The sequence below is a fragment of the Leopardus geoffroyi genome, chromosome D2 (genome assembly GCF_018350155.1).
Source record: "Leopardus geoffroyi isolate Oge1 chromosome D2, O.geoffroyi_Oge1_pat1.0, whole genome shotgun sequence".
Lineage (NCBI taxonomy): Eukaryota > Metazoa > Chordata > Mammalia > Carnivora > Felidae > Leopardus > Leopardus geoffroyi.
Genome location: NC_059334.1, coordinates 60123756 through 60263673, shown reverse-complemented (window position 1 = coordinate 60263673; position 139918 = coordinate 60123756). Strand labels below are relative to the sequence as shown.

Below are 139918 nucleotides of genomic sequence, written 5' to 3'. Positions count from 1 at the left end.
TTCGATCCTTCTCTGGGAGCCGCCAAACTCGTTTACCTAAAAACAAAAATTTCAAAACTTTCCCAGCACGAAAAAAAAAAAGGGAACACTTGGAGATTCAGCCCAACCCCTCCACGCTTAGGTAGCAGCCAGCCCTGTGGGGTCTCAATTCACCCGTCCAAGGCTAGACTGTGTGGCTTAAACTCAAGAGTGCCTCCCAGCTTGATATGGGTGTGAATCCTACCTGTGGCACTGACCAGCGGGAGGTGATCTTAACCTCAGTTTCCTCTTGGGTAAAACCGGGACCCGGCCAGGATTGGAGAGAAGGTTTCTAACACCTGGCACCCTATCAGCCGTAAAAGAGAAAAATAAAAGCAGCTACCAGCTGTTCCTGGAAATATTCGTTAAAATAAATAGCCATTCTAGACCTCGAATTCTCCCGAGCCTCACTTCCTCCTTGGGCCCCAAAGCAGGCAACCCCTTTTCCCAAACGAATGAAAAGTCTTAGTCTCCCATCTCTCTCCCTAAGTCTCCTGACTTTGCCCCCATCAAAACTCAGAGAGGTTAACAGACTTACCCAAGATCACACAGCTGGCCTGGAGTGGAGTTGTCTGAGGTCACGGTGCCATCAGCCCTCTCACCTGCCTCTGCAAAGACACTCAGGTGGCCCTGCTGCAGAAGGTGTTCGAAATTTGGTGGTTAACCCAGCGTTTCAGCTGAGGACTCAGAGCAGCCGAGTAAGCCCAAGCCTCCCCAGGAGCCAGAGGCCGGGGCTGAGCACCCCACTGAAGAAAAAAAGGAATGAGAAAGAAATGCCTGGAGGCTGAGGAAAGAGGAAGAGGAAGAGGAGTAAGCCTGGGCAGAAGAAGAAGATTGCTGGGGGTGCCAAGTGGGGCAGGGGGGACACGAGCTGCCCTCCGCAGGGCTAACGTCTGGCTTCCGGTCAGGAACACCCTGAAGACTAGGTGTGGGGGCCTTGCCGGCGCCGCCCCGGGCCCCAGGCGAGCCAGCGGGGCCGGCACGAGGGTCTGGGCCCGAAGTTCAGCACGCATGAGCGGGGTCGCTACTGCAGACAGGATAGGGTGGACCTAATGGAAGGGGAGGGGCGTGGGAAAGAGCTGGAGCAATTAAGCGTCGGTGGATGTTTGATGGGATATGATCCCTCAAGATCAGGAACATAGGGACACGTGGGAAGTGGAATAGCCAAGGGGAGCTGGTTCCGCCCAAACGAAATAAGGCTGCAGGCGCTCGCACTGACCCTCTCGCTCAGGCCCAGCAGCCTGGGGCTCCCTTCCCTCCCCCTCCGCCTCTCCCCACCGCCTCCCGTCTCCCACCTTCCTCAAGAGCACTCGGCCTTGGGGCCCACGCCCGAGGCTGGCGTGGCAGGAACCGGCTCCGCGGGTCCGAAAGGCGGGAACAGAGACCGGGTAACCTGGGATCCACAGAAAATGAAGGGCCCTGTGGCTTGCCTGGAGCTTCACTCGGCTCGCTAGGAAAATCCTGGCCCGAGGAACAGCCTCAGGGCGTCCGGGCTCTGAGAGCGGGACTGAGCCGGCCTTCTTCGCTTTGCTGGGAGCCAAGCCGCCCGCATTCTGCGGTGCGGTTGGGCACTGCAGCAGCTTGGTCCTCCGCAGTCGGACCCCGCGTCCCCTATTCTGGCCTTGCTTCTGCCGCCTGAGTGGTCTCGCCCAGGGTCTTGAGAGCAGCTGAGCTGGAACAGCACTGCCTGGCAGGCAGCCCTCTGACCTTAGGGTCGGAGGAGATCGGGGACCAGGGAGTCTTCTGGGACGTGGTCCCGGCAGAATCCAGGATGCCAGCGGCAGGTGGGTCTTCTACCTGGCTCCCCTCTTCGAGCGTGTGAGTGACCCCCTCCCCTCAGCGGGAAGGCGAGGGGCTGAGCTCACTAATGCAATGAGCCCCCGCAAGGCTGCTGAATTATTCACGTGCAGTTTATTGGGAGAAGCCTGACTCAGGCCTTTCCCGAGCCACCTAGCCCTGCTGGCCCGCCCTTAGGTCTCCTTGCCATTCCGGGCCAACCGGCCCGTTCCTCCCTCCCTGGCCTAGCCCAGGCCCCGCTGCTGCCCGTCTAGCCGGGTGCCCCACAGGCTGTGAGACACTTCTGTGGAATGGGAGGCACTGACCAGCATCAGCAGCTTTGCTCAAACCCAAGAGTTCCTGGGCCATCTAGGTTAGTAAGAGAGGATCAACTGTTGGAGTTTCTGTGGGTAGCAAGGAAAATGGAACCCCCACCCTAGGTCCGGGAGCAGCAGGCTGGGGGTGTGGCCTTTTTCCAACTGCCCCCCTCCCTGTGGCCCTAAGTAGCCATCCTGGGAGCCCACTAGGCCCTGCCCCAGGCTGCAGACCTAATGGGGGTGCACAAGGGACCAAGGAGTTCACCCCCTTCCCCAGAGCAGGTTGCTGCCCAGGCCACAGAGGGAGGAAATATGGGGGTGGGGTGGCATTCTGGCTCCCCCTCTGGGCTGACACTGCTGGCCTCCTGCTTGGCTGTTTCTCTTGCCTGGAAAGTGGTCCCCGCCCCTGCACCTACCCAAACGCTCTTGGTTTTTTTAAGGCTCAATGCAAATGTCACTTGCACTGGGACAGAACCAGACTCCTCCCACTTATCCTCTTCACAGTCCCCTGGGCTACTGGGATGAAAATGTCCGTCTCCTGCCACTCCTGCCTGCCCATCACCCTCCTTCTGCTGTCTGTCTTCCTCTCTGTTTCTGGGCCCAAAACATGATGGGGGCTCAATCCTGTAGAAAGAAAGACAGGGAAGAGAGAGAACAGAAACTCTATTCCTGAATCAGGCCACACCACAGCTGGGTCCAGAACCCAGGACCTCCCACCTCCCTCCACAGCCAAAAGGCATTAAAGAATGGGGTCTCTGTGCTCCTGTGTGAGTGTTGGAGGTATCAGCAGCAGGGGCGCCTCACACATCTGCACACAGCTGGCAAAACAATGCACCTACCATTCACTCATACCCTTGGTCCCCTCTCTCGGGGGCCCAGGCTGAATGAAGTCCCTGCCTGGCTCTCTCTCTTGTCTCTTATTATTCATTTAGTTTACTCATTCAAAAATGCATGAAGAGGGGCGCCTGAGTGGCTCCGTCGGTTGAGCGTCCGACTTCGGCTCAGGTCACGGTCTCGTGGTTCGTGAGTTTGAGCCCCGCGTCAGGCTCTGTGCTAACAAACAGCTCAGAGCCTGGATCCTGCTTCAGATTCTGTGTCTCCCTCTCTCTCTCTCTCTCTCTCTCTCTCTCTCTCTCTCTCTCCCCCTCTCCCTCTCCTCTGCTCATGCTCTGTCTGTCTCTGTCTCTCAAAAATAAATAAATGTTAAAAAAAATGTTTAAAAATGGATGAAGAGCCCTTGCTGTATGCCAGGCTGGCATAGGGCATAGAGAAGAGATCCAGGCACCTTTCTTCCCAAAGCCAGGTGGAAAGAGAGGCAGAAGGGCAGACAGACAAACCAGCACGTTCCTGACAATCTGACAATGACTCTGAGGGACGTTCGCTAAGGAGCATAGAGGAACTGAACAGGGCAGGGAAGATTCTGCAAGACAGCTGAGCACTAAAACCAGAGCAAAAGGTACAAGGAAGGGAAGTGACGGAGACCCTTCTGACCCCCGGTTGAGGGGAGCAAAGGACCATAAAAAATGAGCGATGTTCTGGAGGCTCCAGAGTATGGTCACATGGGTCTTGAGCACCTCCTGGGAAGTCTCTTCCCATCTCTACCTGTCTCCATCACTCAGTAGTCTGTTTATGCACCCCCCCATTTCCAAATGGCATCCCCCCCCCCCATGCAGGGCTGAAGTGCCTGAAAGAGGTTGGCCTATGTGGTGAGGCCACCCTGTCAGTAGGCTCTGGGGTTCAGTTCACAGAAGAAGTGAATGGGGGAGAAGCAGGAAGGGGTGTTCTCCAAAGCAGTGGCCTCGCCATAGCGCCTTCCCCGACCTGGACAGGAAGAGGTCTGAGAGTCAGTGGCCACAGATAGCAGGGCAGGTCCAGAAGTAGGCTTGGAGCCTGGCCTGGACTTTGGAGCAGCTGGCTCCCTGCTCCCCAGACCTGCCAGGGGGGCAGCTTCCCTCCCTCTGGTCGGCCTGCTTCTGGTCTTAACCTTTTCTGGACCTCCAACCCCTTTTGAGAATCCAATGGGTTATGTAATATTGCCCCTGGAAAAATGTGCCCACTTGGGCTCACATCCATAATTTTACACACAATTTCTGGGATCTGCAAAGCCCCCCGAAGCCCATTCAAAGAGCCCCCTCCCCACCCCAGGGCGGGGGCTGGTTAAAACTCCATGGTTCCGGGATTAGAATTAGAGTTTGAAAAACCAATCTTCAAATCCTAATTACTCTAGAACAAGCTGTGTGACTTTGGATGGGTTACTTAACTTCTCTGGGACTCATTTTCCTTATATTTAAAATTGGCGTGACAGCGGTAGCTACTACCTCATAGGGTTGTGAGTAATAAATGAATGAATAAAACTCTTAGCCTGAAGCCAGGTACGCGGTAAGGGCTTCTGGTGTTTATTGTCATGGTTATTGTTGTTGTTGTTACTGCTGACGGTGGCCCAGGGCGGAATATAAAAACCGAGGGGGCAGTCCTGGTTCAGCCAGGGAGGCAGGAGGCCATCTATCGGAGTCTACTTCAATAGCAGAAGAAACACTCTCTGAATTCCACAAAGACTGTCAGAGTAGCAGGTCCCTGGGGGACAAAAATGATCCCAATTGGTGGTCAAGTTAACTCATTTCAAGCAGTGTCAGAACCTTTTTTTCTAAGGGGAGCTCTGGCCTAAGGGCCATTGCTGGTGCTTACACAAATAATCTGGAAACAAATGGGACTACCAAAACAATCTGGATTAAAGCCGATGGAATGTTTGGGGGTTTACTTGAATTATTCTCTCGTGCTAAGGAATAACTCATTTTGTTTGGGTCTACAGGGTCCCCTTATCCTGGCAATTCATGCAATGCTCTTTCCCTCGTCTTTGTCTGAAATATTCGCTAAACTAGGGGGAAAGCAGATTTTTGCTAGACTAACCCCTTCCCCTTCCCCTGAAGATAGAATAAGGCTGGACCCTGGCAGTATAGGCAGCAAGCAGGAATTTGGCAGTCAGGATACAGTATAGACCAGGCTGCCTCTGGGCAGCAGACTCCAGGGACCGATTGCTTCCAGCTTCGTGGGAAATGACACTGGCTCAGCTACCTGGGGGCAGGGGACCTTAGAGTGTCTTCCCAACCCAGCTTTGGGTCCCAGGAAAGGGGGTGGGCAGGATAGCTCCTCAGGAGCAATGGCAGAGTTCCTATCTCCCCTCTCCCCTCCCCTGACCCTGAATTACTCCCCTAATTTTCACCATCTCCAGAACCCCTCTGAGGGGGAAAGTCAAGGCCCAAGCCTTCCCCCTCCACAACACATAATCGTTTGTACTCCATTCGCTCCAAACAAAAACCAAAAAACAACTCATTGAACCAGTAAGCGGAGGGCACCAGGTGCGCACCTGCCTGGGCAGGTCTGGTGTGGATGGCATCCCCAGATCAAGGTCCCTGCCCTCAAGGGTCTCCTCATCTAGTGGGAGAGGGAGTGAGTCTGACTGCAAGCCCAAGATACAGCTCTCTGATCTGCCAGAGGGGTACGGAGGCCAGTAGTTTTGGGTTTCCAGGAGTTCAGAAGATCCTAGCAGCCCACACACTGGGGTCTGGAGTGGGGGGAAACGGTGGGGTCGCCAAAAGGTCGGTGGGACAGTTGGCCTGGTTTTCGAACATAGCCTGGGTGAGGCAATAGAAGTAGGGGCCCTAAACAACAAAATGAGTGGGTAGCACCACGTGCCCCCTGAACCCCCAGCTGTGCCTGCTGGGGCTGTTTTGTTGGGTGTTCAACCAATGAGGCTGAAAACAAAGCCTCCGGATTGGGCCGCAGGAAAAAGAGGTCTGGCTACAGTGAGTATAAGAGGTAATATAGCAGGTGATTGTGGAATGTCCTGTCCACTTGGACATGATGTGGCCGAAGACGAAAGATCCCCGGAAACAGGACCCCATTGAAGGAATTCTATGCTCCTGCCCTCTGCTCCCCAATTCACATTCCTCACCTTTCTGGCAGCTTTGTCGTAACACTGAGGTCCACTGTTCCTGGGGGACTGGAAAAGGGACAACAGCAAGGTTGCTCTTAAGATCCTGTCCTGCAGACAATATCAGGTGCAGACAGGAAGAATGGCAGGGGGTATGGGATGAAGCCCCTTCCAAGATAGCGACTCAAGAGTCCCTGTTCCTTGATCTGGAGGGGCCTCCTCTCTAGCATGGGGGATATGGTTTGCCTGAGGCTCTGGGTCAGGGCTTTTGGGGTTATGTTGGGAAAGGGCTGGGGACCAGAGGCTGAGGCAGGAAGTGAGAGGAGAGCGCAGACCCCTCTCAGTCCCTAAGCTTCCAAGCCTGCAGAGTCCATCAGACTCTGGGGCACCTTCTCGCTCAGGTGGCTCTCCACCTCTCTCAACTCTGACTCCACTGTTGGTAGGCCCAGCATCACCTCACGGTTTCAGAACAGTGTTGATGCACTAGAGACGGGCCTGCCTTGAGAACAATTCTGCAGCTCTGGAGGAACTGAGAAAGAATCCCATTCTCACCATTCCTGCCTCTGAGCACCTGTCCTCCCCACAAATGCAGGAAAAAGATGGGGAAAAGGCTAAATAACTCTTCCCAATACTCCCAAGCAGGGCCAGGGCAGGCACTGGGGTCCCAAACAGGAATCTTTCCTCCCTACACTCTCTCTTTTACTCTGGGGAGCTGCAAGCCGTGTTCTAAACAAATAACTAAATGGGCGATAAACCAATCTCTGATGTGCAGAGACCCCCATGCTGGAGGCATCCAGGGAGAGAACCTGCCCCCTGCCCCACAGCCCAGCTTGGCTCACTTCCTCTCTGGGGCAGTATGGAAGGAGGTCCAAGAAGTCTAGAAGGTCCTATTCTTCCCATCCTAACCTCTAGGCTGGGCCACAGTCCTCTGCACTGGCCTCTCTGGGCCCTTCTCTTGACTAAGCAGGGCTGCCTGACCACACCGTCTGCCCAGGAGTTTACAAACAAAGCCAGGAAAAGGGTTGAGGCTGTATGTGGGGAGAGAAACAGCTCCCTTGGCTCTAACCCCCTCCTTGCTCCCCTCCTTTCTTCAGGGGCAGACATGGAAAATTTAGGTGGCGGGGCCAACGGCCCCATACAAACCAGAGGAGAGAAGCCAGAGCAAAAAGAGCCCGGGGGGTACAGCCCCTTTGGGTGCCTTCGGGGAATGAAAGACATAGGGTTCCAACGCGCCTAAGTACCCACAGGTTTACACAAATACACCACATTTCTAACCCCACGCAAACGTACATATTCAAACGTAAACACATTCAAATGCCGCTGTGCACAAATGCTCGCCTGATACACAAGAGTCCGGCCGGCCGTAGGGTTCCCAGCCCCCAGTCTGACTCGAACCCGGCTTCCCTGCGGGTTCCTGGGAGCGCAGTCCCAGCCGTGGCCCGGCCCCCTCCGGGCCCCCGCCCCGCATCCGGAACAGCTGGAGTCGGGTGGTGTACTCCAGCCCGGCACTGGGCTGGGCGGGGCCGGCAGCGGGGCCCCGGCCGGGGCCTGGGCAGAGCGCAGCGGGGAGGCCCCGAGCCGGCCCCGTTAGCCCAGGCAACCCGCCCGGCTGCCCGGTCGGGCGCCGGTCACCGGGCGGGCCGTGGCCCCAGTCGACCGGAAGAGCCACAGCCCGAGGAAAGAGTGTGCAAGATTGCAAGAAGAGGTAAGGCTGTTGCTACTGCCTCGGGCCGGGGAAGAGGTGCCTGGAGCCACCAACAACTCACCCGTCAGCTCTCGGCTGGTGAAGACTGAGTCCTCTGACTGGCCCCCTCCCCCAACCCCTGGGGTCCTCCAGCCCTGTCCCGTGTCGTCTCATCCAGGGCTGCAGTACCCTCACGAACCTCCCGCGGGCCATCCTCGGAAGCTGCAGATTCCCTCTCCCCAGGCGCATGGCCCGAGGCCGGGGGTGACAGACAAGAGGGTCGAGGGGTAGGGACGCTGGGTCCTTGATATCAGCTCGGCAAAGTCCTCGCTGGGCGGTGGCGGGGCCCATCCCGGCTCCTGGTCTTACCTGGCCCGCGTAGCGGCCACGTCCCTCTCCGGTTGGGCTCACGCCGCCCTTCTCGGGCGCCAAATCCCGGGTCGGAGAGCCCGAGACCTCCGGGCCAGCGCTGCCATCGCAGCCAGACCGGCGGGAGGCGGGTGCGCCGGGAGCGAGGCTCGCAGTTTGGGGTGGGGGCGGCGGCTTTTGAGTCGCCCGAGGTTCGGGTGCAATAAAGGCGCGGCTAATGTAATTTACAAACAGCTCGGGCCGAGCGCGGCGCGGCGCCCGGACTGACAGGCGCATTAGGCAGGCTAATTCCAGCCGGCTCCTCCTACCCCCGGCCCGCTAATTAATGAGCTTCCCAACTTAGAGCCGCCTGCATTGGACAGACAGAGAGTGAAAGAGAGGGCGAGGGAGAGGGAGAGAAGAAGAGAGACGGGGGGGAGCAGAGAAAAGAGAAGAGAGAGAGAGAGGGAGGGAGAGAGAGAGAACAGGAGGAGAGAGAACAGAGAGAAAGAAGAGAAAGGAGAAAGGGAGAAAGGAAAGAGAAATAGAGAAGTGCCGCTGCAGATAATTGATTACTCCTCGATCAAGGCTAACTTGTTAGCAATAGTCAATTGCCCCATCTCTCCGCCTCCCCTCGCAGTACGGGATCGGCGCCCTCGCCTCGGCTTTTCCAACTGCCGCCGCCAGGACCCGGGGCCAGGAGCCGCCGCGGAGCCACCTGACACCTTTAAATAGCACCGGGGCTGGCGAAACTGGAGCCCCGCGCGGCGCGCCCCGGCTCGGGCCGCGGATTGCTGGAAGCCCCGGCGGCGGCGGCGGCGCCCGCGTCAGCGCCCTCCTCCCGGGGCCCCGTGCGGCTCTGCTCGCCTCTGCCGCTGCGCTAATCGGCCCCGCGCCTGGCCCCGCGCCTGGTCCCGCGCCTGGCCCGGCGCGGCCTCCTTCCCGCCCGCCGCTGCCGCCCACCCGCGCCGCCCGGCGCCCGAGCTGCCCGCGGGCTGGGTCCCCGCGGCCCGAGCCGCCCCGGCCGGGCCCCCAAACGAGGCCGAGATGACTTCCAAGGAGGACGGCAAGGCGGCGCCGGGGGAAGAGCGGCGGCGCAGCCCGCTGGATCACCTGCCGCCGCCCGCCAACTCCAACAAGCCGCTGACTCCGTTCAGCATCGAGGACATCCTCAACAAGCCGTCTGTGCGGAGAAGTTACTCGCTGTGCGGGGCGGCGCACCTGCTGGCGGCGGCGGACAAGCACGCGCCGGGCGGCTTGCCCCTGGCGGGCCGCGCGCTGCTCTCGCAGACCTCGCCGCTGTGCGCGCTGGAGGAGCTCGCCAGCAAGACCTTTAAGGGGCTGGAGGTCAGCGTCCTGCAGGCAGCTGAAGGTAGGCGCCGCCGCTGGGTTCCCTTGCGCCCACTGCCCCACGATCGGCTCCCTGTGCCCCACTCTTTGTGCCCTGTGCCTCTGCCCACCTCCTCCTGCGCCTGCCGTCAGGGCCCTCCAGCCCAAGCCGCTGCCGCTGGGAGTTGAAAGGAGTGGGACAGGACCCAAACCCAATTTCCTAGGGGCCTCTGGATAGGCCAGAGTCGAGTGACCCAGGAGGGGTGGCGGGAACCCAAGATCTCTCCGCAGTTTGCCTGCTCTGCTTGGCTCCCTCCAGTTCCCGGTGGCCTGGGTGCTCCTTGCCCTGTTCCTGGGTTGGGGAATGGAGAACCTCTCAGCTAGGACCTTTCGGGTAGGGATAGAGTCATAGAGTCCGGCTGTTGGGAAGAGGTGTACACCAACATTCACAGGGCAGTCAGGGCGACCCTGACTGGCTCGGTTGTGCTCTAGCGACCTCGGATCTTTCAAATCAACTCTTAGGTGGGGAGCAGGGACTGAAACAATTTTTTCCTAGAGACTTCCGGTAGACAAGAGTCCGGGGAAGGAGGTTTGCCAGAGAGGAGGCTTGCCCTAGTCCAGGAGGCCGAATCAAATCCGAGAAGGGAAGTGCAGCAGACTTCAGGCCGATAAGGCCTGGGTGGGGTGAGCGAGAGCCGGGGTGTGGTCTCCTCTCTCCTGGTGCAAGCCTATATTATGGTTTCCTCGCAGGCCGCGACGGGATGACCATCTTTGGGCAGCGACAGACCCCTAAGAAGCGGCGAAAGTCTCGAACAGCCTTCACCAACCACCAGATCTACGAGTTGGAGAAGCGTTTCCTCTACCAGAAGTACCTGTCCCCCGCCGATCGCGACCAAATCGCGCAGCAGCTGGGCCTCACCAACGCTCAGGTCATCACCTGGTTCCAGAATCGGCGCGCCAAGCTCAAGCGGGACCTGGAGGAGATGAAGGCCGACGTGGAGTCCGCCAAGAAACTGGGCCCCAGCGGGCAGATGGACATCGTGGCGCTGGCCGAACTCGAGCAGAACTCGGAGGCCGCGGGCGGCGGTGGCGGCGGCTGCGGCAGGGCCAAGTCTAGGCCTGGCTCTCCGGCGCTCCCTCCAGGCGCCCCGCAGGCCCCGGGCGCCGGGCCCCTGCAGCTCTCGCCCGCCTCCCCGCTCACGGACCAGCCGGCCAGCAGCCAGGACTGCTCAGAGGACGAGGAAGACGAAGAGATCGACGTGGACGATTGAGCGGCGCCCGGGATCTTCCACCGCGCCGGGCCCCTAGCGCCCGTCTGCCCGCCGCCTCCCGGACCGCCGAGGGGAGCTGGGACCTCCTCTGCAACTCCCGCCTTCTTCCCTGTCTCCGGCCCGGACTCAGCTCCCGGCAGCCGCCTCCTCCCTCTCGAAGCAATAAACCCGGGCTGGCCGGCCGGGCCGGCCGCCGCGCGCGGCCTCCGCCGCCCCGGGAGCCCTTGCCGTGCAATTCTGTATGGCTCCTGTATAAATATTTAAACCTATATAGCGGGTTCTTCCCACCTCAGCCTGACTTTTTTTCTTTCTTTCTTTCTTTTATTTTTTAAAATCTCGGAGATTTCCATGTTTTCAAAGCTCTCAGGCTGCCGGGTTTGCTGAGGGCGAGGCAGTATCGAGGGTAACGAACACTGAAGCCCGCGGTCCGGAGGAGGGGGCGCGCCCCGACTGTTTTGATTTTTCTCTGCATGTGGCGAATGCACTGGCCCTCTTCCTCCTCGCCTCCCTAGGCCTATTGCAGTTGACTTCTTTTATTTCCATCTGCCCCTTTTCCCCGCGTGGGAAGGGGCTGAGGGGGACAGCCGGGTCCTGACTTGCAAGTTTCAAATCGATCTCTTCTCTCCCCCCACCCCCGTCCCCAGAAGTCTGTTTTCGATGCCGGTTTCTGCCTCCCAATGTCCACTAACGCTATTTTTAAGATTCCTCCTTACCCTCTCTCGGTTTCCTTGGATTGACTGCTGGGGTCCGGGTCTTAGGGACAAAGCAGGGGGAAATCCAACCGATCAACCAACTAAAACAGAACCCAAAGCCCTAGAATTATTTTTTACTCTTTCTAGAATTTTTTTGCATGTGACAGAGACTAAGAGGAGGCCAACCTAAGCCCTCACCCCACCTCCTCCGCAGCTCTGGGTCTGTCTTGCAGGTCTCCAACGCCCGGTTCCTAGCTCGACTTGGCCAGACAAGGGTGACTCGATGAGGGTGGGTCCTGCGTGCCCCTTCCCTGCTCCTGCCCTCTCCTCTCCGGACTGTACCCAAGGCCTCTTTCTCCGATAAATAAAGTCTTTGCCATTTTACTAGAACCGGCGGTGACCGTGTCTGAATGAGTGGGCCCTATTCAGGGAAGCCGCGGCAGGCTCCGTGTCTCGCCGCTGCTCGTTGCCGGCTGCCCAGGCCTTGGAGCTTTGGAGGAGTTTCAGGGCAGGCGCGAGAATAAGGGGCCAGGGGAAAGCAGGAGACGAAGGCGCCTCTTGCCCGCAAACACGCGGCAACTACCAAATTGGGGGTGGGGGCGAGGGAAGCGGGCTTCGTCAGGTCCGGGTAAAAAGTGAGGCATGCGTTGCTGGGGTAAAGTGCGTACACTGGGGGCGCCACGGATGGAAAATTAATTTCCGGGGGGTAAAGGGTGGGTGGGTGGGGGGACTTGCCCTGCGGTTCGTGCATCCCACCCCCACCCCAGGGCGTTCTTCCCGCGCTCTGCGGGACGCGGGCTAAGCGTCCGGTGTACTGCAGGTAGAGCTCAGTCGGCAGCAGGGTGCAGCCCGAGGGCTCCAAGTTTGGGTTCCGCCGCCGGAAGGCCTTACCCTTGCGGGAGGGAGGAAAATGAGGCCGAAGGCACCAAGGGCAAGCTGAATTGCGCACACGGGCACAGGGAGATGTGAGCCCGACGCGTCTGAGAGTTGGGGTGAATTTCTGGTAACATTCACAGATTCTGGGCCCCCCAACTTGGCTGGGGGCAGAGACATCAATCTCCCCAGGACTCTCTGGGGTCCCCGCGCCCCGAGGGCGGCTGGGGCAGGGACGCAGGCGGCTTTCACTTTTCCGGACAGAGCGGGTTTCTCTCTGGGCTTTTGTTGTCGCTGGGCTGGCGAGTGGCCGCTGTCACCAAAGGAGGGTCCCGCCTCCGGGCCGCGCGGCTCTCTTTCTCCGCAAAATTGATGTGAGAAATGCGCATCTGGTCTCGGGCAGGCGATGGGGCCCCGGGGCCTGAGTCGGGAACGTGCGTGTCCAGGAGGAAACTAAGACAGGGAGACACAGAAAAAGGAGCACAGAAAGCCACTCCAAAAGCAGAGATAGAAAGTGGAGAGCCACAGAGAAGGCGGGTGGGGGGGGGGAGGAGGAAGAGAAAGAGGAAAAGCTTCCCACAGAGACAGAGACGGAGAGACGGAGACGGAGAAAAGGGAATGGGAAGGGAACATGGAAGGGAGAGAAGAGAGCGGAGAGAACGAAAGAAGGAAAGAGGCGGCGGGGCAGCCAGGCGGGCGTGCGGCCGGTTCCTCCCGGGCGACATAAATCGCCCTCTCTCAGGATGGATGGGTCTGTAATTCGGAGCGCGGACCATGAAGGCCGGGACGAATGGACCCGGGCGGCCGCTGACAGGCGACAATAGCCGGGCCCAGCCCCCCGCGGCTCCGGGTGCGGGCGCGGCCGCGGCCCTCCGCAGCCCAGAGCGCGCCGGCGCTGGCGACCATATGGTTTTTGAATTTTCTTCACAATTTGTAGACAATTTGATGGATTAGGTCCCCGCGCGCGCCTCCCCGGCACAAAGGCGGCGCGGGGACCGCGGCGCGGCGGTCACCCGGGCATCTGCGCCCGCCGCGCGCACCCCCGCCCCCGCCCGGCCCCCGCCCCGCGCCCGGAGCCCGGGGCCGCCCGCCCAACACGCCCATGAATCCCAATGAAGCGGCCCTGGCACCTCAGGCCGCTCGCTGCTTCGCGGCCCCGGGCCCGGCCCCGCTGGGTCCCTCCGGGCTGGGGGCGGCGGCCCCGGGGCTGAGCCCACCCGAGCTGCGGCGCCCGCGGGGCGCGCAGCTAAGCAGGCGCATCGGGGCTGAGGAGAAACGGGGCCATTTATCCGCCCGTCTAGTTAAAGCGGGTTATTTGTTTGCTTCTCCGGCCTCCCCTCCCCTCCCCTCCCCCTTCCCTCCTCCCCCCTCCTTCCCCTTCTGCCTTTTATTCTTTTGTCTCTAAATGGATTTAATGAGCCTGAAAAACATGACAATTGAATATAACCAAGAAATAAAAAATAACGAGGGAGGAAGGAAGGAGGAAAAGAAAGAGGGAAAGAAGGAAGGGGAAGGATTAATAAAATAAAGGGGAAAATCCTTTCCATTCAGCAAATGCTTATTGTGCGTCTTTTCTGCGCCAGGCCGCGCTGGGGGCTGGGGAAATGGAAACGAATCGGATCCGGTCCCTGCCCTCAAGGAGCTCCCAGTCTAGCGGACGGGACCCGTCGCACCCCCCTGGCGCCATCAGGAGGGCTGGGCCGAGGGGCAGGGAAGTGCCATTTGTAGAACTCCGGCTCCGGGGGCTCGGGGTGGTGGGGGCTTCTCGGAGGAGATGGCACTGGACCCAGGCCTTGAAAGAAGAGAAGGAATTCGTTGTTTCTATAGGTCAGAAAGAAGGGCGGGCGAAGTAAGGGCCGGACGGTCGTCGGTGGGAAGCGGAGAGAGACACTGGAGCCCTGGGCTGAGCCTTGCCGAGGAGGCCTGGGGAGAGAGCGCGCCGCGCGTTGGGTCCCGCACAATTTGGGGAGTGAATTCAAGCCCCCCATCAGACTCCTCGGCTCTGCTGGATGCGAAGCCTCCGCGGGGCTGCCAGGGGGCTTCCGGGGCCGTTTTTGGCCAGACTCCGGACGCCGGGGCACCGCGGCGTGCGGTGGTTTCCCGGCCCCCTCGCGCAGGGAGGCGGAGGCCGTGGGCAGGGGCTGAGGGGTCGACCGTAGGCGGGAGCGAAGGGCTGGGAGTCAGGGAGGCCTAGGCTCCGACCCACTGTCTCCTCAGCTCTCCTGGCTCTGACGGGAGCGCTCGGGTCGCCCTGGCCGCGCTTTGGGAGCTCCCGCGGGGACCTGCGATGTGAGAGGGCCTCGAATCCCAGCGCGACCCTGGGCCTTTTAGCGGCCGCCGGCCGGGCCTGCCTCGGGGGCGGCCGCTGTGCTGTGTGCACCGGCTGCGTGCGCTCCGAGGGCGCGGGCCGCGCGCGTTCCGTGGCATTCCCCGCGTGTGAGTGTACGTGCGAGTGTGGCGCAATGGCCTGAGGGGCTCGGGGCCCTGCGCCCATTCTCGGGGCGAGACTCGTTAAGGCTCGGGACTCTCTGTGCCGCCCGCCTGTAGCCAGAGGTCCTTGACCGCCTGGGGCCGTGACAAGCAGGTTCCCCGAGGACCCTGGCCTCTCTGCAGACCCACTTTCGGTTCCCGGCCGCGCAGGGGAAGCGGCCTGGCTCTGCCTCTTCCTTCCCTATTCGGTCCGGGGCCCGGGCTCGGCTTGCCGAGTTCCAGGATGCGGGCGGTCTCTGCTCTCCGGCCCGGGCCCCACCGCGCGGGCCGGCTGCCTCGGCTTTCCCCGCTCCGCCTTCCCGGGCCTTGCCCGGCGGCCGGCGCCGGGTGAGGCCGGGAGGCGCAGTTCCTTATTTTACGAGGTGTCGGGCCGGTGTCAGACGCAGCTCCGATAAGTAATACTCCAGTCTGAGGGACCAGAACGTGGTAATTAATCCCAAAGACTTAAGTGTATTTTAGTTCAGGAGAAAAAAAATCACTAATTCAATCGTCCGGAAAATTGAAGTTTGATGCATGAGTCCCCCCTGAAAGGGACGGGCTGGGGCCGCGCGCCTCCCCTCCGCCCCTGCCGGTCGCTCCGGGGGACCCCCCTCCTCCCCATTCTTCTGAGGCTCCATGTCCAGGGAAGTCCACTCACCCTGTCCTGCGTGTTTTGGGCCACCCAAACCCAGGGGCACTGTGGCTTTGCTCCCTAGCCTCAACAACCAGCCCCTCTTTCTTGGAGCCCAGAAAGTGGTTTGTGCGGAGACTACAGAGGTTCCCCCAAACACGTACACCAGGGAAGGGGCATAAGAGAGCCTGGGAGGTGAGGGTGTGACTAGATAAAGGGCCCAGAGCAGATGCGGTCAGGCGCAGCAGGGCACCTGGAACCTGAGAAGAGTGCGGTCCTGGGGGCCAGCAGGTAGGAGGCTGCTGTTGGAAGGCAAGGCAGAGAAGCACATTTGGCTGGCTGCCAGGTGATGTGAGTGGGAACTAGAAGTGCTAGGTGCAGGGTGCTGGTGGTTGGAATGTAGAACTGTGTGTGGTTGAGTCGTGTGGGAAATGGGTGCATCCCTAAACCGCCTGTGCACGACAAGGCATCCCGGATGCAGGTCAGCAGGCCTGGGGGAACCGCAGCCTGACCCTGAGAGGGTCCACAGGCCATATGTCCCAAAGGAGTGGCTCCTGGGACTGGAGTGGAGGGAGGTGGGGGCTCCTGGTGCACGCTGAGGAGTGGCGAGCGGTTCGCTGGAGGGAGCTACCACCCTGCACTCACAATCCAGGGCTGCCATCAGCAAATCACCTTTTCTCCTCCTGGCAGTGGCCGGTCCTAGGAGAGACCAGGGGCTGAGGGTGCGTGCGTGTGTGTGTGTGTGTGTGTGTGTGTGTGTGTGTGTGCAGCGAGTTTCACAGGCATCAACCGTGTCTGCTGATGAGTGTGTCAGAGAGTGTGTGCAACTGAGAGACTGGGCATGTGCGGCTGATGGATGGAAACAGAGCATGTGCAGCTGGGGGCAACTGGGGGTGTGCGGCTGTGTTTGTGTAACCAATTGTTGCAAACTAGTGTGTGCAACTAGGTGTGACTAAGTTTGTGTGATGGGGAGGAGAGAAGTAAAGCTGTCACTGGGGTGGGTGTGACCAGCAAGTGAGTGATGCTCCAGGGTGCGTGACACATGCTGGGAGCTGGTGGGAGCAGATAACCGGGAGAATGAACATTGATGTGGAGCTGAAGCTACAGACCGACGACCAGAATCCTAGCTCCAGACAGCTTGACCAGCCTGGCTCCTCGATTTTACACTGACAATGCGGGGTGGGGAGGGGGGGGTTGGAGAGACGAACACATGGCCTGAAGGGAGGGGGGCGCAGGAGGGGAGTGAGCGGAAGGTGAGATGGAGAACCTTAGCCTGGGCATGAGTCTACTCTGAAGGCAGCTGAGGTCAGTGAATAAACACGATGTGGGCACGGACTCTGCTTGTTTGAGAACACGTTGGGGTGGGGCTTGTCCTCTGCTGCGCTGTTGGGTAAAGGCCAGGCTGTCCTGCCTGCCCCTTCCTTCTCAAGTTGGGCCCCAGGCTGAACCTTTGTCTCTAGAGTGATCTGCAGACCCACCTTTGGCTCTACCAGTTCCAGGACTCCCTTGAAGGCCCAGCTTCCCCCAGCTCACTCAAGGGAAGTCCCTCCTCCCCGTGGGACTCAGCTCTGCCTTAACTGGGGAGAGTACCAATGGCAATATGCACGCGGGTGCTTGGTGGCTCCGCAATGCTGCCAGCAGTGTTGGGGGCGACTGAGTCGTGCCCGCTTTGCTTTGGAATCTGGTTTGTGTTCTGTGTGAGTGTGTGCAGGGATTGCTGAGTGCTGGTGTGTGCACGTGGATGAGTGCGGCCTTCCCCTGCGGAGAGCTGGAGGCAGCTAGCTGTCTGTGAGCTGGAGTGGGCTCAGTGGGGAAGGGAGATTAGTTACCTTTGAGTATCGTGGGACCCGTGTGGTTTTAGTGATCAGCATGTGTATACAGAGGTTTGAGATGATTTTTTATCACACGTGGATGTGGCATCTGAATATATGAGTTAGAGGTGTTCCTAACTGGGTTTCTGTGCCCCTGCCCCAACCCGATTCAGGGGCCTAAGTCAGAAGCAGTGGGTCCAGGGCTCTGTGGAGAGGGATCCAGGTCTGGGAGTCCCTTCCACCAAGAAATGGAGGCCTTCATTTGCCCTTCCTTTTACCCCCACCTTCCCACCCCCACCCCACACAGGCTGGAATAGGGGCCAGGGTGAGGAAGAGGTGACCCCTCCCATCTCTCAGAGACTGCTCAAGGTGAAGTGCTAGGTCCCCACAGGGAAGATTCCCCCCCACCCTCCAGCCTGATGTCTGTGATAGGGCCTATTGATCTGGCTGCCTGAAGCCCCGCTGGGACCACGTGCCCGCGTACAGATAAAGGGCAGACTCAGCTAGGCTCTCACACACCACGCACGGCCAATCCAGAGCACACACAACAGTTGAACGGATAAACCTTTGCTGTTAAACAGATACACAATCCCCACTGTTACATACACAATACAGACACAGTGACAGAAGCACAGCCCACAGTCACCACAAGCACACAATGCACACGCTTCCAGACATTCGACGCAACCACAGGCGTGGGTAGGGAGGTGGCTGCTTTAGGCGACTTTGGGGGAAGTGCTGCAAGTGTTCTGATGTTCAGAGGGGCTCCCAGCAGCGGCCGAGGGCAGCAAATAGCAGACCAGGGTGGCGGGGCAGGGAGGCTCCGGCCGTCTGGGGGAGCTCCCAGCCCTTGGCCCAGGAAAAAAAAACCAAGTCCCCAACCACCTTAGAAATGCAATCAAAGCTGCCTGCCACCTACCCGCCCTGCACAATGGCTCTGGCTGGAGTCGTTATCATTTTTGTTAACTTTTTATCGACTGTTTGCTAGATGGCGTGTCAGTAAAGTGTATGATTTGAGATGAAAAATTAGGCAGATTAACCTGAGGGGAGAGCCTGATTGATTACTAAATAGGATCAATTTGAAAGTTTTAGTCCTGGCGTTTCTGCAGAGCCTCTTAATACTTCAAACTTCAATTTTACGGGCGATTGAACTAAGCATGTTTCTGACAAAATTGATATATGTATTAATTTGCTTTAACTGGTGATTAATTACTCTCCACTGAAAGAATTATATGGAGCTGTTTGCCTGCGATTTGCATATTAATCAAATTCTAGTTGATAATTCCGCTGGTGGGGGGGTCGGGGGCGGGGCGTGGGGCACAAGGGTGTGAAGGGGTGTTTGCTCGTGTGCCGGTGTGTGCGCCTGTGTATGTGGGGGGGGCTCCCCACCCCCCCTTTGCTCGCTCCCTGCTTAGCTGCCAGTTTAGTGCATTAAAACCAAAGATGCAGAACGAGTTTGCCCGGCTATTTGGCGGGAGCAGAAATTGCCTGTCCGGTTTTATGATCTGCTCAGCCTGAGCAGCCGGGTCCTTAATGTCCCCTGTCAAAGTGTCCGCAATTTAAAGGGAAAACGGCCCCCGCTTTAGCGTCGCGCCGGCCTGACAACGGGCGAGGCAGGGACGAGCACCCTCTTAAATAACTCCCCTTCCAGAAGGACCGTGGTTTCCGGATAGCACCCCAGCTCCGGGGACCCTCGGAAACCTAGCCGTGTCCTTGGAGAGGTTCCAGTTCTTGTGATGTTCTAGCCATGAAGCGCCCCCCACCAACACTCCATACACGGGGGGGCAGGGGCAGGGGTGGCATGCAGGCACAGCAGAGACCTAGAGACACGGTCGAACACTGTCACTTGAGCTGACGGGCAGGAAGCCACCCTCTTAGACACGTGCAAACACAGCTACCCAGTCACACTCCCCTTCACTTAGACCCCTGCTCTTGGGCCTGTCTGTAGACACACTCAGCTACCCACACACACACCCAGACCCACAAAACTGCACTCAGGCAGGGAGCACACATAGGCACCCAAGTCACGTCCACACGGCCTTTCAGGCACACGTGGTCACGCGCACTCAGACACACGCACATTTTCAGATCCACACGCAGACCTCATCCCCACACACACCCAGGCAGGGAGGCCCTCTCGCATGGGAATTCGCAGCAGGGCACACGTCAAATGTCAGCTCACACCCTGCCTGGCACACACAGTGCCCACAGCCCCCTCCAAGTCCCCTTGCCTGGCCCGACTCTTTAAGCTAAAGGGGGCGGCGCCACTGAATCAACTTTTCCCATCTCTGGATTCAAAGGGTAGGAGTGTAATTAAAACCAGATAATTAATGAGACAATATTCCTCCAGCTACATCTTTAATGAACAAACCCCTTCAGGGCAGCCTCTTCTTCTAGGCTCATTAAAGAGAAGAAAGTTGGGCGGCTCGCGGACTTCCCAGCGCGTTAATAACGAACCCGGAGTGGGTGCTTCGGCCGGGAGCGCGGGAGCCACGGCCGGCCGTGAGCCCTGGCTCGGGTCCTCCCACCACCACCTTGTACCTCTGGCTGCCCCCACTCCCACCCTCCACTCTCCACCGCCTCCTGGTCCCACCATCTCGGCCGCCCTCCCGCAGTCCCCAAAGCCGCTGTTCAGTGACCCCCTGCTCTGCCTGACCTCTCTCTCTGGCGGTCTCGCCAGCCGTAGGCAACCTGCGCTCAGACGCCACGGGGCGTCGGGCCACCCAGTTTCCCTCCTGCGGCGCGCTGAGCGCTCCAGGCTCTCCGGCTGGGTAGGGATGGCTCTGTAGAAGGGAAATCCAGGCAAGGTAGGGGCCCGAGTGTCCTCCGAACTGCCCTACCGGATCCACTTATGATTGGCATTTGGGCCAAGGTCCTGGGAACGCGGGGCGGGGGTGGAGGTGGGGGGTGGGGAGTAGGGCTAGAGATCACTTCATTTTCCACGCGCGCCCTCGCTCACTCTCAGGAACGCGCACTGGCAATCACAAGCATGTGCACTCACGTGCACGAGAGCGTGCATATACAGACACGCCCTCTTGCCTCGTGCACCCAGGTCCAGAAGGCTCCGGTCCAGACCGGAGCGGGCCCGGAGCGGGGGGGGGGGGGGGGGGGGGGGCCGGGAGAGCCTGGCTTGGACCTTCCCCCCGCCGCGTGAGGTCGCCCTTGCGTCATTCGTCTCCAGGGTGGGAATCTTCGCTTGGCACGCAGCCTCCGGGGCCTGAAGCGGACAGCTCCGCCAGAAGAACCAGAAGCGGACGGCCTAATGGGGGCCCAGGGCCTGGGGAGCTCTAGTCAGACCCAGGCGGAGGCGGTAGCTCTGGCAGCGGCTTTGGCGGAGGCGCCTGTGTTCGCCTGAGCTGGCTTTTAGGGATGAGTTATGTGGCAATGAGCGAAGTAAATCTGCATGCGCAAAAGATGCTAATTACTCTTAATAGCCTACCCAGACGCCCCGAGACTGGAAACCCAGAAACGTAAATCTGCTCCCGATAAATATTTTTAATTGTGAGATTTCCTGGAAAGATGACTTTGGGTGCGCGGGCCGAGGCATTTGGCTTTGGAGGGAGGGAAATGGCCCCCACTCCGGAAGCCGGGTCCGGAGTCAGGGCCCCGCGCAGGGGCGCCAGGCGCGGGCCGAGCGACCTGAGCCCGGCTGGCCGGCGCTGGGTAAAGTTAGTGATGTATCGCATTAATTACCAGTGTGAGCTGCAAATGGTTCGAGGCCCAGGGAAAATTAATGGGAATCCAAATTCTAATTATGTAGCTGTTGTTAAAGAGTTTAACTAGATAGTCACGGAGAAAATTGGATTATGCATAGAAATATGCAGCCAGCGCGCGCGGTCCGGGGGATGGGTCCGGGGACTGTCAGGCCACCCCCCTGTCCTGGAGGACACTCCTCCCCTCAAAGGAAGGAAAAGATCCACCCCCGCCCCAGAGTATAAATAAAGATGCCCCGTCTTGCGATGGCAGTGGCAGGGTGGGTCTCAGGATGGGAGGAGAGGCCGAAGCTTGCGGAGCCGTGCGCTTGGATTCGGGGTCGGTGTGGAGGTCCGGGGTTCCTGGGTCTCTTGGTCTGGGTAAGCGTTTGTGCCCATTTCTCAGGTTGCCTCCGGGTCTCAGCGAATCTACCCTGCACCTCTTTCTGATAATCATATAATTACATCTGGGCGCTGTGGACTTACATTTTTTCCCACTGTCAGTTTAAAGATATAGCCACCAACCGGAAGCCCAATTACACCCGATGCCTCGTCATTCACTTTATTAAGGACCCTGGATATGTTTCCATTTTCGCAGGAAATGAGGTCTGATCAAGCAGCACTAATACCTCGGGCCTCGGGAAGGGGGCGGGGACTCTCGGGGGCGGGCTCCAATCCCCCAGAGGCCCGGCTGCGGGTGGTGCCTAAGCTTCGACAAGGGTGGGGCACCTTGGGTCGGCAGACTCCCAATCCTCCACTTCTCCCAGTTTCTCCCAATTTTCCCCAGGACCCTGATTCACCCTGTCGCGGGCCACCTACTCCGCAGGCCCACACTCTCCGGCATCCCAGCGCGCGGGGCCTGGAGCCCCCGCCTCGCTGGCGCTGTTTGGGGCAGGGGGCGAGGGCCTGTGGAGTTGAGGGGACATTGCAGCCCCCAAAGGGAGAAATAGCGTCGTTTCAAGCCCACCTAGCCCTTCCCAGGAGCTTGGCAACCTCCGAGGACGCTGCTAAGGCCTATGGAGCCGGGCAGGTGGGCCTGGACGGCAGGCGAAAAACGCCTCTCCATACCAGTCCTCTCCCCTTTCGGTTGCGGCTTCCAGATTTCTAGCTCCCTTTCGACAAGATCGGAACCTCTCCCCGCCACCCCCTACTTTAGAAGGGGAAGCCGGTGGGTCCGGATCTCACCGAGGAGCTCCAGTTCGCCAAGCCAGACCGAGCTCCACGCTTAGCGGATTCTAGCGCCCCTCATCGGACCTCGATCTCCTAGAGGGATAGGATTAACGCTTGTGCTGCTGGCGGCGCGGGCACTGGGTCTAAGTCTTCCCTTCCCTCCACACAGGCTCCCAACTGAACTCATTAGGTGAGGAGCTGGGGAGAGACGGGACCTCTGGGCCAAACCTCAGGAGACCGGGATGGTCTGGAGGGAGGACCCCACACGTTTGGGGCATCAGAATCTCAATAATTTTCAGGCGGCGGTGAGAAGCCAGATTAGGGCCGGATGGATCAGTCAGGGAAGGCAGCAGGCAGAGAAAGACGCATGGCCCCGGGGGTGTCCCCGGAGACAAATCCTGACCTGGGAAGTGGGTCTGAGTCACATGCGTTTAGAGCCCATCTCCCATTACTCCTGGGCTCTGAGGGGGTTGGGGGGGGCGAGTTTCTCAAAGCTTGGGGCCAGCTTCCTGGTGTCAGCAGAGCACATCCTAAGGGAGAGCAAAGGAAGGGAGGGAGGCCAAAGATTGGGAGATTACACCCCACTCCACCCTCGTGGCATGGGGTGAAGTCTGGAAGGCCCAGAGTAGGAGGAAATACACAGACCCACACATCCCCGTGGAAAAGCAGATGGACAGCCATGAGTATTCTCTTGGATTTCTTATTTCTAGGCTGAATTCGGATTCTAAGACCCCGAATTCAACCCCCCCCCCCCAGTGACCTCAAAACAGAACTGAAATCCGGAGAGCCAGGTGGGCCAATAACAGACTAAAAGACCGGGGATCCTCGACCCCTTTCCAGCTCCTGGGGAAGGTCTGGGGGATCCTTCCTCTGTCTTCACCAATGCGAGCAATGCTTTCTGCACCGTCTTCTCGCCCCTTCCAGGCCTCCTGGGAACCCTGGCTGCTCCTTAGGACCCCAAGTACCCAAGCGGTCCCTAGTTTCAATGAGGAGGGTCCTTGTATAGCAACTGCCGCCTTCCGGCAGCCCTCGTGGGGTCTCCAAGCCAGCCCCTTCCACCTGAGCCACTCTTCAAAAAGCCTGCACTTCTCTATGATGCGGGCTTCGAGCGCCACCTAGTGGCGTTTGTGGAGACGCACAACAGCAGCGCGAGCCCTCCTGCCACCTCTTCCTCCCCTACTCCTCCTAGAAGCGCAACGCCTATACCACTGTCACACCACAAGCCCTTACGTTAGCACGCTTCACCTCCACTTCCTGGCACTAAGCCATTAGGAGAAAGCCACAGCAAAGAAGAGCAGGGGTATGCCTGGGGAGCCCCCTGGAAACCCGCAGATGCTGGAGACGATGCTCTTTCAAGGGATTGGGTGCGAGATGGGGCTGAGAAAGGGGCCACCTCATGTCTCCGCTGGTTAGGGGCGGGAGAACAAAAAAGGGCCCTCCTTGTGACATCGCAGACGGACGCTCCTTTTGGGTGAGTGCCTAAAGGGAAAGTTATGAGTCCCTAGTCCCATCCCTATTACTCAAGCTGGGCCCTCCTGTGCAGGCACCCATCGGGTCACTAGAAGCACATTACCAGAACCCTCCTGGCTCTTGAGGTTCTGGTAACCGCCTCTGCGCTGGAAAGGTTAGGCAAGAGCTCCCTCTGCTGTCCATTGCTTGGCACTGCTGCAGGCTGCCCTACGTGAGGGCTGCAAAATTCAGACCCGAAGCAGGATCAGCTTCTCGGATGCTGATCTGATCTGCTAGCGGTCATCTTAGCTATCCCTCTGCCTCCAGGAAGGATATCCCTTCCCAAGATGGGCAGAAGAGGCTTCTCTGGTCTTCATTGGTTTTCACAGGGATAAAGGACTCAGTCCTGCTGAGTTCCACCCCTACTGTTAGTTCTGTGCTAATCTTCCCTCCTCCCATTCTGCTGCAGGGCCAGCTGCCCTCCATGCCTGGAAAGTTAGAAGTTTCTTCCTCTACAGTATGATCGTTAAGCCTGACAGGTGGGGCCGTGTTCCCTCATGAGCACTCTACAGATGGTAAGGTCAGGGGAGGAGAGTGCCAACCATTTCTTGGGTGATAGCCAGCCATTCCCTGGCAGAGAGCCCCCATGAGGGTGCTTCGAATGCCTGACACACGCTGATTCCTTGATGCACCAAATATCCCCTCACACTGACACAGGTTACCACCATCTATTGGCACTGGACCTCCTGACCCTGGCACAGCCACACTCTGGCACAGGATGCCCCACACCCTAGCACAGACACCTCTCCTGAGTTCTCCCATCACAGAACATTTTCCAATCCTACACAACTAGAAGAAGGAAGGATCAGAGTGGGCAGGAACCCTAGGCAGGTGTGGACGCAGGTGTGGGACAAGGCCATCTGTGAAGGTCTCTCTGAGTATTTAACCTCGATTTTGGGGAGGTGCCTGGGTGGCTCAATCACTTAAGCATCGGACTTCAGCTCGGGTCATGACCTCATGGTCCATGAGTTTGAGCCCCGCATCAGGTTCTGTGCTAACAGCTCAGAGCCTGGAGCCTGCTTCAGATAAGCCTGTGTTTTGTTTTGTCTTACAAAACAAAATTCCCCCAGGCTGGTGAACCTCACATGTAGCTACTTTGTTAATATTGAAACCACTAGGTCAACCCAATTCCTTTATGGGAAGGGTAAGGGTGTGACTGTCCAAAGAGATCAGTTATGTTTCTTTGATGGGAGAGGTGGACTGGGAAAAAAACAGTGGAAGCAGTCTCGGAGAAACCCCAAAGGAGGGGGCTGTCTCCCCTGGCCTGGGAGACTTTACTGGACCGATTAACACCCTACACCTGGTGCTGAAGTTCTTGACTAACAGCCAGCACTTGTACTGAAATGTGCCTTTTCCAAAGCTCCTTTTGGGCACATTAGGCTCATCTGGCCCTCACTGCACACTGAGGCAGAGATTACTGTCCCCAACTCACAGATGAGGAAAGGCAGCGGAATGAAGTGATTTGCCCAAGTCCCACAGCTAGGAAGATACAGGCTTAAACCAAGGATGGCGGGTTCCTGATGACAGGCTTGATTTCCTCACCTGTCAGCCATTCTAGGAGGAGTGCGTAGGAAGGAGACATGTTCCGCACTGCTCCCAGATTAGGGCCCTTAAGAATCTGGGCAAGGGATGGGGCGCCTGGGTGGCGCAGTCGGTTAAGCGTCCGACTTCAGCCAGGTCACGATCTCGCGGTCTGTGAGTTCGAGCCCCGCGTCAGGCTCTGGACTGATGGCTCAGAGCCTGGAGCCTGTTTCCGATTCTGTGTCTCCCTCTCTCTTCTCTGCCCCTCCCCCGTTCATGCTCTGTCTCTCTCTGTCCCAAAAATAAATAAACGTTGAAAAAAAAATTTAATAAAAAAAAAAAAAAAAGAATCTGGGCAAGGGGTAAAGAAGGAGCGGACTGCCACATCAAAGGGAAGAGCCTACTCCCAGGGATTCCAGTGGCTCTGGAGTTGGGTCCTGAACTCTGCATTTTCTCAGGCTCAGATTAGCCACCCCTCCCCTGCTGTCTCCTCCTCCTAGACCTGTGTGGAGGAGAAGGGGACACAGAGTATCCTAGATGTAAGTGCAGTGACTCCAAGGGCCCCAAGATGCCCACACTTGAAGGAGGTGGAGGCACTGCCCCCTGCATGGGAACTACTGAAGACCTCAATGCAGGAAAGAAGGAAAAGAATGAAAAAGGCCAGAAGACTCCCTTTCACCTCTTTACCCATCTAAGCCTTGGGTTTAAAGATGGTCATTTTCTTGCGCTACCTAGAGTAAGTGGAAATTCCCAGTATTGTGACTTACTCTGATCAGTGTCCAGATGGGGAGTCCCGCTTTTTGGACATGGCAGGTGGGCCGGGGGAGGCCTGGATCAGAGCTCTGAGAGACGATTCACAATCACAAAGCATCACCTCAGATGAAAGGTTGTCACCAGATTTCACATCACAGGGGAACCTTCAAAGCCCCGTGTCCATTCTTCTGTCACATACACAGACCCACATTGCCCTCCCTCTCTCTAAGGACAATCCCCAAAATCAAGGTTAAAAATTTTTTAAATGTTTATTTATTTTTGAGAGACACAGAGACAGAGAGCAAGCAGGGAGGAGCAGAGAGAGAGGGAGACACAGAATCCGCAGCAGGCTCCAGGCTCTGAGCTGTCAGCACAGAGCCCGATGTAGGGTTCAAACTCGTGAACCATGAGATCATGACCTGAGCTGAAGTCGGACGCTTAACTGACTGAGCCACCCAGACACCCCCCAGATTCATGAGTTTCAAGGGGAGGGGTCCTGACTGGTATATTTTCATCTTGGTCTCCAGGCAATTAGGATTCCTTTGTCACTGAGACCCTCTGCCTTGGAACATCCAGTGTTATTAATGATAAGCAGGCAGTGAGGCCCTACCAGAAAAGCTCCGCCAGATGTTTCCTGTCTCTGGTTTCTTCTAAGGCAGAAGCTGACATTGGGGTAGAGAGTAGCGAGCTGGGAAGATGAGGGGGACAATAACCTACAAGGGCATTGACTTAGAATGACAGGAGGCATGTCTAAGGGAAAGAGCAGGGCTTTGAGGTGTGAGGCTGGAGAGCATTGCAGGGGTCTCGCTCATGCTAGCCTTGTAATCTGGGCCAAGTTCCTTGACCTGTTTAAGCCCCAGTTTCTTCATCTGTAAAATGGGGATGACATTGAGACCTGTTCTGTTGCAGAGTGGTCATGAGCAGCGATGGTTTCTAGAGAGGGGGTTACATCTTCACAGACAGACAGATACGTGCACACGTATGAAGGGATGAGATCAGAACACGCACTCTGTTCTGAAATGTGCTTTTTTCATCTAATGATAGATGTTGGATATCTTTCCATGGCGATATCCTGGTGATACCTTGTAAACTGTAAACTGCCGAACTATTGAAAAGTTACTCGATTTAAATAACAGACACAACACTACCCTTTGGAGAGTGTTGAGGGGCCGTGTCCTTATTGGGGTGTAGTGTGTGGGTACCCAAGTCTATGAGATGATATGTTGGAGGAAGGGGAGGTTTGGTGAGTATGCATGGATGCTTTAAGAGCTAGTGATGGGGATTTTTCTGATTTTTAATAATACACAGTCTGCGGTGGAAAGGAGGGACCCTATTTAGGAGCCTTTGGCCTTTAGAGAGGCCTTTAGAGAGTCCTCCTACACCCAGGAGTCCACCTCCTTCCACTGGTCTTCAAGGGGCTCACACTTGGGACTTCGGCAAGGGGGAGGCCCATGTTCACCTCTGGGGTGGCACAGAGGGTATATTAAGGGATATCTAAGCTGCTGGAACAAAGGCCCCCCCCCCCCCAGCACAGAGGCTAAGCAGGATCGATGTCGATTATTCATCACATAAGAGTGCAGAGTGTAGACGTCTCTTCTGTATGCTGTGATAATTAAGAGCAGACCCTGGAACCAGGTTGCCTGGGCTCAAACCCTGCCCGTTGGGACCTGACAGAAGTTTCTCAACCTCTCTGTGTCTCAGGTTCCTCGTCTGTAAAGTTGGAGTGATAACTGATAATGACATCATAATCCTACCTCATAGGATTGTTTGTGCAAATTAAATGAGTTAAGTCCCCCCAAGATTTACTTATTGAGCTCCTATTATGTGTTAGTCACTGAGGCCATGGTAGCTCCCATCAGTGGGGTCAGATTGGCTGCTCTAGCTCCTTCCATCATGTCTGCCCCCCAGTCAGTGGGAAGAAGGAAAGGGCAAGAGGAGCACATACCCATTCCTTTTAAGGCCATGGCGTAGAAGTGGCCTACACCTGACTCTTGATGGCCATCGGTCACAACTTAGTTGCATAGCCTCACCTAAGCTGCAGGAGAGGCTGGGAAGTATGATCTTCAGCTGTGTGATCATATATATGCCGGCTAAAACTCAGGTGTGCTAAAGAAGGAAGGAGAGAGCAGATACTGGTAGAAAACTAGCAGTTCCTTCTCTGGTTCTAGGGGCAGCTGCATCTTACATACAGCCCTGAGGGCAACAGTGACGGAGGGAAGAGTGGGTGACGGAGGGAAGAGTGGGAGGGAGCCCGAGGGAGAAAAGCGATAGAAGGATCACAAGAAGGGAGGTGGTGATGGGAGGGGAGAAACCAAGACTGGGGCCGGCAGCTTGTGGCCAGGATCTGGGGTCCGGGAGATGTCGTGGGTCCGTGGACCATTTTTTATGCATTTGGATCTTGTCTATTTCCTGCCACGCCCCCGGGGTTCTGAGTAAAGGTCTGTGAAGACCCGTGGGAGAAAGGGTGCGTTATTTTGTGTGCTAGCCTGAGCCCAAGAGGAAGAAGACCGGGAGTGTGCTGGTGGGGGTGCTGGCAGAGTCCTGAGCAGCGAGAAGGGAATCAGCCACGGGCCAGAAAGAAGTGGCCCGGGGTTTTTATGCCAACCAGGGCAATGCACTGAGATACCTGAGGATCCAGGAGAAGCGGCTGACAGGGATGCTCCACCTGGGTGTGTCTGTGCTCTGACCTGGGGGACAGTGCACAGGGCAGCTGTGGGTGGCCACTGATGGTGTTGGGAACTTGAAGGCAGAAGGACTGCGTGAGGACACTGAAAACTAGGGACCTTCCTCGTCCCCACCATCTCACCCTGTTGTCCAGCTGTGTTCTGCTAGTACTTCTAAGCTTACAGAAGCTTCTAGACCCAGCATTCTTACCCAGTACCCCGTTTCCCCTGCAAGTGCAGACAGTTGCGTGAGCGCGTGCTTACGTATATTTCTGAGTGGTGATGATATCGAGTGCTTTTCTCAGATTCCTAAAGAGTCTGTGACCCAATGGAAGTTAATCGCATCAATTTCCTTCTCTTTTCCTCATCTCTGCTATGAGGAAACCACCTCGATTAGATTCTGAAGCTCCTGTGGCTGCATATACGTTTGTGTGAGTTAAGTTTGAAGACCAGCAGGAGCTCCGTGGCCCCTGCCCCTTGGAAAACAGCTGGCAGGAAGTGGCTGAGGTTTGGGCCAGAGGAGAAAGGGGAGAGAGATGCCAGGGAGAAGGGGGCAGGTGCTAGACGAGCCGTGCCGCCTTCACCCCTTTACCAGCAGGAGGCTCCCTTGAGGAAGCCTTGAGGACGTTCCTTGAGGAACTGCCCAGGGATGCAGTTTTCCATCCTGTGTGGACCCCCGCCAGAGAGGGAGGTCAGAGGGAGGGAGGCACAGAAGACCGAGACAGACAAAGGAGAACTTTGCTCCTTGGCAAGTGGGGGTAAGATCTAGCTGGCTTTTGGCTTCTTTTGAACTCCAACCTTTTGCAAATCTGGATTCCACAAGGCAAGAGACTTCAGACAACAAATTGTTTGGAAGCCCACCGTGGGTTTTTAATGTGTAATCTGTTGACGGAATGGATAAATAAGGCACAGCAGCTTCCTGAGGGCTCAGCCGTGTTAATGAAAAGCCAGAGCAGCACAATCCTCGGAAGTCTGGCCGGGGCCTCGCCAGTCTCAACAGGCAGTTGTGCTGCGTGTGCCGAGAGCCTTGCGTGTGATTACCTCATTCAATCCCCAGCACAGCCCCAACACAGAGGCACTGGGAGTAGTGGTACCCACTGTAGAGATGGCGATATGAGGCTGGGGGGCCGAGGCACTCGCCCCACGTGGCAGGTTGCAGACATCAGAACTAGACCTGCTTCCTGACTCGGCAGAGCCCACACTCCACTCCTCCCACCGGGCCGCGTTTGCCAGCTCGCCCTTCCGCTCAGGCGGGCGAGGCTGGGCTTTGTGTCTTCAGGGTCACGGCTTCCCTTTCAGCATCTCTTCCCCTCCCCCCAGGTGAGGTGGCATCCGACTCTCCAGCTTCCGGCAGCTCAAAGGGTGGTCCTGGGACCCACAGCGTTGGCGTGGCCTGGCAGCCAGTTGGAACGGCGGAAACTCAGGCCCTACCCAGACCCGCTGAATCAGAATCTGCATTTTAACGAGATGGCGCCAAGTGATTCATGTGCACAGTGGAACTGGGGAAGTTCAGCTTCGGATCTGTGCCAGCTCCAGGTAAGGGAAAACTGTGGCCAACCTCATCTGTGGGAAGCCGCTTCCCCGCGGGATGCTGGCTCAGGGATCCCTGTTTCGTTCGAGAACCGCAGCCTCTCCAGTTCTACATCAGACTCAGGACTTTTCTCTTTCAAACCTTTCTTCCTCTTTCAACTGGAAAGCCAATCCTCCTGCCCCCCGCCCCACATCCCTGTATTGCCTTTTTTTTTTTTTTTATGTTTATTTATTTTTGAGACAGAGACAGAGCATGAACGGGGGAGGGACAGAGAGAGAGGGAGACACAGAATCGGAAGCAGGCTCCAGGCTCTGAGCCATCAACCCAGAGCCCGACACGGGGCTCGAACTCACGGACCGTGAGATCGTGACCTGAGCTGAAGTCGGACGCCCAACCGACTGAGCCACCCAGGCGCCCCGAGCCTTTTTTTTTTTTTTTTTTTTTTAAGAAGCTTTTAATTTTAGCATGGTTTGAAGGTTACAGGAAAGTTGCAAAGGTAGCACAGAGAGTTCCCACAGACTCCTCACCCTGTGTCCCCTCTTGTTAATGTCTCACATTACAGAGGTGCGTTTGTCCCAGCTAAGCAAACACACCGGTGCGTTCCTACTAAATAAACTCTGCTTCCTTCAATTTCACGATTCCACCGATGTCTTTTTTCTGTTCCAGGATTCCATCCCGGATCCCACCTGCATTTACTCACCACGTCTTCTTAGTGTCTTCTGGTCTTTCTTTGGTGTTTGTTTGTTTTGTGCCCTTAACAGTTAGGAGGAGTACCGGTCAGGTATTTTGTAGAATGTCTCTCAATGTGGATTGCCCAGTAGTTTTCTCGTGGTTAGGCTCGGGTCGTGGGTTTGGGGAAGAAGACTACAGAGGTCATGTACCCTTCTCATCACATCACACAGGGGGACGTGTAATCCACATGACTCGTCATTTGATGATGTTAAACTTGATCACCTGGCCACGGTCCTGCCTTACCTAACGTTCCCTTTCTCCTTTCCCCGAGTCTCTACAGTTCCTTTCCTGGTAGTTTGTCATGGTTTTAGTAATTAATAATATGTTTGTACCTCAACATCTCCCCTGGCCCCTCTCCAGTGTTTCCTCCTTATGCCATGTAGGTTGTCGCTGGATGCTTTTGTTACGGACAGGGTGTGTTGTTGAAACACATCCTCTGCCAACAGAAGTACTGCTGTCATGTGTCTCCTCCAGCATGAAGCCGAAAAGCTAAATGCAAGCTGCCCACCAGGGTCAGGGGCAAACAGGAGGTCCGGCCTTGAGCAAGCCAAGATATGCTCTGGGTGATTTCTGAAAGTGTATTCTACTTAGGTGGCAGGAGAAAATTAGAGTTAGCTTGGAGAGCGGTCAGGAACAGGGCCAAACTGGGTGGGTGAGGGAGGCAGGGAGAGAGGGAGGTATCCAGGCATGCCTGAGTGTTTGCATTTCTTTATATTTTATTCTAAATTCGGAATTATCCCTTTCAGTCACATTAGGCAGTAGTTATATGCTTCCGCTTTAACACAAGCCAGAGATACTTTAGATTTGGAATAGAAACACTGAATAGAAAACATCCTGCTCTTGGGGCACCTGGGTGGCTCAGTCAGTTAAGTGCCCGGCTTTGTCCCAGGCCATGATCTCGTGGTTTGTGAGTTCAAGCCCCAAGTCGGGCTCTGTGCTGACAGTTCAGAGCCTGGAGCCTGCTTCGGATTCTGTGTCTCCCCCTCTGTCTGCCCTTCCCCACCGGCTCTCTCTCTCGCGCTGTCTCTCTCTCTCTCTCAAAAAATAAACATTAAAAAAAGAGAAAAGAAAACATCCTGCTCTCCTCCCTGCTTTGAGCCTTTAATCTGCCTGTGATCCAGGAGGCAGTGGGACATAATTGCCAAGTGATCGTGGAAGAAAGAGAAGTTAAAGGCATACTACAGGGGCTCCTCCAAGCTGACTGGGTACTAGGTACTAGGTACTAGGAAAGGAAATGCTGGCCTCTGGGCGGAATTGATGTCCTTAGAGTCCTAAGTACAGGGGTGGGAGAGGTGCCCAAGACTCGTGCTGACCTGCTTCAGCCCCTGCAGCCCTACCACCTACCACCCCTAGTGACATTGAGAATCATCGTCAACTTCCAGAATCCTCCATTCAGGGCTAAGTCTATACGGTTCCAGGACTGTCCGGAGATGGTGAAATATTGGTATCTGTCCTTCCTGAAAGGGCAAGTTATGATGCACATGCCAGGTAGGAGTCTGGCAATGAAATATTCTGTAGGATTCTTTGCCACCCTACACAGGATGCATGATGGATCTGGGTAATAGGTCACTAGTTTTCCCTCAGTGGTGGCAGTGGGTGGTGGGGAAAGAGAGGGGCAGTCAGCCGCTGCCACCACCACGAATTCTGGTTGTTCACAGGACAATCATCGTGAAAGAATGTTCTCTGCTCTCCTTTGGAAAAATCTTGACCTTTGATCCAGCTGGACATACCCTTGAGCCATACACCTTTCAATAAGGAGAGATGAGGGGCAAACAGGCACCCCGAGGCTATCGACAGTAGTTTTAATCAGTTCTGTGTAATGGCAATGAATGGAACCCTACCCAAAGCAGTCTAATAGAACATGCTGTAGAGGACTCCTCTTTGACCCTCCCCCAGAGGTGGGCTACGGAAGCTGGAGCACAATGTAGCCCCCCACCCCAACTCTACCAGACACGGCTGATTGGAACGTGGTGAATACTGACCCACACTAGGCCCCAGAGCTTTGCTGTTTCAGAAAGGGCTAGAGAGTGAGAACATCTCTGTGGCCACTTGAACATATGCACTTTGGGGCTATGAAGCAGCCATGTTCAGCCTCATGCACATGGAGAACTGAAGGAAGTTGGTCTCAAGCATTTTACTTGAACCCGGAGAAGGACTGCCTGGCTTCTAAGCCCTCCTGGGGCCTCAGTGTGCCACTTGCCCCCAGGTTCCAGGAGACACCTATCCTTATAATAACTACCCTTTCTAAGTTAGCCTAGGCTGGTTTCTGTCACTTATACCCCCAAAAAGCCTAAGATAAGGGGTACTGTAGGGACTCAGGGAAAGGAAGTGTGGGAAAACACAGTGGGGCTTAGGAACTGGAAAAATCCTGTCTTTCTCTCAGTCTGGTTCTTTTCTTACCCTTATTTATCTCAACAGATGAGTTTTCTTTCTTGTTTCCATCAATAAATTCCCAACCAAATGGTTGCCTTAGTCCTGGAACCATACAATCTTTCAGTTCCAGCCAGTGGACTATAGTCTCTATATCTAGTGTTTTAAAAAAATTTTTTAATGTTTATTTATTTTTGAGAGACAGAGACAGTGTGAGTGGGGGAGGGTCAGAGAGGGAGACACAGAATCTGAAGCAGGCCCCAGGCTCTGAGCTGTCAGCACAGAGCCTGGCGCAGGGCTCGAACTCACGAACCGTAAGATCATGACCTGGGCTGAAATCTGATGCTTAATCAACTGAGCTACCCAGGTGCCCCTCTATATCTAGTTTAAATATGAGAGACAGGCAGAAAGGGGAGGGGAGAATGACAGAGAGTGAGAAAAATTGGTTTTGCTTGGCTTAGGGGACAAGGAGTCTTACACAGGGTATTGATCAGGACCACCCCTGCCTCTTTTTTTAAGGACAGAAGTCCAACTCCAGGAAGCCCCAGAGGAAAAACAGGAATGGATTAGCTCACATCACTGATACAATCAGAGTGGAAACAGCTTCAGGAACAACTGGATCCAGAAATGCCAACAATGTCACTGGGCTCTCCTCCTACCTATGTTTGCCTCATTCCCTCGTATTGGGCCTTTTGTGGGATATAGGGAAGGCTGACTAGCCTGGGCTTATATCGCCTCAACTAGAGACCCCAGAGGAAAGAAAGGCCTTCTGTCTCCTGTTACCTATGTACAAAATCCCAGTTTAGGACCCAGTTTTGAATCAAGCTCCTTTCCTTGGCGGACCACTATATCCAGAAGGGCAAGGATAGTGTGATGGCAGCCCCAGTGCCCATATGGAAGCGAAGGGGCTTCCTTAAAGACTGGGGTTGGTTGGGAGGGTCCACTGTGCATGGTCTGCAGTGTGACCCCTTTCAGGGGCTAAGGGGGTGGCAGATGAACTAGCGGAGAAGCTGAGTGAGAAAGATGGAAGCAATGGCTCTATCTTCTGTCTTCCGGATCAGCTCTCCCTCAGAGTCCAGTCTCTGCAGATCTGAACCATTCTGCCAACAGCCCTTTGCCTTCTTTATGTTCTAGGGCTCCATGCAATGTTAGTCTCCCGACGTGAGTCATTCTGCCTGGGCTCAGCCTGCTGGCTCTTGGGCTCTCGCTTACACTCTGGAGGAAGATTCTGGAAGCTCTGAGCAAGAGCCTGTAACTCTCCCCATGGGTTGGTATTGTCCATTGGGGCTGGGGGCCTTGGTTCCCAGGGGCCACTGGGGCCTGAGGAGGTCAGTTTATGGAGGAAATGGTCTGTACCCGGTACAGCATCACTGGCCCAGGCATTAGGCCCAGAGGATCCCAAGTTGAGCTGACTTCTGTCCCGGAGAGGATCTTAAGAGTAGCCCTTCTAGCAGCAATTATAAGCTCCTCTCCGTGTTGACTTCTGTCATCCCCAGGTCTTAAGCAAAGTTTTGTCAAATGCTAACAATAATAGAAAGACATTAGAGGTCAGAGGCCTGCAGGCAAGCTCTGCCTTCAAAACCGAGACAGGGGGAGACACCAGGATTACTTGACAACTCTAGCTGTCTCTCAAACAAGTCTGTTCAGACATCTTCAAATATGCATTTTAGCACTTCTCTCTGCCAGAGTGTTGACACTCACGCTGGCTTCCCCAGGGCTGAGTGAGGCCTCAGCGGGTCTGTGTCACACCTTCTGGTGCTCAGAGGCACAGCCATCACCAAGAGGCAGGAGAGTGAGCCAGAGGTGCATTCCTGCTTCTCAATCAGTACCTTTTCTGTTTGCAAATCCCTCAGCACAAACCACTTAATATACATGGACAAATCTGGCCAGACTTCCAAAAGATACAACCCCTGGGGGTAGGGAAGAAGGACAGTCTTCCCCCACACCCTGGCCATGACTTCCTATCCCTACCTCTCAGCTCAAGCTGGGAAGATTCTGAGCATGGATGAGAAAGCAGAAGCTTGGGGACTTCAGTGAAGCCAGATGATGGGTAAAGACCTTGACACTGGGTCTCACTGAGAGCCTGGGGTTGTGCTGCAAGGGTGTGGTCTAGCATCTCTCAGAATCTAACTTAGTGCCAGGCTGTGCTAATCTAGTAACTTCCTTTTAGCAACCTTTTTATTTTGAAAATATGAAGGCTACAGAGAAGTTAAAAGAATAGTGTAATAAACTCCCAAATGTCCTTTACCAAGATTCACTGATATTTTACTACGTTTGCTGTATTGTCTCTCTCTTTTTTTAATCTTTTATTTTTTTTAAGTTTATTTATTTATTTATGGGGGGAGGGGAGGCAGAGAGAGAAGGAGAGAGAGAATCCCAAGCAGGCTTTGCACCATCAGCACGGAGCCTGATGTGGGACTCAAACCCACAAACCGTGAGATCATGACCCAAGCCAAAATCAAGAGTCAGATGCTTAACTTACTGAACCACCCAGGGGCCCCTTGTCTCTCTCTTTTGTACACACACACACACACACACACACACACACAGGTGTAAATCATTTTAGTATTCTTTTTTTCTGAACTATTTTGAGGATAAGTTTCAGATATCATAACACTTCATCCCTAAATACTTCAGCACACAGCTCTTAAGAACAAGGATATTTTCTTACCTATCCTTAGGACAGCTATCTTAAATAAAGGAAATGCCATTGATAATATAATCTAATATATGGTCCTTATTCTGATTTTGCTCTTTGTCCCATGCTATCTTTTGTAGCAATTAAACAAATTTTTTTAAAGTTTATTTTTGAGAGAAAGAGAGCACGAATGGGGTAGGGCACAGAGGGAGGGAGACAGAATTGCAAGCGGGCTCTGCGCTGTCAGCCCAGAGCCCAATGCGGGGCTTAAACCCATGAAACGTGAGATCATGACCTGAGCCGAGGTCAAGAGTCAGACCTTAACCTACTGAGCCACCCAGGTGCCCCTGCAGCGATTTTTTTTTTCCCCCTCAGATCTAGTACCAATCCAGAATCATGTGTTGTGGTTTTTCATCTGAAAACGTTCTTCTCAATTTCTTTTGCCTTTCATAATATTGACTTTTTGGAAGAGTTTAGATGTCTCACACGTTTCTCATGATTAGATTCAGGGTCTGCATTTGGAAAAGGGATGCCACATGAATGATGCTGTGTCCTTCTTGCTATGTCAGTCTTTAAGTACTCTGGAGTGGGACCGTTGGAATTGGAAAACTGGGTCTGCTATCAACCTATGTAACTTTGGATAAATCACTGAGCCTCTCTAGGTAGGCCTTGCTTTTGTCACCTGTGAAATGGACAGAATAGTATCTACTTCATGAGGTTATTGGGAGGATTAAATGAACTAATCCACAGGAAGTGCTTTGCCCAATGGGTTATTGCTCAGTCGATAGTGGGGGTGTGCTGAAGAAGAAGATGATGTAGGTGATGGCGAGCAGCAGAGCTTCGAAGGGTCCCAGCCCTAGGCTAGTGTCTACCTGAGGACGGAACCAGTGGTTGGCTACTTGAGAGGCTGGTGTGTAAGAGAGGCAGGAAGGATATTCCGTCATGTGGGGCTGGGAGGGCCGGGATGACTCACTCTCACTTGTTTACACTGTATCTCTCACCTGCTTCCAGAAAGGCTTTGAAGTGGTTCATAATTAAAGCCTCAGGTCTCAGCCTGCTGAGACGGGAAAGACCATGTCCCCGCTGGAACTGGCTTGGCCAAGGCTGGCACAGCTGGGTGGGTCTGGGCTCACAGGGAGGGATGGAAGAGGGCCCGACTGCCACAGTGTGAGGGGTGGAGGACGGCAGGTATGAGAGACCAAGGAAAGAAGCTGGGCAGGCCCTGACTGACCACCTGGGGCAGGAAGGACAGAGAGACTGGAGGCCGGGAGTGTTCAGGTTGAACAAAGGAACTGGGGAGGGGGAGCGCTGAAAAGGGACTCCACAAAGTCTCGGAATCTGGCTGGGCCCATTTCCTGTATTTGCTGAGTGGCAGTCTTTGGGCTCAGACCATCCCGTAGGACACTCCTGTTGGCCAGCCCTAGGCCCTCCCACTGCCCCAAGGCTAAGGCCCTCTCCACCAACAAGCATCTCTGGAGGGCAAGCCTTTCCACTGGGTTCCAGGTGCCTCTGGCCTCAGGCTGAAATGCTTGTTAGAGGAAATCCTGTCCTCCCCCTACCCCCTTACCAGTTCCCCCACAACCTCCCTCCCTCAGCCCCACCCACCCCTCCCTAAGCTGCCCACGCACCTCTATCTGGCAGCAGTTTCAAGGAAGTCCCTGCCCCCAACCTCCTTTCTCCACTTGGGGCCCGAGTTTTGTCTGCCCCTCCCCCACACCATTTCCTGCCTCTTACCTTGAACATCCTGACTTGCCCCCACCTCAGCTCTGCTCAGGTTTCCTTGGCATCCCCACATTACACCAAGTTTTGGCAAGTCCAGCCCAACTGACAGACTTTCCGTCACGCTTCTCTACAGCTACTTAAACCACACTTTACCCTGTAATGGAATACCTCCCATTTGGGGAAGAGGAAGGGGCTCCCCCAGGCGGGATTCAACACGATGACAGTTCCTAAAGGTAGGGGCTGGAATTCAGGCTAAAAAGTAAGGCGGCAAAACTGGGGGAGGGGGGTGATCGAAATGATAGGAACAGCAGCTGCCAGCCTGGGTTATGGGGCTGCCCAAATGGCAGAGGTGGCCCCTGGGCTCAGAGGATCCCCCCCTCCCCACCTCTCCCCCTGCAGTGCCGAAGGAAACCCCACCCCTGAGATCAAACTAGAGGAGAAGGACAAGGTAAGAGGGAGCCCGGAGAGCAGAGGTCTCAAAGGAAGACCAGAGGACAGGCTGGTAGCTACAGGTACTGTGGCGAATCGTTTCATAATGTCTGTAAGTGTTGAATCACTATTGCACACCTGAAACCAGGACAATATTGTGGGTCAACTGCCCAGCAATAACAATTTAAAAACGCTGCTACAGACAACCGTGTGCAGGTTTTTATAGGGACATAGATTTTCAACACATTTGGGTGAATATCAAAGACCACAATTGCTGGATCGTATGTTAGGAGTATGTTTAGTTTTGGAAGAAACTGCCGAACCGTCTTCTTCCAAAGTGGCTGTACCATTTTGCTTTGCCACCAGCAGTGAGCGAGAGTTCCTGTTGCCCCACATCCTCCCCAGCACTTGGGGTTGCCAGTGTTTGGGATTTTGGCCATTCTAACAGGTGTGCGGTGGTAACTCATTGTTTTAATTTGCAGTTCCCTAACGACACGCGACATCTTTTCATGTGCCTATTTTGCATCTGCATGTCTTCTTTGGTGAAGATTCTTTTCAGGTCTTTTGCCCATTTTTTAAAAATCAGATTCTTTGTTTTCTTATTGTTAAGTTTTTTTTTTTTTCCAACATTTATTTATTTTTGGGACAGAGAGAGACAGAGCATGAACGGGGGAGGGGCAGAGAGAGAGGGAGACACAGAATCGGAAACAGGCTCCAGGCTCTGAGCCATCAGCCCAGAGCCTGACGCGGGGCTCGAACTCACAGACCGCGAGATCGTGACCTGGCTGAAGTCGGACGCTTAACCGACTGCGCCACCCAGGCGCCCCTCTTATTGTTAAGTTTTAAGAGTTCTTCGTATATTTTATTTTTTTTTTAATTTTTAAAATTTATTCGTTTTTGAGAGACAGAGATAGAGTGTGAGCAGAGGAGGGACAGAGAGAGAGAGAGGGAGACACAGAATCCGAAGCAGGCTCCAGGCTCTGAGCTATTGCAGAGAGCCTGACGTGGGGCTTGAACTCACAGACTGCGAGATCATGACATGAGCTGAAGTCAGACGCTTAACCGACTGAGCCACCCAGGCGCCCCGTCTCCTATTTGATCTCTTGATGGTGGCTGGTCAATGAAGCATCCAGCTACTGCTTCCCAGGGAGACCGACACCTCCTCGGTGCAGTACCCGGTGAGAGTGTGCTACTAGATGTTCCGTAGGTTGGCACAACAGCCAGAATGCAGGACCTCAAACAACAAGTTCGGTGCTTAACTGTTCATCAGTGAAAACTAGAAGCTGAGCTTCTTCGAATAGAGGAGTAACACCAGAAAAAGAAGTTGTTCCTGGAAAGCACAGATTCATTTAACAGCGAACTTGAAAGGCTCTGGGTCCAAAGATGGACGTGGATACAGAGAAAATTAGAGCTGAAATTGCACAGGCAGAGGAACAGAACCGCAAAAGCTAGAGAGAGGGAGTAAGAGGTGGCAGAGCGAGTCAAACGGGGTCAGAGCAGTATTACTTCCTGAGGAAGGGCGAGCAGCTAAGAAAACCACAGAAAAGAAAGAAGACAAGAAAGAGAATTCCACTGGAGACGGAGAAGGCGCTTTGAAGAAACGAGAAAGCTCAGAGAGTGGTGAAGAAGGCACATCTGCTCCTGAGGACGGGGAGAGTGGGCAGGAGGGGCGACCAGTGATGGTGACACTGGCCTGAGGAGCAACACATGCGACAGGAGAGGGCCACCACAAGATCCTATTCCAGAGGACAAGAACAAAGAGACAGATGTCTCTTTCCCGACAAGTGTCGGGAAATGGCGCCTTGGTTATGCGTTCTAAAGAACTTCATAGGGGCACCTGGGTGGCTCAGTCAGCTAAGCGTCCGACTTTGGCTCAGGTCTGATCTCGCCATTCGTAGGTTCGAGCCCCGCGTTGGGCTCTGTGCTGACAGCTCGGAGCCTGGAGCCCGCTTCAGATTCTGTGTGTCCCTCTCTCTCTGCCCCTCTCCCGCTCACACCCTGTCTCTCTCTCTCTCCCCAAAATAAATAAACATTAAAAGAAAGAAAGAAAGAACTTTATGAATGAAAAAGTGTTTCTGAGTTAAGAAGAGAACAGTAGAGGGATAGAGCCTGTAGAGGCCATTTTTAGGCAACAGGCTTGAGCAATGGAAACCTGAGTAAGGCCAAAGGGCCCACGCGACCACTGACCACTAAGCGGCCCACGTCGAAATAACCACAGACCCTAACTGACCAATTACAATCAGTCACAGTCCCTAAAATGGCCAAAAAAGGGGGAAATTCCATATGTTCCCATACTCCCTCACTCCACCCCATAACTGTGATAACTGTGTCCACCCCCCCAACACACACATACGCATACTCACCTGGTGGCAGTGTCTCCTTTGCTGTCCTGCCTGCCACTCCCTTGTGGTAATCTCAAACTTCTATCTCCTTTGTTCCCCCTTCTTTCACTGCCTGCGCCACCGGCCCCCACCCGATTGGGACTCCCCCCATTGGGTGGCCCCCAGCTGATCGGAGCACCCCACAAAGCCCTCCTCCATCACGGCATGGCTGGCCAGCTGCTCTCTCCCAAGACTTTGAGTCCTAATGGAGACGGGAAGGCGGAAATGGATGGAGGTCCTTTGTCCATCAGTGTCTGCCATCGTCCATGTCCCATTCTCCCTGCCCCCTCCTCCTCCAGACAGTGGGGCCCTGGCCAGATTGCTCTGGTGTGAAGCTCTTCCTGTCGTTCCTCCTGCCTGGCCCCTGGTTCTCTGGCTTTCCCAGACTCCTTCCGATACATCCCATTTTTGTGTAAGCTAAGTTAGCTACTTAAGTCGGTTTCTGTCGCTTGCAGTCAGGGAACTCGAAGCGATACGTGTCGGGAAATGGCTATCCCAGCCACGACTCTGCATGTTCTCCTGGTTTAGTAATGACAAGCTAGAGCTCTGTAGCCCACCTTTACATTTCTGAGAGAACCAACCCATTGGCCAGCTTAAGTTAGGTTGGCCCAATCAGGCTGGCTCTAGAAGAAGGCAGAGTAACATAACGCTAACAAGGCTAACGGGGAGGTGGCAGGACGTACATCCACATACGGCTGTGTAGACTGTGCAGTGTGTAACTCCAAGGGGCCCCCTCCACGCTGCAGACATCGTAAATATGCATATTCATAATGAAACTGTTTTGGCAGATGGCAATAAAGCGTGTTGAGAAACGGGCGCTTTTGTTCCTAATTCTCATTGAAGTGTCCCATGGGCTAGTGACCACCCGAGCTGGGCCTGCTCCTCAGCATGGGGCGGTTTGGGGGGCAGCTCTTAGAGAAAATAGCATGGACCAGACACACCCCAATAGTGGTTCTACATATGACACGTAGCTGGGGGGGGGGTGTCCAGTGACCTTGATATCTGGTGCACACATATCATCGCCTCTTAATGTGCAATAACTGGTTGTGAAGCATCTAACGTTTAGAAGGCGGTTCGAGGGTCTGGAATAAGAGAGGATGAGGGGGGAGAAGGTCTGGGCAGCAAACTCTGACAAGCTAGGTTCCACCCAAGGGGTTCAGGGCTACTGCACATTTCTAGCAAAATGCACCAAAAGATTTCTCCTCTTTGTATCTCCCTTGGAGAGCGTTCATTGAGTCAGTCAATGGCTGCGTGTCAGCTCTGCGTCATGGGCTGGGGGTACAGCAGGAGTAAGAGAGGCAAAGTCTGGTCTAGTGGGGGAGACAGACACGCGACAAATATTTACCAGATTATGCACGTGCTATGAAAGGGGAAGCCCAGGGTATTAGGAGAGTGCCCTTGTAATAGGGGGATCAGGCTTAGGAAAAGCTTCAGGGTGAGTAGGATTCAACTGGGTGAAAAGGGGGGTAGTGTGGATGAGGAAGGACTTAAGCTACAGGCTAAGCTCCTGTTAGAAAGAAACTGAAAAATGCAATGGGTCAGATAAGATAGAAGTGCTTCCTCTTCCCTGTAAACTTCTAGCAGGTGGCAGGGTCCAAAACGAGTAGTTGTCTTAGCTCTGTGAAGTCAGATCAAAGTAACAGTGGTTTAGGGGTGCCTGACTGGGTCAGTCTGAAGAATATGCTACTCTTGATCTTGGGGTTGTGAGTTCGAGTCCTCCGTTGGGTGTAGCAATTACTTAAAAATGAAATCTTAAAGGGGCACCTGGGTGGCACAGTCGGTTAGGCATCCGACTTCGGCTCAGGTCATGATCTCACGGTTTGTGGGTTCGAGCCCCACATCGAGCTCTCTGCTGTCAGCACAGAGCCTGCTTTGGATCTTCTGTCCCCCTCTCTGCCCCCCCCCCCACTGCATGTGCTCTCTCTCTCTCTCAAAAATAAATAAACATTAAAAAAAATAACAAAATCTTTACAAAAAAACCACAAAGCAACAATGGTTGCTAAACAAGAAAGAAATGTACAATTTCTTGTACATTGTAGAAATGTAGAAATGTAGAAAAGAACAATGGTTCTTTCTAAACAAGAAAGAAATGTACTTCCCTCTCTCATGGTAAGGTCCAGAGCTAGACAGGCCAGGGTTGGTACAGATTTCTGCTTCATGAAGTCTACAGGGAAGTTATCTATGAGGGTCCCATCAGGGAAGCAGAACCACTGTCTTATGGAATCAATGACTTATTACAGGCATTAGATTTTACACAATTATTAAGGGAGCTAGAGAGGTAAAGGTCACAAAGAAGACTTGGAGGATCATAGAAAAGTCGCTACTTGGCCATCCAGAAGCACTGGAATATAAGAAATGAATGTTTATTGAAATATGTAAAATGTCAAACTTTGAACAAGAAGAAATAGAAAATAAGCCAACAACCAGGAAAATAAAATTATCTCCTTTTAAAATTTTTTTTTCTCAAAAAGAATTTTTTAAAAAACGGATGCCTGGTTGGCTCAGTAGGTTAAGCATCTGGCTTTAGCTCAGGTCATGATCTCACGGTTTGTGGGTTCGGGCCCTGCATCAGGCTCTGTGTTGACAGCTCAGAGCCTGGAGCCTGTTTTGGATTCTGCGTCTCTCTCTGTCCCTCCTCGACTTACGTTCTCTGTCTCTCTCTCAAAATAAATAAATAAACATTTTTTTTAAAAATTAAAAAATTTCTTCTCAACTCCGTTGGCTTTATAGCTAAGTTCTACCAAATCCATTGTGTTAAGCATGTCTTTTTCTTTCTTTCTTTCTTTTTTTAATGTTTATTTATTTTTGAGAGAGACAGAGACAGAATGTGAGTGGGTTAGGGGCAGAGAGAGAGGGAGACACAGAATCCGAAGCAGGCTCGAGGCTCCAAGCTGTCCGCGCAGAGCCGGACGTGGGGCTCAAACTCACGAGCTGTGAGATCATGACCTGAGCCGAAGTCGGATGCTCAACCGACTGAGCCACCCAGGCGCTCCATGCCTTTTTATTTCTAATGCTTCATATCTGGCACCTTGCTAACTCTGGGGAGACTGGCCTCTGAGGGCCAGCCAGTTCCTAGAGATAGTAAAGGAGTCATCTGAGAGCACAACTTTCACGTATAAACTAACCAGTCCAGAGCCCACACCCCGCTACCTCTTCTAACCAGCTCTTACCACACCAGGCCGCTATTACTTCCTTGCCCTAAGGGCCAGGTACCCAGGGCAGGTACCCCAGAGCCAGGTACCAGGCAACTAGGGACAGCCCCTCCACCCAAGAGCCCACTGAAATGGTTTAAACTAGCCAACCCTAAGCCTGCTTGCCTTGCCTCACCTCATCTGCCTTGGAGCACCTTAAACTTGGGTCCATGAGGGGACATGTGAGTGTTGTTTGCTACAAGAGAGTGATTGGCTGCATCCTAAGTATCCACCAATTAGGAGAAGTAAATGTGATAGATGCACTCTGGGGAGTAAATAGGGAGCAATGAGAAGCAATGGGTTTGACCATAAGAGACTCTTAAAAGCTGAGAATAAACTGAGGGTTGATGGGGGGTGGGAGGGAGGGGAGGGTGGATGATGGGCACTGAGGAGGGCACCTGTCGGGATGAGCACTGGGTGTTGTATGGAAACCAATTTGACAATAAATTTCATATTAAAAAAATTTTTTTTAATAAAAATAAATAAATAAAAAAGAAGTAATGAGGTTTGAGTAATGAGTAAAGGACATAACATGAAAAAAGTAAGGACTAGAAAGAGATCTAAAATGCATACATATACAAGACACAATATATTTTTCAAAGATACATACATACCCAAGGACATAAGCCGAATACAATAGATTAAGTGTCTTTGGGGGAAAGGGGGAATAGGAGCAGTGATGGAGATGAAGGGAAGAAAAATCAGCATATAAAAGAAAACAAGAGAAGACCCTGTATGAGCCCGTGATCCTGTTGCATGGTCTAGGGAGTGTGGTTAATTGGACTCTGCATCTGAGGCCCACCCCAGCCAGACAGACACTCCCTTCGCCCCCCTCCCCCCACCACATACACATAAACACTACAGCTTGTGCCAGATTGTTGGTTCCCTCAAAATCAAATCTGGGGCCTCTAAGTTGGCAAGCACAAGGACATTCAGGTGGATCCTGGGGTGCGGGCAACGTTGCATTTCTTGACCTGCATTATGGGGTATTCATTTTATAACTAACTGTCAAACCGCACAAACAAGTTGTGTGGATTTTTCTTTATTGTTCTTTACATCTCATTGAAAAACATGACCTCTTTTTGAGCTTCTCTAGTGAAACGGGGACAGGGGGTTGCCTGTCTTGCCACACACCTCCTCCTGCCTCCTTGTGTCTGAGGGGTTCTGAAAAACACAGTTCCAAAACCTTCAATGTGGTCCAGCTCAGTTTCACTGAGAAGCAAACTGCAGTTTGTGTGGGGCACTTTGGGATGGCCCCATCTTCCATCTGCCATCTTCCAAAGGTGACTAAGTCATGAGCAATGAGTCCTGACGAAACCAACGATGCCAAGGGATGAAGGCTCTGGTCACTCTTGACCCCAGAAGAGTGCCCTCTATCTGCCAGGCACTGAGCCGGGCAAAGACACCTATTTCTGCCTGCTGGAGAGGACAGACAGTACCCCAGGAACTGACCCGTGAAGTCCATCCATGTGATTCCTCTGTCTGGAAACCCTTCTGCTGTCCTTTTTCTGACTTTGTCAGGTCCTGTGCTTGTCAGCCCCCAACTGCAGTCAGAGTCCTGTCAGGAAAGAGTTAAAAAGGGAGCGTGGTGCTGATTTCCTGCCAGCCCTCACCTGAACCCAGGTTCACCTCTTTGGCTTGAAGCCATCTGTCAGGGAGCGGCCCCCTCTTCTTTTCAGAAGTTACCTGTATGTCAGTTTCTCCCCCCCCCCCACGTATGTCAGTTTCAGTGTGTGTTTAAAGGTGTTCCCTGGGTGAGGGGAGAAAAGGAATCAAATGTGGATTCCCTTTTCCCGGAACAACTGATCCCTCAATATCCCATAAAGTGAAATGTTAGATCTTCTTTTGATCTTTATTTCATGGAAGATGATCATGGAGGTGAGGTAACTTGCCCAAGGTCACCAGCAGAGTGAGTGCAGGACAACAGGTCTGTCTCACTCCAGGGCATGGAGCCACCCAATCCTCTCCAGAAGCCATCAGGGTGGGGATGGGGGTGGGAGGGGTGCTCAAAACCAAGTACATTTCTAACTCCGGAAGGAGACCTGTGGGAAAACACCTTTTCACCCCTCTGCTGGGGTCTGTGCAGGAACTGGGGTCTGTGCAGAGAGCTGAAGCTCTGCTGGCCTAGGTGGCCCCCGAGGTGCCAGGGCCAGTGCCTCACCCTCCTCCGTGCTGCTCTAAGACTGGGCTCTGTGGATGGGTGGGAAGAACCAGGAAGGATGAAAAGAACAGAATTGGTGGCTATTTTTGGGAATCAGATCTATTCTGAGGTGGTGAGAGTGAGCCCGGAGGAACAAATCCTGGACTTTGTGAGAAAACACGAGGACAGGGCTGTCAGGAGCCACTTAGGCTCCGGCACACCCTACACTTAGCAGCAGCTGTGGGTGTCCCGGTATCCACTGGGCGCTTTGTTAACAGCCTTGTAAGGTGCAAATAACCAGCTTCTGGGTTGGGGGAGGCCGGCCACACTGCAACTGGAGGGACACGACCCAGAACGCACTGTAACAGGTGATGAGCTCCGCCTTGTGGCATTTCAGGGTGATGACAGCCCCGCGCTCAGGCCTGGGTATCTGGGGGAAGTTTCTTCCTGTGCTTTCTGGAACTGATGGAGCGCTTACAGTGCGTTGGGTCCTTGGCTAGCCATTTACATCCACTGTCTCACCTTCACAACAGCTGGCACCAAATTGCTTCTCTTCATTAGCGCCTGTCCTCCCTCCATCCTCCCTTCCTCCCAGAGGAATCGGCTGACCCCTGCCCCTGTGTCCTGTACCTCTGCCTGGTACTTCTGGAAAGCCTGGCTGTCTCTTTGATGCTTGGTGCGCTTTTGATTATCATTGGTTTGTCTAATTGTGTACCTTCACCAATGGGCCGTAACTTCCTCAGGCAGCGTACTCTCCTTTACAACCGTGGCAGAGCGAAGGAACTGAATTAATTTTTGTCAAATGAAAAAAAAAAAACGGTAAATGAGAGAGTATTCCTGGTATGCATAGCTTGGACACGGGGGCGACCCCACAGCCCGCAGTTATGCAGTGCCCCAAGCTGGCACCCACTGTAGGGAGAATATCTCTAAAGACCATTAACCACGGAATCTCTAGCACTTCCCCTTGCAAAGCCCCAGATGACTACGTTATGTTCTTTGTTCTTGCACCGTTCTTTCACTGGTAAGATACTGGGACAGAGGAAGCAACGAAGGGATTTTATGACATAATCTTCTGGTGTTGAGACAGAGTTCCTGAAGGTTGGTCCTGGCCATGGTTGCTGAAGTGGGGCAAGAGAATCTGCCAGGTAATGTCTCCCAGCAGGTGAACCCTGAGAGGGCATTTAACCTGGTCTCTGACCAAGACCAATGGGGTCAAGGATCACACTGTCGATCTCTTGCAGGACTTCGACCTGTCTTGGTCACAGGTTTGTGCTCATGTGTCATCTGTGTGTACTACAAATGACAGTGGTGTCAGCAAAACCTTGGGCTCCCCAAATGTGCCCAGAAACACCTTTGGCAAATCTCAGAGCACTGGGCAGACTTCCAACAGTCTATTTTTACAGATGAAGAAACTGATCCTCAAAGAGTAATATGACCTGCTCACAAGCACGCAGCTGGTAATAGGCAGGACCAGGAGGGTGATCCAAGTCCGTGGCTCCAAGTGTGTGCCGTTACATTTTGTTTTGAATAAATACTTTACTCACGCTGTACAAAATCCAAATGGTTCCAAACAGTGACAAGTCAGCCTCCCTTCCACCCTCTAGCTCAGGTATTCCGTTGCTCTCCCCAGAGAGCCAGAGCTATAATTTCCTTGGGCATTTTTCCTGAGCTGTCCTATGCATATTCGGAATACTATTCTCTCCCCACGAGCACACTCGGAGGGCAGCCTAGCCTGCGTTGTGTTCTGCATCCTGTTCTCCACACCTAGCACTATCCCTTGAGTTTGCTCCACAGCCATGTATTTAGAGCTGCCTCATTCTTCTCATGGCTGCTCGCCAGTACACCGATACCTAAACCTAATTTATTGTCCCAGTCCTCTACTGATGGACGATGAATTTGTTCCCGATCTTGGAGATCACAAAATAATGCTCCAGTGAATACGTTTGTACATTTCAAACAGGCCTTAAGAGGCTTTGATTGTTTGCTCGTTCATTGGTCGAGCAATTCATTCATCATTGGTCATTCATTCATACAGGCTCTGAGGACACCAAGATGAGTAGTACCTGGTCCCCTCCCAGAGGAGTGTTGCACACTGGCAGAGATGGGGAGTGGAGCATGGAAGAAGTACTGGCCATTCTGCCTCTGGAAACCTGAGGCAGACAACTGGTCTGAGGTCTGACCTTCTCCAAGCTCCTGGAAGGATGCTGGGACTCATGTGGACCACACTTTTCTTCATACTGCACTGTGCCCTTCTCAAGTCTTCCTCTGTGTGGCAGTTTTCTGCCCCATTTGTCAGTCTTCATTTGAGTAGTGTTCAGGGAGGCTGGTTGGAGACCGTAGGAATAGGTGCAGAATGGGGAGCGCCCTCTTGTGGATCTCTGTGGAGGCAGTGTGGGAAGACCCAGGATTGCCTGCCTCTCCGGTCTTCTGGCGCTCACTTGGGTACTCTCCAGACCCCTCCTTTGCCTGGGGTGGTAAAGGCAGGGGAGAAGAGTCCTCCCAAATCTTGCCACGCCCTAGTGGAGAGTACAGGCTCAATTTTAGGGGTGTCCTGTGCCCTGGGCTTTAGGGTATAAAATTGAGAGAAGAGAAGGAGTCAGAGAAATGGGAATTGGGAAAACAAAAACAAAAGGAAGGAAGAAGCAGAGACGGAAAAAATAGGTCCACCAAAATGGACTGAGATCGTGCAAATTACAAAGACTGTACTTTCTTCATTCTGTGGGTTCACAGACCTCTGCTAGTCCCCAGACACCCCTCTTTTTGCCACGAAGACAGTGATGCTCAAACCAGCACCCAGGTAAGTGGGGCCCAAATCTAGCCAAGTTGGGCAGGGCTGGCCCTTAAGGAGAGACATCCAAGCAGCCCCTCCCCATTTGGGAAAGACTCTGAGGTGGACTTATGGCCTGGTTGTAGCCTTGTGTATCTGGCCAGCCCCAGGAGAGCCAGTGCCTCTAGGCCCCAGTCTGGCCCCTGGTTCTATTCCACACCCAGCCTGTCTGCTAACCAATGACAATGACCATGCCAAATATGTCTTCTGAGACCAAAGTCCTTCTGAGGCTATCCTGGATCCTCACTTGGGAGAGGCATCCAGGGCTGTGGGGATGCTTGCCTTATATGGCCATGGTCATAGGGTGAAAGTGGGGATACAGATGAGAGGATAAAGGTATTAGTCCTGGTACTGGAGGCTTTTACAAGTAGTAGGCAGTCTCTGTGATGCTCCCCAGTGATCCCTGCTTCCTGTGTAATCTCTCTCCCCTTGTAGAATTACCTTCCCTTCAGTGTGGGCTGTACCTAGAGATTTGCTTCTAATTAATAGAATATGGCAAAAGTGAGGGGATGTCACTTCTGAGGTGAGGTTATCAAAAGACTGTGGATTCCATCTTGCTTGCTCTCTCAGGCTCTCTTGCTTACTTGTTCTGATGAAGTGAGCTGTCATGTTGTGAGCTGCCCTGTGAAGAGACTCACATGGCAAAGAGCTGAGAGAAGCTACCAGCCAACAGTCAGTGAGAAACTGAGGTCTTCAGTCCTCAGTCCCACAACCCATAAGGAACTGAATTCTGCCAACAACCGTGTAAATGAACTTGGAAGTAGATCCCTCCCCATTCAAACCTTCCAATGAGATTGCAGCCCCAGATGATACCTTGATTGCAACCATGTGAGAGGAAAGCACACTAGAAGATGGTTGGATGAATGTATGATGGCCTAATTCATATTGTCTACCACACTTTCCATGAAGGTGGCTTGGATGGAACTCCATTCTCTCTCCCAGAAATTCCGCGGACTCAACCCAGCTAGCCCATACCCACAATCCCTTTTCATCTTGGCCCCAGCCTAATTGTCTCAGGGAAGAAGGACCCTCCCTATCCCACCCACTGTAAAAATGTCTAATTTGTTTGGGGCACCTGGGTGGCTCAGTCAGTTAAGCGACCAACTTCGGCTCAGGTCATGATTTCACAGTTTGTGAGTTCAAGCCCTGCATCGGGCTCTGTGCTGACAGGTCAGAGCCTGGAGCCTGCTTCGGATTCTGTGTCTCATTCTCACTCTGCTCTTCCCCCACTTGTGCTCTGTCTCTCAAAAATAAATAAAAAAGTTAAAAAAAAAAGTCTTATTTGTTTTAGTCAAACATGGCCTTGTTCTCTGGGTAGAAGCATTGTTCAGGAATTCTCACTCTGCCTGTCCCTGGAATGCCAAGGTCAGGCTGGTGGGCTCGGGGTCATTGTTACCCATGTCCCCAGTTACTCTTACCAAAATTTTTGCCTTCACACAATAGGTCCTAATTAGGAGGGCCTCAAAAGTGCTCCTAACCAGAGGAGTCTTGGCTTATTGTCACTCAGAGCATTCCCCTCAACGCCAACCAGCCTTGGAGAATGTCAATCCTTGGTCCTCTCCAGTTCTTTCCTCCTAGTATCCTACTGACTGAATGATGTGGGGAGGGCAGTGTCTCTGTAATAGAAATAGGGTGCTTATGTATTTCTATTACCCTAAGATGTTCTTGATCTCTGGATGGAAGAAGGAGCTCAGTAACCACTAATATTAAGCACCACTTCTGACTAAGCCCTGAGACCGAGAGTTGGTTATAACTCATAGGATGGCCTTTGGAGCTTGTAGTATCATGAGAGAAGAAGACAAAGGAATAAGCACTCACAAAACCTCATGGTGAGTGTGATGAGAGAAGAATACCGAGGGAATTTTGGGAACTAGGAAGAAAGCCTAATTCTTTCCCAAGGACAGAGAAGACTTTGGAGAAGGTAAGAATTTATTGGGTCCCATGAAAGAAGAGAAGACATTCCAGACAGAGGAAATGACATGCACATGGTCACTAAGGTATGAGGGAGTGTGGTGCACTCAGAGAACCACATGCTATTTGGTAAGATGGCACTCCAGTGACAGAGGGAGACAGGAACCACTAAAGGACTTTTATTTTTACTGACATGGAAAGATGTCCAAGATAGGTTATCAAATGAATAAAGTGAGTCACATGAGAGCGTGTATGCTGTGATCCCTTTGTATTCTGTGTTAAGGATATATCTATCTATGCACCTGCTTGCATGTTAATGTCTGGAAACTTATTGAAAGAAAACACATGAAATCAATACTTGATACTAGTGGGGAGATGGACTGGACTGAAAGGAGAGAAGAGAAAGGAGAGGAGGAAGAGGGGCGCTCTTCCGTTTTACTCCAACCACTTTGTACTGTTTGCATTTACATTATTTTATAATATTGATATGTTAAAATAATTTAATGGAGGAAGTGATATAACCATATTTTCCTTACAGTTACCTTCACAAGATTTGGGGAACAGTTTAAATGTGGGATGTATATTAGATGCAATTAAAGAATTATTGTTAGTTTGAGTCACATATGAAAAGTCATATGAGTCACATATTTTTCAGAGGTGAATAGTATGCTACCTAACATAAAAGGATTTATTATTTCTTTCTTTCTTTCTTTCTTTCTTTCTTTCTTTCTTTCTTTCTTTCTTTTGAGAGAGCGAGAGAGCATGTGAGAGAGTGCAAGCAGGGAGGGGCAGAGGGAGAGGGAGAGAGAGAATCTTAAGCTTGAGATGACACTGGGCTCCACAGGCTGTGAGATCATGACCATGAGATCCTGACCTGAGCCGAAATCAAGAGTCAGATGCTTAACCGACTGAGCCACCCAGGCACCCCTAACATAAAAGGATTTCTAAGCCCTGGGGAGACTCAACAAAAGCTGGACCCCATGAATTTACCTGTCTTCCAGCTGTGCTCTGTGGCCTGGTCAAAGAGAAAGCATGAGGTGGTGATGTGGCTCCCTGCCTGGAGTTTGTCAGTGGCACCGGTTAAATGCAAGGACAGGCTGAAGTTGGTGAGGGGTTCTTGGCTGTATGGAGGAGAAGGAGAGCCAGGAAGTTCCCAACTACAGTGAACAGCTGTGTGTGTGTGTGTGTGTGTGTGTGTGTGCGCGCTTGGCTACTCTACATCCGGACATGCTCCAATGTGGGAGAAACCCTCGTTGGGTGTGGCTTGGAGGAAGGCAGAATTTCATCTGCCCCTAGAGAAGCAAAGGGGCCAGAGCTTTCTCTTTCCACCCCACTATCTGCCAGTCTGTGGGCACATAACGTTACCAAGTTAAGCCAATTAATGCTCCTACCCAGGATGACTCCAAGATATAAGGACAGATGGAAAGTTACTGAAAGTGGGGACACTGGAGCTGGGAACACAACACAAGCAGCGCTGAGTACTCAGTGGCAGAGACACCAGTGCTCAGTGGGGACTCTGAGCCAGTGTTCTGGTAGTTTGACCTTGGCTGTTATTTCCTGCCTTCCTGGTTCTTGCACACTGGTTCTTTGGCATCTATGTGGCTTCTATGCACTACCCAAATCTTTCCAAAAAACTCTCTTTAGTCTTTTATCTTTAGGGTAGACAAAGTTAATTTTTGTGCTCGCTGCCAAAAGCCCTAACTAGATATTGGTACCAGACAGATGGTGACAGGTGAAAGGTTATAAGGGGAATGGGGGAAATGGGGATCGGTTACTTGGCTTAGTTAGGGCGGTAGGTCTACTGGGATTCAGGAATGGGAATTCAGTAGCCTATGCCATACAGCACAAACCCTCTAATTAAATTATTGCTTGTGCTCACCTAGAATGAAGTGTCCACTGAGGACAGGCTGTAGGAGACCACAGGGAAAGGAGCACCTGTTTCTAAAACCACAGGACAGCTTGTAGAAATTGGATAACAAGTCCAAGCCCTAAATCCACAGCTTAAAGTACTGACTTCAACCCATGGACTTTCTATTGTTGTGGGAAAATATACCTTACTTCTTGTAGCAACAGGGCTGACATAAATGAAAGCCAATCTCAGAATTTGATCCTGATGGTTCTTAAACTATAACGTTAGATGAATCATAGTCTTATAAAAATTGGACATTCGATTATGAAAAAAGAGAATCCCAGGAACTGGAATAGGGTTACGGGAGGGACATTTAGAGGAAACCCCCAACTAGCACTGAGCATCCCTTACCAGCTGAAGCAGTTCCTCCCCATTGTCTGCAGTGCCCTTCCCCTTGACTCATGAGGTGACTTCTTCTGGAGTTAACTTGCAAGAGGACACCACTTGCCCTCATGTTCTACCCCTCCTACCCAATATTTTCTTTAGATATGTCAAATCTCAGCATGCTAATTTGGTGGGGGTGGTTCTGTTTGAAAGAGCGCATAGCTGATTCCTGGCCACCCAGACTAGAACACCAACTTCAGGATCTTTTTTTTTTTTTTTTTTTAATTTTTTTTTTTTTAACGTTTATTTATTTTTGAGACAGAGAGAGACAGAGCATGAACGGGGGAGGGGCAGAGAGAGAGGGAGACACAGAATCGGAAACAGGCTTCAGGCTCCGAGCCATCAGCCCAGAGCCCGACGCGGGGCTCGAACTCACGGACCGCGAGATCGTGACCTGGCTGAAGTCGGACGCTTAACCGGCTGCACCACCCAGGCGCCCCAGGATCTTTGATAAGTATGCATACATCATTAAATTCAGATTGATCTAAGGTTACAATGTCACAAGCAGTATAACCTCAAAGGAATCTCAAGAGGGGTGCCTGGGTTCTGTGGGTTAAGCAACTGACTGTTGGTTTCAGCTCAGGCCATGATCTTATGGCTCATGAGCAGGAGCCCCACATCAGGCTCCGGGCTGCTAGTGCAGAGCCTGCTTGGGATTCTCTCTCTCTCCCCACCTCTGTCCCTCCCTGCCCTCACTCTCTCTCTCAAAATGAATAAATAAACTTTTAAAAAGAAAGGAATCTGGGGGCGCCTGGGTGGCTCGGTCGGTTAAGTGTCTGACTTTGGCTCAGGTCGTGATCTCATGGTTCGTCATTTGGAGCCCCACGTGGGACTCTGCACTGACAGCTCAAAGCCTGCAGCCTGCTTTGGATTCTCTGTTTCCCTCTCTCTCTGTACCCCTTCCCCACCTGTTCTCTCTCTCTCTCTCCCAAAAATAAATAAATAAAACATTAAAAAAAGAGAGAGAGAAAGGAACCTGAAGATTTATGAAGACAGGAATATTAAAGAAGATTTATCCTGTGCAACTCGACCACCCACACATTACATCCCTGGAAAGGGTCCCAGATGTTTCATTCACAAAGAACTTGAAAAATACTTTCATGAAGGAAATAACAGAAATATTAAAAAAAAAAAGGCACCTAAAAGCACTTTAGTAAGATGTTTTCTACGGGTTAGAGATGCTACTGAAAGATGACGAGTGGCTCTCTGTTTCAAAGAAAATGAACTCTGTGTGCTTTAAACAGCAACACTTAAGTAGCAGAGGCAAAGGTAAGTAGCAGAGCCGACATGTACCCCATTGACAAAGGTCACTGGCCATTAGAATTATTTTTGCTTCTTCTAATTAAGTGCCTGGAACTAAAATAGCCCACTAAGGTGCCACTTGATCATTAAAAAAATTTTTTTAATGTTTATTTATTTTTGAGAGAGAGAGACAGAGCACAAGCTGGGGAGCAGCAGGGAGAGAGGGAGACGCAGAATCTGAAGCAGGCTCTAGGCTCTAAGCTGTCAGCACAGAGCCTGACATGGGGCTCAAACCCAAGAACTGTGAGATCATGACCTGAGCCAAAGTCAGATACTCAACCAACTGAGCCACCCAGGGGCCCCAGGTTGGTATTTTTTTCAATGGTAAAAAATGGTGAGTAGAAGCTTGACTTGAGTTCTTGAGGCAGACTACAGATTGGTTCCCAATATCTATTTCCCCCTTTTCTCTCATAGAAAAAGGACCTCTGATTTTTAGCAGAACTCACAGCTACCAAGAACAAAGACTATGTTTCCCAGCCTCTCTTGTAGCTAGGTATGGCCATGTGACTAAGCTCCAACAAAGAGGATGGGAGTGAAAGTGATATGTATAATTTCCAGGTTATGTCTTTCAAGGTAGGCGTTATACCCTTTTTCCTCCTCTCTCTCCATCTTGCTGCTCAGAATATAGAAGCAGTTATGAGACATTTTGGAATGCAGACCAGGACAATATTCTAGTGATGGTGAGAAAACAAGCCAAAAAGGAGGCTAGGTCCCTTGATGGCCTTGTGAAACAAAGACACCCTACCACCCTGGACAGTCTATATCTGGGCTGTCACAGGAGAGAGAAATAAACTTGTATCTCGTTTAAGTCTCTGTCATTTTAGGTTTCTGTTACTTAAAGAGTAAGTGAGTAACTAAGTAATGACTATAGATAGCCCCCAATGATAAAGAATGTAGGCATCTCTTTTGATTCCCAGACCTGAATCATTTCACGGACCCAAAGCCCCTTAAATAAAAGAGAAATTAAGCATTTGTAATGAGGAGTTCTGTAAAAACAGCTCAATAATGTTCTTTAATAATTATAGCTCTGGGGTGCCTAGGTGGTTCAGTTGGTTAAGCGTCTAACTCTTGATTTCAGCTCGGGTCATGATCTCACTGTCATGAGATTGAGCCCTGTGTTGGGCTCTGTGCTGGGCGTGGAACCTATTTAAGATTCTCTTTCTCCCTCTCCCTCTGCCCCTCCCCCACTCTTGCGTGTGTGTGCACGCTCTCTCTCTAAAAAAAAATAATTGCAGCTATCATTTATTAAATGTAATTATGTACCAAGCACTATTCCAAGTGTTTTACATGTATTAACTCATTTAATCCTCAAAATTTCTGTATAATCCATGTATTAAAAAAAAGTTGATCAATACCTTACAGGAGATACAAAAATTAATTCAAAATGGATGATAGATCTAAATGTAGAATTTAAAACTATAAAACATTTAGAAGAAATATAGAAGAAAATCTTTATGACTTTGGGTTAGCCAAAGATTTCTTACATATGACACCAAAAGCACTATCCATTAAAGAAAACATGGGTAAATTGGACTTTATAAGACAAACCACAGACTGGAGGAAAATATTTATAAAACACATATCTGGCTAAGGATTTGTATCCAGAATATATAAAGAGCTCTCAAAACTCGATAAAAAGAAAGCAAGCAATCCATTTTTTTTTAAAGGGCAAATTATTTGAAGAGACATTTTACCAGATAGATACATGGAAGGATGATTATCCTAATTATCAGTGATAATTAGGGTAATATAAATTAAAGCCACAATAAGATACCATTACCTTAAAATGGTTAAAATTTTAAAAACTGATCATACCAAGTGTAGACCAGGATATAGAATATCTAGAACTCTCATACATTGCTGATGGAATTGCCAAATGGGACAGGCATTTTGGAAAACAGCATGGCAGTTTCTTATAAAGGTATACATACATACATACATACATACATACTTACTGTATGACCCAGCAATTCCTCCCCCCTTCTGAGTATTCCCCAAGGGGGGGAAAACTTATGTTCCCACAAAACCCTAAACATGAATGCTTATATTGACTTTATTCATAATTGCCAAAAACTGGGAACAACCCTAATATCTTTCAACTGATGAATGGATACACAAACTGTGGTACATCCACGCAATGGAATACTACTCAGCAATGAAAAGTAATGAATTACTGATACATGCAACACCATGGGTGAACCTTAAAGGCATCATGGTAAGTGAAAAAAGCTAGACTCAAAGGCTACATACAGTATGATCCCATTTACATGACATTCTGGAAAAGGCAAACAATAGAACACAAGACAGATTAGATGCTACCAGGAGCTGGGGGTGAGGGAGAGGTTGAGTACAAAGGGGTATGAGGGAATTTGGTGGGCGGGGGATGAAAATGTTATATATCTTGATTGTGCAAACTCCTCCTTACCCTTGAGCACCCAGCTGAAAGATGGCCTCCTCTAAGAAGTCTTTCCTGGTTACCCCTCTCAGGCTAGTTTGGGAATACCTCCTACTGGCTCACCGACAGTGGCATTCACCACACTATACTGTTATAATTTGTGAGTCTCCACAATGGTTACACAAATGAGTGCATTTGTCAAAACTCGTAGAACTGCCCATAAAAAGGGCCAACTTTACTGTATGCAAATTCTCTCTCAACCCTGACTATAAGGGAGAAAACTACCCAATAAAGTAGGTACTGCTACTTCCATTCCACAGTTTAAGAAACTAAGACACAGAGAGGTTTCAAACCCAGACGGTCCAGCTCCAGACCTGTGCTCTTGACCACAGAACTATGTTGAATTCTCCTCTTGACCTTCCTTCAAGGAAGCTTCAACTATTCCCAGGGGAATTAAGCCCTAGAGACAGAAAAATTCACCCTTTTGAAAGGATATCAGTCACTAGCTTTCAGCCAACACAAATGCCCCTGTGATCCATCAGTCAGAGTGGAGGCTTATGGAGATCATGAGATAATTTTGGACTCAATCTGCCTCGCAGTGGGCCCAGTGGGATTGCAAACCCACTTCATGGCTTTCTTCCTTTCCATCCTCAGCAAAAAAAATACACATTGGGAATCCCGTAGTTGGGAAGGCAAAACAGAAGCCCCTGGAACTCTTACTTCTTACTGAAATAGTACATCAAAAGCCAAGTCCTGGAGGAAATGCAAAAATTACACCACAAAAGACATTAAAAGTGAAGGGTGATGATTCCTATCACATCTCCATTTAATTTTCAAGAGATAGTAGAATGTGGATGAGGCTTGGAGAAAGTTCACATTTTCTGTGGCACAACAGGGTGCTATAGGGAGCCTGTGGCATGTCACAGTGGAGGCAACTTTCGTAGCCCAATAAAGAACCAAGAGCCTTTTTTTCCCCCTCAAAAGAAAATAGCTACAGGGCACCTGGCTGGCTCAGTCAGTAGAGCATATGACTCCCGATCTTCCTAGGGTCATGAGCTCAAGCCTCACATTGGGCATGGAGCCTACTTAAAAAAAAAAACAAAAAATACAAAAAAAAAACCCATATATAGCATACTTAGAGAAGGGGGCCTGGATTTGCTATAAGTCACTAGATATACATGTGACACCAAGATATACTGAGCTGGCCGCTATTTGGTCTACCTAGAGACGCGCTGGCTGTGTCCTTTAGAGTGCATCATCAAATACAAATGGAATCTGTGGGATCGGGTCCAAGTAGGTCCTGAAGGCATCAGCAAGCATCCTGAGCAGGCCACTCACCAGGTCCTGGACTGGGGTGCAGTAGGCAACATGCTTAAGGTGTAAACTTATGGAGGCACTCACTCAGCTGCTGACTGTCTGCAGTGCCCTGACAGTGAGGGCCTCCTTACAGGTTTCACCACAGGCAGCCAACTTGCCTCGCCCTAACACATACCATGAGGAGCCATCCCTCATCCCACATCTAGGATCCCATGGGGAATACCCTAACACCAGATGAAAGAGAAAGAAAGGCTTCAAGTCTAGTTTATAGTGCAATACACCAACCCTGGCCAGAAGTGTCCCAATGCTGTATAGTCCTATTCAGGGGTGGCTCTGAAAAATGACAGAAGAAAACCTTCCCAGTGGGCAGAACATTGAATGGTATATTTTGGGGCTCGTTCTGTCTGTAGGGAGAGAAGGACTTGAAAGGAATGAGATAAAAGATTGGGGGTGAGGAAGAGAAAAGGAAAAAACATTAAAAAAGAATCTTTGGGGATGGATATAGAGAGTGAAAATATTTGTGTTTTATGAAATTGGTCACTAAGAGCCTCTCACTATGGAAAGGATTCTTGGGGCACCTGGGTGGCTCAGTTAGTTGAGCATCTGACATTTTATTTCAGCTCAGGTCATGATCTCAGGGTTTTGGGACTGAGCCTCGAATTGGGCTCCATGCTGAGCGTGGAGCCTGCTTAGGATTCTCTCCAACCCCCCCCCCCCCAACGCCCCTTGCCTGCATTCTCTCTAAAATTACATTTTAAATTTTTGAAAAAATTAAAAAAAAATAAAGGGTTCTTAATAACCAGGTGGACAAGATAACTCCCTCCAGATCTCAGTGTCCTTTCCCAGGGAAGTCCAGGGCCTGCTTTGGACCAGACAGCCCGAAGACCTAGATGAAGCTCCATATGAACTCAACATCTCACCGAAGCTAACCTGATTACCATCAATGCAAAATGCCCAATCTTCCAATAGCAGCAATCAACCCCAAGTCCCCCATACTATTCTATCATCCTAGGGAGACCAGTGAGGTGTCTAGTGGGAGATTTGGATATGCCTTCACTGAGCATCAAGCCTCTGCCAATACTATCGTCCATGGACTTACTCTATGCCTTATGACTGTCTGATTTCCCATACAGCATTGCTTCTTAACAAGAATTCATTTTTCAATTAAAAAAAAAAAAACCCAAGCTATTGTCCATGAGATTCACTGATCTTACTTATGTATCCCATAATGCGGAAGCAGCTGACTTTATAGATCAATGGAATGGTGTAGTAAAGATTATACGTCCCCTCACACCCATTCTGCCTTTCTCCTGAGCATACGGTTGTCAACCCAGGGTCTCTATTTCCCAGGCTCCCCTGGAGCTAGTTCTCCACCATGGAATGCAAGTGGAATTGAGAGTACAGCTTTCAAGTCATTTTCTTAAAGAGCTTGCCTTGGAGTTTCTGCACCCTTCCCTTCCTGCTGGCCAGGACTGACAACTTCTGAAGGCACCTGTTGAGGCTGGCAGAGCTTCCTTGTTAGCTTGGGTCTATACTGGGTTCACAGAGCAGAGATATCTTTCTTCCATTGTTGTAAGACAAAAATGAACTTTTATCTTGCCTGAGCCATTGTGTTTTCAGACTCTTTGCTAGAAGCACTTAGAATTTTGTGGTGGTGTGGTACAATACTTCAAGGATGAAGTGTATGCTTTGAGCTAGTGATTAATGTTAGGATGCCATTTCTCACATAGCCCAATTATATGGGTCCAGAAAGAGGGGTGGTACTTTCTACAAGTACCCAAAGGCCCCCTCACTTCCTGTGACTCTTGTTTCTGCTGGATTAAGGTTAGAGAGTCCTGAAGGGAAGAAAGTTCCAACCAGGAGAAGCAACAATATTTTTACTGAATTGGAAGCAGAAATTTCTGCCTGGTCACTTCTGGTTGCTCTTGCCAGTGGATGGACAGGTTAAAGGAGGATAATGGGATTGGCCAACGTGATGAATTCTGACTATCAAGGCCAAGTAGCATTTTTATTGTACACAGTATGCAACAAGAAGTATTCATGGAACCGAGGGGCTTCCTTGGGGTGCCTCCTGGTGCTTTTATGTCCAGTGGTAAAAGTTAATGGAAGGCCACAACAACCTTCATAGGCAGGACCCTCAAGGGTTCCTATCCCTCAGGAACAAAGGCTCACTTCTTCCCTGTGTGGAGAACACAAACCAGCTCAGGTGCTGGCTGAAGGCAAAAGAAACATGGCATGGAAAAAAGGAGGAGGGATGTCATAAGTACAAAATAGAATCTCATATTGCAGAAAGACAGATAGTGGCTTTCACCTCCTAACCTTTGGCATGGTAGATGCTTATATATTTTAACTTATTTGCCTTTTTCCCAGTTTTATGTTCTCTTGCCATTGTATTATTATGTATGATGATGATTAACCTTATAATCTGGTCTAGTCCACAGGTTACGGAATACTGAGACAAGATTCCAACATAACTAGAGGAGGAATAGAACAAGGATCCTGAACCTAGAGTTACAAGGGTTTGGACTCTCTCCCTTGGGGGCAAGTTGAATACAATCTGTATGAGTGACAGCAGCATAAATTGGATGGGAGCATTTTAGGGGGGAAAGGACTCTAAATTTAGAAAGAAAGGCACATGTGGATGTTGAGCTGCCAAGGGGTGGACTGTAGTGGCATTTATCATTTTTCTCTTAAAAAAAAAAAACTAAAACCTATCATCTGAATACTCTTCCTGATTTGGAGATTTCTCCAAATAAAGTAAATATTGGCGGAGGAATTTTTGCTTTTCATAGAGAAACCTAAGGGACTCTGTTTATTCTCTCCCCATCTCTGACAGCTGGTGCCTGGACAGGTGTCTTAGATTTAGCCAATCAAATGGTCCCACATGAGCTTTGAATCTTGGGGGATTAAAGTTAGTAATGAGGGGAGGAAACTTAAGAAATTACACGTAGTGATGCTCTTGTCAAGAGCCTAAAGACAGGGATGCCAGCAGCTGTACCCTAACCAGGCTTTCCTGCCATTTGATCTTGTGGTATTTCCTAAATTGGATTTTCCTTAATTCTTTGGCCTTCCTACCAATCCTGTAAACTACTTAGTATCCCTGCAATAAGTTAATCTTTCTCTTGAGTTAGCTGAACCTAGACTTACACACTGATGGGCATTGAGAAACTCAAGGAGTCGAGGAAGGGGAGTATTATCTGTAGTCTAGGATTGAAAAATATTCTCTGAACAGCATGTAGGTGAGAAGGGCTTCTGTCCTGTACCAGCTGGAGAGGGATGATGTTTCCTACAAGTCCCTTTTGTCACTAAGAAGACCCATTTATCCGGATAACTGGTGTGGATATTGACAGTTGCCAGGCCTGCAGCCCAGAGATCCAAAGTACTCAGCACTCCTACCCTCTACTCCTGCACCAAAGGGCCATGAAGGCAGAGATGTAGGGAGGGTCCAGCTGTCTGGAGAGGAGCAGTCAGGGCAGGGTTGGCTCTTCTTTTCTCCCAGGACTCCTGCCCTTTGAACCTCACAGCACAGCTGCAGGGCAGCTCCCCAGTCACTCAGGCACAGGTGTGCTTTCTCCTAAACACACACACACACACACACATACACACACAACCTGAACTTGTCTCTCAGCCTTGCCCTGAGAGGAGCAGAACGCAGGTAGGACTGGAGAGAAGGGGGACTCATTTGCCACTGAGAGCCAAGGCAAAGTGTGCCTCTCTCCTTCCAGGTTCTCGCCCTGGAGCCCTGCGCCCTTCTCGTGGCCACAGCATGAATCCTAACCCAAAAGGCCGCCGTGCTCCTCCCACAGGTTTCCAAGCGCTTACCTTTCTGCTGCTGGGCGGGAGGGGTCCCAGGAGCGGTGGCGCTGTGCCAGGTCGCGGCGGGTGGAGCGCTGCTCTCGAGTCTCTGCCGCAAACTCGCGGGAGCGAATCCGCGGCCCCGGGCGGTCCTTGCGTGGGGCGGGACAGGGCCCGTCCGGGTCCCCTTTCCCATAATTTCTGGAGGGGGGCCGGGGGGGGGGATCCGGTAGCCGGCAGAAAAAGTGAGGGAACCGCGCACTTTCTTCCCCGGGCCCGGATCTTCGGTCCCAGGAAGGGAGGAAGCCCACAGGAGAATCCGATGGTGGGTCTCGAGAGGGCGGCGCGGCCTCGGACATGCGTCCCTGGGGCGCAGGAATAAAAAACAAGCCTTTCTCGGCCAGGGCCCAGGGCGCCACCTCCCACGGCACCCTCCGCAATCCAGGACAGCGCGGGGGTGGCGGGATTCTCACGCAGCCTGTCGCTCTCAGGGTCACGCGGTGGAGCTGAGGGACAGGGACACGCTGCGGAGGAAACGGTTTGCGGAATTCTCCAGCCGCTTTGGCGACCGGGCGGGGAGGCCTTCACCTCTCCGGGCCAGGCTCCAGGCCCCAGGCCCCGGCTGGGTGGAGGCTCGAGTCTGCGGAGTGGTCGGGACCAAGCAGGTGGACGCAGGCTGCGTTTTCTTCCCGGATGGCCGGCCCCGCTTCCAAAGGAGAGTCCGTTTCTCCTCCTTTTTGCATTTCGGGTACATTCCAACCCCGGCACCCCCTGCCTGAGTGTCCTTTGCCGTCCGGGCCCCCACAGTCCGGGTGCTTCTGAATCGTTTGACTACCCTTTCCCACCGAGCCTTCCGCGGAGCTTTGGGGCCGGGGCAAGCCTGAGGCCGCCCGCACGCCGGAAGTAGAGCTTTCCCCACGCCCCCCGGCTGTCGCGAGCGCACCGCGGGCCAGCTCCGCGCAGGTGGCCGCTCTCTGCGGTCCCGTGGACGGCTGGGAGCTGGGAGTGACGCCCCGCACAAGTGAGGGGGCCAGACTTCCGGGGGTGGGGGGGCAGTGGAACCCACTCCAGGGCGCCTCCTTCGAACTGAAGGTGCTGCTCGGTTTGTGCAGCCAAAGGGCCCAGGCCTCCCAAGGATCTGCTGTTTCAGCCGACCTCCGATGGAGAAACATCGCATCTCTCACACACCGCCACCCCTCATATTCTCTAACCGAGAAGGCTCTCCCGCCGGGTCTAGGCTGGCTCTGTCACCAGCGCTGTAAACCGCCCGAGGGGCGCCTGCGCCGGCCAGGGCCCTGCGTGCAGCGGAGGGACGGCACCTCACTCTAGCGAAGGGCAGTAGATAAAAACGCAGAGTTGACTTGGGACTTCTTTGGGGTTAATAAACTGTCTTCTCCCCCTCCTCCTGCCCACCCCTCCGCTGAATCCGCCCCAGTTCAGTAACGATGCCGCTCCGGTGCTAACCTGAAAGAGCCCAATTTCTGGCCTGCGGTAAGAAAGGGAAAGAAGTCAAAGCTTGTGGATACAAAATGGGTTCCGTATACTATACGGCTGATAGGGCGCCTGGATGGCTCAGTCGGTTGAGCGTCTGACTTTGGGTTTTGGCTCAGGTCATAATCTCAGGGTCGTGGGATCGAGCCCTGCATCAGCGCCGTGCTGAGAGTGGAGGCTGCTTGGGATTCTCCCTCTCTCTCTCTCTCTCTCTCTCTCTCTGTGTCTCTGTCTCTCCCCTTCCCCCCCCCCATCTCTCTCTAAAAAAAATTAAAAAGTGTATGACTGAGCGTGAGCTCGTAGGCCCAGGCTCCTGAACAAGCGTGCCAGCGTGCTGGAGCTGGCTTTCCCCGATGACAAGCGAACTGGTGAAAGACCCTGCGAGGACCTCTTAAGCGTTCTCCTATAAACTTGTGGCACCCACCCCTGATGGGCCACCTGGAAAGAGATGGGTGAATGCATGCCACTCTGCGTTTCCCTGGACTGGAGGCAAATGTGAGGGTGAGATCTGGGACTGCAGCCCGTGTGTAACCAAGACATCTGTGGGAACAAGGAGGTAAATGTCTAGACATGCAACAGGACTGTCGCCCTGTGCGGACACACGGTTTCAGCCTGACACCGACAGAGTGAAACTGTGCACACTTTCGGAGGGGTGTGTGAGGGGGCCGGTAAGCCCTGCTCTGCAACGACCCCACCTCTGCCGGGCGCCTGGGGGCCGGGAGGGCTCCAGGGTTGGGTGGGTCTTCACTGAGGTTCCCTCCCTAAGGTCTCCACCCAGCCGGGCAGGGTCAGTACCGGCTTTCTCCCCACCCGCCTGCCCCCCCCCCCCCCCAGCCCCCGGACAGTCGGGCCCAGTGAAAGCCAGAACTCGCTCATTTGCTCCTTGCTGGGAGGAGGGGCGGGTAAAGAACCTAATACACAATAGCCTCCCTGCCCAACGCCCAGGAGGGCCGCCACTCTACTTTCTCCAGCAAATCAAGGGTCTGGGAATGAGGTGGGGAGGGCGGGGCCCGCAGTTTGTAGGACCCGCCTCCTACCGCCTGCACCCTGCCGGGTGGGTAGAAAAAATCAGGTCAAGCCACTCTGGGGTGCCCTGCGCCTTTCCAGGAGTACCTCCCAAGAGACGGGCGTTTTTATCTGCGTTATCTCCTTAATCCCTTTGGTAATCAGGGGAAGGGTTGGCCCTATAATTTGGGCTAGGAAACGGTAGGCTCCTAAAATTTAACTTGCCTGAGGTTAGAAAGCAGAGAAGTCGAGCTCAAAACCTAGGCTGATGTCCAAAGTCGCTTCAGCAGCCGCCTAGGTGTGAAAGAGGATTTTAGAAAGAGGGACAGGTGCAGATGGAGAGGAAATGGGGGCTCCGAGGGGCCCTAGTCAGTGACAGGGAAGGAGCAGGACACAGGATAACAGGGATAGGTTCAGCCTGTGGTATAGGGGAGAGTGTATTTTAAAACATATCAGAAGGGGTATCAACTGTGTCTACAGATTTCATTTCTTTTTTTTTTTAACGTTTATTTATTTTTGAGACAGAGAGAGAGCATGAACAGGGGAGGGTCAGAGAAAGAGGGAGACACAGAATCTGAAACAGGCTCCAGGCTCTGAGCTGTCAGCACAGAGCCTGACGCGGGGCTCGAACCCACGGACCGCGAGATCATGACCTGAGCTGAAGTCGGACGCTTAACCGACTGAGCCACCCAGGCGCCCCCAGATTTCATTTCTTTAAATAAAGTGGAAAAATGCTCTTGGGCAATAAAATAAGGCTGCAGGCCATATGTCACAGGCAAGTTTGAGAACCCAGGATTAGATCTCAGACAAAGGGTGTAGTTTAGGATTTTGATCCTCTAAGCAACATCAGCAGCATATGAAGTTTGTTCTAAATTCGGGATCCAGACCCACCCCAGATGTAATAAATGAGAATCTGCATTTTAACAAGATCCCCAGGTGATTCCAACATGTTCAGGTTTAAGACATTGGCAGGAGCTATTTATATACAAAGGAATATACCTCTGTATATAAGTAAGTAAGTAAATAAATAAATTTATATTTTTATATATAAAATATAAAAAAATTAAAAAAGAAGAGAGAAAGAAAGAAAGAAAGAAAGAAAGAAAGAAAGGGCCCTGGCTGTCTCAATAGTAGAGCATGCAACTCTTGATCTCAGGGTCATGGGTTCAAGCCCCAATGTCGAGCGTGGAACTTACTTTAAATGAATGCACCTTATAATGTATATAAAAGAGCATCCCCTGGGACACTCCCCCTACACTCCTCCCCACTCCACAACTCTGGAGGAGGCAGAGAAGAAGGGAAGATTGTGTTCTCTTTTCATATTCTGTCTGAATGTCTAAATGGTGAAAATAACCCCCTCACTGAACTTCAGGCTGCACCCTCCTACCCACCCCAGCCTGTTCCCCCACCCTCCAACCCAGAACTATAGGCTTTGCACAGAGCAGATGTAAAAGGAGAGGAGGGATTTTCCTTCCTGGTTCTCCATTCCTTTGTCTAATAAAGGGTGATTCATTTGCTTCTATTTTAAATTTTTTACCTGTTTGAGTTCTCCCGCCCCCACTGGCTCAGACGAAGGGAGGGGGATAGAAGTGCCAAGAACCTCCTTCCAATCCCGGAGGGCTCCTGGAAGGTGGCAAGCCCAGGCTGGGAAGGCCCAGAGGGTGGATGCCGGCTAAGTATGGGGAAGAAGGAGGAGAAGGTCTCACAGGTCTGACAGTGCTCCAGGGTGGGTCCTAGAGGGGTGGAGGGGACAGTCAGAGATGGAGGAGGCCCAGCGGACCGGAGTGGATTGGAGGTGATATTTCCAGAGCCCTAGAAGGCAATGTCCCAGTGGATCTCTGGGCGAAGAGCTCCCTCCACAATATGAGAAATCCCTTGAGAAGCCTCGTGGGGGTCTCATCTCTAGTTCTCCTCAAATCCACTGCTCCCCTGGACTCAGCCATCCCTCCCCGAGACCCTGGCTCGGGTTAGACCCTGGGTTGGGATACCGGCCCCATTTAGCAACTTCGTGCTCTCAGGCAAGTTGCTTAACCTCTCTGGACCTTCATTGTCCTTGCCTATAAAGTGGGATGATATACCACGTAACTCATAGGGTAGTTGTTAGGGCTGTACTAGTACTTTTAAAAACTAGTTCAGTGCCTTGAACAGAGCAAGCACTCCACATTGTTGCTGATTAATATTATTATCGTTACACTATCATAACGGCGGGGGCAGCCGCCCCAGCACTCCCAAGGGTCCCTCAGACCACGGGCTGGCTTCCAGGGCCCTGACTCAAAGCGCCTCTCCCCGCGCGGCCCCTAGAGGGCGCCCGGAACTCACTTGTCCTGTGTTTCCGTGTCGGAGCCTCTGGTCCGGCTCCCACTCCTGGGTGGTTATTAAGTCGCCGCCGCCTCCAGCTTTCGGGTCTTGCGACTCCTCCCGAAGGAACGGAAGATACGTGGGCTCTGGGACTAAAGGGCTGAAAACCTGAAGGGGAAGGAGCAGCTTCCACCAAAGCCCTCCTTAGGGTGACACGCAGCAGTGGGGGGGCCTGCGCCCCCTTTGTCCCCCAGCCCTTAACAGCCGTCTTGCACACAAAGGGAGGCCGGATTTCCATAGGCTTCAGGGAGGAAGCGGCGACCGCTGGACCTTCTGAGCCTGGCTAGGGTCCTCGGCTGGAATCCCGGACGGCCCGCGGGCCCCAAGCCCAGCCTCAGCGCTCGCTGGAGCCCGGGGGCGGGCGGCGGAAGCGCGGGCCTAGGAAATCCCCACCCCCCAAGCCGCCGGCAGTCAAGTTAGGCCCTCCTCACTCCGGGCAGGGGGAGGGGGTGTGGGGAAGGGGAGTGCCCTCGACGAGGTGGGGTGGGGTGGGGTGGTGGTAACCGCGGGTAGGAGCCTCTTGGGGTCGGGACCGCCGCCAGTTTGAGGGAACTAAGAATGCCAGCACTAGAGAGTGTGTGTGCCCAGCACCCGCACACCTGTAGCTCCCTGCCCTGGTGCCACATCGCACACCCCAAGGGTCGCACAGAGGGTGGAGGTATGTGAGGTTGTCCACAGCGATGCAGGCTGTGACCGAGCAGATGAGTCCGTAGGCACCCCTCCCAACACAACATGAGCACCCCACCGCCTCCTCCACTCACTCACCCACCACCACCCTCTCCATCGAACACACTATCTTCAGATTCTGCTCTGATTTCTTTGGAAAATCCGAACCGGATCTAGCCCTCGCTCAGCTTGTTTCATCGGGCTCCCCAGGATAAGGAGTCCAGGCGTGGGTGCAGGGGAGTGGTGCCAGGGGCCTCCCTGGGCTGGCATTGGGCAAAGAATTCGAGCCACGCGGGAAAAGCGGAAGTGACTCGCGTTAGTTGCCAGGGCAGCGGCCTGGCCGTGAGGCTCCAAACTCTGAGCTGATTGGGGAGCAAGACTCCAAGGACTGCGTGGGAGTGAGAAGTGTGTGAAGATGGGCACGAGGGGGGAGCTTGAGAGAAGGGATTTCCTCCCGCATCTGGTCTGAGGGGCCCTCAAGGCAGCCCCGGGGCCCCAGCTCCGCACCTCCCACGGCATTGCCTCCGATTCCCAGATTCCCAACTGCTCCAGCTCTGCCCAGCCCGGAGGGAGGTCCCTCTTAGTAGAAGTCTCATACACCTGGAAACACCTTGCCCTCCTGCAAGCACACCATAAGCAGGATGCCCATCTGGGTCGTGGGCCCAGGGCAAATCCCACACCTGCCACCACAGTAGGGACGTCACAAGGCAGTGCTCAGGCCGTGCCCACACAGCCCCCAAGCACAGATCGGCACAAAGCCGCTATTATAGTTAACAGGTTGAGCCAGATTCTCTGTGTACCACCGGCGGCACAACACAGGCCTCTAGGACCCCAGCCCTGCCTGGGTTTCTGGGCTTCACGGGCCACCACCCACTCAGCCACCCCGCTGGGCTGCGCCTGGTCTGAGCCGGAGCTCAGGGCTCACTCGCCGCGCAATTTGGTCCGGGCAGTGAGCTCACTCAAGCCAAGGAAGGAAGCCGATCTTTCTGCTCAGGCAGGTTCGTTAATTCCTCTTCTCTTTCCGCACCTCTCTTCACAGTTATTCGGACACTGAGTTCCATTTCAATTTCTGAACAGAGACGACCATTTCCGGCAGGCGCGGTGGCCAGCCGGGAGTTGTGAGCTTTCTGCTGCGGGTCTTTGGCCCTGACTGTGACCCTCGCAGCCCGCTCTCCACCAGCCTCCGCCCCCCCCCCCCTCCACCAGGGGCCGGGGTGTGCGGGTTCAGCTGCTCCTGGCGGGCCCCGAGCCATCCTGGCCTTTCCCCGCTGCCGCGGCCTCGGCCGATGCGGGATTCACCGGAGATTCGGTCCCAACGAATTCCTGGTGGAGACGGGGGAGTCCTGCGCGGCCCCTGGGCTCCAAGAGCCTCGGTGCCCCTGGGAGTCTGGCACCCCAGGGACGTCTCCCCCGAGGGCCTGGGCGCGTGGGAGGGGCCCCTGGAGAGAGCGCGACCCTGGCCTCCCGCAGCCAGCGAGCGCCGAGAGCCAGCGCGTACCCCGGGAGCCGGCACGCGCGGAGCCGGGTGACCTCCAGGGCCGGGAGCCCGGCATGCGGGATGCCCACTTCCACGCGAGTCCCCGACAAGCTGGACGGGGTCGGAGAGCGGTAGGGCGGAGGGGCATACGCCCGCGTGGTTATGAGGGTGAACCCTAGCTGTTTGTGAAGATCAGGGAGGTAGAAAGTATTTCGGGGAGGGGTGTATAATGCCTAATTTTGCAGTTTGTTTTGTAAAAGGGGGCGAAGGGTTCTGGGGAAGAACCTGGATTGGAGCCTGCTGGGGAGGTTGTGTTTGTTCCGGGCAGAGGCTCCCCACTCCTGACTCAGCTGGACAGTCCGTGGCCAGAAAATATCCAGTAGCCTCTGGGGCCAGCAGCCTCTAGAGGGGGTCTCCAGGATTGGGAGGTGGGAGGAAGGCCCCGGTCTCCACTGAAGTTCACAGACTCTGGAATCTGATGGGGGCGGGGTGGGGGGTGCACTGAAGGTGCATCTTACAGACATAAATGGAGAAGATACCTCGCCAAATGGAGAAGGTACGGGCCTGGCAGCTCCAGTCCCTGCAGGACAGGAGGGATCAGCTAGACCTGCCCAGGCAGAAGGAAATGAATTTGGTGGTTCCGGGAGGCCATTCCCGGATTTCTCCTGGCCAGGTCCTGGGTGTTTCAGACGGTGCAGGCGGGAGGTGGGCTGCAGACCCCGTGTTGTGGCCAGAACCTTCTCCCCAAGGCAAACTGCACGTCAGGGCCCTGCCTGGTCACCCAAAGGACCTGGGGGGCGAGGCGGGAGGGCCAGCCTTAGTCCTTCGGACCCAGAATCCTCTTCTCCTGAGGAGATCAGGCTCCAAGGGGGCCACGGATGAGGGATGGATAAGCACGGCCCCACCCAGTCAAATTTATCCTTTGGGCCTACTAGGCTGGGAGGCTGCTGGGCTTTGTCCCCCACCCCCGTGGCATGGCAGGTCCAGGATGGCAGCCTGGGCAGGGATGAAGGAGAGTGTCTCCGAAGGTTTCTGTGACTCTGCACCCTCCCCCAACATAGCTCTGTATACCTGAACAAGTCCCACACCCACTCCCTTCTAGTTTCTAGCCACCAAGTTCTGTCACACTCCCATCCCAAAGAAAGAGCCTATCTCCCCCTCCCCCTCCCCCCCCCCCCCCCCCCCCCCGCGCCACTTAATTCCCCCAGGATTATGCATGTCCTCAGAGCCTCCACCACCTATAGCTTCTTTCAGAAAAAACAAGTCAGTTTTGTGCACCTAAGATTGGTCTCATAGGCAGGGGGACTGGATGTTACAGGGAGTGTTGTGTCCCATGGCTGCTGTCCTGGCTGGAGTGGGTGTGGGGCCCCCTGAAGGTCCCTAGGAAATCACTTACTCAGATCTCTACTAGGCCAGATTAGTGCTGGGAGCCAGGAAATCCTACTAAGAGCACTACAGGATCCTGGCCCAATTACTGACTCACTGTGCTCCAACCTGTGGGGCTTACTGAGGAAGGGTCTAGAACCCTGGAACTCCTAGCAGATGTTAGTAGCCCCCCCCCCCGCCCCGTGCATCACACACCCTACCTTAGACCCCACACACCAGCAGTGCGCAACTACACCCACTCAATCACAACCAATCACACACACTCACCGACAGGGACAGTCACCCACAAGGAGCCACACTCTCTACTTCATTCCCCCATTATATACTGTCACACACACGTATATATAGTAAAATACACATCTCATATATGATTACATGTCACACACGATTACATATCACACACAAGTGTATTCACACCATTACGGGTGATTCACGATTACAAACATTCGCACATTTAACACAAAAATGGGTTCACGAGGAGAAACTCACATGTACTCTCACACACATTGACACGGGAGTCATACACAGTCACAGATTTGGGTGGGTAGTCACCGGTACCCCAGAAAGACACAATCCCATTCGCACATGGTCACACAGACCACTGCAAGTTCGTATGTATGATGCTAGTTTCGATTTGCGACTTAAGCAGAGACAAGCACTTAACAATAGTTGCCAACACAATGACACGCTTAAACACTGTTACATTCACGATCAGTTACATCCTGAAGGCCCATGCCATCACAAACACACAATGCACACACGCACAACCCTCACACCCAAAGACAGTGTATCTCCTCAAGCATCCACGTCCCAGGAGAGCCTGGCACTCCTTCCTTTCCTCAGGTCTGTTTCTCTCTGTCCCCCTCCTTCCCTCTCTTCAGGACCTGCAGGTCCTGGCCCCCGGGTGTCCCTTATGCCCAAGACAGCAGCAGCTGCCCCAGCGGCACCATTTCACACCAAACCCAAGTAGCTGCAAGGTGCTGGGCTCAGCAAGGAGCAGGTAGTCCTGACTCCGGATCCGGAGGGTTTTATTATTTTTTCACATAAATTACACAAGCACTTTATAAAATGGTTACACAGAAAACACCTTATAAGTGCATAACTTAAGCTCCCCGTATGAACAGGATCTGGAGAAGCAGGCTGAGTCTGTGTGAAAACCTGCCTGTGCGTACCTGGGTGCGGCTAGGATGTGTGACGGGGGCCTGGAGGGCCGTGACGCTGTCGTGTGTGGGGTAGTGTGTCACAGTGTGGCCGTAGCCTCGTGTTTGTGAGAAGTGCCATGCTGTTCACAATGCAGCTGGGTCACCCCTAGCTTATGCCTGACAGTGAGAGTCAAGGGTGTGAAGGCGATGGCTCTATGTGTGCATGACACTCTGTCGTAGGTCCTCTGTGTTTGGCTCTGGGTGACACCACCAGAGACCGTGAAATCGCTTCTGTGTGGGCCTGCGGGCGTCCACGTGTGATGGGGAGTGGAATACAGAGGAGTTCTTCCCAGAGCAAGTTCAAATGACAGCCCCTGCTGTCCTCTGAGGACCCCTGAAACTTATTCCCCAACGTCCTCTGCCTCTCTCAGTCCCACGTTAAAAATCAGAATAAAATAAAATAGACGTAAACCGAGAGGACTCTGAACAGTTCCAGGGGGGCGCGGGACCACTTAGGCGTCTGGAACGAGGTCGCGTGTCCCTGTCTCCCGCGCTTTTTTCCCCCCCACCAAAGAGAAAACAGCGTCGGCAGGAGCTCCGCCAGGCGCAGGGGGCACCGCGTTCCCCTCCCGGGCACAGTCTGAAGCAGGAGGGGGTGGGAGAGAGTCCCGGCTCTCAGCCTCCGCGACCCCTCGGCTGGACCCGGGCTCTCTCCGGGCAGAGCGGGCAGGCTCACTCGCAGGCGGACGCCACGGACGTGACGCTGGTGATCTTGGTGGAGTCGTCAGACCACGGCTGCAGATTCTGCAGGGCGAAGAGCGAAGAGTTGTGCACGCATAGCGGGTCGGCGGGCAAGGGCTGCGCCAGACTCTTCTGGAAGGCCTCTTGCTGCAGCTGCAGGAGAATGCGGTTCGCCTGCTGCCTCTCAGCCTCACGCTCCTCCGCGGTCTGCCGCCTGCACCGGGGACAAGCCGTTACCGACGCTTCGAGCGCGCTCCCGGGAAACAGCCTGGACGAGCACTGCTCCCTTCACAGCCCCCAACTCCAGCTTGGGCCCCTTTAACACACACCCTAATCTTGAGGGTCCTGACTCCGACACAGACTGGAAACCCCACAAGTAAATGGAGCGCAGGAACCCCGGGGGAGCTGTGGGGATATACGCCAGGCCCAAGCATCTGGAGCTCCCCGTGCCCCACTAGCCTCGGAGGGCGCAGCCAGGGGTAGGGTGGCATCTCGCCTCTCCCCAGCTCTGCGGTGCCAAGCCTGAGGCGCCTCACCCTCCCCACCAGTCCAGGGCAGAGGCGGGAGCCGGTGGATTGCCTTCGAGGTGCTTTGCCAGACCTCTCTTCTCTGCGAAACTCTCGCAGCCTTCCTACCTCCTGGGCCGAGCCCTGTGCCCTGCCGGGACTCCCGCCGGACCAGCGCCTTTCTCCGAGGCGGTCCAGGGAGGCGATGACTCACTTATTCCATTTAATGCCTCCCCTCCACCCCGTCAACTGAGATCAAACGTCTGTCTCTAAGGTGGACAGACCTAATGGGAGTCCCGGGGGCCTCCAGAAGCAATTTGTAGGCGATCGATGAAGCCGCGCGAAGCCAGCGAGGGCCTCTCCCAGCGGTGGACGCCGGCCTCCCGCCCGCCGCCCCTTCTTGCCTTTAGCTCCGCGCGTCTTTCTGTGTCTCGCCTTCCCCTTCTTTCCTGCATTTCAAACTGCCTGAGCCTTTCTCTTCCTTTTCCGCTTTGTGTCCTTCTCTCTTGTTGTCTCTCACCCCACCCTCTTCGTTCTCTCAGAATTAAGAGAATTTGTTTGAAACGAAAATGAAGGTTTAGTCATCCACTGCTTTCTTTTATTACCCTAAGACTTCTTCAAGCTGCCCGGGTTTTCCTTTTCTCCCTGGGGTGGGGTGTTTATCTTTGCCCCTTCCCTTCTCTTCGCCTGACACTCTCGGTGATCCCAGAGCCCCTTGTCTTCCAGGGACCTGCCTCGCTCCCTCCTCTCGCCTAGGCTGCAGCCCTGGTGGGGCCTTGGGAACACTAGTGCCCACACCCCTACTCTGCCAGCCCTAGCTACCTCTTTAACTAGATCCCAGAGGTCTGAAGCCATATACTCCATTTCTTCCCCAACGACAGGAATGGGGTCGAGGCAGAGTCGTGGGGGCAGTGGCTTCCTGTGGAAGCCACGCCGGTGGAATCCCGGGCAGGTCCCTCGCCTTCGTTCAGAAAAAGAGGACACTCCAATTCCTTCCTCCAGCGCTAGGCCCACTGGGCCACGGCACCACGCACGTCGCCCAGACTCTCCTGCGCTCTCCCCCCTGAGGCCTGAGCTAGTGAGAAACTTCTGGAACCAAACTTGTGGAACCAAGTATGCGGGCCAGATGTGCGGGAGGGGTGCAAGTGGGTACAGCTGGAGAAAGCTCCGGTGCTTGCGGTGAGTAAGGCTGCCTAGGAGCGTGGGACGTTGAGAGAGAGAGAGAGAGAGAGAGAGAGAGAGATGTATGTGTGGTGGGGGGATTTTAGTGTACTGGGTGTGTGACGGGAGAAGGGTAAATGTGTGTGTGGTGAGCGCCCGCACACACACAAACACACACACCCATCTGCTCCTAATTGATCCCCCTTTCAGTGGGACTCTCCAAAACCCCGCTGCAGCCGGTAGGGATTGATTTTCCTCTTCCAGGGTGGGAGACAGGCTGCGTGAGGGCCTGGCTGAGTGTCCGGGGAGGAGGGAGTCAGAGGGGCCCAGGCTCCCGGTTTGGGGCCGGGCAGCTCCACCAGGAGCCCTCTCTGGGGCGGCAGAAACGAGGCGCAGGCCATCCGGCCTCCAGTCTCCGGGAGGGAGGAGGCATGTCTGTAAGCGCTACTTTGTGCAAACAAAAAGTCCCTCAGCGTTCACTGATTGCCAAAGCCCGGACTGCAAGGACTGACTGTGCTCTAGCCCCGCAGGTTCCCCAAGCAGCGGCGGTGACCAGCCGCGTCTACACCAGCATTGAGCGTAACGGTCAGAAAGCCAAGAAGCCTCCGGTAAAACAGAGCGGGGGCTCTCCAGCCCCACCCCGGGCATCGGCCTCGGCTGCTCCCGGTTCCTGGCGAGCCTAGCAGGGAACCGATCAGAAGCCGGAGAGCGGAGGGGGCGTGAGCGCCCCAGGAGAGACCCCGGGGGCTGAGAACTGCCCGCCCCGCGCGCGCTCACCTCCACTTCGTCCGCCGGTTCTGGAACCAGGTTTTGACCTGAGCGTCGGTCATTTTGAGCGCCTTGGCCAGGGCGGCGCGCTCGGCCGAGGCCAGGTACTTCTGCCGGTGGAAGCGCTTCTCCAGCTCGCAGATCTGCAGGCGCGTGAAGGACGTGCGCGGCTTCTTCTTCTTGGGGGGCGTCCGGTTCTGATAGGGGTGACCTATACGGCGTGTTACAGTGAAGGGTGAGAGGGCCACTGGAGCGGGAGACAGACAGACGGCAGAGGCAAGCGGCAGAGCGTCAGGAGGCGTCCCAGGCCCGACTCCCCGCGATCAGCGAGCGCAGAGGCCAGACCCCAGGAACGGGGCCGCGATCCTCCCGTCAGCCCTCAGCTCCAAGCCCGCGGCGGGAAACGGCCCCCTCCCGCCCGCCAGGCGGACGCCGCCGCCGCCGCCGCCGCCGCCACGGAGGCCTCCCTAGCCCCGGGCTCCCTCGTGCCCAAGCCAGTCTCCTGGAGGGGCTTGTCTGAGGCGAGCTAAAGGTCGAAGCCCCCCACTGCTCCAGGAAGCTGCCCAGCAGCTTGAAGCGGCACCTGATCAAGACGGGGGTGGGGGTGGGGGAACCCTGGGTCCTGGCCTGAGCCGCCACCAACACAGCAACATACACAGACACATCACATACCAAGGGGCAAATTGCCTATCTATACACCCGGCCTGACAGACAGGCACACAAGCAGACACATACAGGACACAGGGCAACACAAGGTGACAGTCATTCACTTCCTCAGAACCTTCTTGGGGCCTGAAGCCAGATTAGGGCGGCCGGTGGCTCCCCTAGGTAGGCCCTGTGTGGAACAGCTTTCACCAGAGACCTAAGACCAGTGGGTTCCAGGCTGAGGGTTCCATCAGGGCCCTTCAAGACTGGACTGGCCTGGGTGGGCAGGGGGAGTGGAATGGCCAGCAGGCTCTGCCTCCCCAGGCCTGAGAGGACTTAGGTTGGGGTCCTGGGGTCCCTTGAGTACAGGGTCCTTCCTGGAGGCCCAGGGCAGAATGGCTGTATTGCCTCTGCTGACCCCCTAACTCCTTTCCACCGTTGGGCCCTGGAGCCCGAGCCCCATGGGAGTCCCACCTCGCCATCGCCATCGGCAGCGGCCAGTACCTCCCGCCGCCTCTAAGGCCCAGCCGGGAACCCAGGCTCAACTCGTGGCTACTTCTCAGCGGGCTTGGGAGCTGGGCTCGGCGGGAGGATCGAGGATCCTCGCCTCGGATCCCAGGAATGCTAAGGGGTAGCTGGAAGTGAGGCCGAAGCAAGGGGCCCGCGCGTGAGCGAGAGCTGAGTGCCGAGAGCGGAAGCGAGAGCGGAGGGAGCCGGAGCGAGCGGAGGAAGGCGCGGAGCAGGCAGCGGAGAGGGCGGCAGTCGGCCGCCGCGGAGTGCGTAATCGTCCCAGGAGTTGTCCTTGGGCCGCCGCGGATCGATCGCCGGTCAGGCCGGTGCATTATTCACACTGGAGGGAACAGGGCTGGGCCCAGAGGGGAGGACGCCAGGCCGGGACCGAACGAAAATGAACCGGGAGGCTCAGCCTCACGCTGCCACCGACCTGGACGAAGCCCGCAGTCCGGGAAAGAGGGCCCACCAGCTCTGCTGCTTTACTCAGGCTTCGGGCCTCTGCCGGCCCGGCAAGCGCAACCGACACTGGAGCTCGGAGCCCGAAGTGAAGTGGGGTGTGTGGTGTGTTTGAAAGCGTGTGTGTTTGTGTGTGTGGTGGGGGGGGGGGACGAGAGGTTGGGAACCTGTTCTTTCCTAGCGTCTGATTCTGGGGCTCTTCGCCTCAGCCAGAGAACGTTGGCCCGGACGGAAAAAACAGTTTGTTCACATCGGGCCCCTTTCTCCAAGATTCCCGAGCCCCAAATGCCGGGGTGAAAGGTAGTCCCGAAGCTACATTCCCCTTCCCTCGGCGACACTGAACCCAGCGACTCCGAGAGGGGATCAGGGAGCGCTTTTCAGAGTAGGGGTCCTGCGGGAGGGACGGAGAGGGGCCCAGGACGGGAGAACTCTTCGAGCATGACGATTCCGTGAGCGTGGAAAGGTGGCAGGCGGCTGAACTCGGGGGAAGCACCGAGAGGAGCTGGGTAACCTGGTGCGTAGAGGGGGCTGCGGGGAGCCACCGGGCAGGGGAAAGGTAGCGCAGAGCCCGGGCCGCGGCCAGGCGGGGCGCGTGCCGGCCGGACTCACCTGTGAACCTGTCCTTTGTGTATCTGCGGTTACTCTCCATCCAGGGGAAGGTGAGCCCGGTGAGGTTGTTGACACCCGGCACAGCAGGCACGGAGGGAACGGTGGGCAAGCCGGTAGCCAGAGGTTGGGGGTGGGCCACCGCTCCAGCTAGCGGCCTATGAGCCGGCACCCGGATCACCCCTGCAGCGCTCAGCGCCCCCCCGCCGCCGCCGCCGCCTCCCCCGCCGCCGCCGCCTCCCGGACCGGGGCCGCCCGCCAAGGCCATGTTCACGTTGTAGGAGCCAGCCAGCGGGCCCATGCTGCAGGCGCCGCCGCCGCCGCTAGTAGGGCCACCAGGACCGCTCGGGCCGCCGGCACCATAGGCCCCCGCGCCCCCGGCCCCCGCCCCGGCCGCGGGGCCCCCGCCGCCGTAAGCGTAGGCTCCTCCAACCAAACAGCCAAGGCCGTATTCTCCGTCCTGGAGGCGCGAGGCGGGCCCCATGCAGCCGCCTTGGTCCGGGCTGTTGAGGATCTGGTCGATGCCGAAGCTGATGGGCTCCGCATGGCCGGGGTGGAGATGGTGCGGACCCAGGTGCTCCATGCTGGCCCCCGGCCCCGGCCCCGCGGGGGGGGCCTGGGCGGCGGCGATCGCTGTGTTTGGCTCGGGGGGCAGCGCGCAGGGGCGCGGAGGCGGCAGCCGCTCCCGGCTGCGCGGAGACTTGAAGGCGAAGTGCGCAGAGGGCTAAAGTAGGGGGGGAGGGGAAGGAGAGAGGGGGCGCCGTATTCTTCCCCTCTCAGGCTGCTCCTTCCCCTCTCCGTCTGCTAGCTCGATGTTGACTCTGGGACATCAATCACCGGGCGAAAAAGCCCGGTGCAAGCGAGCCTAGCCGTTTCGGCCGGGTCTCTCCATTGGCTGTGCGTGGAGAGGAGCGGGGTGAATGACAGCGCGGGGGAGGGGCGGAGAGGGGGAGAGGGAGGCCGGGAGCCGAGACTGATGCAGGAGCCAGAGACAGAGGGACGGAGACCGAGGCACCGAGAAGTAGTTCAGGAAGAGAGAGAAGAGATTCAGAGACTTAAAAGGAGAAAAAGAACAGGAGGCGGCCATTCCCAGAGACCGATAAACAGACGGACCCAAGGAGGTGGAGGATAGAGCCCTCTTCCCGGTCTGGCAGGAGTCTCCCCTCACTTTGAATGGGGCCAAAGAGGTCCAGCCCACTAGGCCTCTGGGGAAGGGTGTCCCTGCGCTACTGGAGAATCTCCCCAAGGGCTCAGCTGGGAAACACCTGTCCTTCAACAAGAGGATTTACTGCAAACTTCAAGTCTGGCTTGTTAGAAAGCAGAAGACTGTCTACTTCCCAGGTATGGAGCCCAGGCCCCTGAGGCAGGAAGGTGAGTTCAGGCTTGTCCTTTTTAAAAACACAGGCCTATGAACAACCGGCTGTAGGTTGTTGAAAAAATCAACAACCACCCCAACCCAGCCTATTTAGAGAAACTGAGGAAAGGAAGACTTCCTGACAGGAAGGCAAAAGTCAAGAGAGGTGGCGTGGGGCTTGTTTCCAGGGGGCCCATGCCTCAAGATACCCCTTTCCTTTGAAATAAACATGCCCCAAAGAAGCAGTACCCACAGTATGCGAATGAATTCAGTCAGATTGTTTTCACCTAGCAACTAGCACAGGGCTGGCTATTCCAAGCAAGAAACCTTTGGACTGTGGTGAGGGGAAGGAGTTATTTTCTTACTTTTGGAATCCTGGGAGGGAGGCCTGGGGACTTAAGGCAGTGGTGGTGGGGGGGGGGGCGGCTAGGGTTGGTGGGACCAAGATCAGGGAAGTGCATCTGGACAAATTTAGGCTTTTTAAAGTTTTGACTGTGGCTGACTGGCTTACAGCCCAGGAGAGAAGGAGGAAACTCCCTTTTTCTGCTTCCTCTCTTTCCCCTCTCCAGTAGGGAAAGGTTTGCTCCCTGCCAGGAGCCAAGCTCTGGGACCGGTGCACGTTGGATCACTTTGGATCTATTTCTGGTCTATTTCAGATTCAACAGGTCTTCAGGGAGGGACTGTCTCTATCAGGCAAGATGAAGGTGCACATTCTATTGATCAAGTCTCATTACAGTCTATTTGCTTTGGTCACGTCTGTTATTTCCACTTGAAGAGACCTCCTTGGAAGCAGGGAACTCATCTCAGTTTCCCTCCTGTGGAGTGTAGCCCCAAACCACAGGATATACTCATGTTGGGTGAAAAATGAATGAATGAACCTCCTTATTCAACAAATATTTATTGAATACCTACCATGTGTCAGGCATTGTTCTTGGCACTGGGAAAACAGCAGTAAACAAAACCAAGGTCCTGCCCTCATGGAGTTTACGTTCCATAGAGGGGGTTAGACAATAAACAAAGAAGCAAATACAATAAGTCAGATCGTGGTAAGTATTATGGGGAATGCTATGAACTTCACCAACTCTTCAAGATGAGTATTATCTCTTTTATAGATATAGTAAGAAATTATACTATTTTATAGATGTAAGAAAGCCAAATTTCAGAGGCTAAGTGACTTGGTCAAGATGGAGAAGCTGGATTTGAGTTGCTTTTATGGGTTAGCCTGGAAAGCTGGAGAAAATCTTGTCTGGGCTCCAGGCAGGTGGACAAAGGCCCGCTCAAGGCAAGGCCATGTGTGAAAAAGGTGGTGGTTTGTAAACACTGAGCAGAAACAGGCGAGAGCTCTATTCCCTTGCCAGTTCACTCCTCTTCACCCACCCAATCCAGGTTCTACAACCTTACCCAGCAGTTGTTTGAACCTAAATTTGTCTCCTTCCTGCCTCTTATCTTAGAGGAACTAAATAAAGCAGAGATAAACCTAAGTGTTTTACTGAGAAGCTACTATGTGCCAGGCACCTCACCACACCGATGTCATTTAAGACTCGCAACTCTGTGAAGTTAATAGAAACACCTCCAAGTTTTAAGTAAGTACGAAAATTAAATGAGTGTTGATTGCAGTATTATTTATAATGGCCAAAAAGTGGGAGCAACTCACATGTTCATCATCTGATGAATGGACAAACAAAATGTGGTGTACCCATACAACGGATTATTATTCATGCTACAACATGGAAGAACCTAGAAAACATGATGCTAAGTGAAAGAAGTCGGGCACAAAAGGCCACTTATCAAATGACTGCATCCATACGAACCATCCAGGATAGGCAAATCCATAAAGGCAGAAAGTAGATAATGGTTGCCAGAGGTTGGAGGAGGAAAGGTTGGAAGTGGCTGCAAGTGGATACGAAGTTTCCACTTGAAGTGATGAAAATATTCTGGAATTAGTGGCAATGGTTGCACAACTATGTGACTATATTAAAAACCACTCAATTGTATGATTTAAAGGGCTATCATAGTATATGAGTTATATTCATTTTTAAAAAGAAAAAACAAAAACCGAGACTTGGTCAGACGAACAAACTTGCCCAAAGTCCCACAGACAGAAGAAGATTGATCTGGTTCCCCAAATCTGAATTGTTTTCCCTGTATGAGGCTGAGAAGTATGGAGAGGGGTGCTTCTGCTTCCTTTGAGGCTGGATTGCAGTGCCTTGATCCTTTTCGTGATTAACTACAGTTTTGTCTGCTGCAATTAAAACCCTCTTATCTTTAGGACAACTTACCTTTGCCACCCTCTCTGGCCTATGCAGGAACCTCCTGAGTGTTCCTGACACTCTCCCCGTTCCTCCCTCCTTCCTCCTCTGGCTGAATCTTTCCAACACCTATGTCTTTCTGACCTTTCCTATTCCACCATTTAGGCATCTATCTTACTCACCTCTTGGACTCCTCAGATCTGGCACTAGTTGGCCAGAGTCCCTGGCGGGAGACCTCACCAGCCGAAGGTTGGCAGAGGTCACAGCTGCCTAGTGGCCTCTTCAGACTGTCAGGAGGCTCTTCTCATCACAAAATCCTGCAACCCAGGGACATCTTGACTTTCCCCGGCCCTTACAGGTGTTTGCCTCACTGATCTTTTCCATACTCCCCTTCGCCCCCCCCCCCCCACCTATCAGAATCAACTTTTATCCCAACCCAGTTCTGCGTGCTGGCCTTCCCCAAGATGGGGTTCTCTGTGTCCAACTTGTTTTCCAATAGGGTCGTTGTTTCCACCTTTGTTTTCCAATAGGATAGTTGCTGAGAGCCAGGGTACCCTTTCAGCCCCTTCTTTTCCTAGGAAGTTGAGACAAGAGGGTCAGGAGTTGCTGGGTTCTGGCCCCCACCCCTCCCAGAAGCAGTGTCACCTGAGGTCAGAAAGTTTTCGGAAGGGGGTGGGGAGGAGACATGAGGGACTTACCTTCCATGCAGCTTTTGTGTTTCCCCAGTGTCGGCCCTGTTAGGAAAGAGGAGGAGAGAAACCAATTTGACTATAAATTGTATACACACACACACACACACACACACACACACACACACACAAGGAAAGAGGAGGAGAGGGAGAGAGAGTAGGAGCACACAGCGCAGTGATGTCCCGGCACCTTCAGTCACAGTTATTATCTCGTGTCATCCTCCAATAACCCTGTGATGTGGCTTTTGTTATCTCCATTTCACAGATGAGAAGGCCGAGGCACTGAAAGCTGGGAAGGGACACAGACTGGACTCAAATGCTGTTTTTCTGACTCCATTCATTACGAGCTGGTTTCTCAACACCAAACTCGGTAGCTGTGGCCCTCGCTTTGCAGGAGTATCTTGCATGTGTCTAGGTGAGTTCCGGCCCTAAAGCCACCTGGTAACCACCCCCCAAGCGCCTTCCGCTCCCCTCTCCCCTGCCTCCCCTCTCCCCTGCCTCCCCACTCCCCTGCCTGCAGAATGAAGAAATGCCTCCAATTAAAAGAGAAGCAGCTGGGGCTGGGGCTGGGGCTGGGGGAGGAGGAAAGGGAGGGCTCAGCCCTAGAGGGCGGCCCCTTTGGATCCCACACGGCTCCCTCCCCCCTCTGGGAGAGACCCCTGGGCCAGGGGTTGTACTTTAGCTTAGGGGTGTGTGTGTGATAACTTAATTACTTTGTGTTTGTGGGACTGTGTGTCCATGAGGGGAAAGCCAGATGTGAAAGTGTGCGTGACAGTGGGGGCATGATCGCCTGGGCATGTCTCTGAGGAATACTTTTTAAAATGTACCCAACAAATACGTATTGAGCGTCTATTATGTACCAGTGTTAGGCTGCTGGGATTCAACTGCAAGCAAAACGCATGTCTGTGAGGGGACTAGGGGACAGGAGGGGAGTCGAGGTCGTTTTTACAACTGTATTTGCCTGTGATGCCAGTGAGTGTGTTTTTTGTAACAGATAAGAGTGTGTCCCTAACTGTTCCCGTATAACGGGCACATATGATGGGGTGAGAGCATCCGTCAGCTACTGTGTGAAAGTGAGGGTGTGATAATGGTGTGTGTGTGTATGCATGCTCGTGAGTGTGTGTATCTGTGGGAGAGATGTCTTATTTTCTAGTGTAGTTGTCTGGGAAATGGCCATATGCGGGCCTGTGGGTGTGGAACGGGGGAGACAGGATATGGCCAATCGATAGTTCGCAGGGAAAGGGTAGAACAAGATGAGAAATATGTAAGGGGATGTGTAACATGAAGCAGTGGCAGTGGGGCCATTGGGATCTGGATTTCCAATACGGAAGTTTCTGCCTTGCTCACCTGCCTCAGGGAAGGAGCGGGGGGAAATGGAGGGGCAGGCGCAGCTGGTGACTTGAGGACTTAGAGACCCAGTAAAGGGCACTCCACCTCCAAGGTGTGTGGGAGGGTGTTATCTCTAGGTTAGGGAAGGAAGGAGTGAGCAGGTCAGGCTGGTTCCAGCTACACGACTCAGTGATTTCTCAGGGTTGGGGGGGGGGGGCGGTCTGGGGCCAGCCCCAGGTGCTCCTACCCAAGTCCTTAAAGGAATAGGGACTGAGGATCTCTCCAACATGGAGGGACAAGCATCCATTTATTCATCAGTGGAGGGACCACAGACAGATTGAAGACAGAGAAAGATAGACCTTTCCTGCTAGAAAACATACCTCAGCTGTCACCTGGGTTAGGAGCCAGCTCCTTACCCCAAAGCCTGCTTGAACAACGGGGTCTTAAGTCTAGGCCCTGCCCTGTAGGGGTCCCCTTCTTGGCCTCTATACAAAGGCAGCTGTTGGCCCATCACCTCTGGGCATGGAGCTAGGACCTCAGGCCTCTCTCTGACCAACTTTCCCCCAAAGGAAGCCCAGAGACCCTCAGGTCCCACCATCCAGACCCATGCCGGTGGCAGAGCAGATCTTTGATGCTAAGTCTTCTCTCAGAATGCCAGGATGGGGAAAGGGTTGGGCAGGGTGTGGGCTGAGGTTCGGGGCAGAATAGCGCTCTGTGACCCTGCCATCCGTTGACAGCTCCTGAAGGGCTCCCTGGGCACCAAGTTTAGCTTCCCACCGCTGGACCCAGTAGAGCACCCCAGCCTGGGACCCAGGACCACAGGTACACCCCAGCATGCCGACCCTCGGCCTCTGTCCTTGGCCCTGCCCAGCCGACAAGTGGGTCCATGCTGATCCGAGGAATTTCCGAAGGCAGAGGGTCCTAGCCAGTCCCTGGGTGTGCTGAGTGTGGTGTGGGGGAGGGAGAAGGAGCTGGGGAGTGCCAGCTTGCTGAATGGGGGGCCTGGGGGGGCCACCACCACCTCCTAGAAACCTACTCCCTGCACCCCAGGGCAGGGAGCAGGGGGGGACAGGGTGGGGTCTGGCAGGCTCTTCAGGATCGGTGGGCCAGACCTCTGGGTGTTCTGTCGCTCCGGCCCCTCAGTCAAGCTGAAAATGAGGGCGGCTTTCCGGCTGGGCCACGAACCTGTAAGCGGTCAGATCTACCCAGATTTCTGGCCTCAGTTCAGGTCCTCAGCCCTCCTGGGGCATACATTTGGGCCGCAGAGGAAGGGCGGGTGGAGACCTCCCAGCTCCGGAAACCCGGCCCCCTAGAGGGGTTCAGTCCTGGGCTGCGGCGGGGAGGGTCTTGCGGTCACCCATAGGAGCTTGGGCCACCTCGGCTTGGACAGGTCTGGACATTTCCGCGGGCGCTCAGGGCACGTCGGAAGCTGCAGGTGCTCCCTGAGCCGCAGCCACACTGCGCTGCGAACGGAAAACCTGGCCAGTGACGACCGCCGCTCCCGCTGAGAAGCCCTGGCCGCGGCACCTCTGCGCACCTCTGCCCGCACCTCTACCTCCGCGCTGCGGCTGCGCCCAGTGGGCGCCGCAAGTGTCCTCCGCGTAAATGAGTTGAGCTGGAGTTGGGGTTTGAAAGGAACTGGCCAAGCTCCTCCTCCATCAGAAAACCCCGCTGCGGGAGGCAGGGGAACGGATTCCGCCTGGGAGACCCAGCTGCTGTGGAGGAAATGTGTTCCACGCTCTGTCCCGACTGCATATGGCCCCCGCATATACACGAATGGTCCCCGGCAGACACAACCAACACCCGAGGCCTTCCAGATTCAGCGTTGGAGCAGATCCAGCACCCTCTCTCTCAGGCTCACGCTCACAGGTCCACACTCACCCTTGCACACACACACACATACACACACACACACACTCCCGTGTGCAATTCTGGCAGCTGCTTGCAAGGAAGGCCTCCTTCACGCCTCCACACACAAGTACACACGGATGTTACAAACACCGCCTTCCACCCAGATCCCGGACTCAGATAAAAACCACCTCCCTCCCTTCGGGTGCGCACTCTGCCGGCCACCGTGGGCCCACAAGCAGCCACACAGCTTCCCAACTTTTCTGGGGAGGCCAAAGGCAGGGAGGGAGGGGGCGGGGGAGCCGCAGGTGCCAGGAGTTGGGGTGGGGGTGGCTAAGGGGGAGGGACTGTATCCATATGTATGGGTTCCGCGCACAAAGAGCAGCTGCCCTAAACTGAGCCCCGCGGGCCCAGAGTTGCTCCGAGGCGGCAGCGGCCCCGCTAATTGAATTAGACCGGCCAGGCCCTGCCACCCGCGCGCCACCCGCGTCCGCTCTGCCACACGTCCCTGGCCGCCGCAGGCGCTGGTTGGGTGCCGAGGGACGGGTTGAGGGAAGGAGGCACCGCCGCCTGAGCCCCTGCCCGAGGCGTCCTCTCCCCCCGGAAATAATCCCATTGTTCTGCGGGCTGCGTGTGGCACTGGGCGGCAGGGATCCCCAACTGGACTGCGACGACGCTGTGATTAATGGGACAGCGGGGAGGGAGCGGACGCGGAGGGGGGGCGAAGCCCTCCGCCCAGCCCACCCGTCTCCCTGGTTCTCAGCTGCCTTCTCACTCCCTGGTTTGAGGGCCCCTTCCCCACTGGAGTCTGGGGTCTGGGGAAGTGAGCGCAGAACCGGGAGGCAGGCCGACGGGGCCACTGGAAATTAGACCAGTTGGATGTCTTAGTGAGGGAGGCAAGGCGGTGTGGGCAGGCACGGCTGCATGGGTGTGTAAGGGCATTGAGAGCTGTGAATCCCTCTGCACTGAATGGGGTGCTGGGGGGCGGTGTATGAATGTGGCTGAAGTGTAGAGTGTGGGGTTGTGAGATATGAAAGGGGTGTGCTCCTGCCTCTGGGGGCCATCCCAGCCCCAAGGCCAGGGAGCTGTGCTGAGCCTCTGGCACTTCCCGGGGTCCCCAGGAAGTGCTTAGCTGGGCACCTGCCTTCTCTCATAATGGATTTCCAGAAGCAGCCTCACCCGAGACCCCAGCCCCAGCCCCACCACCAGCAACTGATGGTGTGGCTCCTGATCGAGGCCTCCACCTCCCTGCCCCCACCTTTCTGGATAATGCCTTCTGAACACAGGCATCCTTTCGTTCCGCTCTTCTCCCACTCAACGTCCTCCGCACCTCCGCTGATCGGGTCTTTTGAGGTCTGGCTCGTAGCGCCCTAACCACAGAAAGCTTCCCCACACGTGGCTGGGAAAGAACTCCACTGCCCAAGATGGCCCTCACATCCCTGAGGTAGGAAGCACGTCTGCATGTCTGTCCCGCTCTAAACTGCAAGTGCCTGGAGGCGCACCAGAGTCCCAGCTTGTCCCCCAGCACTCATACACGCCCACAGGCGCTCTCAGGACCAGTGAGTCCTTGTTGGTGGCTCCGCCCAAGAGCTGTGGAGACCGTGGGCACACGGCCATGCTTCTGAGGTCATGGCGAAGTTCACCTCCTTGCCTCCTTCACCCAGAAGCAGGACACACGGTACTGGCCCCAAGTGGGTGTCGGGTGGGGGTGCCCTAGGGACCGAGCCATGGATTCCTAGGAGGGTGGAAGAGGACTCCCACCTCAGGGGACCGAGGGCTGCAGCAGGCTTTGGCCACCCAGTGGTCAGCACTGATACTGAGACCCTGCCCCGGCAAGGACCTCTGGCCCTCAGGCTTCCTGCCTGATGTTGCCCTCCACCTGCCCACTGAGCTCTGCCAAGCCACCCAGGTTATGCAGTCAAGGCAAGGTCCCCTAGAAATCCAACGAGGGTGGGAGCGGGCCAAAGCTAGGGCTTCAAGCCCACCGGAAGGGGTCAGTGCATCTGGCAGGGACCAGGACCCTCTGGAGGAGTAACACCAAGGACAGCGGTGTGGCTGGCGTCTCCACCCACACCCCTTTGCTCTGATACTCAAGGCTCTGGAGAGGCGGTGGGGGTGGGGGCTCTGGGCCAGGCTGGGCATCCTGGTAGGGCACCCTGAGAGCGCTAGGCGCCAGCACTGCCCACCCTCTCAGGCCCAGGGCCAGGCCTCCGCGGCCCTTACTGTATTTCCCGGGACTTTTACTGCAGCGCCAAGATGAGCAGTGACATCCCCTCTCCCCTTTCATAAATATTGCATCTTTGCAATGCAATTACAGGAGACGGAGCGGCATGAGCATTTACTAAATAAGATTATGGGGTAATGCTAATGCAGTTTATGTCTGCGCTCTGACACCAGACAAACTCCCTATTAATAACCTCTCAATGAGGCGCGAGGCTCAGAAAGCAGAGCCTGGGGCTGCCCAGGGCTGTGCACTAGCTCGGCATGGTCACAGCATGGCCACTCCATGCTGGGGGGGGGGGGGTGGGGGCTCCCGTGGCTCCCACCCTCCTCTCTGGGCCTCTTGGCTTGGAGTTCCTTCCACACTCCTTAGGAGGCAACCTTACTTACCCTCCAACCCTCACGCCCAGAGTCTTACTGCCACCCCAGCTTCCTCCACTTCCCTTCTTTTTCCTGGCTGGCACCTCACCCCTCTCTTTGGAATTCACCCTGCTGGAGAGGCCCAATCCCCCCCCACCCCCTCACACCCTCACAAAGGACATGCAAGGCACATTCTTCTCTGGCTTAGAAACCACTCGCCATTGCCTATAGGAAAATCCAAGCCCTTTATCCCACCATTCAAGGCCTTCAACTTGCGGCTTCATTGGTAGTACCCTCCCCCAATCCCTGGCTACCATTCACCATTTTGTATCAGTTGAGACAAATTCTCTCACACCTTTCCACTGACCGCCATCTCCTCAGTGCAATGCCCTGGCAACAACCATTTCTCTCCTATCCCAACCACACACACACACACACACACACACACACATACACACACCCTACTCCTACTGTATGTTGGGTTCTGTGCTGGGCGTGCAGCCTGCTTAAGATTCTCTCTCTCCCTCTCCCTCTGCCCCTCCCTTGCTTACACATGCACATGTTCTCTCTCTCTCTCTCTCTTTCTAAAAAAAAAAAAAATCGAAATCATACACATGCACATGTTCTCTCTCTCTCTCTTTCTAAAAAAAAAAAAACAAATAAAAATCAAAAATAAATGTGTATCAGAACAGATCGATTAACTTCTCTGGCCCTTACTTTTTTTGTTTATAAAAGGGGCCCAATGGACTCTGCCTTCTATTTCAGGAAGCCATTGTCAGAATCTTCCTATTTCATTGGCTGTAGCTCTGCTTTACCATCTTTCTTACTGTATTAAAATTTGTGTAAAATGTTTGTCAGCCCTACTTGTCTGGGAGCTGTTGAAACTCAATGCTGTCGGCCCTGCTCAGTTACCTGAACCAGCCGATGAGCGCCTGGGACTAGGAGAAACCCTTCTCCTGGCCTCCTCAGTTTTCCTCCTCTTGGGGCCTCTTTAAGGTCCCATTGAGAGGATAGGGCTAAAGCAGTAGAGACAAGTTCTGGAAAAATAGAACATCAGTGCAGCAGGAAAATGTAGGCAGGATTTCAAGGTCAAGGGAGCCCGTCCCCTGCCTCAGGCCCTGGTGCTGGCTGGTCATTAATGCAGCCCTGGGTTCTTTTTGGCCTTCAAATAAAAAGATATTTCATGCCCAAGGGCCTCAGTAATGAGGAACCAGGGAGGGGCTGGGTAGCCTGCAGGTTCAGCAAAACCTTCCCCACCTCAGAGGCCTCCCCCTCCTTCCTCCCTCCTCCTCTGTCTCTCTGAAGTCAGCGAAACCTTTCAGCAGCTTCGGGAAGAAGAAGCTTGCCTTTGGAGCAGGGAGAGGGATGAAGGGTACCGGCACGGCCTAAAGAGGCCTCCTGGAGCCTCGCTCCTCTGCCCTCACCTCTCTACCAAGGACAAACCATCTTTACCTAGAGAGGCCAACCTGTGGGGAAAGGCTGGGGCCCAGGGCCTGGAGGATGGGAGCGGGGCAGTGCCTTACCATACTTTCCAGTCCCTCACCCCTGATTACTGGGGCTAGCGCATACTTACCACTAACTCTAACCTGCCATTCCTGCCCTGGGCTACAAATGACTTTGCTGAGTGCTGCAAACCTGTCTGAATCTGTCTGGGGCATTTCGGACTTACCGCAACATCCCTTTGCTTATTTACGAAGCATTAGGCTTGACTCTTTTTTTCTGTTTTCCCTTTCTCTCTTACCTGTCCTGTCCAGTCTCCCTGCTGAGTGTTTTCTTAGTGCTCTTGGTCTGGGAAACTTCCTAACCAGCACCTTTACCCAACTCGTAGGTTGTATGCGCACAAACACACATGCAGACTGAGAGGTGCGTGCAGACCTTTACTCTCAAAAATACACAAAGTCCTGAGCGTAACATTAACCCCCCTCTCCCATGAAGTCCCGGATCCACCTGTGCAGACAGACAGGCACCTGCGCTGTCCCCACTGAAATGCCGTCTCCCACTGTCTCCCATGCAGAGAAGTATACAGCCACATAGGTTAGCATGTTCATGCAAACACAAATCAAATACTCAACCAATCAACATGCCAAGCACAGTTTCTGAAGTTGGTGCTGCCATTGAATCTTCCAGAGTTTTCCGGGGATCAAACTCTGGAAGATTTGATATCTATTTCATTCTTTATTTTGTTAAGTTCATTTTTGAGAGAGAGAGAGCGAGCGCTCGAGTGAGCGAGGGGCAGAGAGAGAGGGAGAGAGAAAGAATCCCACGCAGGCTCCCAACTGTCAGTGCAGAGCCCAAAGTAGGACTCAAGCTCACCCGATAAGGGGCTCGGACTCACAAACCATGAGATCGTGACCTGAGCCGAAGGTGGATGCTTAACCAACTGAGCCACCCAGGCGCCCAGGAAGTGCCTTCTTTTATCCTGCGTGGGAACTCGGTATATTTAGGATCATATATGCTCAAGGGTATCTGGGGCTTGTAGAATTGTATGACGGTATTGGTAAAAACCACTCCCCACAAGGTACCTGAGCTATGAGTCATTCCGGAGGACCTGAAAAAGTAGGAGGAGCGCACATCTGAACAGAGGGATGCGGTCTACTCATTGGAATCCGAACCTGTTCATCCTGTGCACTCTGTAAATTAGGTGCGGATCCTGAGGCAGGAAGTAGGAAGGAACCCGGTTGGCGGGCTCCACAGGGCGTGGACTTTGAAACAGGAAAGGAAGGAGCTATCTGGGCCTCTCTCAGGGAGTGGCCCTCAGTTCCAAGAAGCACAAGGTAAAGCTAGCACTTATTTTGGGGGTGACTACTTAGGCCCTGGTGAAGCCAGGCCTCACCGTGGCCAGGAAAAGCAGTGGAGCTGTACCAAAAGGGTTTGTTTCCACCTCAGCGTACGTGAAGAAGGCCATTCGTGGCAAAGAAAAATGGACTAGGGTAAAAGGTGGGAGCTTCAGGAGGCTGGGGAGGAGGGAAGTATAATGGAAAGACCAAAGACACTGATGTTGGAACAGGATTCAAATTGTCCCCGTGCTCCGCTAGCCGTGTGGTTTTGGGCAACATGTTTAGCCTCTCTGATCCTCGGTTTACTCCTCTATAAAATGAAGATACGCCACCTACTTTGTTTGATTGTGGTGAAGAATAAAAGAGATGAAAATACCTAAAAGTGCTCAGCCCAATGGCTGGCACATGGCAGGATCCAACGGATGGGGGCCGTATGTGAGAAGAAAGTAATTAGAAGGCCAACGTAAGAAAGTCTGAAACGCAGGACCAGAAGGTTTAGGGCCTTCCTTTCCTGAAGGGGATTTGGGCTGCTGGGGCCAAGGCAGGACCCAGAAAAAGAAGAGTGGCTTCAAGTTGAAGTGCCTGTACCTGGTCAAGTGAGCAGAGCACAGTGGTTAATAATCCAATGCCAGACGGCCCGAGTTCAAGTTCTTCTAGCTATAAGACCTACAGCAAATTTCTTTATGGCTTGATTTCTTTATAAAATGAGCATCATAATAATAACAGGATCTAGCAGGGTGCTGGGTGGCTCAGGTGGTTAAGCGTCTGACTCTCGATTTCTGTTCGGGTCACATCTCAGTTTTGTGAGATCGAGCCCCACATGGGGCTCTGCACTGACAGTGAGAAGCCTTGCTTGGGATTCTCTCTCTCCCTCCCTCTCTGCCCCTCCCTCTGTTCACATATGCGTGTGTGCCTGCTCTCTCTCAAAACAAATAAACGCTTAAAATAATAACAACAATAACAATAACACCTATCTTGTGAACTTGATCTGAGAAGTAAATGAGTTATTATTTGTAAAGTGCTTAGAATAGTACCTGACATGGAATAAATGCCCTACGAATGTATGCTCAATCAATAGAAACAAACCAGGCTCACATGCTGACGGGGAAGCTGGTCCCGGGGACTCAGTGGGGCAGCCACACACCAGAGGCAGCCTGCCTCTTTGGCTGCATGATCAGTGATCTTCAGAACCCTGTGCTTTCGAACTCCAGTTTTTGTCCTCCCGTGGCTGTGGTTTGTTTACTTTAGGAACAGGTTACCCTTGAAAGTTTTCAACGTGCTTGAGGGTTTGTTAAGGGAAGAGTAGACATTTCTTTATATGTTGCTGGTGGTGCTGTAAATTAATCCCGTCCTCCTCGAGTGATGTAACAAAAACCATGATACTGTTCATATCCTTTGATCAGATAATCCCACTTTTGGGACCATATCCCAGGGAAATAAAAAAAGCAATTTGTACAAAGATGTTCATAGGAGCACCATTCATAACAGCTCAACCTTGGAAGCAGCCCAAACACCCAACACTAGGGTAATGGTTAAGCCAGCTAGAAAGCTGCTTCACAAAGGAATAGCACACAGCCATTAAACTGCTAACGAGGGCACAGGTAAGGAGTGGGACGTGCCGTATTCCTAGGGGAAGATGCCAAACTGTAAAAATGTCAGAACTCCCTAAGAAAATGTACAGGCTCAATGTCCTACTAATCAAAAATCAAAGCAGACATATTCTTGTATTAAAAGTGGGGCGCCTGGGTGGCTCAGTCGGTTAAGCGTCCGACTTCGGCTCAGGTCACGATCTCACGGTCCGTGAGTTCGAGCCCCGCGTCAGGCTCTGGGCTGATGGCTCAGAGCCTGGAGCCTGCTTCCGATTCTGTGTCTCCCTCTCTCTCTGCCCCTCCCCCATTCATGCTCTGTCTCTTTCTGTCTCAAAAATAAATAAACGTTAAAAAAAAAATTTTTTTTTAAATAAAAGAAAAAAAAGATTCGGACATTCACATGAAAGAGTAAATAGGTGGACATATCAAATGTTTCTTTTTTTTGTTATTTTTTAGTGTTTATTTATTTTTGAGAGACAGAGACAGAGCGTGAGCGGGGGAGGGGCAGAGAGAAGAGGGAGACACAGACTCTGAAGCAGCCTCCAGACTCTGAGCTGTCGGCACAGAGTCTGATGCGGGGCTCGAACCCATGAACCGTGAGATCATGACCTGAGTCGAAGTCAGACGCTCAACCCACTGAGCCAGCCCCCCCGGGTGCCCCACGAATACCTTCTGATCTGACTCCTGAACCTGGCCCTGCTGAACTTCCCTGCCTCCAAACCAGACTGAGACACCTCCTACCAGCTCCCTAGAGGCCAGACTGCCTAGGTTCCAATTTCAGTTCTCCACTTAAAAACTGGGCGATCTTGGACCAGTAGCTTAACCTCTCTAGATCTCAGTTTTCTTATCTGGAAGGTGGAATAAGAGTAGTACTTATATAGAGAATTATTGCCCTGATTTAATCAGTCAACTTACGGAAACCCAGAGAACAGTGTCTGGCCTAGAGTAACATCTCAGTAACAGTTGGTCATTCTTTGGGTTGGGTTTGGGGGAACTCTAAAGGGAGGAGGCAGAAAACTGTTTAATTTCTCTGATGCTTATGTCTTCCGGGTCTCTGGTTGGTTTTGAAGCCTAGGGCACCTGGCTTTCTCCTTCATCTCAGCTGACGAAGCAAGAGAGTCTTAGCCAAGAGGGGGCCCTCCGTGCAGACCAAGAATCCAGTGCTGACACACAGGGCTCAGCTGCCTCAGATTCTTCCAGCCTGCGTGCCCTCCCTACCCCAGCCGGGGAGTTTAGCCCTGCCCTGCCCCCAGGGACTAAGACCAAGTCAAGTCTCTGTCATGGATTTGGGGAAAATGGGCTTTGTGTTTAGGGGATAAAGGAGGGCCAGGTTCTGAGCGCTTGGCTGCAGGCGATGTCTCACTGACCAGAGGCAACTTCCCCAGCCGAGGACTGGCCCCCATGCTGGCTCTGTCCTCCTTTTGCTCAGCTTCCTCCAGAGATCACTCTCTCCAACTGAAGACTGGAGCTCCCGCCAGAAGTTTCCAGGCTTGCAGGAAAATGGGGGTGCTTTTCTTGAACTGTCTCTGTGTATTTGTCTTGCTAAGTCAGGCCCAGATGGGGTGATAGGGCTGGGAGGTGGAGTGGGTCTATTTTCTGTCATCTTTCCCTATATGTCCCTCACACACAAACCTGGGAGTGTCCTCATCTTGTGGTGAAAATTTTGTTCATTGCTCTGTTTGACTACACTTGATCTTAGCCAAAAGGCCAAGAAGCAATGTTTATTGCTCTGTTTTCTTGTTATCGTCACTTTTGTTGTAATTAGCCAAGGTAAGACTTCCCAGAACCGACTTAGTGGCCACTTAGTGTGGCCCCTAGGAGGAGCAAAGGAAGTGACTACTGGGTCTGTACAGGATAGAGAGACATGAGGGCAGGGATCTTTGAGAGCCAGATTGAAAAACACTTTGTTCTTCTAGGGACTAGACCAGGTGAACCTTTAGTAGCCAAGGTGGCTACAGAATGAAGTGAGTGTCAGCCCTAGGGAAGGGGGGTTGCCCAAAGGGTCAACTGCAAAGAGTAAACAAGGAGGAGGCCTGGAAAGGGCTGAGGATCCTTCCTGACTCCCCAGTGAGACCAGCCCCATGTATGTGCTCAAAGAGTTTTGAACCCACACAGAGTCAGGAGGTTGACTACCAAGAAACCTTCCTGCCTTCATCTAGCCATGCGTGTCTTCACTTATCTATCCATGTAGCCCACTTCGCTGAGCTTTGTTCTAAGCCAGGAACCGTGCCTGCTATGTGAGAGCTAGGCAGGCCCCTTGGGAAAGGGGTTGGGGGGGCCTGGGGGGCAGGCCCAGCAAGTCCCTTACTTCTGTCAAAGCCAGAACCAACCACTTCTCAACCTTTCTGGGATTCCAGTGACTCTGTAGTTTGTCTGCGTTTGTTTGTTTTGTTTGTTTTTTTGTTTTTGCTCACCCCTGTTTGCCTGTAGTTCCTGGTGATTAGAAAAACAAGCAAGGCAAAGCCTTAAACATGAGAAAGGGGACCTGTGCTTGTTTCAGAGCCCAGGAGCGGAAGAGGCCTGGAGAGGTGCCAGGAGAGAAGAGTCCAGGGAGGGAGAGCCTGAAGTCCGAGCCTTCTTCCCCATCCCACCCTCCCCAGTGTCCCCCACCCCACCTCCTTCCAGATCCCCGGTTCCTCTCTCTACACCCCTTTAAACATCCCCCGGCATCGCGCAGTTTCTCACGTCCCCTCTCCCTCCCCCTCTGGAGTCTGGCTTTGAGCCTTGGGTGCCGGAGGACTTGGGCTGGGCCTGAGCACCCCCCCCACTCATGATCATTCGTCCTGGGATGAGCCCTGGCCTCCAGGGGTCAAAGGTGGCAGCTTTATTTACTCCCAGTCAAGCTCTCACTGCTCGGGTGCTTTCATCATTTTGTTATAATGGAAACAGCCCGATGGCCACAGGCGCCTTGGGAGACCGTCAGCCACCTCCCTTCTCCCCCCAGCCTCCAGACACACAGACACTTGTATCCCTCCAATAAGGGCTCGGATTTCTCAGCAAAGTACAGCTTTGCTCTTACGACAGTTTTCAGCTGTCGGCGTGATCACATTCCTCTGTCTGTTTAGAGCCTGTGCCAGAGAGGCTGGGGGGCTGGCCCGCGTGTGAGAGTGGGCACGAGTGTGCGAAATGGGTACGGTGCGCGAGTCTGAGAGTGCGTGGCGTGAGTGTGTGTTTGTGTGTGAGAACTTGCACGAGTGTGTAGACGCGTGAGGTTCTGGGTGTATTTGTGTACGCGCGCGCGCGTGTGTGTGTGTGTGTGTGTGTGTGACAGTCACGGAGGTGAGCCTAACGGGAATGCGCATATGTGCGTGAGAGCCCGGGCATGTCCGTGCTGTGCGTGTGCATACTCGTAGCAGAACCTTATTCACATAAGCCGGCCCGTGTGCATCTCCACGTGCAAATATCGTTTAAGGATGTGTCTGCACAACATGGATAGATCTCAGAACTATAATGCTGGGCAACAGAAGACAGACAAAGAAGGTAACATACTCTGTGATTCCATTCATATAAAGTGTAAAAACAGGAAAACCCATGTTTGGTGTAAGAAGTCAGAACAGAGTATTGTGCCTGGAAAGGGGGCCCGAGGGCATTCCTGGGTACTAATGATATTGTACTTTTTTTAAATTCATTTTTAAAAAAATATTTTTTAACGTTTATTTATTTTTGAGACAGAGAGAGACAGAGCATGAACGGGGGAGGGGCAGAGAGAGAGGGAGACACAGAATCTGAAACAGGCTCCAGGCTCTGAGCGGTCAGCCCAGAGCCCGACACGGGGCTCGAACTCACGGACCCTGAGATAGTGACCTGAGCCGAAGTCGGACACTTAACCGACTGAGCCACCCAGGTGCCCCTTTAAATTCATTTTTGAGAGAGACAGAGATAGCGTGAGTGGGGGAGAGGCAGAGAGAGGGAGAGAGAGAGAGAGAGAGAGAGAGAGAGAGAGAGAGAGAGAGAATCCCAAGACGGCTCCACACTATCAGCCCAGAGTCCGACGCTGGGCTCGAGCTCACGAAACCACGAGATCATGACCTGAGCTGAAACCAAGAGTGGGATGCTTAACCGACTGAGCCACCCAGGTGCCCCAATAATATTCTACTTTTTGATCGGGATGCTGTTTACATGTATACATATATGTGTCCACTTTGTAGAAATTCACTGACCCCTATACTCATATATAATGAGAAATCATAAAGTACATATATAATTTTACTGGCTGAATATGTTATAATTCAGTGAGACATTGGTCCAAGAATATCTAACCTGAAGACCGTCCCCTGCACACCCCCCCCCCCGAGTCCCTCCCACATGCCTGCGTTGCTCACCTTCTCCAACTGGCCCCTCGGCCTGCTTTCCCTCCTCACCCCCCGCCCCCCCCACCGGCACACACACTGTCTGCGTGTGTAAGAGGCCTATGTCTCTGGGTTGCCGAGATGCCTGCTCGGATCCCAGCTCACCTCTGGGCTTCTCCCCACAGCCCTCCTTTTCACTCCCATCTCACCTCTTGGTCTCTCCCCGAACTCAGTGACTCCCTTGGAAGGCAGTGTCCCTGAAGGCAGAGCAAAGATGGCGGAAGATTTGGCTTCACCCTCCGGGAGCCCCCAAGCTGACGTTCTGGGTCTGGACAGGCCTCCAGCGTGCACACCAGTGTGGAAGGTCAGCCACGCTCCTGCAGGACAAACGACACATGGGAGGGAGTGGGTGACCGCAAGGCATTAGTTAAGGATGGCCTTTTATGAAGGAAAACCCTTGAAGGTCTCTCTTTGAAGACCCCAAAGGTGAGCCTTGGCTGCACTATTTAAGCTCCCAGAATCTGGCTCGTTAATCTGTAAAGGGAGAGAAAGCACTCTGGTTTCCAGCACTGTCCCTGTGGTTATCTGTGCCTGAGTGTCTCTTTGTGTACAGGGCTGTGTGCACATGCCCGCAGGTGAGGCGTGTGACTGTGGGTATGCTTGTGCCTGTGTCACCAGATGGGGTCCTGTATGATTTCATAGGGAGGGTGCTCCTGTTCCATGCAGGAGGCAGGATAAGCATATCGCATTCCAGATCACTTTGCCCCGTGATTCTCACAAACACTTCCCTGCCACATGTCTCAATTTGGGGTTCAGAACTTCTGATAGAAATCAGAGCCGGGACATAGGGTCTACACTGGGAAGGGGGTTATGGCTCCAGAGAAGAGGGGGAGCCTGGCTCGACTCTCTCATCTTTCTCCAGGTTGGGTTTATTCACTCCCTCCCAAGCTGGCGCCTGGCATGGCACCCTGAGAAACCTGGCCCTGTCAGCTCCGTCCCTGGCCCAGGGCCCTCCCCCAAGTCAGAGCTCCTCCCACCCTCTCCCAAACCTGCTCAACCCGCCTGGTAGGCCAGCGTCTCCCAGAGGTGCCTCTGGTGCTCCCTGGAAGGGGGGGAACAGGCATCCCACCGTCATCAGGAGAGGCAGCAAAAGTTGCAGCAATGGGGTAGGTGGGAAGGCAGGCTGACCCCTTCGGGAGGGGTTGGGGAAATTAGGCTGCCAGAAATTGCCTCGATCCTTCTCCTGACCTGAGCTCGCTGCACCCCCTCCCCCATGGTCCCTGGTCCCTCTTTCCTGCTGGCCAGAATTTTCCCGCTCTTCACCACCCACCTTCAAGGGCTCGGTCCTCCCTCCTGGCTCAGCTAACATCCAATCTGAATGATCCAGGGGGGCAAATGGGGCATTGGCCTGGAATGTCCTAGAAGCACAGAAAGCATGAGAGCTAGATGTGAGTCATCCCATCCCTCTCCAGGGCCCCCTTGAGGACAGGCCTGGGCTCTGGATCTCAGGATCAGCAAGCACCCTAGATCCCTGCAGTAGGTGTGTACAAACAGACCGGAAGGGGAGACCTACCCAGCCGTCTCCCCTTCCTTGATGGAAGACAGGCTGAGACGGTGGCTCTTCTTTTAAGAGGTTCTTCTTTTAAAGAACAATTTGTTGAACACTTACTATGTGCCAGGAGCTGTTCAAAGAGTTTTATAGAACTCAGCTCATTTTAACCTTCGTAGCAATCCTATAGAGCAGGTACATTCCTTATCCCCCTTTTAAAGATAGGAAGACTGAGGCACGGAGAGGTCACATAACTTGGTCAAGATCGTATCTCCAGTAAACAGAGGATTTAAGATTCAAACTCAGGCAACAGGGCTGCTAAGCCTGTGCTGTTAACCATCCCCTTATAACATTTGCATAATTACCCTTAAGTATATATACACCTCCTCATACTTAGGCCGTCTCACATACATAATTGTGCATAGAAACATATCATTACCCAGACGCTAATCACACCTAACATCTATACAGCAATTTATTTACAAATCGCTTTTACACCTAGATACAATGCCCACTGAAAGAGGGATTGTTGCCCTCTTAACCGTTAACAGACGTCAATTAAGGCTGCCACTTACTGACTCAACTTACCACTAACTGGCTCGGTTATTTGGCTGGAAGCGGTTTATCCTCTCTTTCTTTCTTTCTTTCTTTTTAAAAAAATTTTTTTTTAACGTTTATTTATTTTTGGGACAGAGAGAGACAGAGCATGAACGGGGGAGGGGCAGAGAGAGAGGGAGACACAGAATCGGAAGCAGGCTCCAGGCTCTGAGCCATCAGCCCAGAGCCCGACGCGGGGCTCGAACTCACGGACCGCGAGATCGTGACCTGGCTGAAGTCGGACGCTTAACCGACTGCGCCACCCAGGCGCCCCTCTTTTTTTTTAAACGAAAGTAAAATGGGCTCAGTAGGAAAATTAAAACAGGGCAACGGGAATAACGTGAAAAGTAGAAGTCCCCCCCCCTCTTTTCCTCCCGTTATTTCTGTTTCCAGAGGTAACTGCTGCTGACAGTTTCTTTGTAACCCTTCTGGAAATGGTCAATGCACATGTAAGTAAGTAGTATTAGAGATTCTATTTGGCTTCAAATCCTTGCAACGTCTCACTTGCGAAGAAGCCCTGATTCTCCTCCTTTTACAGATGAAACTTAAAAGCAGGTGGCTCTCCGAAGTCACTCAGGTGTTGAGTGGAGAAGTTTGCTGCCCATCCAAGTTTTCCTGGTCTGGAACCTGGTCCAGGTCTGGTGTCGTCACTGGTTCCTGGTTCCTGGTCTGGTGTCATCATCGTCGTCTTCTTTTCTCCTCCTCCTCCTCCTCCTCCTCCTTCTTTCTTCTTTTTTCTTCTTCTTCTCCTCCTTCTTCTTTCTTCTTCTTTCTTCTTCTCCTTCTCCTCCTCCTCCTTCTTCCTTTTCTTTTTTTTTTTTTAATGTTTATTTATTTTTGAGAAAGAGAGAGTGTGCATGCAGGAGAAAGGCAGAGAAAGAGGGGGCCAGAGGATCCAAAGTAGGCTCTGGGCTGACAGCAGACAGCCCAACGTGGGGCTTGATCTCATGAATGACACTTTCATGACCTGAGCCAAAGTCAGATGTTTATCCGACTGAGGCACCCAGACGCCCTGGAACCTGTGTCTTCTACACCCTCTGCCCCAGGGTTCCTTGCCTCCTCCATCTCACGCTGGCACCGCGATGGGCCAGCTGAGGTGAGAGCCCCCTCATTCCCATGGGCAGGCCGGGACTCTGCTGCTCTGTGCTTTTAGGGCAGGGTGGCCCCCTCTGACGACTCAATCTAGGGGAGAACTTGCTGATGGGCAGGGCAAGGAGCAGGCCCAGGAACTTGACCGAGATGACCGTGGGTCCACATCCGCGGAGGGGCCTATCCCAGGATGCCCTCTGGGGTCCGTATTGGGTTTCGCTGAGGCCTTGAGGGTTACAGAGAACTACAGGCCTCAGTGTCTGCAGGACCTCCCAGACAGGGACACAGGATTGGGGAGGAAAGTGGTCCGGGGCTCCCAGGGAGGAGAGGGACATTTAGATGAGAACTCCAGCCCTCCAGAGGGAAGAGACCGAGCAGGAGCAAAGACAGTACTGTTGCTCCTGGCTGTGAGGAGAGGCTCTGGAAGGCCCTGCCCCCTGGGTAAGCTTTCAGAACGACTCCCAGACCCGTCCTCAAGTCCTCTTTTGTACAGAGCCTTCAGGTTGGGGCCTTAGGAGATGTGAGTTGCCAAGGTCCAGCCATAGCCGCTGAGGCCTCGGAGGAGACTCTCCCAAGGGACTGGGTGCAGTGGGCATCTGACCCTGGCCGCCTGGGCTGTCCCTGCCTGGGCCTGCATGCCTCAGGCCTGCGTCCCGGTTCTCACACTCCCTATCCTCACACGGAATGTAGACGATGGGCCAGGCTGGCACCTACCCCTTCCCGGTCCTCGTGGGACGCTCTTTGGGACAGAATCCTCAGTGAGGTGCTCCTTCCTATCTGTCCAAGACGGAGCTTATATCAGGGATCCCTGAGGCCAGTACTCGGGAGGGAGAGCAGTCTCGACGAGGCTTGTGAAAGCCCGAGGAGAGGCTGAAGGTGGACCCATCTCTCTGCCATTTCTGGGCCAGACTGACTCCAAGGGACCAGGTAAGCCTGCCCGAGGGCTCAACCCTCTCCCTCGGCACATGGCAGAGGTCCCCAGTTCCCTGTTACCCCCAGGAATCATGTCCACATGCCTTAACGTGGACCAACTACTCCTGAAGTCCCACAGCTCTGATGTGTACCAGGTGGACATTTGTGGGACAGCCCCCTTCTATCTGTTGATAGTGACAGTGCTGGACTGGGGGTCTGAGGACATGGGTCTGTTCCCAGCTTGCCTTCTAACTGACTTAAGTGCCTGGGACAAGTCACTTCCCCACTTAGCCTCAGTTTGCCCATCTGTGAAATGTGAGAGCTGGACCGAGTTTGGAATCGTGGAAATCCGGGGATGAGCTGGCGTGAGTGGGGTTGGCAGGGGGAGTTCTGCTCGTCGAACTGAGCAGGCTGTCTGTCTAGGGAGCTGGGGAGCACTGTGGAAGGTGGGGACCCCTAAAAGGATATTATTGGTCATGAGGAAAGAATGTATGTGTGTGTGCCATCAGTGTGTTTATAAGTGTGCATGTGATGTGCATATATGTACACCGGAGCATGAGTACATGTGTAGGCGAGCGTGCATTCGTGCGTACGTGTGTGTGTGTGTGTGTGTGTGTGTGTGTGTAGCAGCTAATTGATCCCTCCCTCCCAGCTGGGGTGGGGGAAGGGGCCAAGAAGGCACTCACTCATTAGGAGGCAGCTAATGGGCCCAAATGGCCGTGTCAGCAAAGGCTGAGCTCAGATGAGCTTCCTCCCGGAGGGGGGCAGGGGAGAGATGTGAAATAGGAAAGAGCGGGGTGGGGGGAAGAAAGCAAAGAAGAGGGAGAGAAAGAAGGGGAAAGGATGAAGCTTGCTTTCCCAGGAGGAACTGTAACGTTTGCCGGGGCCTCACTTTGGCCCCATCAATAAATACTCCCACCTGCTTGGAGAAAACGCTCCAGGACCCGAGAAGGGGAAGGGGAGAAACGGGATAGGGGACGGTGGAGGAAAGCGCGCCTATGTTCCTGTGCCCCAGGCACAGTATGTTCACGGACCCACCTATTGTGCCCACGTATCCATGCACGCGGGAGCCACGTGCTCACCCAGGGACACACCCCTCAGGCACAAACTAAGCACACAAAAGGGCAGGTGCATGTGTGCATGAGGGTGTATATGCGCATTCACCCCAGGATGCTGGCTCTGTGTTAGGTGTGAGGGAGATCAAAGTGAAGAGGACAGGTCCCTGCCCCCTGGGGGCGGACATTTCAGTGGGGGTCCATGCTAATGAAACAGACCATTCATGTGGTTTGACACAGGCACACATAGGTGGACTTCTCAGGATGGGGGGGGGGCGGGGGGATCACCTGCCATTCCTTTGCCTGGGGCCATTTTCATACTGAGGGGTGAGAAAGGGGGAACCAAGGCCAAAGTCTGTACCTCAGTCAGCTAAGCCCTAGGAGGATGTGACCCTCGTGTCACATCCATTTCCCCCACACCCTTCCTTCACCACACCAGACCATTGCCATTGCTTACAAAATCTCTCACTTTCAAATTGTGAAAACACTAGCTGCATGCATTGATAATAGCAAATCAGATTCATAGTCTGGATACCTGGCCAGGGAATTCTCTAAACTTGACTTTACAAGAGGATTATTTCTATCTGGCACCATTTACAAACTAGATTCCAGAGGAAATAAAAATCTGATTCTAAAAATGTTAGAAGACAATATGAGCTAAAATGAAATAATTTCACATTAGAGAAGGCTGTTTAAAATAAGACACAGGGGCGCCTCGGTGGCTCAGTCAGTTAAGCGTCAGACTTTGGCTCAGGTCATGATCTCGCGGTTCATGGGTTCAAGCCCCATGTCGGGCTCTGTGCTAACAGCTGAGAGCCTGGAGCCTGCTTCAGATTCTGTGTCTCCATCTCTCTCTGCAGCCTCCCTTGCTCGCCCTCTGTCTCTCTCTGTCTCTCTCAAAAATAAACATTAAAGAAAATTTAAAATAAGACACAAACTATAATAGCCATCAAGAAAAGCATTGAAAAATATACATCTAAATTTAAAACTGCTTTCTGATGAAAGATTGAAAATGACATAGAGAGAAAAGCAACCAAAGCATAACAAATACTAATATGCAGAATAACGAATTCTAATACACCAATAAGAAAAAGATTTTAGGGGCGCCTGGGTGGTGCAGTCGGTTAAGCGTCCGACTTCAGCCAGGTCACGATCTCGCAGTCCGTGAGTTCAAGCCCCGCGTCAGGCTCTGGGCTGATGGCTCAGAACCTGGAACCTGTTTCCGATTCTGTGTCTCCCTCTCTCTCTGCCCCTCACCCGTTCATGCTCTTGTCTCTCTCTGTCCCAAAAATAAATAAACGTTAAAAAAAAATTTTTTTTTTAAATAAAAAAAAAAGAAAAAGATTTTAAAAACCTACTTGAAAAATGGGCAAAGTATATGAACAGGCAGTTTATACAAGAAATACAAAATATCCAATAAACTTAATAAAATATGTTCAACATTAGAGCGATGCAATCATAATTAGGAAAATGTAAATTAGAACAAAGATAAGATTTATTTTTGCTTGATCCATTAGACTAGCAAAATTCAGAAGACTGCTATTATCCAATACTGGAGAGAGTGTATGTAAACTGGGTTGTCTCATCAGCAACTGGAAGCACCATAAATTGCTCCAGTCCAGTCTTTTGGGAAGGTACTTTGGCAGTTTCTATTAAAATTTACAAGGCCCATCTTTGTCTTAGCAGCTCTATTTCTAGATATCCATTAGCCTAACGAAATACTCATGTCTGTCCACAGAACCACATACCAGGGAGTTCACTGAGCATTTTTAATAACAATGAAAAGCTGGAACTAACCTACCAGTCCACTGGTGGGGCAATGGCTAAACTAAATAACAATGGCAACCTGTGCTATGGAATACTTAATATGTTGCAGTTAAAACTAATGAGGCAGATCTACAGGTATTGAGTCAGGACATCTCTGTGCCGTATTTTTTTCCACACCATATTTTTTTAAAAATAGAAACCTAGCTTATTTTTAGTGTTTATTTATGTGTGTGTGTGTGTGTGAGAGAGAGAGAGAGAGAGAGAGAGAGAGACAGAGAGAGAGAGAGAGACAAGCGTGACCAAGGGAGGGGCAGAGAGAAAGGGAGACACAGGCTCCAAGCTCTGAGCTGTCAGCACAGAGTCTGACATGGGTTTGAACCCACGAACGGCGAGATTATGACCTGAGCCGAAGTTGGACGTTTAACTGACTGAGCCACCCGGGCGCCCCCCACCCCCAAGCCATATTTTTAACTAGAAAATCAAATTGCAGAAAAATAATGTGTACACAAAGCTAAAAACACACCCAAAAAAATCTGTATGTTTTCTCATGTATAATATTTACATATACATGTAAACTCATAGGAAATTGTCTAGAAGGATACCTAGTAAACTGACCACAGTAGTGATCTCTGGGGAGGGTTCTGGAATCTGAAAGGGTGCTTCATGGTTATTTCTTACAACAGGAATGCATCCAGGCCGCCTGGCTGGCTCAGCCACTAGAGCGTGCAACTCTTGATCTCGGGGTCTTGAGTTTGAGCCCCACGTTGGGTATAGAGCTTATTTAATTAAAAAAAATAAATAATAAATAGACAAAAGAATGCATCCATGGCTTACTTTTGAAATTTAAAATAAAAAGTTAACCGAAGGTATCTTAAATGACTTCCTGAATGAAGGGGGCAGCAGTGAGACCCGACATACACACACGAGGAGGCACCAAGAGTTATTATCCATTGAATGAAGGGTGGAGATCCTTTCTGGAAGCCATGATGCTTTGGCAGATGTCACAAGGATTCACCTTCCATTCCACTCCTGGGATGTTAAAATTGGGGAGCTATCCAGACTGACTGGCTAGAGCCCCTCATTTTACAGAGGTGAGAGAGATGGCCGGGGCCCTAGCCATAGCTGCAGAAAGATCACAAAAGGTTAATGGAAGGCAGAGGATGGCAATTTGACCATACACCTGTTTGACTCGTCATTTGTTGTCTCAGAGACAGATCCAGGCCCGGGGGCTCCTGGATGTCGCCACAGGCACTGCCTTCTGTCCCAGCGATTCAAAACAAATATTGAGTGATGATTGGTGCTAACAGTCACTCCCAGCAGCCCTCTGCAGTTGATAGGATCTTGCCTTGCACATGTCCTCATTTGTTCTCGTCATGGCTCTGAAAGGTAGCCCCTGTTGCCTATCCCCATGTCACAGATGAGGAAACTGAGGCTCAAAGAAGTTAAAGACTTGGCCGGGCTCACTCAGATACCAAGAGGCAGAGCAAGACTCATCCTCATTCATTTCGCATCTTTACCCTTAGTTCTTCCTGCTGCAGCAAAATTCCTTCTGGGATTACCATCTTCTTCCCACCTCGGTTTTTCTGGGCACGAGCCTCGGCCCCGGCCTGACATTTGCTCTGGGAAGAATCCAGTTCTGAGGCTGAGCTCAGGCAAAGGACCTCACTGAGGCCTCGGGATGGTGATGAAGACCACGACGAGAGGCAAGACTGTGCAGTGACCTAATCACAAGGGCAAGCCGTTGGCACCCGATGCACCAGGGCTCTCTAGCTTAGCGAGCTTGAGCACATGCCTCAACATTTTTGCCTCTGTTTCTTCATCCATAAAATAGCAATAATATGAGAATCTCGCTTGAGGATGTGGCGAACATACACTGAGATAATACACAGAAAGGCCTTGGTTTGGGCCCCAGCATTTTATTAGCTCTCACTAATACGCTGAAGGCGCTGATGGCAAACATTTATGGTGGGATGGCCCTTCCGCCCAGGTAAGCACGACTTAATCTTGGGTTTAGTGCACACTTGCACTGCAGAAGGAGCTACGTCAGAGAAAAGTGTGACGGCAGCCTGGGAACTCCGGAGGAGCACCTGAGGCCGGGAGAGGATGAGCCGGCCTCCAGCTGCCAACAGGGAGAAATAAACCCCCAAACAGGAAAACAAGCCCCGTGTCTTTAGAGTGGATGGTCTGAGAGGCAGTCAGAACTCATTGTCGGGGGAGGGCGAGGGGGAGGGCCGTGGTCAAGGGCAGGACGGGGCCAGTATGCCAAGCAAAGATGCCAGGAGGATGGCCGGGGACAGGTTTTAGGGGTACTTAGGATCCACAGTGAGAGTCGGCCAGATAGGATCCACAAGCCAGGGTGGGTCTGGATTTCCCTTCCTCGGGGCTTCTGTGTCTAGAAGGAGCCAGAGAGGGATAAAGTAGAGGGCCGAGGGACTCAGAAGGCTGAATACCCAAAGCAGTCTCCAAGTCTTCTTGGCAACAGCTGATAGGGGACATCCAGAGTCATCCAAGGTCAAGGAGAGGGGCTCTCTGAGACAGTTCCATAACATTTTCCAGGCTGCTTCCTGTTGCCTCTCCCCAACTCTTGTCCCACAGGAGCCTAAGGCCAAACAGTTACCAGACTGTGGGGGCAGCCAGTGTGGAAGGAAGCGGCCTAGCCCAGCTGAGGTGTGGGGCGCTCTCGTTCGCCAACTGCCCGTCCAGGGGCCGCTCTCGAGCTTCCTCCCCCTCCCCCTGGCTCCACATCCACCTGATCATGAAACCCTCCCTAGGATTTCTAACGTCTCCCTTCCTTCTCCCTGCTTTCCCTGCCCAGGCCACCACCTTCCGCCTGGACAGAGGCAATGGCCTCCTTGCTGCTGTCCCACCCTCCCATCCACCGCTCGTGGCCACAAGAATAATCCTCCTAAATTGTCTATCTGAACAAACTACGCCTGTGATAAAATCAAAAACGACAACAATACCCTTCAGTGATTCCTCATTGCCCTGGAGGCCAAGTTCAAGTTCAAGGTCCTTATCAAGGTTGGTGAGGTCTCTGCTCTCCTCTGTGGTGTCATCGCTTATCATTCACCATCTCATAATTTATGCTCTGGCTGGATGGGACCGCGGGCTCTCACCTCAGGACCACTGAACCAGAATCTGCGTTGGAACCAGCTCCCTAGATGATTCTCACGCACATCAAAGTCTGAGAAGACAGCTCTAGACTCGTGTGTCCCAAATTCTCTGATAATTAGAATCTCCTGGGATGTTTATTAAAAATGCAAATCCCTGGGCCCCACCTTACCCCAGCCAAATCAGAATTTCCATGGGAGAGGCCTGGGAAGCTGTGTATTTAACAAGCCTCTCAAGTAACTCTCTTCGTCAGGGAAGTTTGGGAATCATTATCGGTGGTTCTCAATCTTGGCTGCACATGCGAATCACATGAGGGAGCTTTAAATCTATATGACTGATTGGGGATTGTTTTCTGGGGTGCAGCCTGGCTGGGACCCAGAGCCTCCCTGTATGGGCTGTGGCCGTGGGATAACATCCCACTCCAGCTTGGAACCGACTGGGGTGAGAGCAGGGAGAGAGGCAGAGGGTGGAGAGAGCGCGCTGGCTTCCGAGGATCACGAACGGCCCTGGAGCCTCAGGATTACTCCGGAAGGAGGTTTTCTCCCCACGTGCAGGCACAGAAACAGACTCAGAGAAGTCACGTGTCCATAGCCACAGAGCTGATCAATGGCAGAGCTTGGGCTCTGGGTCTTCTGGGATTTTCCCTCTGAGATACTCAGGCAGTGACTGCCTTCCCCACTCACGTTCGCGCTCTCACACCCAAGCACAATCATTTACACTCAGAAGCACCCATACATTTACGCAGACACATGCCTACACACAGTCACACACATGCACACCGTCAGTCCTCCAGCATGCACACTCACGGACACGGACACAAATGCATCCATACCCACTCTCATGAGCCCCTGGCGGCTCTCCCTCTTTCCCAGAGGCCGACTCTCTAATCTTCACCTGGACCTCATTCAAAGTGTGTATTGAGGGGTAGGTTTGGGCCTCAGAGGAGTGGCAGGGAAGCAGATGTCTGGCCCCAACAGCCCACCTTTCATCCCTCTGCCTTACGAATCGTGCCTCCAGCCCTGGGTCAAGGGGCTGACTGTGTTTGGGCACAAACACAGTCCATTCTTGAACGAACGAGAAGCCAGAATGGAGATCAGGGTAGAAATCCACCATCAACCAGAGCCCCCTCAGGCCATTCTGAGCCTGGAGCGAAATCGTGGGGCTCAGAAGTCAGACCGAATTGGGGTTTGAATCCTGTTCTTACCACTTCCTAGTGGTGTGGCTTCCAACAATTCACTTCCACGTCTCTAAGTCTCAGCTTCCCGGTCGGTAAAGCAGGGCTGTGAGTTCTGCCTTCTTGCAGCACTGATAGGAAAAGCAAATTGCAAGGACGTCTGGCACAACACATGGGAAGTATTCCAGCCACTGAAGCTGTTTTTCACTATCCTTGCTATTATCATCATCAAATATCATTATTACAAACGCCCCCGTGGATGGCCCGTTGAGATCAGCCCAACGTGGATGGGCTGAGGTGGCCTTTCCAGGGCAGAGCAGAAGGGCAAGGTTAGGGGTAAAACAGGTCGTGGGGCAGAAGCTAGAGAGGGCAGTGAGGGGGCTCCTTCGGGCAGGAGCAGGCACAGCCGGAGAGGGTGTCGAGCATGGACTCAGCTGTGTCCCCTGGTTCATAGGGCACTTCCTGCCCCATCAGAGAGGCAGAAGGGAGCTGGGGGCCCTTCCCTAGGCTTCAGTGCCTGGTATCCCATCCCTCTGAAGCTCTAGATAGAAACCAGGGTCTACCCATCAGCAGTGGGTATCCTCCTCTTTATCTCTGCTACCAGTGCCCCGAGCCAGCACCACCTCCTGCTTACCATTGCTCCCTGAGAAGCTTCGCTGCATTCTCCAGGCACCCCAGGGAGGCTTAGAGGGTCAGGAGTTTTCTCCTTGACGGAGAATCAGACTGGGAAGCATTTTCTGCTGATTGACCTTGAGGTGGGAAATTGAGACACAGGACCCCAATCCAAGCCACAGGGAGAGTTCAAAAAAGCTGGGGCTGGAATCCTTGACTTTTACTTCCTCCCCCAGACACTGACCGCCAGGGCTGGGAGGGGATGAAAAGGTCTCCCTGGGCCTACCTGAACTGAAGGGTCAAGATCTCCATCTTCTGGAGGTAAGGCCAGATTTAGCCAGTAGCTGGGGAGCGGCAAGACTTTTCCAAGGCACCCCCAGGCCTCTGCCAAATAAGACGGAAGGGAGGCCGAGATGGGTTGGGGGGGGGGGGTATTGCACCGAGACCGGTACTGCCCTCTCTGTGGCCGGAGCCCAGCCGAGGAGGCCAATTACCCACGAGCCCCTGCTCCCCAGGGCCCCATCACCAGGAGCTCTCATCACCTCCAGGCCCAAGCGGATCCCCCTTTATCAGCCCCCCTGGCACCAGGCTGTCTGAGCCTCCCGCACCTCTGACGCCCAGGACATTTGTTTTGGTATCTGTGGTGACTGTGGTCAGAACATAATTGGAGCTGAAACACCCACTCGGACCCCCTGAAGGATAAACAAGCTAGGCTGGGGCAGCCCTGGAAGCGACGTGAAGACAGACATAAAGACAGTGGGCTGAGGAAGCCAGGCAAGCTGGGTGTGGAAGGCCAGGCGAGGAAGGGAGAGGGCCCAGGTGGAGAGACAGCCATGGGCCTGCATGCATCCAGGGCAGGGAAGTCAGGGCCCAGGTGCACCTGCGAAAGCCTCCCCACCCCCAGCCCGCCCAGGTCCGTGGCTGATCCTCAGGAAACTCTGGGCCTAATGAGGGTTTCCCCAGCCTCCAAGGAAGTCCGCTGTGAAGACTAGAAGCTAGCTAACAGTTCCGTTCCCTGGACCCTGTCCCCACAGCCTGCAGCTCAGTGGGTCTTCAGGCCCAGGAGTCACGCTTGGAAAAACACTGGCCTTCATTGACCTTCCCTTCAGGGAACCTGAGAGCAGGAGACTGGGCCCTGCCTGGGGCTGGGAGTTCCCAGCCAGACCCAAAGGCCCCACAGCCACGAGGGGCACTCCAGGATCCCAGCTAATACCTGCAGAGAGCTGGGGGGAGGAGATGACGGCAAGGACAGCTAGGCAAGGTCTGCCAAGGAGATGGATGGTTCCAGCTGTTTTCCTGGGGCTCTAGTTGAGGCAGCTGGGGCTAAAGGAGGCCTGGCTGTCCTTCAGAGTCCAGCTCTGCCAGCTCCACCCTTGGGGCTCAAGGCATTTAAAGGGCCAGAGCCCTGCGTCTCTGGGGGAAACAGCTTGTTGGCTAGGTGGTGAGGCAATGCCACGCGTGCTATGCACACCATCATACCGCAGCTCTGCCCGGCCTCGGGAGAGGCCAGAAGACCATACCCTTGTGTGGGATGTGGGGGTTGAGGGGCTTGGAGAAGGGTCAGGCTGGGGGCCTCTGGCAAGCCTGTTGTTGAAGCCCCAAGTCTCCTGAATCTTACGACTCATTTGTGTCTCTGGGCACCTCACCACTTGCATGGAGGAGGGAGCGGGTCTGTGGGGGGTCAGGGGTCCTTGAGTGGAAAGGGTCCACGCAGCTCACAGGCCCGTGTGTCTGAACGATCCATTTGAGGGCCAGCGAGCCCTCCAGATGCTGAGGGTTGGGCTGTGTGGGACCCCCACAGACGCTGTTTCACCAGTAGCTCCTATCTTGGCTGCTTTCCAGGGTCTCCCAGCCAAGACGGGAGTAGGAAGCGATGGGCTTGGACCTGGGAAGGAGAGCCTTAAGAGCCTGGCCACATTTCAGGGGAGCTCAGCCCCAGCCAGTGATGTTGGGACTGGCCACGTCCTCCCCGGCTCGGGTCCCGTTGCTCACACACGCCTTCTGGGACCCCGACTCTTCTGAGACGATCCCATTGGAGGATGGCACCGTGTGTGGTCTCATGTGTGAGATGGGTCCTGTCTTTTGGTCCCACTGAGGCTCGGGGCTCTTTCCCTCAGCAAGACTCACATCTCCACCTATCCCACCCCACCCCCGCGTCTGTCTCCTGCCCAGCCCACCTTTTCCAAAGGCATTTCCTCCAGCGCTGCTGTCCTGGGTTTTAGGTCTGCCCTCTGGTGGACACTGCCATAACTACTGCCACCACCTTCTGAGGCTTTGGCCTTCTCAGAGGTGTGGCCAGAGAGAGCGGCACCGACCACAGAGAGACAGGGCCCTGGGGGAGGCAGGCAGGACTCCGCGTCCATCCGTCCTGTGAGCACGCCCACATCCTGCTTCCTGGGACGGGGCGCTCCCAAGAGTTGGGTTTCTTTGGCAGCAGAGACTCTTAGGTGCTGGGCAGGAACCTCCCAGGAAAGTCTCCCTCTGCTCCACCCACAACGGCCTCAGGAAGCCCAGGGGCCAACCACGGGCCTCTCATTCTGCCCCATTTCTCCTGGCCAGGACTAGAAAGGTCCCGGAGGCCACAGCCCCATTTCCTAGAGCTGAGAAGTTCCTGTGCATGTTCTCAGGCGGAGCAGACACTCGCTCGCTAATGGGGCACTTCTCCCTACTATCCCCTCAATCCCTTTGCCTGGGGCTCCTTGCCTGGGCCAGACCAGTGAACACCCACAGTCCTGTAGAGCTGCTATGAGGACCCAGAGGTCCGATGATCCACCTCACAGACGCAGACGGAAGGACGGAAGCCCTCATCACGGGATTCCTCCACGCGCCCCAGCAACGGTGAATAATTTATGTACAAGGCGGAGAAGACAATAAATCAGCAGCAATGATTAACATGAGCTATTTTACGTGTGAGAAAGATCTATGGCAGGAGGCTGCCAGGTTGCTGGTGATTAATGCTGCTGTTTGCACTGGCTTCTGGGCCTTTATATTCAATTATGGGCCTGGAGTATGTGGGGGGTCCTGGGAATGGCATGGGGGAGACCAGGAAACAAGGGTGGAATAGTTGTTGCCTAGGACCGAGGTTGAGATGACAACAGGTGGCAGCCTAGCCCCGTGGACACCTTTACCGATGAAAAGGCTGTTAGTGGGACAGAGAAGTGGCTATTTCTGTGATGGGAGTCACTTTGCCCCTGGGATCCCCTGTAAATACTGGTGAAAAGGGTGCCCCGGCAAGGGGGCACAGATGGAAGGAAGTATCCTTGGGCAAATCTGACCTTTCTAGAGTCCAATGTTGGATTTCTGAGTCGGAAATGGAGTAACATCAGCCAGTCAGCTTGGGGTTGGGGTCAGCGGTTAATGCTGGGAAAAGCTCCCTGTCAGCAACAGGGCCAAGGAACCAGGGCCTAATTTCACATCCTAGACGTGGATGGCGGCAGGGGGACAGGCCGGGGGAAGAACTCTCAGGGTGCCCTCGTCCCAGCTGACCCAGGAAGCCCTGGGAGGCCCCCTCCCTGCATTCCCACACTCGGCCTCTCTTGCTCAGCCGGCTCCAGCTGGCCCCTGTCAGTGCTGGGAGGCGGGGGGCGGGTGGGGGGGGGGCCCAAAGAACAGTGGCGGCTTTGGGGTTAAATGATTTCCCCCTGCCCACCCCCTCCCAGCCCTGGCTCCTATCAGCTCCTTCCTCCTCTTCCTCCTCCTCCTCCGCTCCAGTGACCTCTGTGCAGTATGGCCCTGCCTCCCCTTAGAACCCAAGGCTTGTCATGAAGGGTGGGGGTGGGGAGTCTTCTGGGGGCTGGGCTGACAGCTGAGCACTGGGACCCTTTGGAGGACCCGGATGTGCAGGAAGAGCTCCCTCCCTCCCCCCAGCCTGGCGTGGAGACTTCTGTAAGTCATTCTATCCACAGGCCAATGCTTCAGAATCGCAGGTCTGGGGTGGGAGGAGGCTTGAGGGAAAAGGAAAAGGGAACATCATCACCCTGGTAGGGGATGGGACGGGGCACCAGAGGAGTCTGGTTTCGGGGGGCCAGAGTTTCTGGCTGGAGAGAGAGCCTGTGGCTCGTCTCCCCCAAGCCCCCGCCCCTTGCACACCCTGCAACTTCGTGGGAAGTGGTCCTAAGTCGTAATGCTGTATGTCTGTGTGTGTGAGCCTGTGTGGGTATGAAATTCTGTGTGTCTGCCTCTAGAAGTCTCTGGGAAGCGTCTGGGTCCGTGGCCGCGTGTGCCTGTGTTTCTGAGCACCTGTTGTGGCTGTATGAGGGCCCGTGTGGGGAGCACATGAACACACACGCTTGAGGCTGACCCCAGCCCGGGCCTCGCTCACAGCCCCATCTGACCCACCATTCCCCGACAACTGTCTTCCTCGGCCCCTAATCCCCTGTTTGCCCGGCTCATCCCCTGGACTCCTTGGGACTCCATTAATGAGCCCCGGCCGCCCCAGGACAAGCTCCAAATTAACCCCACTGCTGACCCCGACATGGACACCTGTAATTAGGCCAGGAGTGGCTGAGGCAGAGAAGGCCCTGGGGCTGAGGGGGGTGAGGGTAAGGCTGGGCTGGGACAGGGAGCCTAATGCCCAGGAATGCTCTAAAAGCTGCGCCTGGCTCCAGGGCCCGCCGCCTGGCTCATCTCTAATACCTCACAAAGCTTCCCAGACGGGGCTCCGGGGGATTACCCCCCAGAGAGGCCCTGGAAGTGGGCAGGGCTGCTCAGTGCGCCCACCCTGCTGGCTCTGGGCTGGGGAGGGCCTTACGGGAGGGGAAAGCCACCCCCGTGGCCTCAGAGCCCAGCAGCTAGCCCCCAGGGTTTCGGCAGCCCAGAGCCTGTGTTCTTGAAGGCAGGCGCCCAGGGGAGAGCCAAGTCCGGGCTGGCTGGTGCACCCCCCACCCCAGGGCCAGCCCCTCCCTCCCCCAACTTGTTTTGTTTGCTCTGTGTGGCGTGTCCGGTAGCCCCACCTGCATTAACCCCTGACCCCAACCGTAACTCTTCCTCCACGGTCTGACAACTGTGTTTATCCAGTTCCCCTTCGAGCCTTTCCCCTCCTGCCGGGCCTCTCCCAGGGAAAGCTGCATCCACCCTGGGACTCCCCCGATCCTGGGAGCTGCAGGAAGAACCGTTGCCCGTGAGTGTGCCTGAGAGCAAAGGCGCACAACTGATGTGGCTGCTGCTGAGGGCCTGGCAGGCAGCACGCACACGGGCTTGGGAGATCACCTTGATGTGCAATCTGGCAATATCTATCAGACGTTTTCAATGAACATATCATTTGGCCAAGCAATTCGACATCCAGGAATTTGTCTATCCGCGTCCCGCGTGTGTGCTTGGGCAAATATATGTCGTCAGTATTTATGGTCGTGTTGTAAGAGCTAAAGACAGGAAGCATTCTAGGTGTCTACCCAGACGCTGGCTGATAATGAAGCCACAGCCACACAATGGAATACTCTGCAGCCATTCAAAAGAGTAGCCACATACTCCCATCATCAATGATCTTCAAGATATAAGGGTAGCAAGGTGCAGACAGAAGGCAAGATGCAGAGCAGAGTAGGGTATATGCCACCATTTGGGGAGGGTGCGGAAGAAGAGGAAATATGCACATAAGCATTCACCAGTTTTTGAAAATCTATAGTTTTAAATCTTCAAGAAGTAACAGTGGTGGCACTGAGGACCAGGAGGGGAACTGAGGTCAGGAGTTTCACTCCTTTGTACTTTATGATTTTTTTTTTTTTGAACTTTGTATATGCTTTACCTTTCAAAAACAAACACGTTTATTATAACACAAAAATAAAATACATATCTCTTGGGGCCCAACTATTCAATTTCCAGAAATCTAGCCTACAGAAATAAACAACTACACAAAGATAATACAAGGATGGCCTGCTCTTTAAATGTCACACACTGGGGGCGCCTGGGTGGCTCAGTCAGTTTAAGTGCACGATTTTGGCCCAGGTCATGATCTCACGGTTTGTGGGTTTGAGCTCCGTGTCCGGCTCTGTGCTGACAGCTCAGAGCCCGGAGACTGCTTCGGATTCTGTGTCTCCCTCCCTCTCTGCCCCTCCCCCGCTTACACTCTGTCTCTGTCTCTCAAAAAACTAAATAAATGTTTAAAAAAGATGTTAAATGTCATACACTGGAAACAACTTACATGCTCATGAATAGGTTAACTGTTTAAATAAATGATGGTATATTTGAACAATAGAATATGAGTGGCCATATAAAAATGAGGTAGATCTCCATGTACTGGCATGGGAACACTACAAAGACAAACGTAAGAGGAAAAAGTAAATTGCAAGCCAATTCAAAAATATTCCATGTGTCAAAAAAGAGAAGGAGCAAGAAGAAGGAAGGAAGGAAGGAAGGAAGGAAGGAAGGAAGGAAGGATGGAAGGAAGGATGGAAGGAAGGAAGGAAGGATGGAAGGAAGGAAGGAAGGAAGGAAGGAAGGAAGGAAGGATGGAAGGAAGGAAGGAAGGAAGGAAGGAAGGAAGGAAGGAAAGGGAAGGAAGGTGGAGAGGGGAAGGAAAGGAAGGAAGACAACTATATATTTCTCTATGTACATATATATGACATAAATGTATCCCCAAAACTCTAGAAAGATAAACACCAAATTGATGGGAGAGGGAAAATGGGAAGAGGATGTCACGTATGCTTCTGCATCTATAACAAGACTTTAGGGGCACCTGGGTGGCTCGGTCAGTTAAGTGGCCAATTTCGGCTCAGGTCATGGTCTTGTGGTTCCGAGAGTTCGGGCCCTGTGTCAGGCTCTGTGCTGACAGCTCAGAGCCTGGAGCCTGCTTGGGATTCTGTGTCTCCCTCTCTCTCTGCCCCTCCAGCTCACTTCTGTCTGTCTCTCTCTCAAAAATAAATAAACGTTAAAAAAAAGTATAAGACTTTAAGTACTTCTTGTATAATTAAAAAATCAAATAAATAAAAGCTCCAAAGATAACGACAGCGCCAGTCACTCATCTGGTTTCCTCCCACCACATCAGCTTCTGAAACTGGCGTGAACAGCGCCATTATTATCCTTCTGTTATGGAGGGGGAAACGGAGACTGAGAGAGGTTATATAACCTCCCCAAGGTCACACAGCACACCCGAGCTGGAGTCAGGCCCCGAAGCTCATAGCTCGTCCATACCATCTCTCCTTGGAGGTGCCATTTCTTCTGTGTTCTGAGCCTCCTCAAGGGTATGGACATCTGGATTGGGGTTAATAATTTCCCCCTGCTCTTATGTACAGCGCATCATGGACGCCCTTCCCTTCCTGTCCACCTCATCCCCTCCAGCTCCCAGAGGACCTGCTGGTGAGCCCAGCCCGGGGTGCAGCTCCTGGCCTTGGCATGGCTGCCAGCTTCCCCATCACCTGCTCCTGTTCTGGCTCCTTCTACCAGCAAGAGCTATGTACCCGTTCCCCGCCAACACCCCCCACCCTGCCACAGAGCACCCCCTTAATTACAGTTAATGGCAAAGACCATAAGAGCTTTATTAACTTTATTATGGACCCAATTAGCAGCTAATGCCCCATGACTACTATCCCCCCCAATAATCCCATTAAACATAATGAAGCAGTCTTCTCCCTCCCCTGCTGGGTTGGGGCTGAGGGGACCGGGGAAATCCATCTTCCTGGGCCTGATTCTGCCCCCTCAGGCCCATTGGACACCAGTGAAGGCCTGAAGCTTCTAGGGGACCAGGGCTGGGTACGGGAAGACAGAGATTAATCAGCAAGTATTTTGATGCCAGCCATTGAGCCTAGACACACACACACACACACACACACACACACACACACACACACACGTGCACTGACACACACACTCACATATACCACCTGGCTGATGTCCAAACAATTCCATTCTTGAAACAGGGATGTGGAACCACACCCAGTCCTCGAGTACATCTCTGTCCGGCACACAGACATTCTCCCAGCCTTGTCCAAGAGCTCTTCAGAGTGGGGCGTCCAAGTCCAAGGCCTCTGCCCGGGCTTGTCACCGGGTAAGGGATCAGGAGCCAGGAGGTAAGGAAGGCAGAGGGCGAGAAAGAGTCATTCTCCCCTAAAGCCCACACCTCCACCACACCCCTAGCTCTTGCCCTGCTCTGGCTGATGGTTTTGATGTGTATTCAGCACCCACAATGTGCCAGACACAGTGACAGCCATCTCTTTCATCTCACTTGAGCACCGCCACAAGCCACGGAAGTAGGCGTTACTTCTCCCATCTTACAGATGAAGAAACTGAGGCTTTGAGAGACAGCCAGGTTTTGAAAGAGATGTTCTACATGATTTGCCTTAGAAGATCTCTCCTCTCTCCTTCCCCAACAACCCACCTTTCCCCCTCCTAAGGCAGAAGAGGCAGAGATCATGGAGGCAGTTCCCTATTACCTAGATGGGGAGCTAAGGCATAGAGAAGATTCGAGGCGCCATCATGGTGCTCATGACAAGACAGCTCATTCTACTGTCTTGAGAATGAGAATGGGTCTCATTCTACTCCCACCTTGATGGGGCGAGAAAGCTAGAAACCAGAGAACGCTGCCCCCGCCCCCCCAACACTACTGTCACAAGAGGCCCCTGAACTGTTAAAGCCCAGGCCTCAATGCAGGATCTGGCATGAAGGAGAAGGTGGGAGGGGACAGGAGTGTGCGAGGGTAGCCACAACAGGTTAAATCCCCAGCTACCCCCATGATCAAAGCCTTCAGACTTGGGGATTCTGGTCCCTGAGGGTCTATGCCAGGGGACCTCGTCCATCCCCACCCGAAGTACAAGAACGACCTCCAGATGGGCTGGGGGTGGCACGTACTCTCCTTTGCTTGGCCCCGGATAAAGAATAAGGAGTAGACGCTGAGACTGACAGCATGGAATCAATGGCTGCCCTGAGCAAGGGGGCAGGGGCTCAGGAAGGGAGACCCTTGAACCTTTGCTTGGAAGCAGTCTCCCTGTTCCCACTCCCCCTCCCTCTGGCTGGCCCAGCCTGGAAGCAGCCACTTGAAATGGGTCCCAGGGAGCCTGGGAGAGGGGCTGGCCTGGCTGCCTCCCCAGTCAGACCCACTCCCCCACCCCAACCCCAAACCAGCCCCAGCTGGGGTCAGGCAAGAGAGCGAGAGCTTTCTCTCTAGATCCATCCAAGTCAGGATCCCTCCCTGCCACACACACCCAGCATGGCATCCCTCCAATTGTTCCATCCCTGGGGAGGAGGGGGATGTGGGTAAGTCAGCACCCTCTCCTTTCCCAAAAGGCCATGGGGCCTGGGGAGGGGGCAATCCTACTCCCTGGGGTTACTCTAGGGCACTGAATAGCCTCCCCAGGCGGGGCCCTGTTCTTCTCTTTGCCCTGGATGAGTGTTCTCTGACACCCAGCCCTCCCCACCCCACCCTCTGAACAAACAGCACCACCCTCCCCACCCTCCTCACACCCAGAGGGATCCGGTGCCCAGGGAACCTCAGCTGGAGATATCCAAAATCAGCCAATAGGGGATGCTGAGGAGGGGCCACGGTGGAGTGCAAGTGAATTTGGGGGCCTTGGGCAAAGTCAGCCTGTACTGAGGCGCTGGGCAGGGCAACTATTGGCTTTACCATTTCCTGGCAACGCCAGCTTAAGCAAGTACCCAAACCCTTCTGAACCTCAAGTGTTCTTCTGTAAAATGCGACTGAAAATTGAACCTACTCTGTAGAGCTTTTTGTGAACATTAAAGTTGTAACATATATAAAACGCTTAGCAAGAATCTAGAAATACTTAGAACACAATAAATGAGAATTGTATTGTTGTCTGCAGGGTGGGGTGGTCCCTAGATTGGCAATAATAATCACAACATAATAATAGATAACGTTGTTAGAGCACTAGAGGGACCATGGCCCCTCAAGTAACGCTATGCCTGGTTCTTACTAAGAAAGGAGGAGAGGACTCCTGTCTCCTCACCTTGACCGTCCAAGGCCTTCATTACTTACAGTGCACCCTGGCCTGAGGATTTCAGAGGGCTGACTCAGTCCTGGCTCACTTCCCTCATACCCTAAAGGTATCTTTTTACATGCCCGCATCACATCTTTATACACGGCCCCCCAAAACTACACACACACACACACACACACACACACACACACACTGTGCCTTCTTCCCCCTTCCTTTCCCCGGAGCAAGGAAGAAAGAGATATCAGAGTTTGAAGGATGTGAAAATTAGCCGGAACTGAGAGAGGCGTCAACTTCAAGGCAGTGTCCCCCCCACACACACCCCTTCTCTGCCCAAGGGATGGTGTTTCCACAAGTCTCTGCAGGGAGACCCCCCACCCCACCCCAGGTGCGGACTGACACTGTCGGGCGAGGAGAGGGAGCAGGAAAGGTGGCTTGCCAGCAAGAACAGGGCCCCAGCCCAAGGCCGGGGTGGGGCCTCCAAGCAGCCCACTCAGCACTCAGAGCTGTGCTTGGGGTGGGCAGAGGCCAGGAGGAGACAGCTGGAGCCCAGCTTCCTCAGCCAGAGCTGAAAGTGCCACGGGTTTGTGCCCCCTCGTTGGGGGACAGCTCCTTCCCTGGGGAGCAAGAGGGATCTAGGACAGTGTCCTTATCTCCAAGTGCCTTCCCAACCCCACCTCTGGCCCGTCTGAAGGTCTTGTTGGAGTCCCTGCCTCGATTTCCCCACCTCTCAAGGAGGGCCACCGGCTGTTACTTGCTCTGCCTTCTGGTCACACTGAGCGGCGGGCGGGAGTTCCCGGAGAGAAGGCCCTGGCAGAAGAGCCTGTCTCTGTCATCGTTAACAGCCACAATTATTATTATTTGGAGAGACAGGCCAGAGGTGGTCAGGGACGTGGTTGGGGTGAATGAAATGAAGAAGTCCTCGGTATGTGCCGTCTCGCCAGGTTAATACTCCTGCCTGTCGGCCTGACAGCTGCAAGATTGATTACCCAGGCCTCCCGCTCTTTATAACTCGATCAGTCGAATTAATCTCTGGCTGTCGGCCCATCTGATGCCTGAATCACAAATTTAATTTGGAGGTGCACGGCTCCTCCCCCATCCCGTCTCCTCCTTTCCTGCCAGCCCCCTTCCTCCTCAGTCCCTCCCTCCTCCTCCTCTTTCCTCCCTACACCTCTGCTTCTCCCCACTTCTTCCTGTTCCTCCTGCTCCTGCTTCCCTGGGCCTCTAGGGCCTCTCAGCGGGCGGTGGGCGGAGGAGGAGGGAGAGGGGGGTGGGTGGCCCTGAGTCAGCAGACCCTCTGCCCAGGCCACGGGAGGGGTCATGGTCACCCGCCCACCGGGCAAGGCGCCCATCCCACCGTGCTCCACCCCAAACGGAGAAAGAGGCTTAGCTGACACTAAGTAAGACATATTAATGTACTAAAGACTTAATGAAGTTGGGGGGGGGGGGTGTGGGGTGGAAAGTGCTTGCTTTATTAGTTTATGGCCGATTAATGGGGACGCCATTACTGTGATGGAGATGAATCGCTGCTGTCAGCAGCCTGGGCTGAGGGCCGGCCCTGGCTCTTCCTTGGTGGTGGGTGCCCTGAACAGAGTCAGGGAGAGCTGCATTAGAAGCGCCTATAGGATCCCACCTCGGGAGGCCCTGAGGCCAAGCTGGAGGGGTCGGAGCAGGGCTCAGCTCTAGGCTTTGGGAGGAGGGGTGCAAGAGGTCAGGGCTGGGCGCCGATGTCAGTTGGGAACGCAACCAAAGGCAGCAGGGCAGGGAGGTGGCCTGGCTCTGGACCTGCACACAGCAGGGGCTCAATAATGTCACCTGGGGGAAAGGGAGGGGGAATCTAAAAGGCCAGAATAACCAGCACCCACTTGATTCGCCTGAGACCCTTCCCAGAGTGAAGAGCAAGGGAGGCGAGCCGGATCTCTTCCATCCTTCCTCTGAGGGTGCTGGCGCACAAAGACCCCGGGTCCGCTGGCCCAGAGGACTGGGCGTCTCATCACCAGCAGCAGGCGGCCCTACCGCTGGGATCCCCAGCACCGGAGCCAGACACGTCACCCCACACTCTGCAAAAGCCTTGCCTCAACTGGCTGGCAGCTACTGACTGCCCAGGCAGTGAGGTGGAGAACAGGGCAGGTGGACCTGGGGGACAGCCAGGGGGAAACGGGAATGATGCCACCCGACCTCTAGGCTTTCTCAGGCCTGGGGGACAGGCTGTCCCAGTCAGCGGGTGAGCTGATCCAGACACACCCTTGGTGGCTTCCCCCTCCCCTCAGCTCCTTCTTACCTCCATGACCCCAGCCCCACCTTGCCTTCTATGAAGAGGGAGAAGTAAGGACTGAACCTAACACAGCCCTGCTCCCAAGGGCCACTCTGTTTGGAAGACTCCAGAGGCCCCCATCTCTCAAGAGTATATGACATCTTGACACGGACATTTTGATGCAGGAACATTAAACTCTCCGATTTTTTAAATTACTATCAAGTGATGTTCTTCAATCCTTCCCTAAGCCCCACGCTGCCCTAAGCCCCTCCCAACCCCGACACAGCCCTGAGAGGAATCGGGGATGAAAAGAGGTTCTGGAAGGACTAGATGGACTCAGAATCAGTCTGTTGGCCACAGTACACGGTACTAAAAATACATTTTGACATTTTGACACAAGTTAGGCCAAGCAGCTGTGGCCAAACGACAGAGCAAAAGTGCCCTGTTTGGTCTTTTTTGCCCTTCTTGCTACGTCCATGGTTTACATGACGCTGTGGGTGCGCGCGCGCGTCCCTGCCTCCACCGGCGACCACGTGTGTGAGAGTCAGCCCCTGGGTCTGAGCGTGCTCCACGAGGGCCCGCATCTGTGTGTGTGTGGAGCGTCCGTCTGCATCACGGGGCGGACACTCCCTCCTGCGGCACCGAGGTTGCCACTCTGAGTGCTCAGGTCGGGGGGCCAACCATTGGTTCAGGGGTCACCACCCAGGCTCACTCCCCAAGGTAGGAGCTACCTGCTCAGCCTAACTGGGAAATAAATACCCTGTTTCTGAGAGTAATTTAATTATTGGCTCCTGCGGACGAGTGGGTAATTAAATTCCGCAGCTCCCAAAGTAATTAATTGCTATGCAAATAGTAATGCCCTCTGCTTTGGAGAGAAGGATCTCGGCCTGGGTTTGCCCTGCAATTAGAAGCTAATAATTACCCTGTCAGTTCCCAGCCTCTGCCCGGTAATTACCTGCTGCAGCCCCACCGGTCACCAAGGGCCGGGACGGTCATCTGCTGCCGCAGCTCTGGCTGCGGTGGCCCCAACTGCCAGGGCAGGGCATCTCCGGAGCACTGGTTGATCTTGAGGTCCTCCCCATGATGTGCCATATCCACACACCTCAGGAGTCCCACAGAGACACCCTCGCTTCTGACCAAAGACAACTATGGCCGGAACCTCTTCAGGTCCCCTCTGTTAAGAGAAGCAGAGCCTCAGCTCCTTGGTGTGTAAATTCCCGAGCGAATCCCAGCTATCGGGAAACTGTCCCAAAGAGTATCTAATAGTTAATCTTCATAAAAATCATTTTTGCCATGTGATTTCCTTTGACGGGCCAACCAGGCTACACTCTCTCCGAGAACGGGAGAGAGGGCGGCCGCCACTTTGTAGCAAACACACACCCTCTCCCTGTTATTCAAGCAAACACTGATCTAGGGCCTGCTGCAAAGGGATTTGAAAGATGTAATTAAAGTCCCTAATTAGTCAACTTTAGGGAGAGTATCCCCTTGTGAGCCTGGCCTAAGCAGGCAAGCCCTTGAAAGGGACACACTTCCTGATGAAGGACACTCCAGCTGCCCTCCCCTCGCTAGACTCCTCTTCCTGATGGGCTGTGGACAATGGCCTTACCATTGCCCCGGGGTCCAACTTTTTCCTGAGCTATTCTCTTTCCTTCCTGATTGCATGACCCACAGATTTTGTACTTGCCTAGCCAACCTCCATAGTTGCGGAAACCAGTTCCTTGAAATAGATCTCCTGCATATAAAATATGCATATATTATGATAACGCATGCTCCGCCCCACTCAGGCCCACCCCCTTAGAAGGAGTCAGAGCATCAAGAACCCAATGCCAACCCCCACAATCACATCAGCCAATTCCTTGTAATAAATCTCTGTCCTGGGTTCTCAGCCTAACTTTTACAGATAAAGAAACAAGAGTCAGATACACAGCAGTGGCTGACCAAAGATGCCATGGCTAGGAAGGGTGAAAACAGAGTTTGAAGCCAGGCCCCTGACCGTATTGCCACTTCCCATTCAGCAGCAGGATGTGGCTCCAGGTCCCATGTCCCAGGTAGGTTACATCTGTGCTGGAATGAGAGGGTATTTACGGATCCCCACACCCCAGAACTCTCAGGTATCCCTGTGGTTCTCCTGCTTGTTCATTTCTTATCTGGATCTCGTCCCCTCTGTCAGCTCCCTCTGCCCCAGGTCTCTGATCCCCACCTGAGGTCATGGCCCTGGGAGCAGCAGCACCACGTGCCTTCTTGCCACCAGCTGCTCCCTTTGAGGAATACCCGGATCCCGCCCTCTCTGGATCCTTCTCCTCTGGGTCCTACGTCTTTCAACTGAATCCCTAGGGGAAAGTGTCCCGGTGTAATCCCAGAGTTGGGAAGTCTCTGGGGATGCTGGATGCTGGGCAGGGTGTGGCTAGTGGAGGAGGACCTCTTGAGGAGACTGGACTGAAGGGCCCTGAGCCAAGAAGCAGTCCCACAAGTCTGGGAGAAAAGACGTGTGAGGAGCAGAAGGGGCCAATAAGGGTGACAGTCCCCATCCTGCCCCACACTTGGGCATTTCCCCCTTACCCTTCAGGTCTCCATTTCAGTGTGCTTGGTCCAGAAAGTTCTCCCTCACCCCTAGGGGAAGGTGGGCCACATGCTCCATTCTCTCCCTCCCCTACTTTTGTCCTGGGCCAGGTGAGCAGAGGGCAGAGGAGACAGGGGATGCAGGTGACAGTTCTCCTCAGCCCATAGGACTGTCTAGGATTGAAGGTGGCAGGAAGTGCTACAGACTTTGAGGCCACAGTCTAGCCCTTGAATGCCTTGCCCTTGGGTCAGACACACTCTGGGATGAGTTTGTGCCACCTGAGGCAACACACCCACCAACACTACCAGGGAGGATAAGAGAAAAATGGCAGACATAGAGTGGCACCAGGGAAGCCAGTGGAGATCAACAAATAGGTTTTCCGAACTTCAAGAAAAGTTGGAAGGTACCACTTGGTTGGGTTGGGTGTGGGCAGGTACCACAGGGAAATAGTCAAGATTCTCAATGCCAGAAGGCGAAAGTCACTTGACACCAATGAGAGTCTCATCTATTTGGGAGAGGCCAAACTTGGAGATGTCCCTTGCCCTTCTCCCTGGCTTCCCCTGGCCCAGTTCCCCCCATGGTAGAAGGGAAGTAATGGTGTTCCTTAGTCTGGAGTCTGCAGCTTGCCTTCTGTGCCCAACTTCTGCCGCTGATTTGCTGTAGGCACTGGTAGGAGTCATGCTCTTACCTCTGCCTTCACGAGGAGGTAATTTCTTGCTTCTTGCTAGAGATTTTAGGGCAAAGATGTCTGTCACTTATAAGTTAGCACTCTTCGGAGAGCGGTCTAGAAAGTGGGGGCCATTTCTCTCCCCATTAGACTGGGGGTTCCCTACAAGCAAGGGATGATGTGTCTCCCCTCTAAACAGGGACTCCCAAAGGCAGTTGATATTTCCCTATCTTCCCCCTTGGTGCCTGGCCCCCAGGCCTGTAAACAGTGATTCTCAAAGCAAAAACAAAATCAAAAACTATGAAGTAGCCTCATAGGACCAGGGGTCCCGGGGCATGGCCAGGGGCTGCCAGGCCCCCTCTGCACAATCTGGCCTCCTGTCTCGGCGGGTGCGGTTACTGCTCCAGTGACAGCTCTTTAGAATCCATTCAGAGCTTTGGCCCTGCTGTAATCTCTGGGTGATGAATATTTCCCCTAATGAACGGATGGGAATTGGATTAGGCTGGAATGCCCGTGTGCTTAGACTCCAGCTGATTAAACCCCCATCTGTGCAAGTACTGCCTGTGAACAGCTCGTTACATATAATTTTTTGAAGGAGGGTAAAAATGATGTTGGTATTTGGGTTTTGCACAGGAGGCGAGGGAAAGTAGAAGCAAAATGTCTGTCCAGAATCTGGTAGGGTTTAGTTGCTTTAAGTCTGACCGGGCCGGCGCTCCCCACACTAGGGCACCCCCACCTTCCTCCACTCAGGCCAAGGGTCCCCAGGGCTCAGATGCCCGCACTCTTAACCAGGAGCCCTACCCAGGGTTCTCTGGGCCCACACCTATCTGTCCCCTGCAAGGAGCATTGACTGGACAGGGGGTTGCTTTGAAAAAGGCAGGAGAGGGAGATGGAGTAAGAGTGGGAGGGGTCAGATCTGTGCATTCAGTTCTCACCAGATGAGCTCCAGAGCTTTGTTCCTACTCTAAAAATCCTTCAGTCCCTTTCAAAGGATATTGTAGGGAGTTGGGAGGACCATCCAAGACAGGGACTCTGGGATATTCCTGGGACCTTTGTCAGTCAGGACCAAGGATAGCACCTATGCCAAGGATCTCCAAACTTCCAGGCCCCTCCACCCATCCCTCTTTCTTCCCTGCTGAACATGTTTCTCTACTCTTTAACACTCCTTCCTTTTCCTCCTCCTGCCCTTCCTTTTAACCCTCCCTCTTTCCCTCCTTCTCCTCTCTCTCCTCGCTACTTCTCCTTCTTAATCCCAGGGACAGAGCTTGGCCCTGGTTCTTCACCACATACTTCATCCCAGGAATTCCTCAAGAAAAGTTATTTAAGCACCTTAAGAAGCCTGTCTTATGTAACCTCTGTTAAAAAGACTTATCCCCAGGATTGTTGCTCACCCACAGCATACAAGAACACACACACACGCACACGCACACGCACACACACACACACACGCTGAAACACGGTATCTAGCAGGAAGGAAGGTCAGAGTGATTGTGTTTCAGACTGGCTGGCCAGCTCTCCCCATCTCCAGTGGGGTCAGGGATCGGCCCATCTGCCTGAAGGACTCCCAACATAACTACAAACTCTAACTCCACAGCCCTCCCTCATCTCTCCTTCCCTCTCCTCCCACCCTTTCCCGCCTCCTCCCTTCCCTTTCATGCCTCTCCTCTGCGTCTCTTTGAAAAGTGGCAGCAGCTGCTAGAGAAGGCATACCCTTCAATGAACATCAGCAATTGTAGTGACTGAGTGTCCCAGCCTTCTTTCCTGGTTAATCTAACTTGGGAAGAGTTGAGGTGCGCTCTGGCTTTGCTGCCCATGAAAGGCAGAGAATAAATAACAAGCCAGAGGCATAAACAGATGTGCAGATATATGCAGCTGGCGCTTTCCTGCCAAATTACCATGGACGGAACACTGGCGGGGGGCCAGGATGCCTCCCCCTTTGTTTGGAATTTGGCCACCAGGATCTATCCAGGCTCACCATCCATTTGGCAACATCTGAGTGAAGGGAGGGGATGCCAGGGAAGGGAGTGGAAAGGCTGCAGGTGCCCTTAGATTTGGTGAAGAGGTCTGGAGGCTTATCATAAAGACTCAGGTGGGTAGGGGTTAACGTGGTGGGGGAGGAAGAGGGAGTTCTGACTAATCCCACCCTGAAGTTTCCCTAGAATAGTTCCCCCAGGATGTGGCTTGAAGCATTTGAAGTCCGACTCTAACAATACCACATATACGTACAATGGGCTCTATGTTGCCACCCTTACTCTTACCCAACGATTGGGTGTTCCTGTGATCCTTGATCCTGTAGAATGCTGCTCCCAGTTGGCCTGGAGTGCAGCAGGCAGGCAGCAGCTGGATGAGAGCCAACCAGAAATGGCCAAACATGAAAAGAGGTCCCTGAGGACTCCAGCCCTGGAACAAGAAATGGAGGAAAACTGGCTGGAATTTTGTGAAACCAGGGGAAAAAGCAGGTGAGCGGTGGGGAGAAAACGTGAGTTGGGGGGGGGGGGTGTTGCCCAAGGAGACCTCTCTCTATGGACACCCCCAGATCTGAATTCAGAGAGACACCAAGCCACTTTCCAGGATTCATTCAGACCACATGAAATCTTTTCTCTTCATCAATTATTAATTTGTCTTCCTCTTGCCAGGCCATCTCATGCAGATCTAGGGGGCATGGAACAATTTTTCCAGTGCCTGATTACTAGCCCTTCTCCAGATAATGCGATACAGATTCCCGACCTGTCGGATGGGTGTATGTTCTCTGGACAGCTATGGCGTAAGATGGGTCTAGAGTGGACTCCGTCTTGTAGGCAATGGGAAGCAGGAGAGTAATAAGATAAAAGTCGTGGCCTAAATAGACAAGACTGGTGGTGAGGACTAAGGATGTGTTGAACAGAGGAGAAATACAGAGCAGGAGGCTAGTTTAAGAGCCTGTCATCACCAAAGCCTAACAATGTTGGTGGGACTTACTGATGGGTTGAACAGGAATCAGATGAGGAGGAATAGCGTGACCATATAATTTATTGTCCAATCCAGAATGGTTTTGAGGATGAAAAGAGTACTATCGGTCATTTTACCAAGACAGTAGACATACACTGAACAATCCTGGGCAAATCTGGACACGCAGACACCTTGGTCAAAGATGACCCTTGGGGCGCCTGGGTGGCGCAGTCGGTTAAGCGTCCGACTTCAGCCAGGTCACGATCTCGCGGTCCGTGAGTTCGAGCCCCGCGTCGGGCTCTGGGCTGATGGCTCGGAGCCTGGAGCCTGTTTCCGATTCTGTGTCTCCCTCTCTCTCTGCCCCTCCCCCGTTCATACTCTGTCTCTCTCTGTCCCAAAAATAAATAAACGTTGAAAAAAAAAAAATTTAAAAAAAAAAAAAAAAAAAAAAAAAGATGACCCAAGGTGTGGCATGTGGGTGACAAGATCTATAGGGTGATGCTGACCAATGTAGTCTGGGAGGCAGAGTAGCAGGATGGAAGGGAGGGAATAATGACCTTGGAACTGGACTTACTGAGTTTGAAGTGTTGGAGACATTTACCTGGAAATAACCAGATCACCATCTTGGAAGCATCCACGGGCACTTGCTTGGAAATGTCAGTTTCAAGCTTAAAGGAAAAATCCAAGTTAGATATACAGCGAGTGTCTTTGGACCCAGTGATGCCGTTTTTAGAAATCTGAATCTCATAAATACTCATTCCTTTTAAAACAATTTGTAATGTTTATTTATTTTTGAGAAAGAGACAGAGCATGAGCAGGGGAGGGACAGAGAAAGAGGGAGACACAGAATCTGAAGCAGGCTCCAGGCTCTGAGCTGTCAGCACAGAGCCCAACGTGGGGCTCGAACTCAAGAACCGTGAGATCATGACCTGAGCCAAAGTCAGACGCTTAACCAACTGAGCCACCCAGGCGCCCCAGAATCACTCATTCTTGTACAAAATGACATACGTTTAAGAAGGCTTACCGTGGCATTGTTTGTAAAAGAACAACTTGGGAATAACAAAAAGGCCCACCAATAAGGAATTGGTGAAATCTATTATGGAGTGCCATGTGAAACATCTATATGTGTTGAGGTGTATCCTTATGTGTTGGCCTGGAAAATATCTCTGATAGTTTTTAAGTGAAAAGAACAAATAATAAGATAGTAGTATGGCATGATAAATCTACATAGTAATTGTTTTTCAATGTAATTTGTGTGTGCGTCTGTCCGACTGTACGTGTATGGTGGATATGTAAAAGATCTAGAAGAATACACACCAAATTGTTCAGAGCAGTAACTTACAGAGAAGAGAATAAGATTAGCGGGAAAGAGGAAAGAGGGGCTTTTCCTTCTTACTCTACGCACTTCTGGATCGTTTGAAATTCCTCTAATCCTATATTCGTGCACTAGATTGTAAAAATAAAAACAATAAAAAGGATTCCTAGAGACAGACGCAGAGTCTGTCACCTTAGGAAGGTGATGGATGGGTGACGTGATGGGGGAAGCTCTGGGGGTGACAGTCAGGACTGGGGCCAGAACATGAGGTTTATACCAACTGAAGAGGCACTAGGAGAAAGGAGGCAGGGCCAGAGAAGAACCCCCAGAGTGTGCCTGAAGAAAGTGGGACTCATTTCTGACCCCCCCAGGGCTGAGAGAGAGAGACTCTCTGCTCCACAAATGAGGCTGCCCGAACCACTCCCTCCAACTCCAAGCCTCCCCTTCAGCAGGACTGAGTTTAAACAAGAGCCCAGTTTGTTTCCAGGGCCCCTGACGGGTCCTAGGTGGCCTACTGCTGTCCCAGGCCCCATGCTGTTAGAGCAAAAACCCCTTCTTCCTTAAGTACCGTGCTTGCCTAGAAGACCAGCTCAGTCCAAGGCACCACATTGCCCTGGGTCACTCAGCGCCCCGCCACCCCCCTGCCCTAGGCAGTCGTGACTTCTTCTGCTTCTCTCCTCTCCCCTTATGCTGCCAAAATGCCCAGCACTTCTCCAGGTGAAGAAAATAAGAGCCAGAAATTAATTCCCTTCTGGAGCAGAGCTGTGTGCTTGGGGGTGGGGAGTGAAATCCAGGGGACCGACGGCAGCAGTGACTCACAGGGGCTCCTCCCCTGGGGAGATGGAACTGACAGACCAGGGTGTGGGATGCTTCGAGGTGATTTCCTGACAAGGCTGTCAGCGCGTTTCACTCCTCACTCTCCGCGTGAGTCCCCTGCAGCTGAGCTGCGCCTTCTCTTTCTCTCTCTTCACCTTTCCTGGCTCTTTTCCGTTCCCAATGCTCCCTCTCCCCATTTGGCAAGTCCTTACCAGTGCTAACTTTGTGCCTTGGTGCCCCGCTCTCCAGCTCAGCTAGGCTTTTCTTCTTTTTTTTTCTGTTAGCAGAAATACACAGAGTCAGCTTTTCTGTTGGGGTGCCCTGGCCCCAGGCTCCTTCCCAACCACAGCAAATTTTATGGATGATTGGGAGTCCAGGGATGCACAGTACATGGGGCAAGGAGGCTGTGTGTGTGTGTGTGTGTGTGTGTGTGTGTGTGTGTGTGTGTGTGAGGGGGGAGGGGAAGAGGGAGAGAGAGCAGAAAGCGAGCCTCTTTGGAGTTGCATCTGTGCTGCTCAGGCGGAGGCTTCAGAGCACAGAGCGAGAATAAGGGGAGGGGGACAAGGCTGAGGCTGTCAATGCTCCTCAGGTCTTAGAAGATCATAGGACACCAGTAGCAGCGGTATTTCTAGTTTGTCGCATCAGCCCTCCCCGCTCCCCCCCCCCCTTTACAAATGAGAAAGCTGAGGTCCAGAGAGGTTAAATGACTTCTCTTCATTCCCGCAGCTAGCTAAAACTGGTTCTGTCGGCAGAACCAGAATGAGAACTGGGGATCCTGACTCGTGGACAATGAATGCTGGGTCCACAAGTCTATCAGAGACTTTGGAGGAAAGGTCCCATTTCTCAGATGCTGTCGATGACAGATTTGACTAACAACTTCTCAAAGAGATGGAAAATGCTAGAATCCCCTGGCTTTCAGGCTGCTCGGGGGACAGGCTGGGCCCTGTCTCTGTGCCCCCAGCAGCCCCAGCAGTGACAACAACAGTTCTCTTCCCCTCTGGCTGCTTCCCAGCTCCTTCCTGGGTATACCCCGGACACACAGCAGTCCGCCTGGGAATGCTCTATATCCAAGTCCATCCCCTTAGCTACAGGCAAGTCTTGTCTGACCCTGAATCCTGCCTGCTTCATCCAAGGACCTAGCCCAAGACAAATTCGTCTTCTTTTCATCTAAGCTCTGATTCCAGCCACTCCCTCCCCAAAGGCTTTTTTTTTTTTTTCTTTTTCAAAGTGTCCTCTGTCTCCCACCCCAAACCTGGAGAGCTTTTAATCCAGGGTCCTTTGGCATTGGAGTCACTTGCCTCCCCAGAAATAACATAAGACCCCTCCCCCTTCACTGATTGAAAGAAAAGTTAATCCTTAACACAGGCTCCAGTCATTTGTCCTAAATGGGAGATACCGGCATGGCATCCCCACGGAGGCTACATGGTCCAAAGCCCTCTCCTCTTCCTCCAGGTCTCCGTGCTAAGCTAGTATGCAGACAACCTCCCCCCTACCCCACTGTTCCCCAGTGCCTTCCAGAGGGGCCCGAACTCCCGGATGTGAGGGGAAGCGGTGAATTCTGAGCACACAATGCTTTCTTGTACTCTTCTCGCCTCTCGAAACTGCCCGCCATTCCCCAGGAAGAGAGCGTGGAAAGAGCGCGTGGACAGGAGGTTGGCAGGGCAATAAAAATGTCAGGGCCTTTCCTCTCCGCTCCCTTCCTCCCAATCGTCTCCGGCTCTCTCCTTCGCCCCTCTCCATCTCCTCCCTTCCCTCCCTCCTCCTCTCCCGCAGACCCTGCTGCAGCCGGGCCGAGGCGGCGGTATTTGGGGTATGAGACGGGAGAGGTTAATTATTGTTCCCCCGCCCCCACGCCCCCCCCCACAAGATGTATCTGACTGTCAGAAGGGGTGACAGATGAAGACAAAGTACAGGTACGGCTCCCGCAAACCCAGCCCTCCATGTACCAGCCAGGGGTGGGAGTGGAGGGGGGCGCGCTACCGAAGTTTTAACCCCTCCGACGCCGCCGATCCACACAGCCAGGCAGGGCGGGGCGAGTGGGGGAAGCCAGGGTTAGAACCTGAGTCCCAGCCTGCGCGGGCTGAGCCTGGGAGACCTGTTGGCCTGCTCCCGCCCTCCACCAGCGGCCAGGTGGGAGGGAGGGAGGCAGCAGCTCTGTCCCAGAGGCTGCAGAATCAAGGTCACAAGCAGGCCTCCCAAGATCGTTACAGGTGCAGAGAAAGGGACTCCTGGAGTGGTCTGGGGAATACGTAGATTTGGGGGCCCAGGAATCCCAATGAGACAGAGGTCCACTACTCCTCCACCTTCTCCACGACAATGTCCCCCTCCCCCCACCCAAATCTGTCCCCAGGCATCCTTGGCAGGGTGTGCATGGGGTGTGAGACTGAGAGTTGTGTGTTTGAACCTGGGTGTGCTTGTGATGATGTACCTCAATAGGCTCAGAAGGACTTGAATATGGTGTGGGGTTGTGCGGGGGGGTGTGCACACGTAAACCACAGTGTTCAGAAGGGTCATTTGCAGGTATCCACAAGAGGGCCTATACTGCACTCCCAGCACAACATGTTGGGAGTGTTTGTGCCCGAGAGAGAGAGAGAGAGAGAGAGAGAGAGAGAGAGAGAGAGCGCTTTTGCCTGGAAGCATGGCTGTGGGGAAGAAGTGTGTCTTCAGGAGAGTGTAGACATGTGCTTCCAAGAGGTGAGGTGTCTGTGTTTGGGAAGATGTGGACAAGGCATGTCGTTCTGTGGGTACACAGTGTGTGCCGATGTGAGGGCATATGTGTAGACATTGCTGTTGGTATGAACATGGGTGTGATTGTGTGTGTGTGTGTGTGTGTGTGTGCGTGCACGTGTGCCTGCTCGCACACGTGCCGGTCCAAAGCTGCCAGCATCTTCCTCTTACTGGCATCCCTCCCTTTCCTGACTCTCCCTTCTCCATAAGCAAACGAGGTGAAATAATTACTTTTCCATTTAAATGCCCCATGTTCAAGCCAGAATGAAAACAAAGTGATTTAATAAAATTGTCTTTAAAAGGGAAAAGAGGAAAATAAACGTCTGTTCCGTTCCTCTCCCTGGTGTTCAGGGAGGCCCCAAGCCCTTCAGAGTTAATTAAAACAGGAACTAAAATCGCAGAATAGCTTACCAACCCTTTTCCCATCTCCACCTTAAAGGTAAGGCGGCCCCCAAAAGCCCTGCCTTTGGCCGGGAACTTGAGGCCCTCCTGTTCTCAGGCTCAGCTTTACCCTGAGAGGAACCCTCATCCCTGGCAGGCAGGCCATCCCTGGCCTTCCTGCAGCCCCACCTAGGGGAGGAAACTCTGCTCCTTTTCTCCTCCCAAAGAGTCATGAAAGGCCTTGTCTGCACATTTGAAAGCCTTGATGGACACTGGCCCCCATCAGGAGCTTCCGGCCCTTGCCTCCTCCCAGGACACAGTCTGCCCTAAGCCCCTCCTGCCCCTCCCCTTGGGTCCCCTGAGTCCCCAGCTGCTCTGAGCTTTATCTGTCTTCACTGACCCCCTGGCCTGGTCCTCAGCTCCAGCTCAGCACAGTTCCGGCTGTTTCCGCCTGGTCTGTATCTGTTCCCCATCAGAGGCCCCATTGGAGCTCCAGCCCTTCAGCAGCCCAGATAAAAGAGATGGATGGAGGTGAGTTTGGGGGACGCCCCTCCCTGCAAGCTCAGAGCTAGAGCCCTGGGTTGTGACAGGGGCTCCCTGAGGAGGGCTGAAGGTGAGGCTAAAGACTGCCAAGTTCTCCGGAGGCCCAGTTCCTACCCATCCCCACCCTGCCTTAGCCCTTTCCCTCCTCCAAAGGCCCAATTCCTAAGGCCCCCTCCAGGCAGGCACTAAGACTGCAGTCACCCCATCTTCTAACACACACACTTCAGCAGGAAGCTCTGTACTAGGTACCCTACCCCCATCTCCATGCAACTCATCAGCCCACAAATAGTAGTAGTAAAATTGACCATTTACTATTGTGTTCCAGACACATTACTTATAAGATCTCTAATGTCATCATAACCCCTACAGAGCAAGTTTTATATTATTTTTCAGAGGAGGACACAGAAGAAGGGAAGCTAAGAAAATTGCCCAGGTATGCACTTAAAAAGCAGTAGAACTGACATTCAAACCCGTACTGCAAAACCCCATGTGCCCTTGCCAGGCTATCCTTGACCTCTGAGGTCTAGTTCTACTCGCAAAGACCCATCATTGCCCTTCAGAGACCATCGGCATTGAGACTGCCCCCCCCCCCCAACTACTACCCCCCGAATTCAAACCCTTCTAACACTAATTCACATTGCAGAGGAGGGGGAGCTGGGAAACCAGAGTTGAAACCTGGGTCTCTTGAGGGTCAGGGGAGTCCAGGAGGCCTGTGGGGCCTTCTCCAGCCCTGCTTCAGTGATCTGGGATGAGGGTGGGGTGGGAGGTAGGAAGCGTTTGTCCCTGAGTCCTCAACTCTCATCTCGGGAGACCCTCTCTCTTCTCACAAAGACTCTATCTTTTCTCCCAGGGAACTCCAGACCCCACTTCTGCACCCTCAAGGTCGTGCTGCCTCCCAAGGGGACAAGGTGAGACTTGATTGTGGGGTAACATTTGTCACCCCAGCTGGCTTTCGTAACTGTCCACCCTGTTCAGAGAGCCTTCAGCCACTCGCTTGGCAGAGAAAATGTCAAAAATAAATTCAGGCCGGGATTTATAAATAAATAAAGCCAGCCTCTGTCTTCAGCCCCTCCCCCTGTACACACCAGGGATCTAAGATCTCAACCCTGGGAAGAAAAGAGAGACTGAAGGAAGGGAAGAGAGGCAACGAAGGGACAGAAGCCCTGGTTTTAGGGGGAAATAGTTGGGCTTGAGATGTTGCCACAGACCAAGGGTGAGGATAGTACCTGAAGGCTTCTGGCCTTGACTGCATCTGGAAAACATCTAGCAAAGGAGGGAAAGAAGGAAGAAATCATTCAGAAGCACCTTTCCTAATTCAGTCCCAGGAATGTGTATGTGGGGAGGGGGATCTGTGACCTTTCCCAGGTCCAGGCCTCACCCTTGTTTGAACCCCCTGCGCTGAGCCCACACTGAAGGCGGTAATGGCAAAGCGGCGGGCAATGACCCAGGCAGTTGGGATGAGGCTTCATGGGCCGGTGGTGTTGGGATCCGTGCCTCACCTCGCCTACCAGTGAGTCACCTGAGCCAGGCCAAGCCCCACGGCCTCCACTCTTCTCTGCCACCAGCATATCTGGGACCCAGCTTGAGCAGAGAGAGGACTAGAGAACATTAGGGGCCCCAGAATGGAGAAGGGAGAGTGGGGAGAAATGCAGGGATGACTCCATCTGAGCTGGCCTCCAGGTTCCACCCCGAGACTGCCACCAGAGCCGCTATATCTGGACCCCTCCAACTCCATCCCTAATCCTAACCTCATTACTCCCATTGGGCCCCATCTCTATCCACCAGCCCATCCCTCCCAGAGTTCTCAAAACACCCTCCATTATCTGCAACTGACTCCCAGAGCTCCCATCACTACCTTCCAGATCAGATCCCTTCTACTCTCTACATGCCCCAACCACTGCCCTCAGAGAACTCCTTCCTACCGCCACCTTCCCAGACTCCATTCCCACCCATCCCAATCTTCAAACTTTCCTCCCAAGGTGCTTTGCTTTGAGAGGTGAGAGTTGAGCTTCATTAACATCTCATTACCCAGAGTGGATTTCCATAACTGTTCACCCTTTTAGAAAGAATCTAGTCATTTACAGGGCTGAGGAAGTGACCAAAATATATCCCAGGAGGTGATGGGCCTGTGTCTCCAGCCTATTTCCCTCTGCCTTAAGCTGTGTGCACACTTAGAATAGAGTCCTAGGTGATAGGACCTGAAATTTTGAGCAAAAAAGTTCAATAAATCTCCAAGTCCACCAGAAGAGTGCTTAAGCTTGTCTGCCCCTCACATGTGTAGACAGAGTTTCACAATCATGTGCATGTAATCCTGTAAACACACACGTATATAATTAATCTAAGTATACATACATTCACATGCACATGTTAGAACAGAATGTAAGCTCTGTAAGTCAGGGACAATGTGACTTTCTGTGACGTACCTCCAGTTCCTACAATGATGTTAGCACATAACAAGTATTTGTTGAAAGAACGGCACGTAATGGAACATATTTTTGCAAATAAATGTATAATACATAATGGAACATATATTTGCAAATGTGTATACATGTATATACACAAATAACAATATATCCATGTATACAATGCTTATGCACACACATACATATACGTGTCTACATGGTTATCCACATACACACATATGCTTTTAGATAATCCATATATATAACATATTGTGATGTACATAGATACATGTATACACACACCTCATAAAATGCAGGTAAGCACACACACACATATAACTACTATGAACATATGATAGACATTACATGTAAATATCACACACATATACACATATATGTAGGTGTACGTACGTGTGCACACTCACATACATAAATGAATACAAATAGAAGCACCTTTTTACTCAGAAATTCCCCATTTAACTGTCTCAAGCCCCCCCCCCCCCCCCAGGTCTGGCTGCTGCAACCAGAAATATCCACCAGATGGCACTCCTTTGCCACTTCCTGTACTCCCAAGTGTTGCCAGAGATGTCGCCCCTTTTGGCCAAGGCACAAAACTGGTGGAGCCGGCGTACCCCAAGAGCTTCCCCGTCACTCCCCTACCCAGCAGGGCGGTGGACATATCCTTCGTCCCCAAAGTCTGCAAACTCGCCCCCCCTCCGAAGTCGAACTCCTCCTCTTGGGCCTCCAGGCTTCTGTTGGGGGGGGGGGGGGACTCCTCTTTGGGGGTCCCTGTTCTGCTCAGCCCTCAAATCCAGCCCCGTTCACCAGTGAGCCAAGGGTTGGGCCTCACCCAGACTCCCTCTGTTCAGAACAGCGTGCTCAAGGGCCTTTACTAGGAGCCTTCGTAGTAATAAGCAGATTCCCCACGACGGCGGAGGAGCGAGTCAAGGTCATCTGTACACGTGTGGCACCTACACTCCTGTACACACAGCCCTCCGACCCACGGCGTACCCCCGACATCGTGCCCTGGATGCCCAGCGGGAGTCAGCCAAAAGCCTAGGGAATGGCCAGGCCCTGGGACCTAGTACCCTCGGCTAGGGAGGGGCAGGTCCCGGTTAACCCCTCCTGCACCGGTCCAGTGTTGACTCCGGATCTCTGGCTTGGAGTCGGAAGGAAGTACATTCGCTCATCTTAACCAAACCACTTCAAATCCCGGAGGTGAGGGAAGTGGGGTGCGACAGAGGTCCTCCCGCCACTTCCACAGAACCTCACATTTCGGGGGTGAGCAACCTCGAACAGAAAACGCGGGGAAGGCTTGGAAACCCGTTGGGAGGCGAGGCCGGAGTTCTGGCAGCGGCTCTGCTTCCCCCTCCTCTTCCCCTCTCTTCCCCTGGGAGCGGCGGGAAATTATTTATTAAAACGCCGCCCGCGCTCTCATTTATTTGCGGTGAATAATCCTCGGCATCGCAGCGCGTTTATTAAACCTTTCCCGTCCCCGCATTACTTTAATAATAAATCGCGTGTCACTTTCCAGCGACGTTATTAAAGCTCGTCCGCGGAGCAGAGGAGGGAGGGGGTGGGAGTGGGGGGGGGGGTAGAGCAGCCGGGATTCCTTCTATTCCAGGCTGCGGGGCCTAAACCAGCAGGGTTGCGGAGGGGGGAAACTGAGGCTGTAAGGAGGCTGCACGCGAATACTCTACAAAGTCTGCATGAGCAAACAAGGAGTACGGATTCCGGGGGTGCGTGTGACCCTGGATGGGTCGGGTGGAGCCTCTGCTCTGCAGGTGGGCGCGGTAGGATCGATGGGCCCGCCAGGGGGCGCCTTCGAGCACAGCTGCGCCGGAGTCCCCTTCGAAGAACTAGCCTGGGAAGGATCCCCAGGCTTCCACAGAACCCTGACCACGTCGCCTCGTTCAATCCGGAGCACACCACCTTCTGTTCCGGACGCCAAACAACACGACCCCTCTATCCCTGGCACACTGCTCACGTCCCTACTCCTGCTTCCACGGTCGCCTTGGAATTCGCCTCAAGTATCCAACCCGCTCGTGCCCTCGTGCCGTGGAGCGCAGTTTCTGGGGCCGCCGGGCTCTAGACGGGACTAGGCCATGAGAGCTGTCCTCTGGCTTAGCCTCTGCAGGAGCCCTGCGGTTCCGCGGGAGGCACCGCCAAGCCCTCGCTTTGGGATTCCTGACCACGCCCCTCCCAAGAGCCCGGGCTCCCTGCTTCGGGCCCCAAAGGACAAGCTCAGACATTGAGCCAACTGCAATCCCTCCGGTGGTGGCGCCAGGCTCTAGGCGGAGCCCAGGCGCGCAGGAGACTGTCGCCATCCATACACAGGGTCTAGGCCTCCCGAACTTAAGTTTTCATTTTCTGCTTCAATCACTCAATAAACACTGTGCCTCACCAGTGCCCCTTGGCTAGGTAAGGAGAGTGTGAAGAGAGATGTGGGGAGGGAAAAAAACGTGGCTCTGTGAGGGACCCTCAGCCAGACAGGACAGGTCACAGTTGGTAGATGAGGAAACAGGCTTACCTGACTTCTGTCTGGTTTCAACAAGGAAATGGGTGGATTCCTAGGGGAATCCTAGGGCTTGGTCCATACTGGTGGCCAAGCACCTCCCCTCCCTCATCCAGCTTGTGCTTTTACACTGGGGCCCTACCCACATAGACCTGGTTTGCCACTCTGCCTAGGGAGGGGACCAGAGTGGGCTGAACGGAGGGGGCAGGCACTCTAACTCTAGTCCAGCACAAATGGAGACCAGACTGGGAAGATACCCTCCCTCCAACCAGATGGCTTCAGCCTTCCTCCCTAGAGGGCACGGGAGGCCCCAGCTCAAGCTTCCCCTCCGTACATCTGGCAGGCGTGTGCTTAGGGAGTGGGACCCACAGCTTTTGGATGCCTCCCAAGGAAATGTGGTCTTCATGTGCACATCTGCATGAACCATCTGTGCATCCGTGTGACTCAGTTTGTTCATAAATCCTTTATTGCGTGCCTACTGTGCCTAGTCCCGTGCTAGGCATTGTCCAATACAGAGTGGTATAAGATATGGTGCTGGCCTTGTGGGGTTTCCAGAATGACAGAAGCCGGTCATGACCAAATGCCCATTTTACTGCCCTCGACTAAACCATGCTCCATTATGCTTTTCTAGACAACAGATGGCCAACAGCAAAGAGGACTGCAGTTAGTAAGTGCTATTGGGACTTAGGTGAGGGGGGAAATTTCTAGAAGGTGAGTTTTGAGGAAGGGTAAACTGAGGCTAGGCAAAGGTTAGGGACTAGAAAAATAACAGCCAGAGCTGTGGTAAAGGGTAGTTAGAAAGACTGGCTGAGCAGGGCTGGAGGGAGGGGTCTCAGAAAGAAATGGAGGACCTTGGTTGCCTCCTTGTGCCCACTCTTCACGCGCCCCCACACCCCCACCCAGCCTAGGGACCAGCAGGCAGCTGCTGTCTTCTGCCTGGTTGGTCCCCGCTGGAGACTGTCTTGGCCAGGGCACTTCCTCCATGGGCCTCTTAGCATCCCACCACCCCTAGTCTCTGCCTCTCTCCTTATCCTCCAACTTTGTCTTCCTACTTACCACTACCACGTCTCCCCTATTAAGGGCATTAAAGTGATTAAAGGCCCCCGCTCCCCCTTTCAGGTCTTTTCAAGAGCAGGGATGAATACTGTCCCCACTCACCCACCCTCATAGGCCAGAGCTCCGGACCTAGTAGTAATCCTCGCCCTCTTCACTCTCAGCCTCCTCCTCAGGAACCAGATGTAGGGATGGCAGCTGGGGGATGCCTGTAGAGTTCAGCTGGTCTGCAAACACATGTGGGCAGAGGAGAGAGAACAGGAAAGAGGGGCCGTCGGTACCCACGTGTCCCAGACTGTGAGAAAGCCATACTTGCATGTGCACCCATATGCGCGCACACATGCACACGCGCGCGCACGTGTGAGGTCCTGAATCCACCACCAGTCCCCCCAGTCCCCGGAGCCCAGGGTTCCCCCTTACCCGGCGTGAGCACTGTCAGGCTAGCTGGGGCCTCAACCTGGCCGAGAGCATTGCGGGCCAGGCAGCGGTAGATACCCTCATCGCTGGGACGCACAGCTTGGATCTGCAGCCAGCCTGTCACTTCAAACCTCTGGGGTCCACCCCTGAACTGGAGCCAGAGAAAGGGTCAGCAAGATCCTTCTAGGGGGACCCTGGGCTGCCCAAGGGAGGCCTCTGCTCCCTATCCTACCTGCACTGAGATGTGGGGATCATCCCCTGGCAGCTGAATGTCCAAGCCGTCCTTCCTCCACTCGATGGATGCCATGGGGTAGGCAAACACCTCACAGCCAAAGATCACATCCTGTCCCGTCACGTTCCAAATGTCATATGGGTGCAACACGATCTGGGGCTCTAGGGGTGGAGGCGGAAGGCCTGAGAACAGGGTGGCACATCTCGCCCAGCAAGAAGCCCAGGTATGAACCCTCATGGATGTGTTTGCGGGGAAACACAACAGACGCTCAGGTAGATACACATCCATTCCATAAGCAAGACATGACATGTACACACAGGTACGTACAAATGTAGGTGCGGGTACACACAGGTACAAACCCAGAAGTGGCGAGGTACATGCAACAGGATGCACGAACGAGCACACAGGTCCACACCTCAGCTTGGCAGCCACACTCTGTCCCTGATTGCTCCCCTGTCCTCATTCCACCCTCTAGGCCCCTGTCCTGCTAGTAACTGACACCTCCCCCTACCCTCCCCCTTTCCTAACCGAGTCCAGTTGCCAAAGACCAGAAGAGCGGCCCTCCCCCTACCCCCCACTCTGGGACCAAGGAAGGGGGTAAGGGGGGGGGATTCCCACGTGGGAAAGGCAGAGAACCTGAAACCAGATCTGGGCAGCAGGCAGAAAGCCTGAAGTTGCGGGGTAAAGTGTTGGGACCCTGCCGGTGTTTGTTTTCCTGGCAGCCAAGGCCAGGCCAGATCCCTCAAAGGGGCTCAGGAAGCGAAAGTTACTAAAGCTGCCAAAGGAAACCTGAGACTTGAATGGCCCTCAGCACCACCACCACCACCACCACCCCCACCCGGGATGGGAGGGAGGAGCTGGAAGAGCCCCCTCCTTCACTACTCCCGAGGCCCAGAAGAAAGAGAAGGGAGGCGGGAGACTGGGCTAACAGCTTGCTCTGCGAATCCGAATCCGCCCAAGTGAAACCTGATTTCATCTCACTGGAACCCAAATCGCGTTGCCTGGGCTCCAGCGGTCTGGGCAAAGCCTGGGAGTCTCTTCACTCTCTCCCTATTGGGAGACCAATCATTGGCTGTGTGCCTGCTCCCTCAGAGGAGTCCGTCCCGCCGTCCGGGTCAGGAGCTTTCACGCGCCTCAGGGCACACAGCTTGCTGACAAAGCTCGGACCGTACCTTAGGGCAGCGGTCTCTGCGGACCAGCAGCGAGCGCGGGCTCTTATACTGAAGTCGAGCACTCCCCTGCCTCATCTTTTTCGCTCCGCTGGCCAGAGACCAATTCAGTCGGAGGTCGGGGATCAGTGCCTCGAGCGCCCCGAGCGCCAGGGGTAGGGACCCCGGGCCGTGCGTACCCGATTCGCAGGGCCCCGGGTGCGCCACAGTGAGGTTGGCGTCGGGCCGAGCGCGGGCCGCCTCCTGCAGCCGGCAGATCTGAGCGTAGGTGCGGCCGTCGGATCCGCAGAGCGGGCGCTGCGAGCGGCAGGCGCACAGCGGCTCCGGCACCTCCCCGCGGCTCAGGTCGCCGCCTGCGTCCAACCGGCACTCAAGCTGCTCGCCGCAGCGCCCGTAGAAGTGGGCGCTGGGGTCCAGGTCGCAGAGCTGGCCCTCGAGGTTGGCGCATTCCCAGCAGCAGCCGCACGCGTCGCGCACCCGGCCGGCCAGGCAGCCCCGTGGCGCGGCGCACTCTTCTGGCCGGCAGGGAGCGCAGCCCTCGCCCTCCGCCAGCAGCCGCAGCCAGCCGCGCCGCAGGTAATCGGGGCCTGGGGACGGTCGCGCGCCTGTCGGGGGCGGCGTCCGCACCACCAGCAGTAGCAGTAGCGAGGGCAGCGCCAGGGCAGCTGCCGGCGGCCGTGGCATGGTTAGCTGGAAGCCCTGCGAGCGCTCTGGGCATCAGCGCGTTCGTGGCACCCTGCCAGGGAGGGAAGCCAGGTCAGGAGGTCAGAAGCAACCTCACTGTTACTTGTACCAAAGTTTGACCCACGCACTGCCCCCTTCCCTGCTGCCTTGGAGTCAAGGAGACCCTCAACACAGAAGCATAGTGACTCTCTAGGAGTCATCCAGTTATTGATCGGACCGGGTTTCTGGGGTTGGGGACAGATGAGAGGAAAGGATGGTAAAACTCAGGCGCCAGCATACACGCGCGCCCGCGCGCGCGCGCGCGCACACACACACACACACACACACACACACCCAGCAGCAGCACCACAGACCATCCAACTCTGAAGCTTCCTGTCCTAGAGGTAGATGGGAATGGATGGCCCCAGAGCTAAGGAGTTGTTAACAAGGGAGGAAACATGGAAAAAGTAGA

At 53.6% G+C, this 139918-nt stretch overlaps 3 protein-coding genes and 4 long non-coding RNA genes across 11 annotated transcripts; 3 read left to right on the top strand and 4 right to left on the bottom strand.

The window, feature by feature from the left end:
• Nucleotides 1-7570: 7570 nt before the first annotated feature.
• LBX1 (ladybird homeobox 1) lies at nucleotides 7571-11756 on the top strand. 2 transcript variants are annotated; one of them, XM_045438633.1, is made up of 3 exons: nucleotides 7571-7747; nucleotides 8715-9446; nucleotides 10154-11756. In XM_045438633.1, the coding sequence occupies exons 2-3, from the start codon at nucleotides 9122-9124 to the stop codon at nucleotides 10672-10674; spliced, it is 846 nt and encodes a 281-aa protein (XP_045294589.1). In that variant the 5' UTR covers nucleotides 7571-7747; nucleotides 8715-9121; the 3' UTR covers nucleotides 10675-11756. The 2 variants fall into 2 exon arrangements, with proteins under 2 accessions (XP_045294589.1, XP_045294590.1); XM_045438634.1 differs by lacking the exon at nucleotides 7571-7747 and having other exon boundaries at nucleotides 8490-9446.
• A 59040-nt stretch (nucleotides 11757-70796) lies between these two features.
• TLX1 (T cell leukemia homeobox 1) lies at nucleotides 70797-77194 on the bottom strand. 2 transcript variants are annotated; one of them, XM_045438631.1, is made up of 3 exons: nucleotides 76357-77194; nucleotides 74143-74380; nucleotides 70797-71912 (listed from the first exon to the last, which is right to left on the bottom strand). In XM_045438631.1, exons 1-3 carry the CDS (start codon nucleotides 76934-76936, stop codon nucleotides 71690-71692), a joined length of 1041 nt encoding a protein of 346 aa, XP_045294587.1. In that variant the 5' UTR covers nucleotides 76937-77194; the 3' UTR covers nucleotides 70797-71689. The 2 variants fall into 2 exon arrangements, with proteins under 2 accessions (XP_045294587.1, XP_045294588.1); XM_045438632.1 differs by having other exon boundaries at nucleotides 74143-74344; nucleotides 76357-77187.
• A 157-nt stretch (nucleotides 77195-77351) lies between these two features.
• Nucleotides 77352-95631, top strand: LOC123576975. Of its 2 annotated transcripts, none has more exons than XR_006701665.1 (3): nucleotides 77352-77694; nucleotides 80911-81060; nucleotides 95291-95631. It is a non-coding gene; the product is annotated as an uncharacterized LOC123576975 (long non-coding RNA). The 2 variants fall into 2 exon arrangements; XR_006701666.1 differs by lacking the exon at nucleotides 95291-95631 and adding an exon at nucleotides 82712-86895 and having other exon boundaries at nucleotides 77352-77724.
• A 2483-nt stretch (nucleotides 95632-98114) lies between these two features.
• Nucleotides 98115-103926, top strand: LOC123576973. Its single transcript, XR_006701664.1, has 2 exons — nucleotides 98115-99219; nucleotides 102920-103926. It is a non-coding gene; the product is annotated as an uncharacterized LOC123576973 (long non-coding RNA).
• LOC123576972 lies at nucleotides 102561-108479 on the bottom strand. Its single transcript, XR_006701663.1, has 4 exons — nucleotides 108137-108479; nucleotides 106946-107060; nucleotides 106342-106442; nucleotides 102561-104625 (listed from the first exon to the last, which is right to left on the bottom strand). It is a non-coding gene; the product is annotated as an uncharacterized LOC123576972 (long non-coding RNA).
• A 5904-nt stretch (nucleotides 108480-114383) lies between these two features.
• Nucleotides 114384-128085, bottom strand: LOC123576971. Of its 2 annotated transcripts, XR_006701662.1 has the most exons (4): nucleotides 127348-128085; nucleotides 125815-125881; nucleotides 124544-124685; nucleotides 114384-114602 (listed from the first exon to the last, which is right to left on the bottom strand). It is a non-coding gene; the product is annotated as an uncharacterized LOC123576971 (long non-coding RNA). The 2 variants fall into 2 exon arrangements; XR_006701661.1 differs by lacking the exon at nucleotides 127348-128085 and having other exon boundaries at nucleotides 125815-126054.
• Nucleotides 128086-136356: 8271 nt separating this feature from the next.
• KAZALD1 (Kazal type serine peptidase inhibitor domain 1) lies at nucleotides 136357-139501 on the bottom strand. Its single transcript, XM_045438630.1, is given in 5 exon segments — nucleotides 136357-137192; nucleotides 137386-137533; nucleotides 137615-137775; nucleotides 138963-139458; nucleotides 139460-139501. Coding segments are annotated over 5 exon segments (942 nt in total). The 3' UTR covers nucleotides 136357-137097.
• Nucleotides 139502-139918: the final 417 nt, after the last annotated feature.

Coding starts and splice junctions, on each gene's coding strand:
- LBX1 (XM_045438633.1), top strand. CDS start 9,122: ATGACTTCCAAGGAGGACGGCAAGGCGGCGCCGGGGGAAGAGCGGCGG. Junction 9,447..10,153: donor CGTCCTGCAGGCAGCTGAAG/GTAGGCGCCGCC, acceptor GTTTCCTCGCAG/GCCGCGACGGGATGACCATC.
- TLX1 (XM_045438631.1), bottom strand. CDS start 76,936: ATGGAGCACCTGGGTCCGCACCATCTCCACCCCGGCCATGCGGAGCCC. Junction 74,381..76,356: donor CACAAAGGACAGGTTCACAG/GTGAGTCCGGCC, acceptor CTCCCGCTCCAG/TGGCCCTCTCACCCTTCACT. Junction 71,913..74,142: donor AACCGGCGGACGAAGTGGAG/GTGAGCGCGCGC, acceptor TCCCCGGTGCAG/GCGGCAGACCGCGGAGGAGC.